Genomic DNA, 106,123 nt, shown 5'->3' on the forward strand with positions numbered 1-106,123 from the left:
AGTGTGAATATTCAAACGCAAGATTAGTATGGTGAGACAATCTTATAATGGGATAGGACATAATGTAGGTGTAAATTACAATGGGCATGATATTCAAACACAGTGAAGAAACTTTGCTGTGGTGCAGACTTTGTTGTGCGATGTTGAGCTGAATCTGAACAAGGTGTTTGGGTGGATGCAAAATATTTAATGTTTTGTGCAGACAGTTCTTCTCTTTAAAAGAAAATTGACATAAATGAAACAAAATGTATATCATCTTGATGAAAACTTCAACAGCTTTGCTGCATTTCGGTTGCAACAAAATAGCGTGTGGCTAGCATTGCAGTGTGCAGAATAGGATAGCATGTTGTAAAAGCTTCTTATTTTCTTCTACTCACCGGTACTGGTCTCTCTCTTCCTGCTGTTTGGTTTGTTTTCCTGTGATTCTTCCCTGACCAATTCATTCTTACAAAGTCTTTCACTAGTGAATGTCACATATCCTCTGGAAAGCTCCTCACCTTGCATAATGTTCTACCCCCCCCCCCCCCCTTTGTGTTTGTTTGTAGCCCTTTTAGATCATCGTGATACGTGATAGCCTCATGATAGGCTTAAGTATGTCCCATTTTTCTACAGAATGAGACAAAAATTGGGGTATGAAATTTGGTCTGGTTGAAGTTTTACTTTTTGATGCTTGCTTGTGTTGAACCTTGAGGGGTCTTGCATAGAGACCAGCACTGGCTCTTTAGAAACTCACATCACTCCTGTGTCATGGGTCTTACAATGAATCCATGAGCCATGGGGATGCAGGTTAAAAAACTAAAGTTCTTCTCTCTGTCCAGGCCTGGCCGGTTCGTCATCTTACGAGCCTGTCCCACTTTGTTTATAAGCGGATGAAACCAGGGGAGGTTGATCAAGGCAGCAGGGCTGCATGGTTCATTAAGCTCAACACCCAGGAATTTTTTCCTTTTTTGTAGTGATATTCATTTTTTTCTTTCTTCCAGTTTCCAGATTAAATCCACTTGTGTCAAATTGATTTGTCGAATCGACAAAGTTGTCATAAATACATGTATAACCCTTCAGTCCCACACATGTGTTAATATGTTATGTCTGCAAAGGTGCGTGCCAGTAATAGCATTTACTTAGTAACTGAGGGCATTAATCCCCACTGAGAGAGCTATCCAGTACTACTGTACACCCTGATATTCTGATATCATTTGCATTGATATGTTTCTGTTCTTTAGTGGGTATCATTTGCATGTCTTGTATCATAGCCAAAGACACTTGAAAAGGTGCATTTTCTTTCCATTGAAAATACAAACTTTCAATCATTCCATTGAGTTTACTGTAGCAGAATGTGGAGACATTGAAAAAAAAATGCAAAATCAAATTCATCAGAGCTGTTTCCACACCGCATTTTCAATTACTTCAACTAATCCTTGATGATGCTGTGAGTGAAAAGTGCCTTTCTCTTCAGACGCTTTGTGCATGTGTGTGTGTCCTGTGTTGTGATGAGTCTATAGACAGCTTGGGAGGGTGTGCCTTGGGTCCACTTGGTCTTGCATAGAGTTGACACCATGTCATTTCATGACAGTGAAAAAGAAAAGAAAATTTTAGAATGGTAGTTCATGTTCTTTGAACCAAAAGTGTCATCAAATCTTGAAAATAGAGGCAGTGTATGTATTGTGTAGGTTTTCTTCCATGATTGTAATTACCTAAATTTGGTTGGTTGCTGCGAGATTTATTCAAATCCACAATCACATATTTATGAACACATGATATTACATGAATAAAGCCAATTATTGTAGTTTTGTTGAGTCGTCGTAGCCGTCACTGTCATTGCCATATGCATTTTTCACTTTTTTCTGCTAATCAGACGTTTATCTGCCTTTTAAAGCCATGTCTTCAACATTTTCAGAATTGACAGATTACAGATTTTTATAGACAGTACATGTATTTCATTGTTAGGAGTTGTGTGGCGAATTTCTGTAAGCTGATGTTAATAGACATTTGCTGTATGTCAGTAATCTTTGGCTATGTTTGACGTTGACAAGGTACATTGATCGCATACATGTGAAGTATGTCAATATCCATTTACACTGCATTACCCATTTTGTATGCATCTACATGTTGTGAAATATAAAACATTTTTTCTTTTTATATTGGCATTGTAGTCCTGTTTTGCTCATTTTGAGTAGGTATAACACCTGTTCTCATTTCATGCGCAAATGATAATATTCATAACTAAGCAATCTTGTGTTGCATTGTTTGAATTGAAGTGAACAACTTCCATCATCATTTTTATGCCATAGCATTGCAAATTTACTGCTTTTTGTTGCCATATACAATGCAAATTTATGATGTATTCCTCAATATTGCTTGCATTTCTATAGCGTCTAAGATTTTCTAGGTGGATAAAGTTATTGTTAAATATAATGATGTAACTTTTTTGCACTTCTGAAATAATCACATACAAGTTTTCCTTCTTCAATACTATCTCAATAATAATTTTCTGACACCATAACATAAGCTTGTTTTGAACACATGAGATATGTTACTTTGCCAATATGTATTATAAAACAATGTTAATTGGTAGAAAGTCCACAAAAGAATTGAGCATAATAATCAAAGAGCACTGTCTGAATAAATTAAATGATTATACACAATTTTTTTTCTCTTTTTTTTTTCATGCAACGCCTTTCTACCATGTCATTGTGTTCACACGAGCAATGGAACATGTGGACATTAGCATAATCTCAGAAATAAGACTAAGGTGTACATCTAATATTATGATAATCAGTCCAAAAAGAACAGAGAAATTTTAAGCCAGTTTTTTTATAATTAAATTATGAATCATGCATTGAACCAAAGGACGAGGGTGCTTTTTTTGTGAACTTGTTGCCTCGGAGTTGTGATTTTCTCATAGGGTTCAGGCTTGGTACACGTAGTACAGTGTACCTTTGAATAAGCCGTGAGCACATCTGTGAAGTGCGCCCCCACCGTTGAATTTTAGTACCGGTATTAGAGAAAGCCAGTAGAAATATGAATGCATTCTCTTTCTGCCTTTTTGGCATCTCATTCACTTTGGTATTTCTGTCAGACCAATCTATTGTAACTGGTCATTTCATGCTTTTCCGATGGTGTAGTCCAACTTTTGATTTTGCCGCATTTGCCACCCATAGACAAGTTTATGGCGTAAAGTGATGTTTAATTTGGAGATCGTGATGCCGCCTTATATCCGCATGTACACTTGTGCACACCGAATGTGTCCTCGTGCACAGTTTTTTGCAAGTTGTTATGTATGATGGAACACTAATCGGTGTTGGATTGTGTTGTATCAAATATGTATGCTTTTCTCTTTCTAAGGGTCACGTATGGTGATGAATATTGATTAATAAAAAAAAAATAAATAAATAAAGGTTGTATATTTCTCACCAAATTGTTTTGTTGTTGCGTCAAGGTATGATTCTTCAATTTTGGTTGTCTGCAAGATATAAATGATGAACATATATTCCTGAATACAAAGCATTCACCCCAGTATCAACTGCACTTATTTCCTTCTGTATGTATTAGCAATGTCCTGCCCACACAATTCTAACATTCAATGCATATAGCGTAGACAAGAACGTATGTGTGCATTTTAATTTCGCGAATCTTGGCTTTCGCGAAATTCACAAAATTGAAATGCATGTGAACAGTCCTCATTTTACAGTATACAATTAGTGATTTGGTCACAAGTGTGGTGGAACAAAATTCTGCACGAGGTAAAAGATAGAGGCACTCAATTCAACAAGGCGAAGCCGAATTGAATAGTGCACCTCATCTTTCACAGAGTGTGAAATCTTGTTCCATTGCACGAGTAAAGATCATACATTATTTGTTTTATACAACACCACGGATGGCAACAGATGTGGTCCACACAGATCCTTGAATTTAGCACAGAAATGGTAACCATTTCCTAGAAAGGCAGCTGAGTAGCACAGTCACAGTCAATCAGCCATGTACACATACGTATGTGAAATTATATAACGCCTGAGGAGATCCCTGTCATTTGATTGGTTGTTTAACATTGATCATTCGGCCCATTTCACTATGACGTCACCATCCCTGCAATTGTGGCTCCATTTACCGTGCAATTTGGATCCATACGATTTGCTCCATTGCACGCTCGCTGAGAGCCCGGCACACTACGCGTGTTAAACGCACTTGCGTTTGCAGTGTGTGTATGCGACAGGGTGCCAGCGTAAAGCGCTCAGTGAGCACTGCACTCTCGCGATCTCATTGTCTCTCTTGTTTCTAAATTAATAAAACATCAAATGACATGGATCTATTTTAGGCGTTATACAAAACAAATAATAAATGTTTTTCATTCGTGTAATGGACAGAATATTTCATTCGGTGAAAGATGAAATGTTTGATCCATTCAACTCTGCTGCGCCTCGTTGAATGGATCATTTCATCTTTCACCTCATTAAATATTCTGTCCATTACACTCATAAACATTCATTATTTGTATACTGATCTGTAGAAGTTGTTCACAGTACTGAAAGACAAAATACGTGCTTGTAAGTGCATGTGTAATTGCTCAGTGCGTGTCGCAAATGTTTGTTTAACATGACATCAGAGCCATGCAATGGCACAAAAACTTTCGAGTCAATCGTGAGTTCTAACACGGGAGTCAATGAAAATTGGTTACGTCAGCCATGCGACATCCATTTTTGCTCGCAAAAAAAAAAAAAAAAAATTGCACAGCTGACAGAGACAGCATGCAATGGTACTTTTAACTGAACGTCACCTGATGGGCAATCAACCAATCAGATACCTACATTCTTTTCAGGTGTTGCATAATAATCTCTGATTAATTCCTTGTAACATCAACTGAGGGAGCAAAGCAGCTTTCAACTTTCCCAAGGTCAAACTACCAGCACCTGTACTGTTGATGGGGGGAAACCAAAACTTCATAGGTTCTCTGGAATTAATTCAAACCAAAACGCTCTAGTTCAGGTTTTTAAGTATACCCTCGGTAACCCCAAATTTGCATGTCATGTGCCGATGACCGCCCTTTTAATCAAAGTCCCACCTGTGGACAGAAATATGATCTACCATATTGAGCTGTCGTGTTCCCTTGTCTACCAGCTGTTGCTGAACGTGGAAGAGTTTATTATAGTAATTCACTACACTAGTTACATTCACACGCAGTTTCCAAACTTAATGTTTGGGTCAAAAACTTTTTTTTTTTTTTTTTAAAACTGTCAAGGATTAGCTTCCTCGTGAATTCACGACGCGGGTTCACACGCGCACCTAAACTTTAACTTACAACTTACGAGCGAATCCCACTCAATGATTACACCGGGAGTGCAGTCTTTGCTAGATGACCTTATGCCTATACAAAATGGCGCAGCAGGAGGTTGACCCGGATGCGAACGAGAGGCAAAGCTCATGCTAACTCACAAGCTCATTGATTGTGTATACACGGAGTGAAACTACGAGTGGGGACCCCCGTGGCTCGTGGAGAGAGTGTAAGCCCTGAGATGTGTCGTGGTTCTAATCATTGACTAAACTTTAAGATTGCTAACTTTTGAGTGCATCCACACGGTGCTAAACTACAAGCTAATCATCTGAGTTAAGTTTTCGACCTAAACTTAAAGTTTAGGAACAGCGTGTGAACTTAACTAATGAAACTGCTGAGCTTACTGACCTTGCTAAGTTGGGCAAATGCCCTCAATGACATTACTGCAATTATGTAACTTTGAGCCAAATTTTGTGGGATGTCAAAATAGATTTTACACTGAAACCACTCTATTCTTCATTTCTACTTGGGGAAAAGAGTGGTATAGATAGGGACCTCACTACCCAGCCCCCCCCCCCCCCAAAAAAAGAAAAGAAATGGAAGCTCCTAATAATTTTCAGGACTGAGAACCTTGCGATGTATGAAATGGTTGGTTACAGTACATACATGTATCAATAATAATACATGAGTAGTGATTGACCCCTTTCTTTTACCATCAATGCCATAAAACAGAGAGAGAGAGAGAGAGAGAGAGAGAGAGAGAGAGAGAGAAAATGTATATCTCTGTTTAAAAAGCATTCCGAACAAGACACTGAGACAAAACATACTGCTCACTGATATGTATGTAAACTGATCGAATGAGAATTTTATTTGCATTTTTTCCTGGATCCACATAATTTCTTAACATTTCTCCCTGGAAGGGGAGCATGGAAAGCCACTGAAGAACAATAAATGGAGCAATTAAAAGCACCAATGATCCACTAACACATTAAAAGCGTCTAAAAAAATTTCGGTCGACATAATCTCTGCTTGAATTACTGAGAATAAATAACTCTAGTGTCTCCTTACTCATTTAACTTAAAAGCTAATTTTGGCTAAAGAATCATGACATTTTGTGCATCATTCTGCAAGCTGTTTGTACATGTAATTACAAATCTAATTCCCAAATACACTTCTTCATTTTTACAAGTTAATACATATTTCTTTTCTTGCCATTGGCTATGTACAGGTTTACAATATGATATAGACATCAGAATTCTATTATGTCATATGTACAAGAGTTGATAAGTTAGGAAAGAAACTTGCATACTTGAGGACTTCCACACAGGGAATACCACTGGATGACAGATTAAAACTGACCCCAAAAACAAGAAGAAAAAAATTGTCTTGTCTGCTTAAATAGATGTTCTCCACACGCAACAGTGAGTAGTACATAATGTATGTATACATTCAAGGTACTAGAACCATTTTCATTACAGTTTCTTGAATTCTGCTCAAGGCTCGTTTTGTTCTTTGAATTGGATAGAAAAATAGTACTTTTTTCACATAAAAATGAATCTAAATTCCTTAAAAACTGATAGACATCTAAACCAAGTACTTCTAATGTAAGGTTATCCCCATGGTAAGATATACATATATGTAGGGACCATACACTAGGTTATGATTCTACTCCTTGTGCCCAGTTGTTTGAATTGAAATAATGATACAAACTTCTTTATCAAACTGTGGTATCTAATCAAAGTTGCAATTCTCACACAAATGTACAAGGTTCGTTCTGAAACGTTAATTTGTGACAAGTTCATATTTCCAACAGTTAAATTAATATCCTCAATATTGCAATACAGATATGAGAAGGCATCTCTATACTACCAGCTTACCCTCGTAGTCTGCACTGGTTGCCACCAGTGACAACAAAGTAACTTAGTTCAATGTGAACAAAAGAGGGAGCTATTTCATTTCATACAAGAAATTCCTTATCCCAAATGAAGCATGATCACAGATTTAATAGTGTGTTTTACGTCACACTGTGGGTCAAATGCTCTCTGACAATTCTCTTCAAGTGTGGAATCAATCATAAATTTGACAGTAAGTGAAATGATTTTTCTTGCACTTTTAGTTGGCAATGACAGAAGACTGTGACACTGCAAGTCACTATAATATCACATGTCCCATTGTCCACTTTGTTTGTCGATTTATTGGTTTGCTTGCTTTGTTTAAATGATTAAAAATCCTATGCCTCAATACACTGTATTCTGTTGATATCAAGACATCTGCATTTATTGGCAATGTCAGTGCTGACTCAAAACAATGCTGCATGTATTTTGTAATTCTTGTTTGTATCTACATCCTTATAATGTTATTCAGTTTATTTTTCCTTCCAGAATAAGAAATAAAATGTCTATATTCCTTGAACAAAATTCTACATTGACTTAAAAATCCTTGCAAACCTGTTATTGCTATTGTTTTTCATTTTTGTGCTTTACCATCGTATCAGATTTTTGTCATCAGACATATACACCACTGACAGATAAAAAGATGTCATAGAATGCTATGGTCACTCTGTTATCTGGGAGGAATGAAATTCAAAAGTGTCAGCACATGACTGACGCGATTAAAAGCTCATATAATCACAATTGCACTGTAGATTCATGCAGACAGATAATTTCTGATTCGACATAATTCATGTGCGTAGCAATGTCAATAGAGACCTCTCGTTTGTCAATAGAATACATCAGATTGAAAACAACACTTGAAATTCACATTGTGAAGTCTAATTGAAGTAAAGTCATGAAATCATTCAAACTGCTACGACATGAGCACCCTGCAGATGTTTAACAGCTATGACATAAAAAGCATGAATAAAACAATAACCCACTTTGAGAATTGCTTGATCTAGGTAAATGCGGCAGTTTGCATACGTTGGTGGCAGTTCACACTGATTTTATTATGAAGCAGCATCTGGTGTGTAGCCACAATAAATTTGGTTTACAAGCATCTGACAAAGACAAAAACTCGTGGCCGACTGTAAAATTGACATTTTAATTAAAGTTGAACACTTTTTTTCTAAGAGACGGCACAATTGCCCTTCTTCTTAGACTTGGACTTCTTTTTCTTGCCATCCCGCGGGTAATGGACCGTGGGCAGGGTATTGATCTGTACCTTGGTTGGACCCCTCTCCACGTAGCGGATTTTGGGCCCAGCATTAACATAGGAATGCCGAGAGCTAACAAAGTAGTCGTCCTCGTCATCCTCGGAGGAAGAAGACGAGTAGTAGTAGTCGTCGTCGTAACGGCCGCGGTGCATCTGCGACGACACCGTCCGCGTCATTCTCTGAGATCCGTACTGACCGTCCCTCCCGCGCTCCGAATGGTAGGCGTCGGCGGCGCGGTCGAAATGCGTGGCAGACCGCGGCATGTGGTCGTTGTGCCTCCTCCTGGGACTGTAGCGGTCGCCGCCTTCGGACTTGATGGAGGAACGCCGCTGCATGTCCTTGCGGTGTGACACTGGCTCCAGCTCTTGGTAATTGTCCGAGAGCTTGTCGTGGTAGCTCTCGCTGCGTAGCTGGCTGTTTCTGTGCGGCTCCTCATACCTGTGCTCCACAAGACCACGCCTTTCTCTCTCGTGATTTGCGCTTTGCGGCCATTGCGGTGGACTCCTGTACCCATCTGGCCTGCCATTCTCTACCATCACTCCATAGTGTTGCCTCTGGTCACCATTCATGGACAGCTGGGTCTGATATCTCTTGTGTTGGGGTGTGCTGACCGTGGTGGCCTGCACCGACCGTGAACCACCAATTGTATTCGTCGCTGTTCTAAAGTCTTTGCCACCATTATACACTCTGCTGTCTACTTGGGTGTGATGGGTAGGGGGTCTGGGTGGTGGCTGAGGCCTCCGCTGGTGGTCGGGATGATGACCGTTCTGTAGGGACAGGTTTTGTGATGATGAGCTGTTGGCTTTTCTGCGTCCCCCTTCCATTGCACTTCGCGATCTCTGATAATTTGTTGAGTTATTGTTCCTCAGGTCGGGTAACGACCTGCGCGAGATGTCCCTGCTCCTCTTGAGCGACCTCTCCCTCCCATCCTCCGAGGCCACAACACTCAGATTGTCCAGGTTCAGGGTATCCACATTGATGGGTCTCCTACTCCTGCTCTCGTTCTCACCCCGCGAGTTGGACGTGATGTGCAGCGACTGCTTGCCGTCCTTGCCCGGGAGCTCGCCGCGGCTGCAGGCGCTGCTGCAGTAGATCAGTCCGTGCTTGGGCAAGAAGGGCCGCCCCAGGATCGACTGGTGGCAGGTGCAGCAGGAGAAGCACTTCTCCGTGGCGTGCCAGTGCTGACCCTCATGCGACATCTGGCCCTGGTCCACCCCGATTGCCTCCCCGCAAGCATCGCAGTACTCGGCGAAGAGGCTCTCGAAGCACTGGCAGCAGTACGGATGGCCCTCCCTCATGATGTAACGCTGACCGCCGAGCTGCGTGTCGCACTCGAAGCAGCAGAAGTGCTTCATGTGCCAGCTACGGCCCTCCGCCTCTGTGCACTCATCGGCAAAGATGATCTGTAAGTGTCAGGTTCAGAGGATGACATTAATTTTACATCTTGAAGGAAGGCACATCAACATTAAAGAAATGAAAAGGTAATCAAAACTGACTCATATCAGTAACCTTCCTTTTATCATTGAAGATGCCAATTCCAAATCTTACCCTATATGCGTATACATTGCCAATGGGAAGCAACAATGATATGCTTTCTAAATTGCAGTTATACAATTAATCTCTTCCTCCTCCACCCCCCCCCCCCAAAAAAAAGCAAACAAACAAACAAGTTTCTCTATCTGTGTATATGAAATGCACCTCAAGATAGCAGAGCCCCGACTTACAATCCTCTCCTGGTGGCAGATGAAAACCAAAAGAATGGTGTTATTGATGTTAATGATGCATGCAAAAGTAGCGATCCTAATCAGCTGCAAATCATCTATGAGCACTCGATCTAACATAGTTGCATGAACTCTATCATTTGACCAAGAAGTCGTATTACAAAAAAAAAGACCTCATCAAAGGAGGTTGGACGTCGACAGACGGCGCGCGTCTTCCTCTCACCTCGTCGCAGGCCGCACACCTGGGCTTGAGGGACTCGGCATGGTGCCTGCCGCAGTAGACCTTGCCCTCCCGGTAGAAGTAGATGAGATCTACTAGCAGCTCCTGGCACACGCAGCAGAAGAAGCAGCCGGGGTGCCATGATGCGTTGTGCCCCGCCCGCGAGGCGAAGACGGCAATGTCGCCCGTGCTGATGCCTCCACCACACTGCAATTTTACGAAGAACAAATTGCCACGGGTTAAAGTTAGACGTACTCAGAGGTTCACATTACATATCACACTAGATAGCAAGGGGGTGCTGGCAAATGGAGGACAGAAACATCGAAAGTCAGCATTGAATCAAATATTGTGAGTTGATAAATTCTATAAGTGGAAAATTGAGCAAATAAAATGGGATTCCATCTTGGATTCCATCCCGATGGAATCCCGATGGAATCCCATTTTCTTTGCTCAATTTTCCACTAATAAATAATATTCATTTCTGGTCAATTTTCTGTTTTCATTTGTTTAATAAATTCTAAACAACAATGAAGTAGTTACATTTGATTGATGCCATGTATAAAGAGTTTGGTGAAGTTATCACTCCATAGTGGCGAGGAATCATGGACATAGTTGAATGTTTCGGCATCCAATACTCTTCTAGATGTCCATTTCTGTTCAGATTTACTACAAATACATCTGTAAGTTACATCCCCTTCAAATTTCAAATTTTATGAAGAAGTATAAATACAAAAAGATACACACATCAGAAATGCAAATTCTTATCCTAACTGCCAAAAATCAACAATTTCTCTTTTTACACAATGACACAGGAAAATTTGGAAAAAAACAAAGAAAAATAAAAGCAAATAGAAATATTACTACACACGAATTTATGTACATATATGTTTACACATACATGTGTATCCATGCATGTATGTTTATCCATGCATGTATGTTTGAGTGTGTATGCATATAAGTGTATATACCAAAATTTCCCTACAGCCAAACAGATAAGTTTGAAAAGAAATACCACCAATGATTTTGGAACCTGATTTTTCACTTTGCTGTAACGAGAGTTTCGTTATAACTGTGTTGGTTATATCAGAAATTCACTGTACCGCATAGAGAATAGAGAGAAACAGACAAACAGTGATGTGTGGGCTATTTTGTATTAAAGAGAAGAATAGAAGGGGAGCAACAAACAAAATAAAAACTGACTCTTATCATGGCACACCTATCCGTAATCTGATTAATATGCTCTTCTAAAAGGTACAGTGCACTACAAGCACCAGGCAAGACAGTCCAGGACATTCTCTGGCTTCAGGCCATGGCCATCAAGAATGTGGAGAATGGTAAAGGCTGGCATGTAGGCAGGGAAGCTATGTTGGGCTTTGGGATCAAGTGCATGTTCCTCCACACCATGTGGGAAACGAAAACACGGGGATCCACAAACTGGGCTGCCTCCTGGCGCCAGCGAGGGCAAGCGAGGGCAGTGACACACTTCTTGAATTCGGCACAGTTCCTTCTCCCTGCCAAGAACTGCATCGGCTTTAGTGGGAAAGAGAAGGTGTGGGCTTTTCTGGGCAATTGCCACAGAGCATTCCTAAACAATGCAAGCAATCTGTCCTTGTGGCGTAATGTACTTGTACAGGGCATTGCCTCCTGACTTTTCACTAAATGGCAATGTTTGGCTGTTTTGTCTTTTGTACGGGTTACCTCTATAGACATAATCATAGTTGCAGTCAGGAGGCAACCACACAGTTGAGTGAACAAAGCCCCACATATTCCGAGCAAAGCAGGGCCACCCTGTATGGCGCAACCGCTTGTGACACAGTGATAATGTGCTGTACAATGTGCTCATTAGAATAGTCTCACGAACCATACCAATGACCTCTCCGGCGGAATTTTTGCTATTCAATGCATACATGTTAGAGTACAATTTCTATGAAGTATAAAAATCGAAACTACCCTCCCCCTTCCAATTCCCCCCCCCCCCAAAATGCATTTTCTCTCCATTACATCTCTACCACAAATGATCACCAAGTACTGAATCACCATCACACTATAATGCACTGCTGCTGCCATTGCAACAAGCATGGATAGAAAAAAAATTCAGACACAACAGAGTAAAAATTCAGGTCCCATATGTAAATTTACCACTATACCTCTAGTATGTACTTTAGTCATTCTGCAATAAGGAAATTTTGGTGCAATGAAAGAAAACTGTGGGTCCTGGGGCACTTTTTTATAACAGGAGTCACCTGCATAATGAAACATCTAGCTTCACATACAGTACTGACAGCATGCAAGACATGAGCATTAATTGATGTTTGCATATAAATCACTGGGCACAATGACAAAAGGAAGTCATATTGTGCTTCACCAAAGAGAGTGGGGATGACTTCGTTCACAGTCGACTACTAAAATAGTGTTTATGTTTTCTCCCCCAGAAGAACTTTGGACCCGACAAAACAGCACACATAACAAGAAAGACTGTGTTTTTTTTTTCGAGGCACAGTGCGTGCTTGGTCACGAATGCGATGATATGTGCTATAAGGTTACCCCTTTCTCTGTGCTCAGTCATCCATCAACTAAGCCGCAGTCCCGCATGAGTCAGCCCCCTCAAATAGGCTTCAAAGGAACAGCAAAAACGACTGAGTTGTTCAGTCAGGCTTGGTGGATGAAACCATATCCCTACCCTGTCATTTATACCATTCGGAGAATCCCACTATTGCACGCAAGCTTCCAAGGAATGCCTGATAAGTGACATTTCGGTGCCCAATGTTTGACGATTTTGTAGAAACTGCATGAAGTCCCACTTTGATGTAAGAAGATGCACAACTTCTTCTTTTTTTTTTTTTTTTCTGGGCAACATCTTTGAAACAATCGAGAAACATCTTCAAACACTGCAAGTTACCACAGCAGCAGCAGCTAGAAACCAACCATACAGACGCAAGCAGCATGTGAATGGTTGCCGTGGCAACAGCAATTGTCGTTCCCTCAAAATAATTGCCCCTTTTTTTTTTTGCTTGGAATAGGGCTCTCTGCACAGGTGTTCCATACTGGCAAGATGCCATTCACCTATGCAAATGGGAAGTTTCCTAATTCCATAAATGATGTGATATAAGTGATACTTCTAGTTGGATTTCATAAATATTCTTTTCATTTTAGTTCATTGCATCTCCAAGGTAAACATCAAAAGAGGATGGGTGTGTCTATATGTGTGTCTCTGGCTAATCACATAAACTACTTGTATGCATTTCTCAGAAAAAGAGAGAGAGAGAGAGAACAACTTGGACTATCCTTGATGCAAAAAGGGAGGGGGGGTGGTGAATCCACACCTGGTAGCAAATGCTGGCAGACAGAGCGATGGGGATGGGGCGGGCCGTGCCCCGCCCGAGTGCCTCCCGCTTGCGCTGGCTGCTGAAGAGGCGCAGCTCCTTCTTCTCCTCCTCCCCGAGGCCGTTGCAGTAGCGCACCTCGTTGTCGTGGGGCGGCAGCTGCTGGAGTAGCGACTTGATGCGGTACTTCTCCCCGACGCTGTTCACGTACGGCACCTTGTCGTCGGGCAGGCTGCAGAAGTAGCGGTGCACCTGGAGGAAAGGTTTTGCGGTTTGGGTAGAGACAAGACGAGATTTGACAGAGTGAATATGCATGAATGAATAATAACACTATGATTTTATGGTCACCCCCATGAAGTATTTTGAGATGTAATGCATGTTTTTGTTGAGGGGAAGGATTTCCCCCCCCCCCCCCCCTTTTTGATCATATACCTTTGATGATCACATCAATAAAACTGACATTGCCTATTCCCTGTGCAAAGATGATTCAACATGAAAACCAATAAAACATAAACTGTTGGAACATCACAACATTCCTAGGCTGAACATTTTGCTTGCATTAACCCTCTTATTGTTGCTTTCTGCACACATGTCTTTTCTCAAGAAGAGACTTGATGAACACTTGATGAAAAATGCACACTCACAACACCATGCAGTATTAAAACAAAATGAATTCATATGCATTACAAAACAAAAACAAAACAAAAACAAAAGCAAAAACCGAAACTACACAACATATGTAGAGGAACAATTTTGGCACAGGTGGGGGAGAGATCCTTTATGAATTGTTTACTAAGTGAAAAGTGATACCTATCTGGTGATTTTAAGAACACCCTTTCTAAAAATCTTCTATTCATATGATGGATTCTTGTTCAAGAACAAACCTAGAAGGACAGGGCAGTCTTGCAGACAATCTCCCATATTACACAGAATTCTCTCCATCTTTGCAGTCCCCCCTTTCACTTGACACCAGAGCGAGGTGGGCAATTCGCACATTGGTCATGATGAAAAATACATTGACAAATTAACTCGAGGGTCAAGAGACCTATCAGTAGCTCCCCTTCTAACATCCTTGTCAACGTGCACAAATGACCACTCTATTCTCACCCCCTTTTTCTCTCTCTCGGACACTATTGGTGTTTCAGACACAGAATATCCCGTCACCTTGCATGCTCCACTCAAAATTATGCCACATTATTGAGAGAGAAAAAAGAACCCTCAAACTAAATTGAAGGACCATTCTACAATATACATTGTACGTCACAGTTACTCATCAGCCTTGCTTCAGACCAAACGTGGTTATACAGTGTGTTTAGGATACAGAGAGGTGGAGTGAGTTAATGCAATGCTGTCCAAGTATCTTTAACCTACATTACACCTTCACACTACTTGAGGTGGCTGTCTAATGAGGTACTGGGAACAAGTGTCATTTCACACTTGCATCTTTTGATGTTGGCATAAAGGAATGGTTGTGAAAGAAAAAAGATGAAGACCAAAGAAATTGTGATAAAACAGTCTTTTTTCTAACACGCACAAGCCATTATCTCACTGCCTTATCATTGCCTTCATGTATGTTGCTTCTAGGTACAATTTTGGGATTCGAAAGGGCCAGAATGAAGGTCTATGAACAAATCTTATTTCACACATCAGGACTTTCTTCAAAGCTATCGGTTGGTTTCAAATATACTTTTTATGTCCTTAATGGCATCAACAGGATTGATGTCACTTGTAGGACAAAAAAGAAAAGAAAAGGAAAAATCTACTCTACTACACTTATATTACAGTAATCATTTGTAGGCAACATTTGGGCATAAAGGAAACTGATACATTTTTTTTCCTTTTCTCTCTTTCTGCCAGCCTGACATTCACTGAATTGCCTGTCACATAATCAATGAGGAAAGGTTATACTTAAAATGAATAAAATCAAACAAACAGGATGGTGAGAGTTTCAAAATAATTGGTTTGCATATAAACCTTCCCTGAAAAGCCTCTTCTACAAATGACTTCATAAAGAAGAGATTATCTCTTTCCCATCATATCACATTAGCAGTAATATGATGTAGCAGTGGTGACCTTTTTGCCAGGAGAATTATATTTGGTGAGTTAGTGATGAATGTTCTTTTTTACATTTTTGTTTAAACAAAACAAAACAAAAAAGCAATGCTGGAGTTGTGGGGGATATCATCCAAACTTCCAATTTACATATGAAACTGAGACTGATTTCACAATATCATTGAAACATGAGGAGCTTTAAATATCACAAAAAGTTGTATTTTTCATTTGTTTGTTTCACTCTACTTTTTTTATTATCATTACAGTCTCGCAGAGAATAGAGTTCCCTTGAAGTATGGTAGAAATAGCTAAGGAGTGAGTGGGATAGGATCGCAAAGTGGTGGTTGAGGGCATGCTTCAAACTCCGGTCTGACCTGGTCGGGCTTGAGGCCCGGCGGAATCCACGTGTACTCCTCCAGGACGCAGCCGCTGTCGTCGTCGGAGGCCGAGCTGCGCTGGAAATCGGTCATCATCCGGCTGACGTTCTTCTCCTGGTCGCCGGACATCACGAGGTGGTCTTCCCGGGGACACTTACAGTGTAGGCAGATCTTCCTGTGATGGCAGAGAAGACAAACAATTGCATTACTTAATAATTGAATAAAACAACGGTTACATCATTCATTTTCCTTTTATGCTTCAACAACGATAAAAGTTCTCCACTGTGAAGACCCAAAAGTCTACATATACTGTTAACTTCTTGAAACTGGCATGCATCCTTTTTACTTGAAAAATTAACCAGGAGTTCAGAATTGGAATCCCGTTGAGAATGGACTAATTTTGCTACAACATGTATTTCCCATGGACAACTGCCCGAGTATACTCGGGACTCGTCCTCAATGGGTTAAAAAAGAACAAAAATCTGAAAGATATTAAAAATACAAAAGTCCCTATAATACAAGAGAGCAAATAAAAGGTACCCAGGTATTCAGTATTGTTGAATTGCCATTCACCTTGTTGAATGACTGAACAGTCTTGTCGTCAGAAGGAAATGTAAAAGGGACTGCTTTTTATAAACACATCATAATCATGAATATTCAACACAGTGATACATTCATCTTATAATTTCCCTGGATTCTTATCAAATAAGAGCTAGCAGGTATACAAAGTACATGTCATGCAAAGCCATAGCGGTGACACAAAGCTGAGTTTCAAAAACTACATGTTGTACAGAAGCAGAGCTGCCAATTTTTGTAAAAGCCTTTCAGTACTATGATGGCTGAAAATCAGTAATTTGCACCTTTTTTGAGTGAAAATCAGTAATCCTTAACAGTGTTATAGAATTTATCATAGACAATGATTTCTAAAATCAGTAATTTGCTTGTAACCTTCAGTATTCTTGTCCAATTTCAGTAGAAATTACTGAAAATCAGTACTAGTTGGCAGCTCTGCAGAAGGCTTGACACCCATCACACCTTGTACATGTGCAGGTTCATCAATGGGCTCTAAAGCTGGGGGGGGGGGGGGGTCACATACGATGACTATAACATCACAGTGAATATGAGTCCTACAAACATTAAGTAGTGCCTGACAACCTCGGAGCGAGGGCAGCGTTCTCGCTTCATGTTTTTGTTGCGAGATGGGTGTCGAGAATATACATCTCACAGAGCGTCACTTCCACTATCACTCGAGACAAGCACTTAAGCTATAAATGGCTGCCTGATCCTTACGTAGGATAAGCATTTCTGTCAAAATCCATCTCGGGGGAGCGATCACTTCCAAATGAGCCCATGTGGCGAGCTTTACGAGGGAGCAAATGAATCCAGCAAAGAGCCAGAATGGCCCGCGACAATAGAATCAGAGAGGCGAAAAACAAGAGTCAGGAGATTCCGCGATCAATTTAAGGAAATACATCCTGTGATCAATCTAAGGAAATACATCCTGTAAATTGACAGCCTTCACATAACCATTTCATGGCTTGAATCAATGTGTCTAGACAACAGAGACAACGTGACGGAGTTTGACATTGCATGGCAAACTCGACAGGAGTCTATCCTCTATCAACTTGTAAAGTGCCATGTATCAAATTTGGACATTTTTTCAAATTTGCGAGAAAGCGATACGTCAACTATTTAAAGATACTCTCGTGTTTACTTGGCACATGCCAATATTACAGGACAGAGAACAAATTGCTTGGATCTGCTGAAGTGTGCTACACATCACTCTGGACGGACGTAAATACAAGCGAAGGCGACAACATGGAAGATTGTGGAATGACATTGATTTCATTGCGCATTCAGATTCTTCCTGTCGTCTCTGTGAGTTGATAGATCATACCCCTGACGTTCTGAAAATCTAGATGGAGGCTGTTTCCTGGGACTCTGAAAACGACTCAAAGCAACAACTTCACACGAACCTCTTTTTGATATTCTCAAAGTATAACCATCTCACCCTCTCTCATCCATGCACTCCTCTTTCCGTGGCTGCTTGAAAGTAACAAAATGCCCCACTACAACAACATGAACAGGGAATGTCCTATACTGAAAGCATAGAAAACAAAGCGAAACATTCATATCCATTGCACACTGCTGGCTTTCTGCCCTACAAAACTTCCAACAGATACCAAAGAGTACCTGCACTATGGAGAGAACTTTAATCTCAGCAAATATTTTTTCATTAAAGAGTATCATTTTACGAGCATCTCTAATTAAGATTAGTGGACGACAGACAGACATCGGAAGTCCTCGGTGACCTCATAACACCAAATTCCACTGACCCAGAATAATAGCCCATGCAGCCCCTCCCCCCCCCCCCCTCCCAAAGGGAAGATATCACAAAGTAATCAAGGTGATAGTTTTCCACGGGATACGAGCAGACCAATCGCCCCGCGATCAGTGACAGAATCGATGTTTGTCTGGGACGCGCTTGCCTGGAGGGGGTTTGGTCAAGAAAAAAGGGGGAAAAGGAAGATATATGAGCTGCCAATTCACGGAGTGCCGTACCTCCTTCTGGTTACCCCCCTCTGCTAGCTCGCGGAATGGCAGGAGAGTTATTGGAAATGTAATAGGGTGATGTATGGCCAGAGATAGGGCCTGCCATGTTGATGGAACGGTGATCTAGTGGGGGCAGGCTCTTCGTGCAGAGCAGAAGCCATCAAGTGCATCGATATGGGAGCTATCCAGTAGTATCATGTCTCACTGGTAGCAATCATAATTTTCAGCTGGGGTTGGGGGGAGGGGTTGGGGAGAGACATTGACTCTATGTAACATATAAAGATATCCATTATTTTAAGTTTGGTTTGGTTTTCCTTATTCTCTGCAGACTCGTGACTCGAGAGTAGTCAAGAATAATAGCATACTTTACACAGGCAGGTAGCCGGTAGTATTAGTAACTATAGTAGATCATCATACAATGTATCAGCACAGGGCAAGATGAAGGCATGCAACGTCAGGATTAAAGAAAAAATGCACACATATACTTTACAGTCCCCCCCCCTCCCCCCCCCCCCCGCAAAAAAAAATAAAATAAAAATATTCAAAAGCTCATATAGACGAGCTACAAGACATCAAGATTAGGAATCTCAACATATCACACCTTCCTTTCTTTGAATGGAGTGCAATACAAAGACAGGCTTCATTATTCGTATCATACCCCTTACTAGCGACAGAATCAGTTAATTTTGTCTAAAACATCAAATGGTAATTCCTCACGAAGAATGTCTCTCCTGATAATCAACCCCCCTGCCTCATTGATACACAAAGACTACCAGATTATCGGTACTCTAACAGCAATGAACATTAAGATATTTGTAGACACATCATTCACCACATACAGAAGTGTGTGTATCTGCCACTCCTCTGCATTATTCGCTTTCCCAGCTCAAATTCTTCTTCCACTCGCATCACGCTATGTCTTCTCTCTGCAATAACCATCCTCTGCAAATTGTCTGGAGGACGCAAACTTTGCGCTCCTAATGACCCCCTCCAACCCCCCTCCCCCTCCCCCTCCTCTCCAATGATTACGGGAGCTCTCGAGTCACGTCCGAGTAGCCCAATTACAAATAGGAGGACAGGAGGAAACGGTAATAGAGATCTCTGATACGTCACTTAGACATTGAAGGAAGAGAGACACAAGTGAAGTTTCGAGGGGGACGAATGCCCCTCTCTCGCTGGAAGCGGGCCGGGGGCTGATGAGCTAAATGAAAAAGAACGTCCTTCATGAATCTTTGATAAATGCCAAGGAGGAACTCATACGCGTGATTAAAAGACAGAAACCCGGTGCTTAGCGTGGATGACTTTGACTTCGAGGCATGGAGCATCGTGGATCTTCGGCTCATCAGTTCCCGGGGTAAAGTCAGGCTTCTCCTCCCCTCAGTATCCGCGTCATCAGAATCTTCATCAAATCACAACCACACCACAGGTTTGGGGGGCCCTAGAGTAATGCAAGCATTGTAGCTGAGCGGGACTGCTAATTAGGGCCCACCTGAGTGCTCTGTACACTGAGGTATGAACTTCGTCATATCATATTTCTTCCACACTCCCCCCTCCTCCCCCTTCCCTTCAAATCTACTCTGATTTGATACTGTTGGGATCCTGTATTTTTCTCGAAGAAAAAGTTTAAAACCAAATCATATAAAACCAAATCATATATATCTACAATTCATGGGTGGTTTGTTGGCAAGTGAATAAAAGACAAAAAGCTAAGCTCCATCTGCTCAGATGAATTTTTAGGAAAGTTGAGTCGTCTAGACGATAGATGCAAATTAAAAGTGGATCAAATGTCAATTGTGGAAGACATATAAACTATAGTTTGGTAGACATTTTTTTTTTTTTAAATGTGGTGACTGAAGCATAATTTTAGGGTGATTTCAGGCAAACAAAAACAAAAACATGCACGGAGTAGCACTGAACAAATTTTGATAAACAGACTTAATGCAATATTTTTTTTTTTTTTTTTTTTTTTTTTGCTGTGTGAAGAACCCCCAGGTAAGCATGCTGGGGGCATCATGATTGGTAATCAAAACTCTTCAAGACTACATGTACATGTTTGTAGCTGTCCTCCCCGCCAAATTTCTTGATAACTTTTACAGATGATGTGTGAGCCGTTTCTGAATGAATCTAGACAGTGTACGCATCCCTGAGATGAATTAGGAGCTAGCCTTGCTTTGAGGCAACGCTCTGACAATGAAAGTGACTGGCCATCTGGTTCCCTATTAGTGATTCAATATACGCTGTACCTAACTTTGAGTGAAAGGAGGTCACTTTTGATGTTGCCATTACTCTTTTGAGATTATATTCAATTCTTTGATGTACCTCTGTTTTTGTGGGGTTTTTTTCAGTTATGTTGCTTTTGGTATATTAAGGCACTTTGCAGTCTATGTTTTTCATGTGAGGGGAGGAGGTTCATCGACTCTCTGGGTTGATTCACAGAAAAACAAACTTAAAGATGTGTTTTTTAGCAGAGCCCCATTAGCAGATGTACAACAAAATGCTCACTTTAATTCTTTCCTTGGATTTATGGGCAGTCCAGTATCTAACACTCCTGATTAAAGGGATCGTATAGTTTTGGCTGAGACCTAATTTCAGGTTTCTGACATTTTTTGGTGAGATAATGAGAAACCTCTTATGAAGTATGAAAGAGCATGTAATTCTATGAGGAATTCAACGTTTATTTGATAAAAATTGGTTACGAAATGGCTGAGATATCCAAAAAAGAGCGATTCTAATTTAAGTGTGGGACCCACACTTTATTATGATCGCTCTGTTTTATTTGTTTTTGGATGTTTCAGTCATTCCAAACCCGATTTTCATCGAATAAACTTTGAATTGCTCTTAAAACAGTATACTTTGTACTATATTATAACTGTTTTCTTGGTATCTCGCAAAAAGTTAAAAGCCCAATTCTCATCTCCACCAATAATGTACCATCCCTTTAAAAATATGGATCAAAAACATGTCAATACATTATGGTATTCTGTGGAAAACTCGGACTCTGTTCACAGATTTGACGATTAGCGGATTCTCTGTTTATGATAAAATTTGTTCAATTTGACTGATCATTTGTATCCCTTCACCAGCCCTCCTAGACCCCGTCCCACCCCCCCCCCCACATCCCCGTCCCATCCCCGCCCCATCTCAGATCTTTAATGGACAGTGCTCTCTTACGTCACTTGTTTAAAAATTGGGGTATCTCCTGAAAGTCCTGCAAGTCTTTGTAGAGCCGACACGTACACCTCGTTAAGTGATTGGTATTGTCAAGAAACAGCATACAACTCATAGGAGCTCATGCACTGAATGCGGACAAGGAGATATCCGCAAAATGAGTCACTATTACCGGCAGGCCCATGACATGAATAGCTAAGTGAATGCACATCCAACAAGCAGCATTACATACATCCCCCTACACTCATCTACCATCAGTCCCACCTCATTGACTTTCATGTTGGCTTTCAAGATTAATGTGTAATTCTATAGTATAGTATTTTCCCACTGGGACATTGCACTAAAAGGTGCACTTTTGATAAAAGGAGTCAAGTAGCGTTCAATGCCTCTGAGGAATATACTGTATACAAGTATGCCTAATACAAAATCAAAGTCTAATCTACACACATTGATGAGTCATGTCTATGCTGTTGTTTATAGGTAATTGAAACTGGTCTACTTTAGAGAAGTACTTAGAATGCTTAAGATACAAGAGTGTGAAAACAGCCACACTTTCCATCCAGCAGTTTATGAGTTACGGTTCGCAGCTACCTTCAGAACATTCAGATGGTTGGCCCTATTTCCCTATTATATGCAATGCTGTTCATTCATTCATTCATTCATGCATTCATTTAAGTGTATGGCACAAATGTACCTGGTTGATACCGTTTGCTGACTATTGCTTATAGTCACCTGGGGCAAACCACAAGGGATCAGCATCATTCGCCTGTTTTCTTGTATACAAAGGGAGTTGGAAAGAGCTCTTTCCACCTCTGTAGTTATACATGCATAGAGTAGTGCAGTCCTCGAACAAATATTTTTCAATCTCACATTATTCCATAATGCTTCCAATGTACCATGATTTTGTCCTTTTTGTATCAAACACTGAAAGCACAATTTCATTTCGTATTCTTGCCAAAAAAAAAGAAAAAAGAGTGTCATATTGTAATTGTGATTGGCAAGTTGGTGGGGGAGGAAAAATGATGGGTGTTTATCAAAATAAACATCAATAGAGTCAGGGGCCATGATCTGTATGAGGTATGCAGTTCACAAACATGTGCGTTTGACACATATACCATTGCCCTGTACTGTAACTTGGCCTTCTACATTTGTGATGGCAGTGCGCAATGTACACGGCCCTGGAGTCAAACATATTTGAGTTTGAATACCTTGCACACCAGCCCGACATATGGAAAAGTAGCTCTTCCGAGGATCAAATTTATCCGAGCGAATTTACCCCAATAATTCTCCTAATGGCATAATTGCTGCCCCGACATTCCTTCTCCAAAACAACAAGAGGACCCCACAAAGTTCCTCCAGGGGTGAACTGCCCCCCTATTGTATCGCCCCATCAGGAGCCAAATTGGACACCACATGATCCCCAGACGAGTCCGTCATCACCATCACCGCTCCCCACCACAACAAACTTCTTGGGAGGAGAGGTACCAAATTGTATGTTGCAGGCACTGGAGGTTAATAACCATGCTGATCTTCCTCCTCCTCCTGCATGCTTCGGGTGTTGAACCAACGTTCTAGGCATGTTATCATCTCTCCATCCACGTATAGGGAATGATGATGTGTTATCCATACCAAATGGTATAGAATAGAAATTACTAAACCTCCATTCATGAGAGCATATCATGCATATTTTCTTGGAGGTTTTTTTTCCCCTTCCCAAGTTAAGACTGGAGGAGTACCACAGTAAACATCTAGACAATTTCAAGGCCTGGAAACTGTAAGAAATTTTGAACTTGACTATATATCTAAGGGACAAATCAGGGCCACAAACATTATATTCAATATAGAGAGGTGCCTAAGAGCAATCAGGGAGAGAATGCTGTATTACATATATCTCAACAAGCAAATATCATCTGAACTAGGACTTCATATTCTTTTGTAAGCTCATAAAAGGATATACAACATTTCTGGGTATCCTCCTGCAGAATCAAGGAGATTTAAGGGAGCTGTGACAAATGATAACACATGAAAATACTGACATATATTCCTTTTGATTGAGAAAAAAAAAAATCCTCTGCAAATTAGACACCTAAAGCAAATTTCACTAAATCTGGCCTGGTACAGACAGATATCTGCAAGAAAATTTCCACTTTTACTGTACATTACAACACAAGAAAGAATACGAAGGGAGCTCCAGAAAACAAGTGTAGACCAGATCTTGGCTTTTACGGTTCATGAGATCAGCTTGACACCACGTCACACTCTTCATCACCATCTTATCATGCCATATGTGCTGTGGCGTTGGCATGGTGGTGGTGTTAGGACTAGAGAGGGCAGTTGGGATGTCCTGACTAGATTTGGGCCGTGTAAACAGGGATTGAGGATGACGGTGGCACAATAGAAATCTGAGAGCGATCTGAATTTGAGTTGCACTGAAACATCCAGAAACATATTTGCAATATTCATCATACTCCTAGTGCTAGAAGAGAATTAAGAATCATAACTTCAGAAAATGCATACGCCCATCATTACCCTTCCCTGTTCTTTTGCAACATGACCACATAAAACAAATTTGGCTCAATCCCATCAACATGGTGAGCACATTCATTCTATCCACAACCCTAGAAATTACTCTAGCTATACACCTACAACTACTCAAGAACCTAATCAAGGTACCACAGTAGTTTATACAATCTACAAGTTGTACCCTCTTATAGTTCTCTTTGAGTCACATTCTCTGCCATTAATCACATTTAAGTCTAAATATACAGAAATAGTAGATTTTTAAAGTACAAAATGTACAGTCAACCCTGCCCAGTCAACCTCACAAAGGTTGAAAAATTGGTCAAGTTAAAGACAAATTCTAATCCAGATGGAGACATAAACATGTGAACATTCAATTATGAAAGTTGAAATGTATTAATTCATGTGAGTCAAAGGATATTCTCTGATCCCTGAGGATTCAACTGAGGTGAGGTACAAACAGTAGACTGTATATTATTACCCCAGAACTAAGAAGATTCTTCACAGTCCTGGAGGAAGAAGACTCCTCATGCTGTAGCTTAGTGTTATCCATCTCTCCCTCTCTCTCTCTCTGTCCCCGACACTGACCTCCGACAAGGGGTCTTAACCTACAAACACATGAAGCACCCTTGTAAACCCTCATTTACACCCACTCCCTTTGGCCCTTTGTTCCTCCCCTTTTACTAGCCCTCCCCGCAAACCCCCCCCCCCCCAAACTCTCACTCACTCACTCAGCAGCCCTGACAGATTTGAGTGGCATTTGACGGAGGAAAGAGAGGAAAGCCACACCGAGACAAGAGCGCCCTCCTCTCCACCATCCCGCTCCCCTCTCCTCGGCTTAGTCAATATTGTCCGCTCCATGGGTCAGTGCCGGTACAAGTGCGATGAATGCACGAAGCATCGGCTGTACCCTGGCTGTAGCAGCCTTGTTGACACATCCTGACCCCCCTCCATCCCGTAGTTTCGCTGCACTTTCCCCCATTTCTACTTTCACAAGGCACTACATCTAGAGTATGATAGGATTAACGCCAGCATTCTATTTTGTAACTACAGTGTGGGCATGAGACTAATGTTGTTTGCCTGGTATCACACTACATCTACTGTATACAATGAAAGAAAACAGAGTTGATTGCAGTAAAGGTTTGCTAATGTATGCAGCATCATGAATGCTTGTAGCCAAGGAGTCTGGAAATTCTGCACACATGTGCCCTATGTCACCTGCTTCTTCAGGTTATACCCCTGTAATGATATAAGAAATGTTTACAATCATTACTAAAATGTTTGGCAAGTATCAGGCACACAGGTTTCATTTGTTGTGGATCACTTTCCTTAAAAGGCAGCCTACACTATATTGGGGTATATCGGTTAACTGGGTCAGTCAATTTGCTTTGAAAACATATAATCTGCATTACTTTACCAACATATCATCCCATTGGAGATGCTTTCATATTCCAACACAGAGGCATAGCTTCCTCTGGACAGTTATCTTCTTTTGAAGTGTAACAACTAATTGCCCCCATGCATCAAAGGAAAGATGCATTACATTTGAGCAAGCACTAGATATGAAGATCATTGATATCCCCCTGCATATTATTACAGGAGCTCAATCGTCTATCGTACAAAATACAGCATATAAATGTGCCTCATTTCCAACCTCTCGCAAATGAATCCATATTCAAACATGAATTCTGCTAATGAGGAACTAGGAGACCAATGCATTAGATGGATATACGCGTGTATATACGACCCGGCTCACAGGGTGTGGGAAGGATATCACGGGAAAGCCCACAATTATTCGGGGTGCACAGGGCAGGGTCTCTTTCAAATATTACACAGTTGCAGTCAAGGGGCAAGAGGAAGAAGGGGATAGGGGAAAAAAGTGCAAAGGAGCACAAATGACCCCCCTCCTCAGGAAAACACCCCCTACACAATTTTTCCGGGAGTGGAGGGATTGAAATGGTATCGCGAGGGGAAACCTGAGATGCAGCCCTCGGCCACCAACTCGAGCATCGCATTTTGGGAGGAGAGGCTGGTGCATCTTTCCTTCTCTCCCGCAGCTACTCCCCAAAATAATTGCTATCCATTTATATGGGTGCAATCTGTATTGCAAAACGTGGTTAATATGACAAGGAGATATTAACTGTCTCACAAAGAGGGATACCATGGTAGCCTTTATCAAGCCAGTTACGTTTTTTTGTTTTTTTTCAAAAATCCAATATCTACGATTATGCATGAATTGCTCCCTTATCACAAACAGAAGACTTGTTAAGAAATAAGTTAACATTTCTTTGTTACCTTGATAGTATGATACAGTTCTGCAGAAACAATGGTGGGCTATCCATCTCAAAGGCATTCAATATTTTGCAATGGACCACACGACGTCACTCTCAAAATGCAAACAGTTGAAATCTTCTTCTAGTAATGCGAGAAAACAAAACACAGGAACTGCAGCAAGCAATGTTCAGAGATGCCTGCATCATGTACTGTACATGTATATTGAAAGATAATGCCGTCCATATCGTAAATGCACCAAGTGATGGCAGGCTGGTAACGACAGTGCATCTAAGTCCATGAGAATGGACGGTGGCGTCGACAGACACTAATGGGAGCAGGTCGAACAGGACTGAAGAACGATGCGGAGTTGATGCGACAATGACGTGACAAGATAGGGATGATTCTTGGCTTGATGATAGACAGTAGGATGAAGCAAATCTTCCCTCCTTCCTTCCCTTTACACCAGGCCACTACATGATAACCTTTACACACAGGAGCTGTCATCTTATTCAGAAAATGCACACTTTGAAGTAAAACAGGAGTTTTTGCAGATGAAATTCCTTGAAAGGTAGATGCACATCTAAAGCCCACCTAGAATGCTTCCATTTTTTTTCTTTTTTGTGTGTGTTTTTCGTTAGTAGTCTGATTATGTAAATTGTTCATTTCTGAGCAATGTTATTTTTGTGCGAAATCATATAGCGCTTTGGGAATTTTGCACTACTAAGTTAATCAGATGAGATGTTATTCCTCAAATTGGAAAAAGTATATTTTCTTTTTTTTTTATTTACTGCATGTAGCATACTTTCAGAAATGATTGTGATGACATCTAGATGGAAAGGACTGCATAAGCATTGCATTGATCACTGTAATCTGCACTTTCAGTGACTCAAATTCATGCTTCAAAAAACACACAGACAGAGACAATCTTGCACACACAGTATACATTTACCTCAGTCTGTTTCGATGATGACCCTGATCACTCTGAAGTGTCCCATCCAAAACAAAACAAAACAAAACAAATGTCCGATTCAAGAATTCTGAAGATGGTGCAAAACTTTATCTTCCAGCAATGTCACTGAATTTCCTGCAAAGCTCCAATGGACGACTTCACATTCATATTTCTTGAAGAAAGAAATTCTTCCAATGCTGGCAAAAGGTGATTTTAATTTTTGTTTTCACAAGATGGATACAGGCGACTGAACACTGTCCATTCTGAAGCAACAAATTTTCTCTTCCATATCATCACAGCGCTGCAAGAAATTGCCCGCACTACCATCATGACTCAACTCAACAACCTCTTCATTCTGCTACTCCCTTAAACTCCAGCTATCATATCAGCTAATCTGCTTGTGATTGTACCCTTTACAGCATGCTGCGGCACACGGAGGTTAACAGTTGTACAGACAAGGACCGGCTGCCTCGTCTCTCCTCTCTTTCTCCGCCTTCCCTCTGATCCCAGCAAATCGGATGTTAGTCGTACGGCCCAAATCCCCGACATAAACAGTCCCCCTCTTGTGTCAATAGTGTGTTAATAGCAGCAGCCGATAATCACAAAGCCAAACTCGCAGGCATTTCTTTTCTTCCATCTACTGTGTACTACCACTACCATCCCCAACGACACCACCATCACCAGCCCAGTGAAGTCTTCTTTGGGGCTCCGCCCGCCCGCCCCCTCCAGTCTGGTCGTGCCTGCTCTTAGAGTCGCGCTCCTTGGGGGTCTGCGATAATGAGTGATTATGGCGGGGTTCCTAACATTGTATGACTGAATGCAATCACTAGTCTTAATACACACTTGAAAATGGATGAGCCGTGATGGGAGTTAGTGCCAATGGCGTGGCAGTGACGGTGGGGAGAAGAGGGGGAAGGGGGAGGAGGGTTTGCCCATGAATATTTTAACCCCCTTAATATGACAAAGGAAGCGGGAGTCAAATAATGGGCGAATTGGAGATCTCACAAGAGGGACTCGGAATGGTTTCATGCTGGGATGTGACATCTTACTCCAAATTACACGGGGAGGAGTCCCTTCCAATCGAACAAAAGTAATTAGTGTCTTTGTCAGTGGCCTACAAGTCGAGTCCAATGCATACTATACATGTATATCTGCTCATGGAATGCTACAATATTTGTGCATGCCCACCCCTACACTACAATCACAGCCTTGAAAAAACAAAACAATGAAAACTAGACTCGGAATTTGTCAAGACTGACAAATTAGGTGATCCGATTTTTTTTTTAAATCAATGATTCGAGTCCTGATCGCAATAGGCATGACCATATAGGTTTCATCTGTGTTTAGAGACATTGGCCGTGTAGAAAAGGGAGTCAGACCTGCCATCTTGGGTACCGAATTCCGTATACACTATCGAAGATACAGAATGAAGTATATTTGACCTTTGACCCCACTTTGCACCCCCAATATGGCATCTGAGCAAAATGTAGATATTTTGTGAAATGATTCTTGTAACATGGTCTTTGCGTGTGCAAAATATGGGAAAGATAAGACATGTATTCACCAAGATACAGGATGAAACATTTATGACCTTTGACCCTAATTTACATACACAAGATGGTGTCCGATCAAGTAGTTGTTATCTTATGAAATAATGTACGTAACATGAACTAAATATGTGCAAAATATGGCGGTCATAGGGGCTGTTTTTCTTGAGTTATTGCGAAGAAAGTTGGAAAAAGAAAGAAATATGAAAATACATCGAAGATAAGCTTGAATTTCAACCACGTTTTTGGACGTGATCCCGACACCATTTGAAGACAAAGGGCTCGCGTACGATAGCGCAAAGTTTCAGCTACAATTAATCTGGGAGGAATTCACCGAAGGGTATAAACGTGAGTTAGTGCTCGATAAAGACATTCATGTCAATTTTCACATCTAGAGAAATCCCCTCCCATAGACATAGTACGTCACAACGAAGATAAAGAAAGAAGTACATATGACCTTTGACCCCACTTTGCACAGAGAAGATGACATCTGAGCAAAAAGTGGTTATTTTGTGAAATGACCCTTGTAACATGGTCTTTACGTGTGCAAAATATGGGAAAGATAGGACATGTATTTACCAAGATACAGGATGAAACATTTATGACCTTTGACCCTAATTTACATACCCAAGATGGCGTCTGATGAAGTAGTTGTTATTTTATGAAATAATGTACGTGACATGAACTAAACATGTGCAAAATATGGTGGTGATAGGGTATCTTTTTCTTGAGTTATTGCAAAGAAATTTGCAGAAAGAAAGAAATATATTTCAATACATCGAAGATAAGCTTTAATTTCAACCAAGTTTTTGGACGTGATGCCGACTCCGCATGAAAAAACGAAGGGCACAGTAACGATAGCCCAAAGTCTCAGCTATAACATATTAAAATTTGGGAGAAAATCACCGAAGCATAAGTGAGCTAGTGCTCGATAAAGATAGTCATGTCAGTTTTCATTTCCAGAAAAACTGCACTCCCATAGAGATAACACGTAAACTGGTCAAATTTGACAATGTTACTTTCAATCCCTTTTTACGAGGTGATGCCGTCATCCAATCAAAATGTTGTTATCATATGACTGAAAGAACATTTAATAAGCTACAACATATTGAAATTTGGACGAAAATCAATAAAAGAATAAGTGAGATATGCTTGAGTGAACTTGAAATTTGATGACGTCATTTTGAAAATTTACTTTTTTTACTTTATTAAGAAATTTGATATCTTTTAATCATTTTTCCAGCTTCGCCAACCCATGAAATAACATGTACAACTCATCAGCTTTTAGAATATGTAAAGAAAATGGGGGGTCACCGTCCATCCTGACGAGTAAAATCGGGGTTAAAATTGGCGGTTTTTTGGCATTGTTGCACTGTATATCGCCATTGACGCGCGCGCGGAATTTCAACTTTGACGGGCCCGTATGACGTCATATTGAGTCGGATTGACTTGAAACTTGGTAGAAATATTCCTTGACATTTCAGGCATTCGATAAGAGTGCAAAAACGGGAAATTTCTATTTCATATGAGCTGTGCGTGCGTATATGTGCGCGCGCGTACGCGTCCGTCCAATTTTTTCAATTTTTCAAAAAATGTTCCAAATGGTCTGAAACGTGTGCAAAAAAAATTTGAGCTCGAATTGAGCATACAAATATTTCAACGCGCGCGTACGCGCACGTTTTAAGAGAAAACATGAATTTTGAGAAGATGAGTAGAATGCGCATAACTTGAATTTTATGTGACGTAAATTTCATTGAAAAATTCCATTCCATTAATGAGATATGATTGAGAATATGTTTTCATATAATGACGTCATAGTGACGTCACGGTCGACTGATCACAATGATTTTACTTGATTTGTCGTCTTTGGGACACGATACATATATGGTATAATTTTGGCATTGATAGGAAGAGTACTTTCTGAGCTAATCGAAACACAACTTTTGTCCAGAAAGAAAGAAAGAAGAAGAAAGAATCCGTACAGATACAGAAGGTGATCCGAGAGGATACTCGGATCACCTAATTACTGCTCTAAGTTATACAATAAAAAATGGGTAAATAACACATGGTCTCTTTACTCAAGCACAGGAAATGCTTCAATGATCTGCATGTAGTCAAGCACTGTTGTTGCTTCTTGATTGTTTACTGGCCAAAAGAATACCACAGGATGTTACATGAAATGCAGTGTTGTTTACAGTGTACATGTGCCTTTACTAACACATAGCTGGCGGTGAACTTGCTGCACATCAACTTCTAGCCTTTACCTAAATCCTAACAAACATTCAGAAAAGTGTATACGATCATGTATTGTACTGTAGGTGTTTCACAGCTGAATGCCACATACATGTAGATATATTCTTAAATTAGTAGAAACAGTTAGTACAAGAACCAGAAGTAGTGAAGTAGCAGTTGTACTAATAGTAGAATCATAGTAGTAGTAGTAGTAGTAGTAGTAGTAGTAGTAGTAGTAGCAGCAGAAGTAGTAGCAGCAGCAGCAGCAGGTAATAGTAATAGTAATAGTACAGTAGCAGAAGTAGCAGAATTCGAAGTAGTAGTAGTGGCAGTAGTAGTAACAGCAGCAGTACAATCTTTAGTAGTGGTACGTGTACATGTATTACTAAAAGTATAAGAAGACTAAAAAGAGAAATGTAACAACAAACCTGTCCACTCTATAGGGAGGCACAAATGGGCGGTCCCACAAAGTGTTTTGGGTGTCTATTCCAATGATATCCAGTCTTCACACACCGTAGTAAAAAGAAGAAAGATTAAAAACATACCACTCCACCAGTGAAATCAGTGCATAAATCAAAGCAAATCTCTCCAAGCCACTACATGAAGAAAGCTACCATCCTCCTTTACACGTTGATATCACTGAACTGCACTCACAGACGGTCCGAGTAGAAATAAGTGGGCAATGGGCAAGAGCTGAGAGGGCAGGGTACGTCTGGACTCAGCTGACCGCTGGCTCTGAATGGGCACTCACCCCGCAGGACAATGATGTATTTCACAGTTGACTTACAGGGGATCAACGTCCACAAAAGAAGCTTTGGAAGTGTCCAGTTATGGGGAATGTCCCAATAGCCTGATGTCACGCCTTGGTCACAAAAGGCAGGATATGGGCACACTATCTCCCCAGCCCTTCTTGTCTTTGTGCGCTCTTCATTTAATCTCTCTATATTCTCCCCCCCCCCCCACCCCCTGTCTGTGTCTCTTTCTTCCTACACAGGCAGAGCACGAGTCATGATCCGAGTCTAAGGCTTGTATACTGATAAAATCTGTGTTCCTTGCAGAGGTACATTTATCCAGCAGCCTACAGCAGGAACAATACAGATGGGTTGGAAAGAGTAGAGAAAGAGAATAAAGAAGTATTGAGTTTCCTTGGGACTTTCAGATTTGTCACAGACGAAACAATTGAGTCTGTTCCCCAGGATTATAGCTCTTTTTAAATGGTGTGGGTAGATCAAAGGACAATATGAACATTGTGGGTGTCAATGGCTCTGTTACTCTCACGTGGTTTACCTTCAAGTTGGCTTTCACCTTGGAAGAGTAGCAAAGGGTAAAGAGGCTGAAGGCAAGAAAGAACTTAAACTCTACCAAGTGTGCAACTTACAATCTTTGCTGGTTTCAGCATTGCCCCCATCCTTCCATCTTTCTGTTAAAGTGGCATTTTTCTCTCTCTCTCTCCCTTTTTGATCATAACTCCGCTTCCATATTCACAAATTATAGAGGTGTATGTCAGCTTTTAAAATCAAATGTCTACCACTAAGCCTGACTGTATCTATGGCACAAAATTGAGTGATAAGCAGAAAAAAAAAAAGACAGAAAACATTATAAACTTTACTGAAGTGGCATAGAATTCTGGTCTTTCCTTAGTCATATACCTGTCAAAAGTTATCGCTAACGATGTCATACCATATCATATCACCATCTCGGGCTAATGAGGCGATCACTGCATATCGCGCTTTTATACTTGCGGCCCTGCTCTCAGACGGTAGAATGTGAGAGATAATGCTCCGAAAGTCATTCCTGATGGCACATTCAGACTTATTTTACAAGCGACAAAAGAGATATATTTCCAAACTTCCTTGTCCATTCCTCAAATGGGCCACAGCAGGTGCTTCAGTTCTCACATTGGTATCCTCGTAAGACGTCGCTGGAGGACATGAGATCACTGGAAAAAGATCTCCTTCTTCATGGTTTTCAATACCCTTCAGAAATGGCAAAGAAACAGGGGGGAAAAGGTTAACCCTAAGTATCCAACAAGCTCGTGCAATCCCCCATCCACTCTCTACATGATCCATCAAGTTTCTGTAGGCAAGGACAGTTCAAAACTGATGCGAGCACGAAAATGTATTCTCATAAATGGATTTATCAGCATTAAATTCAAAGGTGATTCCGCGTGGGGAAAATAAAAAGTTTCTGTAAGCAATGTATCATAGGTGAAAGGGAGAACAAGTACAGACATGATGAGAACTTCAAAGGACCGACTGCAGAAAGGACTGGACCTAATCCGTTAATACCCACACAATTGGTATTTTGTTGTTTTGTTTGTTTGTTGCTTTTTCCACTGCTGACTGGCAGAGGATGACTATTCGGCCTTTGCAGCTAAAGCTTCGGCAGAAAAGTATAAAGCTGAGTACTCAGTAGTATCAGACAAAGTTATGATCTCGATAGTATCTGATCTTCTGAATAACAATATTTCCATTGTGCGATGTTACTTAGAAGCAAAAACTAGCATGCTACAGAACAATCTCTAGACATGGCATAGAGAGTCAAAGAAAAAGCACTGTAATCAACACAAAATTTTCAAATTGAAAGCTAATCAAATTTCATTCAAACCAAGAAAATGGCATCAGTAGCATCAAGTGAAAAGTATGCTCATGAACTTAGGAATTATGACATATAAATATATTGGACTACCCTTTCATAGCTTTTGTTTAACCATAATTTATCCTCCCTTCCGCCCTTAAGTGATTGTATAGTTTTGGTTGAGCCCTATCTTCAAGTTTCTAACATTTTTGGATGAGATAATGAGAAACCTATTATGAAATATGAAAGTGCATGTAATTCCAAGAGGAATTAAATGTTTATTTGATGAAAATTGGTTTTGAAACGGCCAAGATACCCCAAACAGAACAATCCTAACCCGTTGAGGACAGGCTGAGTTTGCTACAACACACATTTCCTATAGACACCTGCCCGAGTATACTCAGGACTAGTCTTCAACGGGCTAATAAAAGGTGGGACCAACCTTTTATTACGATCACTTTGTTTTACTTTGTTTATGGATGTCTCAGCCATTCAAAAACCGATTTTCATCGAATAAACGTTAAATTCCTCTAAGAATGGTGTGTTCTGTACTATTTCATAAGTGGTTTCTTGGTATCTCGCAAAAAGTTAAAAGCCCAATCCTCATCTTCACAAAGACTATACCATCCCTGTCAAGGACATCTACAAAATTCTCTCCTCCTTCCAATGAAGACAAGCCTGCTGAGAATACAGACAAAATTGTCTCTTCAATGGGGATAATATTATAAGTCTCAGCTTTTACCACTAGGGACACAGGCTGGGATGACGACTCATCAAAAAAACATTTACTTCATGTAAACACTGATGATGTTGATGTGTTCGACATCTCCATGGTTTTCAAAAACCCACAAACCCACGATTCCCGGAGAACAAAGGCTCTTCCGCATTCCTCTGGCAGACCGGTTTTTTGACGTAAATTGCGGGCGGCCACGTTGACCGAGTCCGCGGTAACCATGGGGAGGCGGCGGTGACCAAACAGCCCTAAATTCTACCCAAACTTTACAGATGTCATTATCAATCCTCTGAAGCTCATCAAATGTAGCCTTCCAATGCAAACGGCAGCACGCTGCCCTTTGGGAGTGCGCCTACACACTCTATACCCGCAGATAAGGCACCGCACATAAAATCTCTTGGTAAACAGTAACGTCTGAAAAGCCAGCGGTCAGGACCTAGAAAGGGATGCAGGTGGCTGGGGGTCATCAAGAAATAATGAACTATCAACTGTAACCAGGACATTGGTAAACCCACATGCTTTAAATCCAATGTTCAAATTTTTATGTTTTCGGAAAGAGGTCCTTCCTCCTCGGCATCACTTAAAAAAAACTTTACACATATGACAATACAAACAACTTTGGGAGCCAGGGGTATGCAAAGAATGCCAAACATGCTGCCTGACTGCTCTAACTCTGTCTTTCCTATTCACCGCACAATAAAAGGGCAGGCATCGCCTAGCCCTGCTGTTACACCTTTCTTGGCCGCTCGGACAAGCAGGCTGTTGACAAAAACAAGGAGAAAAGAAAGACCTCTAGAAATAACAGTTGATGACATCAATTATGACGATGAAAGAAAATTGATGTGTTTTCCATCCTTTGTCACTGGTGTCGGTGTTGCAGCGGTCATAATAGCAGTTAGATACCATGGTCATACGATAAAAATAGTCCGCACGAGTGAGATATGTGTGATCGGAGTGATGACACTTTCATTACTGAGACGCAGATCTTGGGATGCAGTGAATGATGTTTCGAATGGTGCTTTCTGACGCAAATCGCGACATTCCGATCCCAAATTACACGCAAACAATGAAGTAGCCTCTGGAAGCGGATCATAAACAGCAAAACAAACCTGTGCGTGTTTGTTTTGTCCTGCACAACCAGAAGCAAAACACTTTAACGAGGGCTTCGGCCACACTGAATTTACAAAATACCAGGACAAAGTCACCATTACAAAGCATGTGATTCTTCAACAAGCATTACATTTCTGGACATCCTTAAATGTGGATTTTGTGTCATAGTTCTACATGAATATCTCTGCTGTTAAATGAAAAAAGTAGATCAAATCGATGAATAAAAATAAGTATTTTCCATAATGAACTGGTCATCTGAGTATAAATCTTGCATTCAAAATGCATGATACTTTTCATTTTACAATGTAGTTTAAAGCTGTTCAAATTCATGAAAATTCTTCCGTCGAGGTGTTTTCATTGCAACTGATTGACAAATTGCCCTACATCGACGTAAATAAGCACTGAATTGATCAGTGTTTTAGTAGTAGCCATGATAAAAAAAAATCACGGGCGTACATACTCGAGTATGTACGCCCGTGATTTTTTTATCATGGCTACTACTAAAACACTGATCAATTCAGTGTTTATTTACGTCGATGTAGGGCAATTTGTCAATCAGTTGCAAAGTTTAAAGCTGGTTGCACAAACCTGAAATGATACCTTGTATGTAACTCTTTTATTTTCTTTTTATATTGCACTACTATGCTAATGATTAACCATATTGAAGGTCTTTTATATAAATGAGAGGGAAAAATGTGTTAAAAACACATTCAACTGTTGTATGAACAACATTTCAATCTTTTCAACCTCATTATTTTTTTCTTCTCCATAACAGATAAAATAATTATGACTTATTGCAGCCTCTATAAATTTGTACAAATTTGAGATTCCTTGTACTATTAACAAATTCCACATTTACTTCTGCCTCAATCAACATGAAGGGAAGAAAACACTATCTTTCATTACTATTTTTTGATAGCTTTTATCGGTTTACAGGAACAATCTTGTTACTGAAAGGTATAAAAAAAAATTGACTGACCTAAAAGTTGTTTTTTTGTTTGTTTGACAGGGATATACAAGGTATAAACAACCCCTTGTATGCATTCGAAATCGTAATTAACCTGCCTTTCTTTATACACTGAATCATCACTGCAACATATTCACCAACATTGACCAGATTTAAGAAAAAAATGGTCTGTAGTATTCAGCAGTATACGGTAAAACCATAATTTTATTTGCACACGTAAAACCTTTTTTGAATTTCGTAAGGAGCAAAGATTTGCACAAGTAAAATGCACGCAAAAGTTTTTGTCTATGTATACACAATGCTTTGAATGCCGGTTGCAAACTCTTGAAAAAGGCCTGCAGCTTATAACAGAAACATTTTCATGTTTGTGATACAGCTATATTTGTATCAATTACTTGAATGGTAATGAATGTAGACCATTGAAAAAACAAACAAACAAACAACAACAACACTTACTACATGGGCAGATCAAAATGTATTCATAAAACTTTGTACTTACACAAGGTAACTAAAAAAAATTAAAAATTATAAAAAAGTCAATTACGGGCTAATACCCTTATCCAAATGGTTATCTCAAAGATGATACTAATCATGCTTCTGGCTCTGATTTACATCGTGCAGCTGTCTGTAATTTTCCCACACATTGTGAATGTTTTCGCTGGTCCAGACATGCTTTTTTTGTATGTTTGATTTACATCTTTCAGCAGTCTGTGCTTTTCCCACACACTGAAAATGTTTTCGCTGGTCCAATTTACTAAATTGTATACTGGTGTGTCTGTGTTAATGTACACGTGTATGAGGTGTTTCTATTATAAACCTTGTCCTTTGTTCACAGGTCCTTTGAGCAGGAACATAGACAGGGACTCAGGGAGGAATTTCATATACTAGTATTTTTGATATGCATCATATTCTTGATATATTATTCTTTATTCTTAAACACAATATTCTTGATACATCATACCAATCTCGATGACCCCATTCTACCTTTCAATTCAGATTCATGAATCCATCTAGCAATCCATCTTTCTCTTTATCTTCTGCAGGTAAGATATTGACTATGTACCCGCACTCGTATCAGCCTCCTTCAATCTCCTTCACCTCCCCCTTCTCTCAATCTAGCAATCATCCACATGTCCATATTTCTACTTCTCTATCAATTCTTGTCCACTTGTCTTTTCTCGGTCCATTTTATTTCAAAAGTCTACAAATCTACTTCTCAATTTGATACCTGCATAGATCTAACAGGGAAGTGATAAAATCATGTCACATATCCTTGATACGATTTACAAAACTAGGCCCAGGATAGTTCATGAGGGTCATCACTTGTGTGTTGAGGGAAGCCCTGCATTTCTATTGAGTAGTCTGACCATGGAGGTCTGTACACTTTTGAGACATTTCAAACATTGATGGCTTCCTATTTCCACGAGAGGAAAAAAAGAAGAAGAAAGTGACAGGTTAAGAAGGGGGTAATGAACTGAACATTTCAAGAATACAAATGACAGGGGGAAATTTCCATTGAAGACAATAATTACATTCATTGAGAGACGTGGTAAGCCTAACAAGCCACAAGCAAAACTACTCATCTACTGTAGATCGGAAGTGCTGAAGCCAGGTAGCTTTCACAGCATGCAACATCCTGCACAAAACTCTAGACATACCCTCTTAGCAATAGCTTTTGCTCCCTGTAGCCAACTAAAATTGTTTTGCATGCACTCTTATTGCTACAGTTGCCCAAACTTGCTAATTCTTTGAGTCCCGATCAATTCTCAGCCCTGTCACAGGTAACCAAGATCAATTGCAGGGTAATCTGAAAAATACGCCATTCATTTCTATTTCTTCTCACCCGCTGGTCTTCTTCTGTAGAAGGACCCGAGATAAGTTTTCCAAACTAATTTGGAAGAATTCTCAAAAATCTAACTACTGCTCCTCCTCCCATTCTTTGACCCTACCCAATGGTGAAGTGAAGTGATTGCCAAAGCCGAGTTAATCACCGAAACCCTACAGAAGCCTCCCGACTGTACTGGCTTTACAAAATCCTGGTCCTCACGAGTATAAGGGGTGTGGGGGGGGGGGGGGGATAGTAGCTACCCTATTGGGGTGAAGTGGTAAAGAGGGCACTGAACTGCAGATCCGCCAGAATAATCTTCTCTGAGAGGCAAAATTAGAGGGGTTTAGACGTTTGGTTGTACATTATACTGACAGCACTTGACACTGGCACCGTCCATGCTCATGCAATGAAAGTATCTGATTTCTTTAATACACATAAAAATTCATGCCGCCTCCAGTCTGTGACATCACAACTTGCAAGTTTGTTTTGTGTTACATCACACTCACAGACAAACACTCCAGAAACTGAAATGTGGGATAAATCTTCATGTAGTTTATACAGTCCTCTTTTCTCAATGAAATAAAAGCAGCACGATATTCTATTTGTGCTATCGAAAGATTACTGAATGCACTCTCTCTGTCACATCACTGCTTTTATCACTACCAATAGCAGAAAAAAGGGAAAGAATATCTTATCATCTATAGAGTATCCATACAACTTTCCTAAATTAAAAAAAAAAAAAAAGTCTGGCATTAAGTAGACAACCATGAAACTGAAAGGTGAGACAGGCTTACAGCCACAGTATTCAGAGTGCATGTGTGAGTGTGTGTGGGGGGTTAGGGATGGACAAAAATACCAATAGCAAAATACTGGGCATGGTAGATCATGCAGAAAATTGGTTGTGACAAATTCTACCTTTCCCTAATCTACTTCCATTCAAAAAAAAAAAAAAAACTCTTTCTCCCTTCTTTCGATGTCTTTCCCAGTTTTTCTTCTTTTGCCACAAGAAAGCCGATGGGAGAAGTGGCCGGAAATGAGCTGAGACAGAAACGACGAATACTGCCTCAAATTCCACCCCACCCCCTTCTAGTTCCCCCTCTTGCATGATCCATCCATCCCCCTACCTTTTGGAATTTTTTTCCCTGTTTTTTAAAGCAGCATCTCAAGAAGCCCAGACAGAAGGTGTATACGGCTTAAAAGGCAGCTGACATTCACTTTCAAAGAGAAATCCATCATAGCTCCGACAATATGGAGAAGTGGTCTAAGTAAACAAAACGGGGTCCGACAATGGGGCGCTTAATCTGATCAGGAGTTGGGCGAGATTTCGATAGTCGGTGATACAAACCCCTGATGTGGTGCAAAGGAACAAATGAGCGGAAATAAGTTGGCACGCCTCTTAAATAGAGCCAATTTACATCGTTACACGTAAATGCCCCATTCCTTCAATAACTGATTAGTTTTCTTTTCCTAATGCTTCTTTATCACTCTGATACTAATCTGCCAATTTTCTTTTTCTACTTTTTCCACGATGGTTCAAGCGTTGTGGGATACTGGAGACCTTTGTGCAAGCAAAACGTGCTACATGATCAGATAATTGCAAAAAGTTTCCCTGACATAACTTTTCAAGAAATAAAAACCACTGGCACGTAATGCCTGTAACCATCAGCTCAAAGAATAATTAACCACTGTAATTTCTGTACTCTGGAAAGGAAGCAGCAGCATTTTCTTGCCCAATCTCTTGACAGATAAAGTAAAGGGAAAAGGTTAGAAAAGGAACATTTTCCACACAGCATAATAACTTAAGTAAAATATCTATCTAAAAAGGTATATTGCATGTCTAAATGTTGCCAATTTTTACCATATTGTCCTAAAAAATTAGCTATGTGTAACATAAGACAGAAGTATTTGCACCCCTAACAGCAAAAAGAATCTAAATAAACACGCAAAACTAATGGCAAATAATTACTAACAACCTATTCTCACCCATCCTCCCCCCCCCCCCCAACCTGGCCCTTCCTTGAAAAACAACACTCAGAAATGTCAGGATCCGAATCTCTTACAGTTGGGTATTTACTCCTCATGTCCCCTTTGTTGACGAGAGGATCTCACACACCGCGAGAGGAAGAAAAGAGCAGTGAAGCAGAGATGGGACAGAATGACGAGAGCTGTTTAACGATTCTGGCCCACTGCGGTGTGAAGACAAAATGAAGTGCACAATGCACAACTTAAGCTCGTCTGGCCAGTGGTCACCCAAAATAATATGTGTGCCAGGTCAGGACGGTCAGCGGTCAGCAGAAGTATGCTGCCTGCTTACAAGTTTCAACCACTGTCGTTAATCCAGAGGTATAAAAAACAAAACAAAACAAAATAAAACAAAACTTAGAGCCATCAAACAATGTCTACATCACTGATGCTTTTCTGACTGACATACAAGGTATACTTTGCAAATTCTACTCCATGATATCCAAACTATAGGAACATGTACCAAGCTAACAACCTTGTCCGTTGTAAAGGTAGGACACTCTTTACTCTACTGTCATTCAGTCCGAGTTAGCAGAAATCAGGCTAGTTAATTTTCGATTCTGGTTTATCCAATCCAAGCCTTAGACGCCCTTCATACGGATTCACGTAGTGGCAACGTTCACGGCGACTGACGAGAAGCTACAAACGTCATTATATCTACCTGTCCAGGTTGTGACAATGAGAATCCCGTCAGGTGGATGAATCTGATCCCCTCTGCAATTGTCACGCACAACGACCAGCAATGCACTTCTTTTCTCTTTCTCTGTGCGTACATTCACACATTTGACGTCTTTCTGTCAATGCATAATCCCCAGATATCCGCTTTCTCTCCGTCACGATACAGGTGAGTGACCTGTCTTCTTTCACAGAAGGAGATGCCGGCGGTAAGAACTTCAAGGAAGGTACCAGCACATGCCGTGCGTCCCGCAAAAAGTTTGTTATGACAACAATGTTGCCATATCTACACATGTAGTATTTTTATAGAGAGTTTGTATCATGCAATAGAATGCCAATAGTGCATGATTTTCATGCACTTGATAGTAGAGCACTGAAGAATTCCTTGTTGACTCTTGGTGCATTCTAAGTAATGGTCAATTCACATCAAGCCTGGTACTAAAATAGCAAATATGATTTGATTAACTTGTAGTGTCAGGAGCACCCAAGTGTTCATTATATATAGTGCATCCCCACGTGTGATGTTGCATCTTAGTTCAAACTAAGAAGTGTACTGCTGTCTTTAATAGGTCAACATGGTATGCCATCTGGTATAAATGGACTGACAGATAAACAGACAAACAGATCAACAGACATCATAAGACCATGAACACAATTAGCTTTCTTGCTTACCACACAGCACAATGTAGATGACCCTCAAGAGCACGCAGCATGTGAATGGACACTTGAGTGATACTTGAGCAAAACTTGACGGCAAAGTGACACGCTACTGAATGGCAGTCAAGTATCCTCGGACACCGTTCCACCTCTCGTGTCTCCAACGCTCATCCCAGTTCAACGCATTTTTTTTTTTTTTGGGGGGGGGGGGGGAGGGGGGAAACCTGAAAAGACTTGACTATCCATAACCTGTTCATAGTGGAGTGTTCCATGTACACACTCTCTCCCTCTCACCATATCCCCCCCCCCCCTTGTTTCTGTCTCTCCTGGCAAGCTCTGAATGCCACACACAAATTCTGCCCCATTTCTGTCGCCTCCAATGAGCGAGTGAGCCATTATTGGGGATTTACTGTAAAACATAATCTGAATCCAATTTACCTGTGTGTACACTCCTGTGACGCTGCGCAAGGCGATCAAATTAGAACTCGGGACAGGTCTGCGACAGGGTGAGAACACTGGCTCACGTCGTCGGCTCGCTGGAGGGTGCCACAAAATTTGAGTGGATACCGTGTTTACTGCCCCCCACATTTTCTGAGACTTTTCCATCAAAGTCGTTCTAGTTTGGTAGCATGTCCGTGAACTAATTTCATCACAAACAGCAAACAATGCTTTCTGACCCATGGAACCCCAGGAATTTCCAATATTACAGTTTGGCCCTGTAGATTGCATGGGCGAGTTTTGATTCTTTTTTTTTTTTTCCTTTTCTTTTTTTACAAAAGATTGACACATGGGGCACAAAATTTTGTCATGAAATGCATAATATCAGCAGTTGTGAAGAAGGAAGACATCGCCCTGCGGACTGTAAGACAAATAGCATTCTTATATTTTCTCTAACTCTCTCTCTCACCTTCAGCATAAACCGTCTCTTTCTTTGCTGATCTTGAGAGTATCATGACTAAGAAGATGAGGGCATAATGCACCAAATTTAGACGCCCACAAGATTAGTGGACAATGACGCCTTCCTGCTGCTTCTAGAATGTCAGGGATGACTTCGAGAAGAACGAGGAGCAGACCAAGGGAAGATGGCAGAAATTTTGAGCAACTGCATTGCAGAGTTCATATGGAGGGTATGATCATCAATTCCACTGAGAGAAAAAACTGCATCCCTCTCTCTATATATCTATCTCTTTCTCTCTCATATCTCTTTTTCTCTCATATATTCTCCTTCCAGCCCTCTGCGAGTGGCGACCACAGCATATAGTCCAAGATTGGGTCAGATTGGGGCTGGTTTATCAAACCCAATGGACACAGTAATGAAGGCTGAAGTCTTCCCCCCAAGATCCCGTAGCCATGGCGATTGGGAGCGTTCACACTCGCTGGGCATCAAACCTCCCTCCTCCTCCTCCTCCTCTTCCTCCTCCTCACAGAAGTTTAACGCATCCTCTTCTTCTGGGTCACTTGATAGAAATGGCCTCACTGGGCAGGAGGATTCCATCGGATTAGTGACGTGAACCAGTTGCAATGGATGCCGGGGAATTAAGAGACAGCTCCCCAAGATCATATTACACTTATTAACAGTGGCAGAAATTTAGTCCAGCTTACACAATGCAGTTCTGAAGAGAATACTCCACTGGAAGATAAAACTTAACTTATCTCTCTCCCTCACCAATCGTTTAGAATCTGACGAAGGTGACACGGCATATGCAAGCCGTTAATTATTCCCGAATATTATGGAGATCCGTTTCAACTGCACAAGATTCATTATGGTGCAGCTATGTTTAAAAACTGTAGGATGCTATAATACAATTTCAATAATAAATCATTAATCCACATTAAAAAAAAAAAATTCTACATCCTACTGACCATGGACCCTGTAGGGTCCATGTACTGACAGTCTTATCTTTCTCCTTTCCAACCTCCTCCTAACAAGAGAAAAGATCGCTTGTATTTTCAGGGTACAGGTCTCGAATCAAATGGGTAGTGTGAACGGCACTGTCTCCTCGCATCTCCAGTCTGATTGTCATAAATATTTGTGGAAAAACAAAACAAATCAAGTAAACTAACAAATAAACCACAAGAATCTCTTGCAATACAAGGCAATAAAACACTATTTGTATGCACGAGGGATATTGAAGGGAGAAGAGAACGGAAGAGGAAATACAGTCACATGCTCTGAGGCATTATAACCTACTGACTCAAAATCCAAACTTTAATCAAAAATAAATTTGGGGCTTTTCTCTATTGATCAAAAGAGCCATCTATCTAATCCAACTAGAAAGGTCAAAGACCTGCAAAGCAAACTTATAACTCAGCTTCCCTTCCTTAAAAACAAACAAACAAACAAGGAAAGACAAAGTAAAGATGTTGATTACATACTAATGGAACAGAATTTGATTTTGAACTTATTTCCTATTGCAACAAGGAGACATGTGGATATCCACTGTAATTGAATTGTTGATCTCCCCTGCCAGCTTGATCAGATTTGCTGATCCCACTTTACATTAACGAGCCACAAATTCATGCAATGTACCCACGCCTCTAACAAAGACAGCCTGCTCTTAGGAGCAGCAAAGTTTTTTTTTTTTTGAAGATGGTGGGATGACAGATTTCAAAACACAATCACATTATAAATTACAACAATTACCTACTGTTAAATGCTTAATCAAATTTCTCATTCTCATTTTCTAAGACAAGTTACTGGAAAATGATTCCAGTTCATATCATAACTTTTCCAGTGACAGATTTATCTCATCTTATTCAATCCTTCAGTAGTTTGGTTTCCTTTGTTCGCCAGTCCCATTTAAAAGTCTTTAAAAACTTGATCACGCATTGCAAGCAGGTGCTGAGCTTTAATGAGACTTAATCCTTCTCCTTTGTAATGAAAAGCTCTGTTTCCCTCTACAGCTATTACTGCAAGGGTATTTAGTGTTTATTAGAAGACATCCTCTTCCTTATACTTAGGGCTGGCACCTGCAGAGCAGACAACACTATCTTTTCTACAAGTGTATAAACTGAAATGTACACTTCCACATTTTACAAATTCTTGCATTTGAAATTATCCATTGCATTTTCAGAAAAATCAGAAGAACAAAAACCTCCAGAGACTCAACTAAAAATTGGTCAGAATGACAAAATAAAACTCTGCATGTATCATATGCTTCTGTTTATCTTTCTTTTTTTTCTTTTTCTTTTTTTGCTCAATGACTCTTGATTTCATGACAACTCATTTCCCATACAAACAGCCTCATCAGTAAATAGGAGGAGGCGGCATTTTGCCTTTAATCAAACCAACATGCAATCAAAATAAACTAACTCTTTCAGAACCAATTTGTGCCGACAAAGGAGTAGTTCTACATAGCATTAACACATTTTAGCTGACCCTTCCTCCCCCCCCCCCCCCATTAGTCGACTAATATCCTGAACTCAAACATTCATCGGCCAATTATCGACATGTTGCTGATTACAAGCTTTGCTGCTTTTACCCAAGGAGGTACTAGGCGAGCTCGCCTAGTACCTCCTTGTTTTACCTAGCTGCGACGCAAGTGAAATGTCTGTATGTGACCCGCACTGATTACCTATCACTTAAAGCAATAATTGCTTGACAACCATTACAGAATGACAAGATAGTGTAAATTTTATGAATTTATCTCCCTTTGTGTGTTTCTTTGACTCATGATTTCTTTATTTACTGGTTTTCTACAGTAATATCACTGAACCAACTGCACACTCAGTTTCTGACCACATTCATGATATCATCTACATCACATGCTTGTGTATCTCTATACATCTATCATCCCATATATCTATCTATCAGTCTCTCCTCTCTCTTACTTTTCTTTGTCTCTCTCTCTATCTTTCTTTCTTGAATCTGTCTCTTTGTCTGTCTATCTATCAATTTTTCAGTCTGTCTGTCTATACACTGTTGTCCACAGACAATGGTATGACATAAACTCTGAAGAGACACTGGAAAATGCTTACACAAAATTACAATTTAAAAAAAATGAGATAGCAGAGAATACACGCAAGAGTGTTATGAAAGTCTCATAATTTCTAGACAAATCAATTTGTACGTGGCTTCATGAGAAGGAGAGTTTAAAATACCATCGCCTTGTGAGGACGAGTGGGATATGATATGAGAGGGTAAATAGATAATTCTGTCAAAGTCAAGGAGGTACTGATACACTTGAGCACACCGAGCAAATATCATTAGGTACAGCCGGGGCGATCCATTCCGGCCGATTGACATGCTAGGGCAACAAAAGATGATCGTGGGTGAGAAATGAGTGGCAGCTAGTCATGCATTAGAGCAGGACAGGAGCAGGTCAATCAAAAAAATTTTTAAAAATAAATAAAATAAGGATGGGGATTCAACAACACCAGCGCCTCATGCACTCAACGGTGCCAAGCTCGAGGTCGGTCGGTGCAAATTTGATTGGCACTCGCGCACTCGGGTGCTGGACCCACCGCAACATAATGCATGCATATGCATAAATCATATGATGCTCTTTTTGGAGGGGAGGATGCCATCATCTTAGTGTGCTTCTTGTTTGGTTGCTAAGGGAGATGCATTGTGATGAGAAACACTAGAAGATTACTCTGGAGACACCCGAGACACCCATTTGGGGTGATGGAAGAGGAGACGAAGCGAGACAAGACTTTCCCTCATCCTCATCTCCCGGTCAGCAGACGGTCTTCTTCCAGAATCCGACACTCCAAATTTGCTCGTGTCCAGAGGGGGGTGATCACCTCTAGGATTATGTATGGACAGCTGCTGACCACTCGACAATGGACGATGTCCCATTTTCATCGGGCACGGGAGGAGTGGACAAAGGATTGGATGGACAGTAATTGCGGCCATCGTTCCATTTTTAATAGCATCCCATGGCACTGCTACCTTGTGGGCTCTGGCGATAATGCCCATTCCAAGGGGATTGCTTCTTCTCCTACCATGCATACCCAAGTAGGTCAATTACAATGCCATTGTGTCAACAAAATCTTAAATGGCTGATAAATGCACTTGGTATTATGCAACGATGTTGATGGGAGAAAAAGTGATAATCACAACACCAAATTAAACACGGATCCTATTCCCCCATCAATTGTCCCATCTCATCTTGACCACTAATCAAGTTTGATTGACACATGTCAGAAGACACAAACTACCGGAGTAGTTCATCTTCCCAAAGCTAACAGAGTGAAAGCATCAATATTGCTTGCTTTAAGCAGTGGGATTTCAGTCAACTTCTTTTAATCTGATTTGAAGATTTGTGCTCCTTCTGAAGTTAATGTGGAGGCAGATGGGGCTGAATATTAATGAAATTATACAGAAGAGGCAATGCTTACAAGGAGGGATCAGTTGCTGATAACAGCAGCTTGACTCAACATATTGCAAGTTATGAACAGGAGGATAATTTGTGTCAAATCCTCACCCCAAGACAAAAGTAATGAGATAAGGCAATTAATGAATGAATGCAAATCAAACCACAGGACCCCCCCCCCCCAAAAAAAAGGCAAAAAATTTGACAAGCCTCTGCACATACGAATTTACTTTTAGTAAATTGCTCAGAGTTTACATTTCCCCTGCAGATGAAGCTAATTCAACTCCAGCTCTACCTCCCTGTCAGAGGGGCTTGGAGGTAAAATCGCCCGGCATATACAACATACAGTCAGAGAAACACATGCAACATGCACATTCAATTTCATCTCCCCCATCTCCCTAACCCCCCCCCCCCTCCCTTCTTGGCCCTCATCATCACTCGCGGCCACTTGATAGACCTAATATTTACATTTGCGCCGGGGTATTGATGCCTTCAGCAAATGCATCTCTCCCTCTACCCTTCTTTCTCTCTCTCTCTCCTTTCCTCGCACTGTTTTCTGCCTGCCTCGGCACTCGTAGGATTAAATCTGAACAGATCGTCTAAGGAGGCGACATATAGATGTGGGAGGGAGGCCTGTGGAGCAGTTATTTACAGTGGAAGAGAGTTAAATCCCTCGCTGAATGGATGATCGTACAATCGCAAACATATACCCTCTAAGACTGAACAAATCCACTGGGCATTAAACTATGATTAATTGACTGAAGACCATATGCTCTAAAATAGGTCATACATTACATGAAAATATCATCATTTTGCAACACTTTGTTTTGCCTTGTTTTGTTACTTCTTTTTAAATTTAAGCTACATGTTGTACTTGATTTATATGCTACATCTCTTTTCTGGTAGCAGTTATGCCTTTTACTTCATTTGAATGTTTGAAGTGTCTTTCAGGTTATTTCTTTCAAATCCAAAAGTCTTCAAATGTTTCTTTTAATTGTATATATCACAACATGGTTACTACTTTTGTGTTTCAACAGCCAACACAATACTCTCAATAGAACAGCAGTTTCCTCTGGAGCGACTGCTGCCACTACCACTTCTACCACTACTACCACTGTTACTTCTGCTAGTACTTATACAACTTTTGTACCTCTACTATGCTTTTGACACTCGGTATACACAGCATGAGTTTTTGCAACATTGAATACTGTGCAAAATAGTTTGCTTCTTTTTGTTGCACTGCAACAAAATAATAACTGCTGTGTTTATGAAAGCCAGCAAGTTCTAGATGAAGAAACTGTCATGAATAGCAAAACAAAACCAGTCCCATAAATTAATCTTCTAACATCATCCCTCCTGACCCCCCTCCCCCATCTATCTCTCTTCTCTTTCATCCTTCCTTCCTCCTCTCTTTCCATGGCCAGATGACTCTACAATTAAACTTTATAGCCATACATCTGCTTCCTATGGAAATATTGTTTCTACGTTTATCCCCTTTCTATTGCACAAAGACAAAACAGAACCTACGTCTGAATCAATATCAAGCACGATGGAATTCATGCCAGCTCAAGGTAAAGCCATCTCTGCCCGTTCCATGCTCAAACTTTGCTCGAGACGCATGGAAGTTTGGGAAAGGAATCAATTTACTGACACGATGATCACTTCAAGCTTTTCTTCTTCACCCTCATCCACTTATTATCCGAGGATGTGCACACAGATGTTTGAAATTATTCCGCTAGACTCTGAATAGCCATGGGGGAAAAACACAACACACACAAACACACTACTATATGATATGAAATAAAATGACAAAAGAGTTCTCCACTCCAAACTATTGTCCAAAACACAAAAGTACTGTAATCAGATGGCAGAATGGGTGCGTCCTGAATGAAGCAAACTGGGGCAGGTGTTTTCGGAAAGTCGCGCAGAGTTCAGGGAGGCTCAAATTTGATTAACGACTAGCAAAAGGAGATTTGTGTCTGCCGACGCAGTACGAGGTGTCTTAATGTTTCTGCCTTCGATGATGTGACTCACAATAATCTCAGAGAAAATGGTTGTGATGACCGGCAAAGTGGGAGAATGTTTAGCAGTAAGATATCGCAGATATTGAATTGCTTCAACCTTTCAGGCAAAGGAGTACATCATAACAACAACTGGTATCATTCCATTTGTTTGTTTTATTTTCTATGGGAAAAGTTGTTTAATCCTATCTCAGTCTACCACACACATTCACATCACCGTGTATTTCAAGATGTCGAAGTGTGAAGTGTTATACTTGTTCAAACTGACAGATCTGATCATTCTTGATAGTGTACCTGAGAAGTTTTTCATGGGAGAAGTAATTTAATCCTATTTCCGTCTAAGCGACACATTCATTTCACTGCCTACTTCGAGATGCTCTAGCATTACACTTGATCTAACGAACAGATTTGATCATTCTTGACAGTGCACATAAGACGTGGAAACGTTTGACATATTTTCCTTTTTGTTCCCTTTTAATAGGATGTTTTTTTAAAAAAATTTGCTGTTCTTGCAGATTACTCTACCACCTTTCCACGCTGCACTAGCTGACATTGAACTTAAGCCTTTCAAGCCCACCAGCTCAATATGGCATTGACACAGTGTGCTCACCCATTGCTGATGGTAATGACAGAGTTAATGGCGGTAGACTTTGATCCAGCCCTCCTTTAATGAGAGAACCACAGCCCTGGAGAATGGTGGTGGCCTCTGGTATAAGATCTTGGGCTCAGGACACTCTCCCAGGGAGATTTTGGGCCCTTTCTCACATACAGTAGAGTGCATTCATATTTACAATTAAATCACATGTGGATATGGTATACCCACAAGGGAGCATTCAGACATGCTGAACTGCAATACAACAATCTCATGGATGTATTCAGACAGCGACTCTGATACTTGATTATCACAAAGCAGTCATTACAATATACTTTTCATCAAAAGTACAACGTACCCTGCTTTTGTATTAATCCTGTTGACATCTCAGCAAATAGTGCATGCGTTTGTTTTTCAAAACCTGAAACAGTATATGAGTCCAAGGATGGAATTAGCATCGACTTCAAAACTACAACAGATTGCTTCATTTTCATATTCACAATAGAAAAACATAACAACAACCACTGCTTTCGTTTCTTCCCCTTTTTCGAACTGACCAGACAAACAGGATCATACTCAATACGAGTGTCATTCGACCATAAAGAGATTTTTTTTTTTTTTTTGCTTTTAGAAATGCAATATGAAACCAAACTTCATAGCGATAGAGGAACTGAACACTCTACATCCATTCACTCAAGTATTTCCAAATACAACCACTTACGCATCAGCTGTTTCCGATTAGTTTTGAGACGGGGATACGTGTTAATAGTCACTAGCGTGCGTGGAATATTTGTGTTTCGTTACAAGGTAGGTAGATCAAGCATCCACTCAGGCACACCATAGAAATGCAACAGTTCCGTCTTGAGAGCAAGACTTTCAAGCGGAGGATGGGGGAAGGGGGGGGGGGGGGTAGATAAATAATAGGAGGAAGTGGAGGGCCCCGATGGGACCCCCCTTTGGCCCGGCACGCCTGGGCGATAATGGGGGTTCTCGCCTGCACTAAGCATCACCAGCCAGCGAGAAGCACTGATGAAAGGTAAAGGGGGAAATAGAAATCAGATGCTTGAAGGGAGCCCTCGTGGGGCTCTCTTGAGATAATATTTACCATTATCCAGCCAGGGCAAAGTGGCTCTCTACAGACTGTTTGTGCATGGGAACTGACCACAGTCCGTGCTACTTTACACAATTTTCCTTCCTCTTATGGGCATAATATCCCTTTCCCCTTTCCAACAACTCTGAACAGTCGATCTTATTTCTTGGACCTGTACTTCAAAAAAAAAAAAAAATCCCCACTTCAAAAAACAAAAACAAAGCTTCTCTAGCTGAGAGCAGGATATTTGAAAAATGAAAGAATTAACAATTATTCATAGAAGCCCTTGCATTGGTTTGCTGAAAGTTGTTGTTGTTTTTTGTGAAATGTACCATATCCTCTTTATTCATTAAGGAAATGCATTAAATCAAAGGCTCTTTGAAATATCTATAGCAAAAAAAAAAAAGGTTTTAACCCTTGTGAAATTATGCTACTGTATTATCTTCTGACATTTACGACAAAATATTGCAAATTAATATTTGGTAGAATAACATAGCATCGGAGGAATACCAAACTACATTTGTTTTTTAACATTACACTGGGGCTTCACAAGGATTGGTGGTACAGCATGCAGAGCCAAATGTATAATGCAATTCTCTCTCTCTACATGGCTTGCATGGGGGCTTTCTTCAGAGATTAGGCAGAATATTCAATACAAATCGTATGGGGGAGAAAAAAACATTTTGCTGGACTGCACTCCAAAGCAAACTTGAACACGAACAGCGGAATACTGCACTTTTTTTGGCTTACTTTCACATTTCTCTCTTGCTATCCTTACTTTCTTCTTAAATGTAGTTGGGGAAGGCATGGGGAAAATGTCCGTTTATTATGAGTAGCTTGCATACAGGTCCTTCTGACCAGATGTTGATATTGCAATGTACTTTAGGTATAACATACAAACAAAGACAAAGAAAAAGGTTTCAAGCAGTTCAGTCGGGCCCTGTTATGAATATGGGGGGGGGGGTGGGGAGTACAGGGGGGAGGAGATCATATCACCCTTGACCACCTTGTTGTTGGTGGAACTGGACAGAAGGGGGTAATATTAGGAACTTGGTACTCCAACTACTGATAGATTTAATCTCGTGTTTGTGTGTGCGTACCATTTGGATATGGCTCGTGTTGCACTACCCGGGTAAAATCTTGTCAGTGCCGCCGCATACAAGGAGCCAAATTAGGCCCCAGCTCTTCGTGGGGGCAACTTGGAGGCGGGCCGCCCTGTTTCAATATCTTTTTCAGCTAACACTTGATGCCAGACTTCACTCCTCGAAAAAGCAAGGAGAGTATGAAAAGAAGAAAAGGCAAGTGGGATGGCTGGGAGAAATCTCCAGCTGACTCGGTTTAAGACTCAAGACTAAAACGTGTTTGGACTACCTCATGTGGTGGTGTTTATCACTGTACAGCAACAGTCCTGGAATACAAAGTATAGGGTAGATCAACTTCGATAGGTCTGTTTTGTTGGCACCAACCGCTCAGATGTAATTATGTGCCTGGACATTCGCCACAGTTATGTTGACACAAAGAAGTCAAAATTCCCCTGCATACAAAACACCTTGAGCTTGTATTAATAAAAATATAAAGCTTGGAGACTAGCATCCTTCCCCTGTTCAAAACAATGATCCTTGCTTTGTTCTGAAGTAACTATTGTCTTTGGATTTTTTTTTTTTTCAATTGCTTTGTTCTTTTCTTGGTATTGTAATGACTAGCTCCTGTCAAAAAATAAATTTTCCTGGGGTGAAGTGCATGTTCATGCATGTGTCGGTTTCGCCAACCAAATTGCAATGAATTATTATCAGTGTAGCTTCATTCATCAGGTATCCAGAAATAGTTCGTGGAATTTGTGCCAAGAGCACCAAACACGCCCGGCTGATTGAAATTCAGCCCAACAGTTTGGAGACTGTAGCGTGGTGAGGTTAATTAACTTGATAGATGCATGGCGTTGCAAGCTGATCCCTACAACTCTGTAGCATGTTCTGGCCACTCCGTTGGTGTTTTCCAGGTCAGCCGAGCGACAAACGGCGTTGGCTGAAGAAAAATAGGCTGCATCATCAGCAAATATTTCATCAGTGCCAATTAACCCCACCCCTTGATGGATGCGCAAGGCTTGGAAATCGCAAAACTGGCACACCTTTCGGCAGCAGCGAGGGCACGCTCTTTGTGGTAAATCAATCTATGCCACACGGAATGCCCATGCATATTTTGCTGAACTTTCCCCTTTCCCTTTGAAAAAAAAAAAAAGAAAAATTGTGACTAGCAGTTATGAATCCACCTGTTTTCTATCATACTCAATTACCTGCGGATAATTTGACTCTGCTGTGAATCTCATTGAGGCGAAAACTTCCAGTCAGCCCTAATTCCTACGTCGCCCCCAATCAGCAAAAATTTTGTAACCGCAACCTCTAGCAATGTTTGGCATCATTATTTCACAACCTGGAGCTAGTGGGGATAGAAGCCACAGGGAGGAGTGGATGGGGGAGGTGTGGGGAAGGGCCATAGGTGGAGACTGAGGTGACATCAACCCTAAGCCACACCCAGCCCAGGGCTGCAAACATTCATGCATCAAAAAAAAAAAAAAAAAAAAAAAATCTGAGACGTTAGGGCTTTTAGGGAGGATTTTTGTGTGTTATATGAATCTTATTTGGCAAAAGAAATATTACTGAATTCAAGACGACTCTTTCTTTGGTCAGGATTTTTAAAAAGTATATATCAGGGAGCCTCCTGTATAATCAGGGAGCTTTGGCAGTATTGCCTATCTATGCAGTAGCTCCCTTCAAAATGTATGAAACCTTATCAAAGTTCAAAAAGAAATATGTAAAGATAGAAAGACAGATATTATATACACACACACACACACACACACAGGCATAAATATATGAGACAAGAGAGAGAGAAAGCAACAGAATGAGATAAATGAGAGAGACATGGAAACAACAGTTATATAAAATTTTGCAATATTACAATATATGTACAAGGACATGAGGTTGGGAATAAATGGATCTCCCGCAATGTCAAATGACTGATGTGCTATAGACAACTCTCCAATTACAATGCCAACACAAATTACGGGGAGGAACACGCGAGACGGCAAATTAAATTTCTCTTGCTGGCGTATCCACGCTGACGGCTGGGCGTGCTTCAGCACTACCTCCTCAAATGAGGAGTTACAGTGTTTGTGTTGGGAAAAAAAAAATCCTGTTAGTTTGAAGGAATGCAGACCCGGCGCACCCCCCAGAGTGGATTGGCGTAATTACTTGTGCGATTGCACGGGACTCGTGCTTCGTCTTGTGTCTCTGGGTCATGTGATCAATGTGCGATAGAGAATCGTGAGCACGTACTGCACAGGGCTCTTTTTTTTTTTTGCCCATTCATGAGATCTACTGGTTTAATTACACCTCATTAACTCCCAAATTGATGCTTGACTAATGCCCATTCAGCCTTCATCTAGAGATCCCATTACATGATTGAGAGCAGGCATAGACTCATTGCCCGTCTGTTCCCCCCCCCCCCCCCACCATCCTCCCCTTCTACTCTAATTAAGCATATCAGTACATAATCTGACTTTAGTTGAACATTCTTTTTTTTTATTGCTATGCTTCAGTTCCCCTGACTGAAGTCTCATTCATTGTAAATATAAATGTCATGCCGAAACTTACCCGTTTCATACTGAATTTTGGAATCCCGTAGACTTAATACACAGGTCACCAGGTTCCCATACAATGTAGGTAACGGGTGAAATCAATCGTAAAGTGTTACTACAAACTACCAGAAAAAGAAGCATGTATTTGGTTTCTCCGATCCTTCATTGTCACGGAGGGCCATAGAAAACTGTTTGACCGCACCATGAATGATACGATACCACTTTTGCATATCCGTGTCTGTTCTTCACTTTAGGGGTACATGTATCCAATCCTTTCAAAAATATAAGCAGACATAAATATGGTACATTTTGAAGAGGACCAATGCATAGAAAATACTTCTAACAGACCAAGGAGATGGTCTGGAAGCTTCATTTCATCCAAAGACTGCATCACTTCCTGTTGAGCATTTTGGGGTCTATCCTGAGATGGTTTCCCTCCAAAATGAAGTGGAGCAGTTTAAATCCCTGTGGTGGGGGCTTCGTTTGAATCTTATTTGGAGGCAGTTTGTGGGGCCAAGGAGAGAATCGCATAAGTGCTTCTTCACGACTGCAAATTGGATTTTTATTGGCAAAGCAAGCCAGCTCCAGGGTGCTCTGTGAAGATGTTGGATGCTATCTTTCTCTGCTCATCTTGCATCATCCACACTCCTACCATGGTGCAGCCCTGAAATCCTTTCTACATCCTTTCTTGTCACATATTCAGCTGTAGCCTCGATGGGTATCGCTGATTGGACATTTGTTCCTCTTTGCAGGACTGCATGCGATTTAACATCCAGATATCACACCCATTTAGCAGCCTCCCAGTCATATTTCTCTTTGGACTATACATTTATCGATAGCATTCTCTCCCTTCCATATCAGTTTGAGTGAGAACTTTCTTATTGGTGATATCACAATTTGAGCAGTAGAAGGATACTACTCCTGCAAACTTTGTTTTAAAAAAAATGCAGAACCTCTATAGTCAATGGGTACTGCACTGCATTCCTACCCAACGTGGACGACTATACCAATATGCCTCTAAATAAATGTTCAGTGCTGGGAAGAACTAGACTGCTTCAAATATTGGTATCATCATACCATTTTAATTCAATCTTTTGATTCTAAATGGAGCTGCGAGATCATCTCTCATACTAAGTATATACTCAGTAAAATCATATCATCAAATGGAAGAGGAAGTTATATTTTGAAATTTTGGAGGTCTCTACCAAAAGGCATAATAGCAACTTCTTAAGTTTCCAAAGATATTGAAAGCGCTTGACCCAGCCAAATATCAGACTACATATACGTATTAATTAACAACTGAAACCGCAACGTCAAAAGCTGAGGTTGCAGGTCGATGCTGATATCACCAATAGCAAATAAACAGTTGTAGGATCTTTTTCACTTTGATTCACCTCGGGCTACTTCTTCCGTTTCAATAATTTGTGAATTCACTGTAAGCTTTATACACAATTGATATCTAACGAGTTTACAAGTTCACTATTCTACACAATGTACTTTGCAAATATTATGGTGGTAAAATGGAATAAGAAAAAGAAAACAAAACAATTTGAATGGCTTCCTACTTTCAATAGTATTCCTCATCCTCAGGAAAACTGCTTCACAAATTGCCTTCATACACACCCAGGATGCATTTAAACTGAGCTGCCATTGTTGGTATCATCCAATACTAATGATCGAATATCTGTCCATCATATAGATTATCCTTTTTTGATGGAATTTCTGAAGGTTAATGCACAATGAAAATGACTGAAATTATCTCTTGGCTTTTGTTGGATGATAGAGCAGAATTATTGAGCCCCCCTGATAATAGGAACTTAAAGGAATCAGATCAAATAACAGAATTTTATTAATCGAATGTAGAATCAAGCACATGGCTGCAAATTACCTTGGAGAGGCTATTGTGCACAGATCATACTAGAATAGCATCCAAAGGGTTTATCAGGATAAAACAGAATAATTGGAGCCAACGATGGCAAATTTCATCAGAATTACATAAGATATAGACATATCATAAAATTCTGGTTAGTGTAAAATGGCTAGAGGCCATTTTCATTACCAGCTGAAGGAAAAAAAATGCCACAAAATAAAAGAGAAGACAAATTTTATATAAAAAAATCAACAAAACAGATAGATAAAGAGATAAAGCTACAGAGAAAGGAAAAGGGGGAGAAATTGCAGGCAATATCATCAGAAGTGGGACAATGTTTTGCCGCGGGTGGACCCAAGAATGTGATCTCGCAGGCGACATCATGGTAGGAAATTAGCGTGCTGAGTCATGGCTCTGTGACAATTATCTCTCCAAATGATGGATAAAACATTGGAGAGCTTCCCCCTGCCCCTTCTCCCCCCTGTGTCTCTCTCCGTGGACCCAGGCTCAAGAGATGGCAGAAGGAATATTGGAGGCACTGGGAAATCTATACAATTTGCCGGTGCATTTCTTTTCAAATTACGGGGTAATGATGACTCTGGAGCAGTCACAAGCAGGCAACCAGGCACACACACACAACACACACAACACACACACACATAACACACATACACACGCACGCACAAACATCTACACAGTGCCAGATTGAAGCTCTTGCCGATTCAAATTCCAGTCACAAGACCAATCTCTAATGATTTCATTTGTGGCACTATCTGTCCTCCTTGTAAGCACGACAAAAAAATAATTATAACACATACTCCATAATAGGACAATTGCATAGATTTCAGTCATGAGAGAAAGGAAGACTAGTTGTGACATGGATCACTGTGGTTGCTGTTCTGACAATGCCATCATGCATAATGATCATTGTCAGTAAATGCTAAAGACAAAAAAGAAGAAGAATGGTCTGCCTCTGGCTCACCAAAGCTCTATGTTGAATCTCTGAGAAAAACTAAAATGTTCTTGTGCAGTCACCTCCCATTACTATCAAAAGGCTCCCCCCCCCCAAAAAAAAAAAGAAAAAAAGAAAAAGAAAAAAAAAACTCAAATATTTTCACATCATTAATTCATACAGCCAGGAACAGTTTTGCATTATTCTGAGGCCAGTCCAAACAAGAAGAGATCACAAAATCCATACAGACATGTATACAACCCTTTGCCATGATCTCAAAAGGAAGACAGGACGTGCTCACAATGTATCATATGCACCCACAAGCACTACATATCAAGATTCACGCGACCAGACGAGAAAATTGCCCCCTTCAGCGATACCAAGCGAACCGGAGGGACTTGTCGGATCGTTTTGAATATTAGATGAGCACAGCACACCGATGTTTCCCTCTCCCAAAGCACTCGGGGGCTGCCTCGCTTAGCAGTGCTCTAGCAATCTGCTTGATGAAGATAGCAGTGCTTTAATACATGGCTGAAGATTCCACATGAAGAGAAAGACACAGGAGTTCACTTTTCTAGAAAAAAAAAAAGAAGGAAAAAAAGCAGATTGACCTCAACAATAAAGAAATTGAACAGTTTTGAAAGGCTGAAAACTACTATACAAATAAAATATTGATATTTAAACTAAAAGTGGCCTCTAGTTGTCTGCAGTCATTGGACTTGTGGGAGAAATTTCTTTTAGACACTGCAATCTGTTTCAATCCTTTCATTTTACCAAGGGTTCAGTACAAGATTTTGTAGGATCTAATCTAAGATGTAAGCAACATTTGTATCTTCTCTATTTGGGGGGGGGGGGGGGTGTCTATTTCTATTTCTACTCATTCAGTGCACAAAAAAAGAAAGATGTCCAAGAACTCTTCTCCGCTTGTGCAGAATTAACGAGTTTGCAATTGCGCAAGCAGTTCTGGCTGCAGCCACATTAGTGTTATCATCTCTCTGCATTTCCTGAAGCCATCTCTCTTCAAAGCATTTGCCATTCCACACTTAGTCGCCAAGTAACGCATCAGCATTAATATACACATTGAAACAATCAAAACTCAAACTCGTGAGACTGAGAAATGCCACTTTCTGGTGAAAGATTACAGGCAGGTGTTTTCCATTCCCAAAAAGTTATCGATAGGAAATTGCTGCTGCAAAAAAACGCATCAGTGTTAGCAACCCAATTTCATTGTTACTCAGCATGACTGTTATGGGCAAAACGTGACTAAATCTAACATTTTGAGTTGTCTCCCTCCATCCCCCCTTGCTTTCGACTTTTTTAAGACATCATGTAGTTTCATATTTCTCTCTTATTTTTCTTTCTTATTTTTCTTCAGTGCATTTGTCCCCACAAGCAAGTTGTTTACTGCGCTCAACAAGGCAACACACAAATAAGTGCATTCGTATTGAATCGTAATTGTTGTTTGATTCTTTCCGCATACCCTGTCACTGACGATAATGCAAAACGTCTCAGACAGTTTGTCTGCCAGATTGCAAACACTGCATGGCTGGAAAAGAAATGATAGAGGATTGAACATGCCTCGCCACAATGTGGATACCAACTGATTCCTGCTTAGTTCCACCCTTGTGTAGCCCCTGTTAGGTGCAACATTAAAGATATGGTTTGTACCTTCAAGCATATATAAAATTTATGTGTATGAATGTGCCAACTCCAAAGTGAAAGTGAGATACTGTGCAGTGAGTGGACATTCCATTTTGGCCACTCATGCCATGGTCAGTCTCCAGTGGACCATGCACACTGGAGTGCTCAGTGCGGTTCCCATGGCAACACACACATGATATATGCCAGACTGGACCATGGGATGGTGAGTCACTGCACCACTCCCCTTCTCTCTCTCTTTCTCTGTCCCTGTCCCTTTTCTCTCTTTATCTCAAGTAACTTTTTTTGTCTGTTTCCTAGAAACAAAGGGTAGAGAACAAAGCTCTGAAGTTGGAATATTCCATTTTTGTTAAAAAGTTCGGAAGAACAATCTATTTGAGTATTTTTACTGATGAAGAAATCAGGAAATACATCTTGTTATGATTGATAAGGTATAAAGAATAATATATGTCAATATGAGATCGATTGAATTCTTGGTTTGCGTTACCTGAACAACCAATAACCCCTCAAGTACAGTATTACCCCTATTCATCTAGCAAGATGGTACAGCCATCCCCATCTTGCATCAGCCAAGCCATCCCTCTTCCTCTTTCTGAATTTGCCTCTTGGAGGAAGAGGATGCGATTTCAACTTCTTTAGTAAAGATTCTCAACTTTCATCTACTTTCAGGTAAGCAAATCATATTGAAACAGCCTTTTATGATATTCGAATTCAAGAATTATTATTCGTATGCCGTTTTAGATTATGCCGTTTATTGATATAAAAGATTTTAGATGAATTTTGGTGATGTAAATCACCACAACCTAGTTACCACATGTCTATGCATATGGATAAACTGAGTGAACAATAATTTTAGTAGATTATTTGGAATATACTATCACTAGTATATTATACTAATACCTCAAGACATGTACATGGTCATTTGTACATTTGTTCAGCTTGGTTATGCTGCGCGTGATGCAATGATTTTATGCTGGAATTGCATGACATTGAAATGAAAGTCACATATCTTTTTGGATAAACCAAATCAAGTGGTATTGTCAGGACGATCAGTTAGACTGGAGCTATCTACCTGTGGCAGCAATACTACATCAAGCTCGCAATGTATTTTTTTGAAAGCTTTGCTGAACAGATTGTGCATTTGCCATATTTATTTTTTGCATGCGTTTCGTGTTACAAAATTATATTAACTGGATTAATTGATGATGTGATAATTGATAAATATATTTCAGAAATATAATGAGTTATGATTGATCTACCATAATTGATAATAAATTAGCTCTTTCTGAATTTGCCTCTTGGAGGAAGAGGATGCGATTTCAACTTCTTTAGTAAAGATTCTCAACTTTCATCTACTTTCAGCTAATCCAGCAATGAGGAGGATGGCCCTCTTACAACTAGCCTAATTGGCTGAAACACAAATTCAATTACAAAACCCTCAAACAGTGTCAAATAGAATAAGGAATGAATGAAGATTAAGTTTGCCGTGTGTAGATACACACGTATAAGATAATGTGATCAAGAGTTTGGAAATGCCACTGGCATGAAGTTTTTGTAAACATTGTAAATAATGTATATACGTTTCTTTATATAACCATTAAAGGAAGCTATATATTTCCTTTAAAGACAGTTGTCTTGATAGTTATCGATCAGCAGTCATGGTAGTGAATTTGTTTAACCACTCCTTACTGGTGAGCATAGTATGCATGATGGTGAGTGTAAATGACAGTGTTTCACCATGCTGTATGTGTGAATGAATTGGTGTGAATGTGTATAGTTGTGACTGAGTGATGTTGATGTGACTTGTTGCACACTGTACATATGTTTGAAACCTTCCCGTAGACCGAAAGGTGGGGATATATTTTGAGTGTGAGTGTATGTTAACATAATAGTACATACACATAACAATAAGCCCAACAAAAATTCTTCCGCTGCGTATTAATATCTGTGTTTTATGAAAGGTCCTCCCCCACCCGAAAAGTTTCGGCGCTACACTTGCATTTGGGGAAATCAGAAAATGGGTAAAAACCACAATCAAATATCTTGATAAAGGGACGGTAGGAAATGGATCCTGTAGACCACCATGAAAAAGATGGATAGTTAGATGCGTACAAAAGTAAGAGCATGAATACAAGCATGAATGTCTATTACATACAATAGATGCGGTCACTGTAGATTCAAAATGAAGGCAAAATGAAGACAGGAATTTTGGCACATCCTGGGCAAAAATGAGAAATACACTGAAAAGCCCTAAAAAAGTGAGAGATGACAGAAAGAAGTAGAATGTAGGAGATTGATGAACTGTTAACAATGATGATGATATTATAAATATCGTGATGACTTGATGAGATCATTTTACACTGTCAGCCACCCACAACTCTGATAATAACCAAGACCCCATTTACAGTGCGGGGCTCGGCCGCGGCCGAGCCCGCCTTCATTTCAGTGTAAACGTGCAAAAGGCCAAATGCGGGGCCAAAATTGGCCACGCATTTGGCCACGCTCTGGAGGTGGTCTCTGCCTTTTCTTAGTGTTAACGCAAACTGGGCCAAATGCGCGGCCAATTTTAGTCTGGCTTCCAGACCCTCTGCCCGTACTATGTCGCTATTCAGGATATTAACCCCCTCAACGTCAAAAACTAGTATAATTTAAGGTGGTTTTGTCCTGCTAAGGATTTTTCCTTCAGCAAAGGCCTTTGCCCGACCGGCGACTTCGTCACCACGGAATCCAGTTGGCAAAGGGTCTGAAAACCAGACTATACCAAATTGCGTTTGTTTACAAGCAGAGCGCCACTAAGACAAAATATTGAAAGGTTTGAATTAAAAGTGCAGCCGAGCCCGGCAGTGTAAACAGACAAAACTGCGGGGCTCGGCCCCGCAATTGAGGCTGGGCTCGGCCGCGGCTCGGCCGCGGCTCGGCCCAGCCCCGCACTGTAAACGGGGTCTAAGTGATGATTCTTGGCAAATAGTTAAAATGCAGTGTACGTTGTTTACATGAAATATGAAAATGACGAGGATAAACCCTGACCGAAGGGGTGTGGGCAGAGTCCATATTATAAAATATGCCCTTCACCATGCACGACAATCATGGCAAGACTGAACGGAAAAAAAAATCTATTGTTCTACCCAGCAGATGCATCAACGAGTCATTCTTTTGTTCCAAACTTTCTGCGCAATACGCTATTGTCTTTCATGTGTCCTGCTTGTTTAGTCAGACGTTTGGGATGGCTGATTCCAATAGCAAAGAGATACTGTGCATAATTGGAGGAGGTGGCCACATGGTAACAGGGGCCCTGAGTATTGGTGAAAGGGGTGCTGTTGTTGCTGCTGTTTTATCTTCATTTCTCCCTGAGTTTACGGATGGAATGGCCCATCGCTGTCACAAAATATACAAAGTGCTTTTCATCCAGCTGAACGTATAGATGACAATAATGGACGCAATTTCAAAATTGCTCATGAAGTGGGGCTTACATTTGATGGATGCTCCATAGGTTGAAAGAAAAAATGCTTGTTGCTGGGAATAATTTACAGAGTATACCCCTAAAGACTCCAATTTGTTGCCATATTATAATGCTCTGTTATACAATCAAGTGTACTCCACACCACAGTCACAACTTTCAGCAATAAAGTCTAATGGAAAGATAGTACACCCTGCTGATACTAATTATCAGAGACTAATTGAAATCCAACAGGGTAGAACTATCCCAGGTGTGATCATATTTTAACTTATTTACAGTGTAGGTTTAACAGCATGGAATGTGTGCTGTGCTGACACTCACACAGTTCTATCTCATCACGTGAATTTGAATTGAAAAAAAAAATTAAAGTCTTCCAGTATCATATGAAAACACTGTTGGAATTTGATGACATAAACCAGATGGGTATAATAGATGAAAATATCTATGAATACCATTGAAGCTGTAGGAAATCCTACGGCAAATTGCCTTTAAAGCATTTGTAAATTATATGAAAACTCCAATGATTCAGTCACTGCACCTTGTGGTAGAACAATTTTCCAGTCTTTCATAAAATTCATTTATATCTTCCTTTATATCTATTTTTCTTCTGCCGACAAATACAATCCCATAAAGAAAAACAAATGACAAAAACTTCAAAACATTTGTGAATTAACAAAATAGATTAATCTCTCTGGCCTCAAGTTTTTGGAATGTACATCGTAACAATGGCCAGTAGTCATATTTTGCACGAGGGGGGTTGAAGACGGGGAGGAGGAGCTGGATAAGAGTAATTTAGCCAAATAATAAATCAATTACAAAAACTGAGTATCCACTTAAATCCAGATTATGACGAGATAAAGATGGTCAATGACCCAAACGATGTGCATTTTCAGCAGGGTCCCTTTCATCTCTTTGTTGGCTGTAATTAAATACCTCAACCATGGCAGACGGGGGGGGGGGGGGGGGGGGGGGGTGGGGGGGATAGAGAGAAAAGGAGAGAAATACAGGCTGAATCATTCAACCTAAACCTTAATCAAAACATGGAAGACTATCAAATATGATTTTTTTTTTCTTCTTTTGCTCAAGTACAACGTTATGGGAAGATGACAGTGATCTGTGGTTTTGGAAGATAATCAGTATCATCGGGGCTGTCCTCTTGCATGGTAGCCAATTTTACATTAGCGATCTGACCCGCAATCCCCCTTTTTATACCCGTTTTTTGAATAAAATCATCTGGCAGGGGGGTAAAAAGAATCTTCGGCGCCCCTTTGATTGTATCAGGTTTATTGTATGGGACACACTGTGGGAAGGACCTCGGACTGACGTATCGAAATTGGGGAGGTGGAAACACTGATAAAGCTGGAGCATAAAAAACCTTAAATGAACAAAGATTACAAGGTCTCAGTCATTGTGGTGAATTTGGAACTCCTTTGATATTGCAACTTTGGATCAAAGAGAAGTCATTTTCTCATCAAAAACCACCATCCACTAACCACTGATATATGGCTTGACCACAGCCAAGGTTTTACAATGTCCGAGCAAATGACAAGGAGTTGAAAAGCAACTTTATATTCCATGTCATAAGAGCAGTGTGACTTTGCTATGCCATAGATACATGAATGTCAAATTTCACCTTTATTTCCCCTGTCAATGAGATCAGCTTGATACAGTCTAATTTACATTGCAAGATGTAAAACGCTCTGATTTTTTCTCAGTTTGTGATCACTGCTGCGGCAATCATATGGTTGCTATTCTTTTCTGTTTTACTGTGCAACAATACAACCATTTCATTATCTTTGCATTAATGAATGCAGGACACTTTATATATTACTTTCTACTTGCCCAAATGGATAAATGGGCAAGTGTCCCCATACACATTACAGGACAGTATCTTTTAGGGCCAAACAATGGGTTATCGTTGCACTAGCTAAGCAGGTAGCAGGGTTTGTTACACCTTGGTGAAGTGTCCCTGTGGTGTTGAGCTGATGCTGCACCAATGACATGCTGTGGACAGCGTAGTGAATGATGATAGGAATTGTAATGCTTGGTTTCCTATGAAGCACCTATTATCAATACTATCACTTATGCATTGCTCAAAATCCTGGTTTTGTGTTTTGTCTTTTTCAACATACAACAAATTTCAATGGAGATGACAATTGAAAAGGAATGCATGTGCTCATAATTCTTCTCCAAGTTACCTGATTTTGCTGTCAGTTAATAGCACTAAATTCATACCTTTGATATTGTAAGAAAAAAAAATGAATATACTATCCTCAATTCAGTTCTTTTTTCCTTTACTTCTTATGCCACTGGCTCTGGACTCAGATGACTTTATGGCATATTTGCTGTGCAAGCCTGAAACTGAAAGGGAGCCCCCTCTCTGGCTACACAGATACCAGCGCGTCAATCGCATTGCTTCGGACCAATTAGTGCTGAATGATGCGGAATAGATGGATGAAACTGCTCGACTTGGTTTCCTCTCTCTAATAAAAAAAAAATAATAATAATAATAATTCAAGGAGGAAAGAGCAGCACAGTAATCTCTATGCCTGGGATGACAGCTCTGTGTGTGGATGATGTCAAGAGACTACTGCACGGAAATGGGAGCCTAGACCCAAGCGGATGAGATATATTGATTTGGAGGGGTTGTCTCTACCATTGCACTTCACAAATCAGTTGGATATTGTTATTTTGATTTCAACACAAAGGATGCAAATTAATGATTGCGGAAACACGGGATCATCCCGTGCATCTAGGTTTTTATATGACCATAGTCTCATTCATGCAGTACAAGCTATACCCGCACATTTTTAATTAAAGAGGAAGATTTTCTGAAAGATACCACTTAGTTGTTGTTTTTTTATGTGTGTGTGAGTGTGTGAGTGTGTGTGTTTCATTCCAAAATGCAGTGTGCAAAATCTAGTCTCTCATCATTCCTGTGTCCTTATAGTGGTACTATCAACATTTTTTTTTTTTTACACTGTACATTGAAACCAGGCATTATTGGTATCAATGACATTGTCTTCTCTTGCATATCAAGTTTGTTCATTTCATTCACCATGAGGATTCACTCTAGACGGGTTAAGAAACCACCAAAGTCTTTCCAACGTAATCAATCATGACAGAAAATGTTACCACATTAGAGAGAGAGAATGAAAGAGATGGCGAGGCGGTTGGGGATGGAAATATCTGACGGGCAAACAAGGAAGGTAGAATCATCAACAATGGTTACGAGAGATTTTTTCTCACAAAGTGAAGAATCTGCCGGCGTAATTGGAAAGGACAGAAATGGACAAGGGAGGAGACATTGCATTTATGATGGGGACCACTCATTCCCCAGCCCCCCCCCCCCCCCCCATCTCCCCCACCCCATCCTGGTATCGTCCACAGGTCTTGGGCCTCGGAATGAGGGGTAAGAAGCGGCCCTTCTTGCCTGGCATGAATCACTCATTGAGCATTCATTAATCGCCGCATAGCGGGGAGATCCTGGTGCAGGGGGCTACCAATCCTGGTTGCATGAGAAGGGAGAGGAATGGAGAGGAACACAGGCAAGGGGGGAAATCCACCGACAGAATAAATGTGGAGAATGCTCCGTCAATTTGAGGCAATTACTAGTGGAAGACGATGACAAGGGGGAACTTTTCGATGCCTCCGACGAATCATAAAGGGGATGGAGGGGGGAAACAGGAGGATGAAAGAGGGGAAGGGGGAAGAGGACATTGCGCTACGTCACAGCGAGACCGATGAGATGGTAACATGAATTCATGGCAGTCAAGGCAATCAAAAACGATAGCTTTCATGGCTATCGCAACTGACAGGGAGGAAGGGAAATCACTTAACAAATTATTCCCCCCTTCTCAACGTCTTCTTGATCAATCAAACCTGTCCCAGCCACTAAGGCTCGGCATTTGATGAATGTGGACCACATACAAATGAGTGAACTGCCTCCAAACCGAGCGCCATCATTCATCAAGGATGTTATTGTGGTCCGCAGATTCAAGGCTATATCGGAGCTTTTCCTGCAGACTAGCATTAAATTTCACCTCAGGTGAAACAGCCAAAACATACCTGAGATGGCTTACATCTGGCTTTCCGCTAAAACCACAACCACTCCCTGCTTTCCATTTTTACATCAATGTCATCCTCGCCACTTTTGCAGTCTCGATCCTTTATCAATGTTAAATTGCGCAGAAAGGGAAAGCATTTGGGTTGGAAGTGAAATACATTCCATATATTGCCTTCCCCTCATATTCTCTCACATCCCCCCCCCCCCCCCCCTCCATGAAAAGAGGGGGTGGGATGAAATACTACAGGCTCGAAAGCTATCATGTAGCATGCACATTATTGTTGCGGATGAATTATTGCAATATTTGTGCATTTAAAGGCAGACATGTGTTATGATTCAACCCGTTTTCAGACACTTTTCTCCTGGCTATGATGGTATCGATGGGTCCTTTTTTCATTTACTGCATCACAGCTCTACACAGAGATAGAAACCAAGGTTCCACTTTTCTGCCTATTGCTACACATCTACCTTTGATAACAGTTGACATTGTTCTACACATCTACCTTTGATAACAGTTGACATTGTTCTATCTCCTATCACTCCCAAATCATAGCATTTTGCCATTGTTAACTTGTTTTCTTTGAAATACCATTAGTCAATATTCCCTCAAATCTTATACAAACAAAGACAACAAGGGCATGTCAACAACTTCCAATAAAAAATCTGATTCCACATCTAAACAAAGTCAAACAAAGATGGCTTTCTAAGTACACTCCAGTCCTAAGACAAAAGCATGGTCTCAACAGAGGGAAATGGTGTTTACTCCACGACCACAAGCAATACGCCCAGTGCTACCATGGCATACAAACCAGGCAAGGTATTTTGGAGTCCTTTTTTTTTTTCCAGCTGATCGTACAATACAATAGCAGTCCATTGTTTGCCGGCATAAAAGCCAGGTGGATACACTTTCCATTCAGATGGGGACTGTGCAGAGAAAATACAATCACCCTCCCTTTCCCCTTGGAGTGAACTTGGCTGCCTACCTAGTGGGCCAGCCGGAGTACATGTTTTTGACTGCCTCGTTTCTGCCGGGCAGTCATATGCGAACAGACACACGCACCTTTGAAGGATGAGGGGGGTTTGAGTGAAAAGGTAGATGCTACAAAAATGTGGAGGGATTTAACGTTCCTCGTCAGAAGCAGGCATAAACATATCTTTCGGATGGTTTTAGCTTGTCCAGCAAGCACAGGAGCTGCTTGTAAAATTTGTGAGAGCAGCTTGAGTACAGAATAACATATTGTTCATGAGGGGCATAAGAAAGCAGTCCAATAGAGATGATAAGGACAATACATCTTTCTAGTTCTCTTACATTGTGTGTTTGTTTTTATCATATGCAAAGAAAATAGCCATTCATGATTTTTTTTAATACACACACATAATGCCAAAGCAACAATGATGCTGCCTGCTCATTACCTAACTTGAACTTGAACTTCATACTGAAATGTGCCATACATTATATATTCATACAATGGTCATATTTCAGATGAAAGGTATGATCAATCAAGTCTTCTTCACTTACCACAAAAATGTCAAACACACTCAAAATATCAAGGTTTGATGATGGTAAACATGAGCCCTCTCTATGGGGGATCCTGTTAGCTGCAACTGTTATTTATCCGAATGTGGCTTCGCGATTTGCCGTGACCTCTCATTCACATCGAGGGGTTAAAAATCCAGTCATCTTCTGGCAGCCATTGTTCCTGCAGCATTTTGCCCTTGACAGTGCCACCAAAAGCTGGGGTCCTCCTATTCATAGCATCTGAGACAAAACAATAAACAGAACAGCTCACCACAGCACACCTGAACCCTGCTGTGGTGGATGCTACCATCAGATCACACTGCCAAGAGAACGAATGCCTGCCTCGTGTTGGTGGCAAGACGATACCCGCCGGAGTCTGGAGTCCCGCTTTACAGCAGTCAAGTGAGAGAGAGAGAGTCCAGGTTGTGCGGCCAGCGAGTCAGCGAGAGAATTTAACCACGCTGGGAGCTCCTCGTGGCGAGTAGTGAGCGGCAAGAGTTCCCCCCTCTCCCTCTGGATGACAGCTCCCTGTTTGGTCACAATGGGGCAGACCCAGAGGCTATCCCAGCTGGGTGCACTGCTGGGTGCACTGCTACTCACGGCTGGAAAAACCAACGGACTGATCCACTCTGGGGGACGGGGGAGGAGAGGCTAATAAGCCCTAAATGGAGGGATGCATGGCTATGCAAACAGATGAAGTTACGATTTAATTGCAGCCCCAGGTTGGGGCTCTGCTCATTGAGAAGGCGAATCAAGAGGTAGTAGTGGGACGGTAAAAGCATCGCCATGGAGAATACAGGAAATATGGCCAACCCGTCATCATGAAAGTGCATGGCACGCAGAGTCAAGCCTCTTAGATGAATTATGCATGGCTACATGTTGAAAACATATCTTAATTCTTCCATGCAGGATATAAATGAGCTCTCCCCCTAAAAAAAATCTTCCTACCTGCATGGCACAGGGGAATTTTTGTTCATTAAAAAGAGAAGGGGGATGGGTTTCTCCTGCGTGCTCTGCATGAAATAAAAAGTGGGAGATGGAACTCAATTGTCTGAGGTGGGAATGATGAAAATTATTGCTACCATGAGAGATCCACAAAGAAGGATGGATGAATCATCTCAATTATTTCACCAATACTTTGGGGACCAAAACCTTCCGTTTATTAGAAAATTGGGAGATTCTGATGAAAACAAGGAGCTAAGGAGAGTAACTGCCCTTGGCAAACCCTACTAATTTTCATCCGGATTTCATTTGAAGACTGCATTTGGCCTTTACCATAGCACACGAATGTATTAAACAGACTTCACATTTTGAACAATTTGTGTTGTTATATGAGCTAGCATTTTAAACCCCACAGAACCCAACATGCACTTACCCCCACTCCACATTGCCCCTCTATAATCCCTAGTAGTTGACTATAAAGAGAGCAAGTATACTACAGAAAAAACAAACACATTAACACTTGCTCAACTAAAAGGAATAGCGATGCAATAAGTTTCAGAATAACTCAACTGGTACCCCCCCCCCAAAAAAAAAAAAAAGCATTGTGACCTCAAAAGAATGTGACAGAATAGATGATAATAATGGTCTTATTTCCACCACCTGGCATTACCAGTGAGAAGGCTTTGTATTTTCTCTAAGGATGTTACAAAGCTGGAAATCTGCTTTTTACACTTATATCATGAACAACATTGTGTGAAAGCATCTTGGGCAGGAATTTGAACTCAAAAGCTCATATCTTTAAGAATCTACAGCCTTATCCACAATACAAATCTGTTCCAGTGGCATATGACATCCCATACATGCCAGCAAGGCAGCCAGCCTCCACAAAATTGATGTAGATATATAGTGTGTGTATTAAAGTTATTTCATTTTTGTTTCAAATTATAACTTACAAACATCAGATAATGATAATCAAGCTCTTCTCTGAAATACACACAACACCATCACTGGAGCATGCAGGCATATCACACACACACACAAAAAAAAAAAGACTTGCATGGGACTAACAGAGTCAATTGCCTTTAGTAAGTCATCAAGCAGACGACATCTGCACGACTAGGTCAGAGACAATAATATTCAAACTCCAGAACAAACCTGAAAAGCAAAGAATTTCATGGTAAGCTGGCCCAATATGAAGGCAACAATAAGGTAGACTTCTTTTGTTTCAGTGAAGTAAATTTCACACTTTTAGAAACAGCGCCAAGGGTCACACATCATGCTGAGTTGGCACACGCTGCCGCAATAAAAGACCATAAAACTTACGGAGAAACTTGACACAGCCACTTGCTACGTCCACACGAAGGCGCCTACTCGTTGTAAAAGCCGCAGTTCAATGTCACATAAGATCACACCTCGGGGAACAAGGGAGGCCTGCTCGCTCACCGAATCCTCCCAGCTTCTACAGACCTACTTTGTATTCATTCCTCTCAATGATCCATTTTAATGCAACATGTAGCACCATCATTTTCATTTTTTCCTGTCCTCTTTTTTTTTTTTTTTTTTTTTTGGGGGGGGGGGAGGAATAAACAGTGTAAAAAAAAAATGAACACACACACACACAAACACAGACAGACAAACACACACCTCAAACTCTAGGAAAGCCATGAATGGAGTTAATCGCGCGATGCGTTATCACCCCTAATGCAACAGTAATCCATCAATATTGACAGTGGTACACCACCTGGTTTTGCAGACAGGGACCAAATCAATGCATGACTACATGTAAGCACACAACCGCCCCATTAGCTCTGGTATCAAAACCATTCATTGTTGATTCCCTTTCTGTGACTTCTGTCTACGCAATCCCTCCCCCAACCCCATCCCACTTTTTTCTTTTCTTTTCTTTTCTTTTTTTGGCATTTTATTTGAAGTTGTACTATAGTGAGCCGAAATGAAGTGCTTACATTTCCCACAAGTCACTTTTTCCAGCTACACTTCTGAGAGAGTGTTTAAAGATTCGACATCACATTGTACCACCATTGAGACGACATATCAGAAAAGTTCATCTTTCTTTGCTGACTGGGCAATACAGCAGGCTGATTTCCAATCTTTATCAGGATCTATTCTTTGCAAATGACTCTCGAACCTTTTTTTCTTGCCCATGATGTCCTGAAAATGACGTTCTCCGTGCACTTTAAATAGATTTAATTCCCATTCTTTGTGACTTATCCATATAATTACACCCACATATGGACTGAAAATAAAACCCTTTATCCTTTTAGATTTAAAGTGCCAGATCATACAGAATGTCATCCCCTCAGGCTTCTAAGAACGAAGAGTAAAAAAAGGTCATTTATGGACCCTTGGCCAAAAAATGGGCAAACAATCAATTGAGAATGCTTATTTTCTACAAAATTTTACCCCATGGGGAAAAGCTGCTCTACAGTTGATACTGACAAGGTTGATTTTTCTGAGGGCAGGATGGTAGGGTGGGCAGGGTGCATTTATGGAAGAGACAAAGGACAAGAGAGAGGCTCTATACATGGGTAGACAAAACAAACAAAAAAATATTCCATCACCATGTAGTATCAACAACATGATCGCCCTCCTCAGCCTGCGGAGAAAAGGTCACCGTTTCAAGCATGGAGCACACATTATCACATACAAATGAGCTCTTCACTCTCCTGTGAAGTTGTGCGGCAGCTTTCTTTTTTTCTTCTTTTTTTTCCCCCTTCCTTTTTTTTGATAAAGAACACTCGCAGTGCTTTATGACATGAGCTTTAAAGGACCCAGGGTACTTCACGATGGGGATTATTCGCCAAATTCTTACCACTTTACGATGTGCAGGCAAGACCACGGAGTGCAAACCAAACTCATTACGCTGACCCATGCTTTTATATTGGGAGGTATATAAAGCTGCACTTGGCAACAAAGTACACAAGGTTACAGCTACTGATTTGCTTTAGTAAGATAGATATTGACACACTGTCAAAGGATGTACACTTGATGTAGTGTCTAGAAAGACTGTGTGTGTGTGTGCGTGTGTGTGTGTGTGTGTGTGTGTGTGTGTGTGTGTGTGTGCATGTCATTGACAGTCTACAGCTCATAACAGGTAACAACTGCTTAGTTGTATTTTGAATGCCTGAATTCACTAACAACAATTTTTATGAAAAAGACAAAAAACAAAACAAAACAGCCAGCGGTTTAAACTTGGTATCTGTTTGATATGCTAAGGATTCTCCATTTGTCTTACTTCCATTCATTTCAATCTATATCATTCTGTTTTATTCCATTTCATTTCACTTCATTCAATTGTTAATATTTTTCTTGTGTAAACAAGAAGTAATGCAGTCATATTTTCCCTGTAATAATCATTCATATTTCACATCAGAACAACCAAAACATTTTGACACTACTTTATACTTCTCATTCTTGTTAACTATTGAACATGGAGCACAGCACCTTCAACCATTCCAAAATGCAGACAAAATAAAACAAAGGGGGGTCCAACCGGAGACCTGTGATGGTCTCACAAAAAGATATTCCAGAATGCATGCTCCCCTGCAGCTTTCATTCTTGGTGTGGATGGTGCAGCAAAAAAAAAAAACTAATGAACAAGTGACAGAAGGACTTGTTTGTCTCCTGCAATAACATCGCACAATCTCTCACTCTTTCTCTCTCTGTATTCCTCTTCCTGTACAGCAATTTGGATGTCAAATTTATGAATCTCACAGTGAGTAATTCTGTGCACGCTTTGTCTCGACATGTCGCTCTCATTTCAAACATTTTACGCACAAAATTTTCAACAGACAGTATTTCCGCCTCTCCACTGAGCAAGACAAAGCGGGGACATTTGGCCAGACATCTGGCCATTCGTGAGGGTACACTACACTATGTGGCAGTAGGAATTTGTATTTTCATATCTTCCCCAGATAGCAGGCAGTGAGCTATGCAATGAAAGTATTTCAGTGAATTATATCCTTTATAATACTGTGTACAAGAATGGGAATTAACCAATAGACAGCTAATACTCATTCTGTTTCAATATGTTTGTCACTAACTGAGTTACTATGCATATAACAAGAATGTAATTCCAAAGTAATTCCAATGTATCAACTCCACAGTAGGACGTGATAGATACAAACTCTCATTTACATACTTTAAATCATTTTGCCTTAAAGGCCTAGTAGCATCCAAGGATTCATGGGTGGTCCACTGGATTCAGTGCCTACCAGGGTACATTCCAAAAACCACGAACAGTGGCGGTCAGCCAGTAGGCCCGTTCACACACAAGGGAAAAAGTGCGATTTAAAAATCGATTTTCTTATCGCGATCAAAATTTCGACATTTTTTCCAGTGTGGACAGAAAAATCTCACTAATTACCGCGATCCTTATTGCGATCCAACTCGCACTATTAGTGCGATTTTTCAGAATAATCACGATTATTTTGCCAAGCGTCGTGTGTGTGAGCGCGATCGAGATTCGGAAATCGGTATTTTTAATCCCATCGTTCGTAGCACGTGCGAAACTCTATTGGGACTGCGGGGTCAGTCTTCGGTCATGCAAGATTCGCGCATGCGCCATGGCCACTGATCGTTCTTTCCTTGCTGCGAAGTGCGATTTTTCCCTGTGTATGAACGGTCGGAAAAAAAATCGAAATTTGGATCGCGATTGAAATTTCGATTTTTGTTGTTTGTGAACGGGCCTAGTATGTGCATCAAAGCATACAGGTATGCTCGTTGGTTAATGGTCAACTCAGTCAAGATTGTTCAGCTGAATGCATGGCACTTCCACAGAGATCAGGGATAAAGCTGTACATATTTTGTTACTCGGGATTCTCTCAAATATGTCTGCACCGGTCAGCCTTCCCATTCCATGGATCCCCAGGCTACCGGGTCTTTAAATCTTTTATTAGCTGGTAACAAAAAATTTGGGAATGGCACTTGGACTACCTCCTCTCTGAATCATGCCGGCTTCATCTCTCATCAAGTGCTTTAAGGCCATTTTATGGTGTACAGTCTCCAAGGTCAAGAGCAGTGCCTTCAAGTGCAAAGCTAGACCGATGACGATGGCCTTGCACTCGGCAAAGAGTGGCCTTTAAGGTCAAGTGACCTTTATTGAGGGTCTCTGATCGACACTTCACGCATCGTCAGCGGGGAGACAAGTCAAAAACTGTGAGGTGTAGGAAGTGTGACATGTTGCAGAAAGTTTAGGAAAAACTGGTTGTTTAGTTTTCCACACTACATCTAGTTACTTAATAATACACACTTCACAACTTGCGATGCAATTCATGAGTCATGGCCCAAAGTGCAATTGGAATGTCATTAGCTTCTACTCTGGGGTGATACAAAATGCTATCAGACAGCCAGAAAATCGGTAGTGTAATTGCTTTTTTTTTCATCATGAAAAACAGGGAAAATTCAAGTTTTACATCATTGAAAGCCGACTTCAAGGTGACTGTCAAATAGATGAGAGAAAAAAAAAAACCTCTTTGGCCCTAGTGATTATTCTAATTCTATCCGTTTCCAGTAGTTTTAGGACCCCTTATCTATTTACCCGTTAATCAAATGCTAGAAAATAATGTTGACCCTTTACCTGACTCTGAATGTATTCATGATTTAATCTTTTCTACTTAACACTGATCACTTAACCCAGTTTGCGCCAACATTTCCTGCATGATACCCCCCATGATATACAGTTACTTACTATGTCTGAAAATGACCTTTAAGCACTGCTTTTAGCAAACAGCAAGTGCTTACATAGTGTTCTTGATTAGCTTAATGCATTAAATGTTTGTTTTAAAGTTATCAGTTTTCCTTTGAACATGATGAACATTGAACCGGGCTGACTGCTTATGATATTGTGTAGTGGTACTTAACCTTCATGTTGATGGATCGACGGATCGCTGTCCCATACTGGTCTGCTATACAGTCATTGCATAAAGATACATGGAACAGGCAATGTGATGTTTACATAGTATATCCCCAGATGTACATTTATCAAAATGCAATCAGGGTTTCCAAAGCAACATAAACTCCAAACTTCATGTCATAAGATTGTAACAGACATTCCGAAACAATGCCTGGACTGAAGTAAAGACTGTTACGGTCAACTGAAAATAAGATTTATTCTCATCAAGAAAGCTTTCTGATGCCGAATTTTTCTTGTACCACAACAACATCAACACACACACACACACACACACACACACACACACACACACACAATTGCTACCAGTAGGGTTGCAGAATTACAATGGAAAACTTTCACATTTCCTTCCTCACTACTAGTAACTTATTTCCAGAACAAATTGCAAGTGAAATGACAGAGAAATATTGCAGAGGCTGAAAGTGCCCCCATCCTCATTACTATTTATTGCTGAAGTTCAATTTTGGGGCAAGTTCAGCCCAATCCACAACACGTCTACTCACAACCCCGTGAATGTCATTGTACTGCTGTCCAAGGCGATCGAGTCACAATGCAAAGCTCGTCACACCTCCAGTGTCGTTCATTCAAAGTCGGTGGACCAACAAGAGGTCCAACCTGTGTTCCGTAAGTGGTGGGTAATCCACGCCTACTCACTACCACTGTCCCATTTAGAAATCACCTCTCTTTATGGCATCATTTGTAAAAAGACGGAAGAAAACAAGCCTGCAGTTCCCTGAATATTTTCAAGTCTCTCACAAAACAGTGTCTGTATCTCAATAACTTATACATCTCCGACAGATTCTTTAAAAATACTGTTCTCCGCTAAGTACCACCAAAGACAAGAATGCGTGATCCCTCTAACTTCATAAGTGGACAGACAAAATACTTTTCCTGTGATCCTTTGCTGATAGGCCACTACAAGGCACTACTACCATATCAAGAGCAATAAAACCAATATATTTTACTACATTTGTTCATGTGTATGCATGTGTGTGTATGTGTGTGTGTGTGTGTATGTTTGAGTGTATGTGTGAGTCACTGCCTTTCTTCTCTACATAGCATAATAAACAATTTATTCGTTCATTCCGAATATCTGAACGTTTAAACATTCACCTGTATTCCTTTTAGAAAGCTTACAAAACCTCCCTTCACACCTCTCTTTCTCTCTCAAATCAAACTCGCTATTAATATGGCATATACTGTACGAGCTGAAATTTTCGCGTACAGATATTTTCGCGAATTGCTACTTGGAGGACATTTTCGTGTGTTGTTAATTTCGCGGGTGCGAGGGTCTAACTGAACTTAGCTATTAGCGCGTTGTTATTTTCGCGTGTTGTTATTTTCGCGGTTCAAAGGCGATTCGCGAAATTCGCGAAAATAAAACCACCGCGAAAATTTCAGCTCGTACAGTACAGTAATCTATCATGATCATGAACTCAACAGAACAAAAACCTCACAAAATCTATCTGTTATCCCAATCCAAGATGACATAATGACAGCTGCAACATCAACACAGCATATGAAGATATACAACCTATGCACCAAAAAGTACAGGTAAGCTCTTGCAAAGATGGAGCATCTGCATTAATGACCTACTTACAAAATTTATACATCAACACCTGAGCCATATTACATGCCTCCAAAATGTAAAGATGAATCAATCTAATACCCTTCTCCTTCTAAACCAATAAAACATGATCAATGCATAGGGGCTGCTAAAAGAGCATTTTAGGCTGTAATTTTGGGTGTAGGATGTATAGACATGTGATCCTTGGCCCTGCCTGAGCTATATTATGTAGTATATATAAAAAGATACAAAATTCCATTAATGCCCTTATTGCTCTAACCTGATATATTACCATCACTGCATAATAATACAGAAGAAGCATTTTAGCTGCAAGGAAGTGGGCTGCTGTGTGCACATAACATGCGTGCATGGACCTATTGCAAAATCTAAGCCGTAACAAGTATAGTAAACAACAGTGGGGGGTCTCTATGATGGTTCAAAAATCCACATTACGTGACAACTTAATAAGCACACAGACTGTCATTTCAGGGCAAACATAGGGATACAACTGTTGCATGTTTGGCCCCAAGCATAGCTTCTTGAAGAATGAAGAATTTAAAAAAAAAAAAAAGGTGAAATGTTTTGTCCACGCTCTAGCTGTGATTACACGGAAGAGAGAATCCCATATCACGTCTAGCTATACCAGTCTGGAATGTAGCTTATATGCTGTCTACTGGCACTTACAGCTGCCGCATTAAAGAACAGAACTATTTTAAAATGTGGGCTTTGATACACCATGTTCCTGAAAAAGAGTTTCCTACAAGTACAAATTATCCTGCAATATGCCTGATTCCTTGCATGTCACAATTCTTTAAAATGTCATTTCTAACTGTAAAAATTGGGAATTTTGCCACTCAGCCTGCAGAATAAAACTTCAAAAGAACAAATTCAAGAATATCTACATTTTTAGTGTGGTTTTCAATGGAAAATGTAAAAAAAAAAAAAAAAACCAACAATACAAATCATCACAAATTGTACGTATACAGCACACCTGCATGCAATTTATTTCTGATCACATATCTGCAGCCCTTTCATGCGATATCCTTTTTTTTTATGATTTGTCTACATTTTTGTTCCTTCAGAGAGATACACTTATGAAAGTAATGTAATTTTACATGTTGTACATATGAACAATGAGTTATGAATTACTGAGCATTCTCCAGACTTTGATGCGATGCCCCGCAACAGAATATGAAACAAAATACATAATTCCCTGGAAATAACGTCACAAGCTTAATTTCATTTTCGAAATGGCACATCAAGACGCGGAAAGCAAGGCATGTGTTTTCTAAATCAATAGCGTCTCAAGCTAATTTAGCCTTTCATTTTGTCACAGAAAGGTACTACGGCAAGGTGCCTGTATTCCAATTTCTCCCTAATTAATGCAATTAGCTCCTCCTCAAACTTGTCTTCAGCACAACACCAGCAGTAGTGTAGCTGCGGTTCCTCCTTTCATGAGGCTCGCTGATGCATACCGCTCCTTAAATCAGCAATGCCAGCAAAGGGTAATGTATTCACACACGATATTCGATATACATAATGTAAAGACTGCAACTTTACAAATACTACACATCTCTGCTCATTTGAAGCATCTACTAAAAATCTAAAATGACCACGTCCTTTTGGCTTTTTATGCAAATATAATACAGTTGAACCTCTATTATCCGGCCTCCCTTTATCCGGATCTCTCTATTATCCGGACGCAATCTCGCCGTGATTTTTTAATCTTTTTTTTTAATAACTACGGGAGGAAAGGGGGATTCCCAACGGATACATTTCTTAATAATTATTTAGGTAAATCATCCCAAGAATTTATAAAAGAAAATGATTTCATTCTTGCAAACACGAACCTCTATTTTGGGGTCTGTTACTGTGTGTAACAATGAAAAGGTTGCAGTATACCCACTACTACATGTGGTACTACAATGGGCTGCATCAGTACATGTGTATGTATATGTAGACTCTACATGTACAAAGCATTGAGTCTCCCGTATCCGGCCAAATCCCTTATCCGGACGAGCCCCGGTCCCGACCTGTCCGGATACAAGAGGTTCAACTGTATCCTGCAATGTGAACAAAGCTACCTGGTGCATCATTTGCGAAGGCCGTCATCAATTTAGGAAAGAGGGATCCACAGTATGGGGGAAAAATTATATTTTTGCGCTTTATTCCTGAAGTCTTTTCACACAAAAATCAGACTGACAATGGTTACAAGTCGTTTTAGACTTTTATTTATACTATCCCTTTTGTATTTTATCTAACATTTCCCGTACCAAGTTCACAAATTTCCACTCATATACAAAGAAAAAAAAATAACATGTTTCATCATAAATTTCAATTGTTCTGATACGACTCTCACGATGACACAACATTTTGTCTGCCACAAATGAAAATCAAGTACATTGGTAATGTGATCCCAAAATTGAAATGAATGAGTCTCCCCCATCTGGGGACAAGTCTATCTTTATCTATTTCAGCATTTTCCGACTTCTCTTTCTTATTTCTGCCGTATCTAACTCCCCGCACTGGCCTCCGAGACAATGCGCTACTTGCTGGAATAAGACAAATATCTTCCAAGGTTGCAGAGGTAAATGCAGCGGAGAGAAACAGTTTGTCTCCTTATTAACTGTTTATTGGGATTTCGTTTCAGCGGTAAATGTCGCGTGAACCAAATTCTCAATCTCACTGAAGAAAAGAGCTTAGCCACCAACAGACCACTCGTATAAGTAAGACAAGAGAAGTTTCTTTGAGGGGATTGTTTAGTGAAACTGTCTCAATTTCTATGGAAACAGCTCCTTGTAAAGGGGTGGTGTCAATGGAAAAAAATGGACAAGGCTTAATCAATACAACCCCATGTGAAATATTGATTATGAATATTTGATGTGATAGCTGGCTTACGTAATTCTTGTTCATAATTGTGAGTTATGCAATATTCCTAACATTTTTTATATTGTGGATACACAGATCATGCAACCTCTGCTAAGTACCCATAAATGATGAAAATTATCAAAGACAAACAAATGAAGGAATTGTTTTATTGTTTTTGATATGAGATAAATGATAAGTAATCTCACTATAGAAATGTCTGTCTTACAGCAATTTCCTAGCCTGTACGTATGTTTATCTTCATCTACAACTCAACCACTGATATTAAATATGGAGAAGGAATCTTTTGCACTAAAAACGCACTGATTGTTTTCTGAAACCATTTGGGGACAGTAACTTCTTCACTTCTATTCAATGCCTGAATTGTGGTTGAGTCCCATGCTGGGGAAAAATCAAGGAGTATTTATCTATAAAAACAAATTTTCCTCTGCTCTTTTAATTTGTGGTTAAAAACAACTTGAAAATGGAATCATGCTTTGTATACATGTAAGTAATAATTTTTGTCTTGCAAATTTTGACACGCAAAAAAGAAAACAAGCAATAGTTGCAAAATGTTTTAATTGACCAGCAATGTGCTTTCACTGAAAACAAGCTTGTAGTGTTCCCGCCTTCTTCCCCTTTCATATTTCCTTTTCAAAGCAAAGCCATTTCTTTTGTGAATGAATTGGATACAAGAATACTCGCACCATCACCACGGCATCAATGGCACCCAGGCGTACAAAATGGCAGAAAGTATCTTTCTCTTTCGCAAGACGCCAGCCATCATAGACTTTGGTGTGAAAGAATGACAGGCGGAGAGTGTACAATACAGAGCTATTTTACAGGAATGTTATTTTTTTTCTCTTCAATCACAATAACGATGACCAAAAATTATCTAAATAAACATACCTCATGGAATAACAGGCTGAGACATCCATCTGCATGTGAGTTCTGTATACAATTATCCAATCTGAAATGAGTAAAACTTCCATGCTCCCTAAGACTTCATACAGATCTAAGTGTAACATCATTTATAAACAATGTTACACTGAGTTTGACTGTTTTTTTTTTCATAGTTTTCTCTGCCCAAAATCAAGAGGAAAAAAAAACAACCAATAATTTTTAAATCACGTCAGAAGCTCTCCAAGTGCCAGTAGTACAAAGCCTTCATCTGCAGCTACTACTTGCATGCTACTTTGCATTTTTCACTCTCGGTTGACAGGTGATTTTTATTCTGTATGATGACAACGTACAGTAGACATAGGAATGGTACAATGGTGTGTTGTAAAAGTAGTAACTTTTACACAAATCATTTTCTTTCTCCCACTCTGCATCTTTTGGTAACTTCACTTGTTTATTAATAATTTTCTGAGCATGGGCCCGTATTTTGCCAGGAGGGGAGGGAAGAGCTGGAGGAGGCTAAAAAAATCTTCCAAAATATATTGACATTGTTTTAGTCATTTTCTGACTCAGTTATACACTTCAAAGAGCTCATTTTGGATTTTGATTTGCAGAAAGCTATGAATCATAAAATTCTCAGACAGAAAAAGACACTTTTTGACTTTTTCTCGTCTACCTAATGCCACAAAATTGGGGGCACATGAACCCCCATTCAGCGTGGCCCCATTTGGATGCATGTCCAAGAGACAGGACTGATCAAATTTGACAAATATTTGAATCATCACTCATCGCTAACGTGACAAAAGAACATTCAAATGCCGCTGCACTTCCTCCCCCGTTTCACAAGGCCCAACAATTCGATTACAGGCTCTGGGTCTCGGCTGAGGCAGGCATGAGTTTGCCAAGAGCGCAACAAATTCAATTAATTAGCCAATGAGTGCTATACCATATGGATACATTAGTCTTAATTTCACATGGCTTCCATGGAGGTACAGACACCAAAGTATAGCAAGGCTGCCTTTCTTTACGTGCAGGGTATTGTTTTATCCACTGCCTGGTGAATCTAGCCTGTAAAGTAGCTCTGATAGAAAAGCTAGTGTGTGCTAATGCACCTCTTTCACTCTGCAGAAGAGGAAATAAGTCAACTTTTTTATTTGATGTTGTCAGTAAGTGGATCCAGTTATGGCGAACCTTTCTCTTCACTACTCATAATAAAACGCTCATAACAACTTGTTTTCACCTACACATCTGGTCCATCACACATCCTTAAAGCCATGGAACCAGACTGGTAATGAAACAGCGTGTTGAGAGGATGTACAATGTATTCATACTGCACTTCACTATGTGCAGATGAGCAAATATGGAATGAAATAATAGAATGTTGCTGCACATCAGGGCACTATAATAATTTTTTTTTTCTCCTAACTTGCCCTGATGGACATGTGGACTAGGGGCCCTACACTCTTTACTGGCGAGAGTCTTTACATAATTCTTTCATAATAGTGATGTGACAAAATGTGACATGAAACATATCCATGGGTAAGATGTGGACTTAGCTCTTTGGATTGCAACTGTTCACAGGCAGAGCATTCAATAGAACATATAATCCATGTCAGCATTATCAATGATTTTCTCTTCAGCACATTTTCACATCTAAATCTCAGTTGCACAGTTATATTCTACATTGTACTCGCATCTTTTGCCTTACAAGCGTGATTATGGGCCAAGCTATTCTGGTAGTTTAAAAATCAAACAACAAAAGGAGAAATACTGCAGTTTTGAACTCTCACACTCAAAACACAATTACCTGGGAATCACCTGGTTATTACTGCCTCTGATGAAGAAAGCGCCTTTCTCAAAATGACAAGACTTTCTCCCACTGATCAGGCTTTCTCCAAGCGTTGCATCAAAGTGTGTCAACCTTTGACCTCTGACATAGTTTCTTTTGGTAAATATTTTCCCCCAGCAGTGTTCATCTCACTGTGCTTCACAAACATATATATTCTCCACAGCTTGTACATATACACAAGAAATGTTTGTTTAAAATGGATGACCCCTTGCGATATACACATCCCTTCGTACATCACCACGGCACGCGAAATGACCCCACTTGGAGCCCAACACTGCAGATATAATACAAGTCTCGAAAGGTCATATCAGTCAAACTTTTCCATTGTGTCGAGTGTCACGCTAGAATGCACGGAAATGCCTGCGGGGTATTGAGTTGCGTGGGGGAACAAAGCTCCAACGCTCGTAGTAATCAGCGTTGTAATATCTGCATTGTGACGGGTGTTGATGAGGGCCTGTGTGTGATATGTGCAGAGGGTCCAGCGTTCCTCATGGGGGGGGGGGGGGGGGAATAACACAGGATCTCGCTAAACTCTGCTTTGGGAAGGTTAACAATTAAAAGAAAAAAAATCTTAGTTATTTGGTTGAGAATCACACATAGGGTTGCTCCCACAGCCTGACGTGTATCGGATGGTTAGTTTTCCTCGCTGTCCTTATTTGCCAAAAGCATCAGACTGTGGAGTAATTGTGAGAATTTCCTAGCTCGGACAAACAATTCTCATCAAAAAAAAAAAAAAAAAGTTTCTTCCCTGCATGACAGGCGTAATACCATCACAAATTGTTCTCGAGAGCTGCTCACCGAGTTGCCAAACAGTCTTGATACAGACACATTTATAGTCTGTTGATACTTTCACTACCCTATTTCTGCTAAAAGTGCTTCATTTTGCAACTTTGCAATCATATCTTCTTCTCTGTTTTTCCTTTACCTGCTTCATATCATGAAGTTTATCTTACCCTGCATTATTGTCATTCAGTCATCAAATGAATGCTCCGACAGTGTAAAATCTTGATGATAAAGCAGTAATGTCATACAGCAAAGAGCAGAAATCGGAAAAACGAGCCCAATTCAAGCAATCAACTACAAAGAGAGAGAGATAGTGAATCAAGTTAGTTTTTTATTCGTGTACACATGTATGTAAAAAAAAAAATAGATGTAGATATTGCACGCATAATCTCTATACTTGTCATGACTCAGTTCAATATTCTGACCTCGTTTCTGAACAAAGGGGAACAATCATCTCCACAGAAGTAAGAATATTTCTGCCGTCACTACCTTGGATTGTCCCCAAACCCGGTGCTCACTCTCCGCGACAAGATCCATGCAAGATACATGCCAAAGACGCTTGTGTGCTCACACACACAAACATACACACACAATTATTAAAAATCAAGATCTGTGAAGACAGCATGATGGGTTTCAGACTTACAAGAGGAATGGTTTGCAAACATGTCCAGAAACTCATTTCACATCAATCAGGCTAAGAGTCTGTGAGCAAATTTCAATCACATTTCTCCCAAAAACATGTCTCTTTAACAATATTTTTCCTTTAATAAGGCAATAAAGTGCTTTGAATCAAGTCTTCCCTTATTCCAAGTGCTTTGTGACACAGATATTGTACAAGTCATCATTTGCACTCTGCCTTCAAACAAGACTATAAGACTTAATGAAAAAAAAATTGACTACACGTGAGAAATGTTTACAGTCTGAAACCCCTCCATGTGCAACCAAGAAGAGCCTTGGAATGGAGACAATATGCCCAGTCTGACTATGGAAAAAAAGACAAGGCAAAATATTTTCATTGCATAAATGTTTGTAAAAAAAAAACGAAAAGATTGCTCCCGTCTGAAATGAATTCCTCTGGTTGCAACTATAATAAAGACAGAGAGAGAGAGAGAGAGCTAACTGAGTCCAGTCTTGGCTGCTGACTTCATCTCCCAAATACCCATTCTGCTGGTAACCAACAGCAACTCACAACTAAAGATGATACCTTCTCAGGGTCAATGGTCAGTGTTGGATGACCGTACGACAGCAATGAAGTCCTCCTAAGATTATCCTCACCAAAGGATGGGGAAGAAAACATGGACTGTATAAGGAAACAATAATGGATGGGTCATTTCAGTTTCAGATGTCTTTAAAAGGACCAAAAAAAAAAAAAACATAAATAAGTGGAAAAAAGCTCACTGCAGAAATACATCATGCACTATGCCAACACAAATTGTTGTTAAATGTAGAGTCCCTTTTCACTCACTGCTTCTTAGCTGCGCGAGGGCATCAACATTTTTCGAGGCTTTTAAGCAGTTACTGCATCCGCAAGAGATGGCCGACTCCTTGATGGATTCGGGGAGAAACGGAAAAGGGAAGAGCACTGGAACGCTAAGAGCTCTTTTTTACAGGAGAGTGGTGACAAAAAGTGGAAAGGACGAAAGAAGAGAGAGGTGGAGAACGGGACAAGGGAAGAGTTCAAAAAGGCACAAGAAAATGCCTAGTAACATGCCGCATAAAAATTTGACCAAATGGGTTAGGGTAAGAAGCAACTAGGGAACTTTAAGATAGAGGCACTGAGGGAGTAAATTGAAGTTCTGTTAGCTACATCACACTGAAGCACACCCATGACAATTATGTCTGTGATTGTGTAGATAATGAAACATATCTCGACATTGTTCCCTGGCATACAGTGTGCTGCAGCCAAACTTTGTATGTGTGAATTCAAAAACGTGCATGAACGACAACTGCCATGTTTGCTGAACTTCTCTCGGAATCATCGCTGCAAACTTCCTCCGACATTGATTTCATGTATGAGGAGATCCAATTCCACCTCCCTGATCCAATCTTATCCCTGCACTGCAAATTGCTCAGTGATCTATTAGTTACTTTTGATATCATGTGATGCAACATATATGATGGTACATGAGCAATGTAATCACAAATATATGTAGCACTTGATCCAACTCTCATCATTATTTTTTAAATCCACACTTCATACATCCATAATCAAATGCAGGAAAAGAAGTTTCCTGATTTCTTCTTCTTCCTCTTTTTTTTCACTGTCTCTTTTATTTCTGGTTGTACGAACTGACATTATTTTCACTTCTCTGGCAAGGCTTGACACATGGAAGATCACATGCAGCATGTCAGAAGAACAGCTACCGTGTGTCGACTGTCCATACGAGCGCGGTCCTGTCCAGTGCGCCAAACAGTGGAGGAAGTTCTCTCAGGGATGCGACACCTGTGCGATTCACTTTGTCGGTTTCTTCTCTCGGAAACCGACGGCGGGGAGATGTCTCAATGGTCCGGAGATTGGTAATTAGCCCATTTGGGCCAACTTGTTTACAACCCCGCCCGACATAACTGAAATCTCATCAAACGGCACAGAGTTAAGGCAGGGAATGATCAATGTCTATCTCTTTCGTAAATACGTGGAGCCATTGTGCTATGTCCCCCAATCCAATTTTGTTCTCAAATGAGCTTGCCTCCCTGTCTCAGCCACCCCAAAGAAAAGAGACAGAAATAGAAGGAAACTATCGCAATAACATACAAACCAGGAAGAATAACAATTTGTCAATGGTACTCTGAAAATCCCCCTTTGAGGGACAGAATGGGGACCCATTACTGGATGGGTATTTATGATAGGATTAGCCTGCTCATTTGGGAGCATCCACAAAACGGGTTTCCTTTCCTGCCAAATCTGATGAGATGTGGGATTAGAGTCCACGACACATGCAACAAGAAGCCGCTACCTGACCCATCTTGCTGATCTGATAATTTCCCTGTACTGTAGAAGGGGTCTTACTTTCTGTGTCACTGTGTAATTTTAAGAATGACCACAAGATAATCGTAATATAACAAGATTTATAAGGTACATCGTAGCTACTTTTCTGACCTTTCCATTGATCAGAATGTGTTTGTGTGTGTATGTCTTTGCATGTGATAAAAATGTTTATAGGAGAGCAGATGTGTAAAACTCTGCTTCTTGATCACTGTTATGATCACTGTTAAAGGACAAGTTCACCTTCATAGACATGTGGGTTGAGTGAATACAGCAATATAACAGTAGAACACATCAGTGAGAGTTTGAGGAAAATTGGACAATCCGTTCAAACGTTAAGAATTTTTGAAGTTTCTATGCAGTCACTGCTGGATGAGAAGACTACTACAGCTTGTGACGTCACATGTGTACAACGATATAAAGAAAGAATAAAGAAAATTCAACATATTTTCACTTTTCTCGCATAACAAAAGAATATTGGAATTCTCTCTTTCAGAAGGCAGGACGAATAATATTACCCATAACATACGTCATGTAACAAGCGGAAGAAATGTGCACTTCATATTAAAGTAATGTTTTGTGAAGTTTTCCTTTTATTTTCCTTGTATCGTTGTATGCATGTGACATTATGTAGTCTTCTCATCCAGCAGTGAATGCGCAGATACTTTAAAATTTCATAACTTTGGAACGGATTGTTGGATTTTCCCAAAACTTTCACTGATGTGTTCAACTAATATTGTTGCATTCACTCAATCCATATGTACATGAAGGTGAATTTGTCCTTTAAGTTGTTGTTTGTTTTTAATGTTTTTTTTTTCAATACATATTGCTATCAACCATCTATCTATCAGCCACCTTGAGTAAGTCTTGATTTGGGCACTCTTACAAGCACTAGTTGCTTTAAAGGGGTCCCAGCTTTGCTCTGTTAAGTATGTGCAAACATATGTTTTTGTTTTTTCTGTGAACATACATTTGAAATATTATTTTTCTGTGCTTAATTGAGTTGAATTGAAATTGAAATGGATTGCAGAGGAAGCAATCATGGTTATAATTGTCCAACAATGGTTTTATTCACTTTAACCTTTTAGTAGGGATTTTATATCTATCTCAAGACCTGCCAATTTCGAAATGCAATTTAATCACAAATGTATCCTTTCATGATTTGTGCAAAACTGTACACAACATATCATCGAGTCAGTGCAAGAACATCACAAGCACATTTTTTCTCTGTTTGCCATATCCTCACATTACACAAGGACATTTTTTCCCCAATGCAGTGACATTTTAATATTGTGGTACATTGATTGGGGTATTTGCAATAATAAGGACAGTCGGCAGGAGTCACTTTATTGCATCAATTTAAACTAACACTGACATTGCATCAACTCCACTGAATATGTTTCTTTGGATCTCATGTTGCTAGGCACAACTGTAGTCATCATGAAATCAAATGATATTGTGATTCTGTGATAACATCGTATACATGATTTTTTATTCATTCTTCACACTTTCTGCAAATGAGGTTTAATCTTTTAACTTTCTTAAAATAACTGATGCATTGACAAACTTCATGTAGATATTTTCACAAAAACAGAATCACAAGTATGTATCACAGAAGTATGTTGTTTTTGCAATTTACACCATCTATGAAACATGGTCGATACATCTGTTTTCTTCTCTGGACACGTAAACCTTGTCAAAACTCGGTCAAAACAAACACAGGGCAATTAATTCTTTGCTGCCGTAAGATTCCATTCATGCCCATCTCATTTACAAGTAGTTGTCAAATGTTGTGCTTGATCAATATACGTCAATGTGTGACGTTAATCAATTTTTTTTTAAAAAAAGGTTCTCTGTATCTTTGAGCAATGCTAAATGCCTGAGGACACGGATGAATGGAAATCAATGACAAACAAACACCTCCACAATAGTACGACCTCATGTAATCATTGAGAAAGCTATTGTAAGAAGCAGCCATTTACACACCTTGGATGTCAAATACAGCTACAACCCTATGTGGTGTTTTCTATTTGCGAACTACAATGTACTGTACACTGTACTACGCAGGAACATTTATACGCAGTGACAGCCTCAACATTCTACAGATCAATAAATTGCATGAACACAAATAAGACAGTGACTTGATACATACTGCCCTTTGATATCATCCAGTACTAAAACTGAAGCAGAGAAATGCTATGGATATCATCAGGAAAAACATCCTGCAGTTCCTTTTCAGCAATGAACCGAAAATACACACCATTAAAGTTATAAATGTTAAGGTAGATTATTTGTGTGTGTGTGTGTGTGTGTGTGTGTGTGTGTGTGTGTGTGTGTGTGTACACAGTAGTATAGCAAGACAGGTCAGCTCTTATTGAAGGTTAACACGTACTGTATACCATCTTTTAAAGGCACTATTTACCATTTACATCTAACAAAAACCCAGCTTTAGTGCTTCAAAATAGTTCTAAAATAGGCTAGGGATAGAAACATCCAATGTAAAAATGTTGATCAGTCTAACCAATGTTAAGAAATTGTTAGAATCTTAGATGTATATACAAAATATGAACAATACTTTTACTTGAATTGTTTTGAGAATAAACCGTCTATAGTTATGGTTAATGAAGGAAAAAAGAGATCGTATCTCTTTATATTTTAAGCTTTATTAAAAAATTTATTAACTAACCTACATAAGCTATGCATCAAATGTGATAACTCAAACATTTTTTTAAATCACTGCTCCCAATGGTAAACAGTGCCTTTAATGTGCACCTGCATCGATACACTGCTGGTTCGGTATCAGTGCCACATCGCCCTATCATCTCTTAATGGTAGCAGGGTTGCTAGGATTCTGATTTTGCCAATCCTCTCTTGGCATGAGGCAAAAAAGAGGGAGATTCAAGGTAAAGCTGATTAAAAAGGTTGGAACTCGGACAATACCAAATGATTTAAGCGCGCTCCAGCTCCTGCCAAACGTTACTGCCGCCAGCTCTATCACATGCAGCACCAAAACATTACATGGGCTTCCACCGGTAATTGAATTCTATAACTGCATGATTTATGGGTGGGCTTAATTTTTGAAGTGAAGGTGATATAAACTCTCGAACCCAACTCCCAGCAAAACCAAAGCTCAGTGCAGGGCCAATAAGGTACGAATGCACTTGAAAATTGAAATTTTTGACACTCAGCTACACCAGTAACACGGTGTCAATGGAAACATCAGCAAAGTAGAAAGAATTCTGACTTTTCAGCAATGTCCTAGTATAATACTTGAGATTCACTGAAGACAGGATGGAAAAGATGAAACTGTAATCATTTATGTTTATATTTACTGCTCAACACACATTGTACCAGTGTATAGGCCTAGAAAATTTAATCTTTTCTAGTTGCCTCTAGTAAAAAACCAAAAACAAAAAACAAAAAACAAAAAACAAACAAAAACAAAAAAAATTTGGCCATTAAAGAGTAAAGCTGTCATCATGAGGAATGATCAACCAAAATAATTTCCATTGCAAGACATTTAAAATCTATATCGTACATCATCATGTAATTTCTTTTTTGCATTATATTCATGTTTCTTTCCTTCTTCTTCTTTTTTTTTTTTTTTTTTGCTTGTATGTTACATTCCTTTTTGGCCAAACTGACCTCAAGATGTAAATTTCTGAACACTACATTTTCTACAGTCTTGTACAGCCTGTGAGTTCTACGTAAAATCAGTAATCTGCTCTCATGAAGATCAGGGATTTGCTAATCACATCATTACTTGCTGATCTTTGGTGTCACATACATTTTGTACTTACATTGTATAACACTGATCACTGACCTCGTTGACTGATGATTGTATGAACGAGGAAATCTCTGACCACACAAAGCATGATGGGCCTACAATGAAGGTGCATTCTATTGACAGCACCACTAGAGGGCAGCATAACAAAAGCTTAATATGGTTACTTTTACTACACTACCCTTGAGAGGGAAGGGCCAGTGCAGCAGCAATGTCCACTCCATTATCAACAAGACTTTACAAACAAAATGACATCAAACACAGCTCAGTGCTGAACTGACTGAAAAAGTTATTCTACAGTTTTATGTACAAAAGGGTTGTAAATGGCAGCTGTCAATTCAAAACCCATTGACTGTCTGGTGACCTGGGGTGATTAGATATGACTATTGGAGACAAATGTTCACCAGATGATCCATTTTGCTACCTGGCTGGGAAACTCAAATATCAAGCCTATGCACGTGTAGAAAGACAAACGGTTCTGTGTAGTCTTTTTATACCATGTATTGTCCTTGGAATAGGCAAAATTCTAAAGTAACAATAGGGATATCTTTACTGTACGAGCTGAAATTTTCGCGGTGGTTTTATTTTCGCGAATTTCGCGAATCGCCTTTGAACCGCGAAAATAACAACGTGCGAACAGATGAGCACAGTTAGACCTCGCAACCGCGAAATTAACAACACGTGAAAATGTTCTCCTAGTAGCAATTCGCGAAAATATCTGTACGCGAAAATTTCAGCTCGTACAGTATTACATTCGCAAGGTCATAATGAAATGAATGGACATTTGTCAGATATATATGTACATTCAGTCTCTTGCTCAAATTCCCAATCTGATGAGTATGAAAACTGCTTCTTACCATGCTCTGATGATCAAGAAAATACCTAGATAAAACTGCTACAGTCTAAAGAAGTACAATTTGTACATCATTAGGTAAAAATCTACCCTACACATGTTGTCTTAAGAAGGCACATTAGAAATTTTGCCAGTATTAGTAGACATGCCATAAAATATCAATTATATTTCTCGAGGTTAAAGGTCCAGTTTACCTTTGGGAGCAGTGATTTCAAAAATTTTCAAGATATCATTTTGATGCATATGTGTAGGTCTGTTGTATCATAAAACATCCCACCATATGAAACATTTGCTATATTTTAAAACCTAAAATATAAGGAGATATCAGGGTTTTTCTCAATAAACCGTAACTGTATACGGTTTAGTCTGGAAACATTTTTATTATAACTATTGTTCACATTTTGTGTATTTAACAACACTTAACATCGATTATACGGATTCAAATTTTGACAGTGGTTGTTTCTATCCCTAACTCAAATTTTAGAACTATTTTATAGCACTAATGCTTTCATCTGCAAATGGTAAATTATGCCTTTAAGTTCAAGGCTGGTCATTCTCACCAAGATTCTAAACCGGCTGGAATTTGCCCTGTCACAGCAGATGTGTGTCACTGGTCTTTCTTCGGTCGATCGTCTGACATTCGGGAGACAAGTCAAATGTTTACCCTCGGGACTAAATCAACAAAATAATTATGATTGTTGCTCCACTGTGTCCCTTCATCTTGGTCAAACATGACCTTGTGCATTGCGTACATAGGTTAACTATGTTTGCTCACCTCCAGTGCTAAAAAGATCGGTTAACAAAGGCCGAGTCTGATATGACTTTACGTCAGTTCTGATAAATGGCTACCATAAAATACAACCAGGCATGTCAGAGGGAAATTCTCTTGAATTCATAGTAAGCTTGGCATGGTGATTTCTTCTTCCTCTCCTACATCGAAAGTTGCTTCTACTGAGCATTGCTGCAGAAAATCCCACTCTGCTGCCTCACTGCATGAATACAATGTATGCCACACCTGGGGTAGTTAGAAATGATTTGAAATTCACTCTGCATTATAAAAAACAAATTTGGCCTGAAAAATTTCCATTTGTACGCCAACTTGGCAAAGGAGTCCTGTATCATCTTGAAAAACTGTTGTGAAGTTTCCAGATGCTGTCGAAACAAAGATTGTACATCCAATCATACATTAATAAACAATTCATAATATACACATAGAGATAATCAGACTCTTCACTCTTGAGACATCACACAAAATGAAACTAATCTGTTGTCTGACTCTGTATAAATCTTCTGATTATGTGTGCTAAAAAGTTCTGTATTTTGTTCAGACTGAAAGATATATTTATGTAGTCTACAAATTACATCTTCAATAATGTAATCGCTGTTTGATGTCTGTACAGACTGTAGTACTGTACAAGCTGAAATTTTCGTGGTGGCTTTATTTTCGCGAATTTCGCGAATTGCCTTTGAACCGCGAAAATAACAACACGCAAAAACAAAAACGCGCGTGAGAGTTCAGTCTGGTGTTCTGCATTCTGTGCATGCAACTGACAATTTGGAGGCAAACACACATATTGCAAATTTGATGGCATCTATGACACATGAGGACAAACCTGTCAAACTGCAGGTATACAGTGTAGTAGGTGTAGGCCATTTAGCAAACTATTTTGTTGGTGTTGTTATTGCAGGCTTCAACTAACATTTGCATCAAGTCTGAGCAACTCAAATATTAGCCTTGCTGCTTCAAGAGGTTCTCCTGCACCAGTAAGCAACCACAGTGCTCTGCATGCATACTGTAGTATACAGGCAACAATCTACAATGTAGCCCTCAAATACAAGTTGTAGAGAGCACACCAGAAATGTGTCCTCCGCTAGATAAAATCATTCGATTGTGTTGATGCTGGTAAAATATTGTTGTATGCCTCAGGAGCCCGTTCCACATCAGTTGTGTGCAACCACACACTCCTTTTGTACCCAATAAGTCTTTTGGGATAGCTTTCAATGAGCAGTATTCCAAGCAAATCAGAAGCGCATTATGAGGTATTAATTAGCTGGCAGGCAAACTACTGTGCCCATGTCCTCCGGGGCTGTAGGGCACCCGCTCCTCTTCAAAGGGCCAGGCCAACCATGATATCCGCCCCTTTCAATACACCCTCAACTTCCTAGCCACTATCTGACATTTTCACTGCACTATTTCGCTTGGAACACTTGAGAATTCCATTCATCTATTATGACAAACTTCATATTTGGTGAAAAGTTTCGCCTGTCCTCTTCACAAAAGGTTAGCTGATCCAATTCTTCTACAGAAAGAAGCCAGGATGTAGTGACAATGAGTGCTTTCACAAAAGTACAAGTTAATTCTTTGACCTTACAAGTTACATGGACTTGTACTCTGGGAAGGTTGGTGCGATGCCTCACTATATTTTGTAAGAATCATTATAGGTAAAATTGTCAAAAACTCATTTCAATATAGCCAGTCACATTGATATATAATAGGCCTATATATCTAAAAATTGTGATACAAGGAAAATTGCAGCAGTTCAGTAAAAGTCCCGTGGCAAAAAAAAGAAAGAAAGAAAACGTGACATTTCCTAAGTGCTGAAACATTGTGATTTTCATTGCAGTGTGAACGGAAAGATCAAACATCATGAATATACAGTGTAATGCAATATGTTCTTAGTGAAGACAGTTTCACACAGACGATATCCTTGCTCACCCCAATATTCCCTAAATCTGGACATTCAGCGGTGCTTCTTTTACCTCCCCTCCACCCCCCCCCCCCAAAAAAAATGATAATAAAGAATCATAACATTTGATGAAAATTATACTGCTTCCAAAATGTGAATACAGAACATGTGTCAACCAATGTATCACATACATTCATTGTATATTACACTGTGAATGCTCTCATGCCTTTGAAATTTATGCAATGGGACATACACATTTTGAAAAGTAAACATGTGAACACATAACAGTGAAAAATATCACAACCTGACATATTTACAATGTATGCTGTTGAAAAGTTTTTTTTGTTTTGTTTTGTTTTGTTTTGCTGCACTTCCAACCAAGAACATGTTGCGAAAATATTTAGGGTGAAATATCACCACCACAGTAACACCTTGCACATTCCTGCATGAACTCAGGACTGCCTACACACTGACTTCTATATGCTAAAAGTCATTTTTCCCCCTGCTGGAAAAATAGCATTTCTGTGGGATTGACCTATGACCCCATGTCAACATCAGAATCTGATCTGTGACCCCTACCTTGGATTTGACACTGACTGAAGGGGCTTTGCAGTCTCCCCTGGGGTACAGATGTTTCTTTTCCCCTGTTGGTTAGAAATCTGTCAGAACCACTGACAGCTGTTGACTTGTATGTACAATGTATGTGGGCTTCCTTGAATGACACATGCATGCTACATGTACATGCTGCACATTATACATAGTTCATTGAACAATGTTGAAAAGTGACAAAAACTGTATCAGACGATGTGTTGCATTTCTCAGCAGTGTTTGGGCTATGCATCCATTGAATATCGATACTTTTCTTCTTTTTTTTTTTTAAAGAAGGAATCAATATATACAAACATGTGGTGCAATATACAATACTGGATGGTATTCTACAAGATTACATGTACGTAGAAGATTTTCCTTTATATTTTTCTCTATGACACAAAAGCTGTGAAACATGATGATGTTGATCTTCACCTTGTTACCCACATCACATTCTTCCTTTCAAATTAGATTGTGTGTGTTTCATTAATAGTTACAGATACAAAAGATAATTGATCAGATGTGTAGCATGAAAACAATATTGCCTCAACCGGTAATACAAATCTAGTTGCATTTGTGACAGAAAAAAAAGGGGGGGCACAATTAATAAAATGTACAGACATTTAGAAGACGGTATGTACACTTTGCACCTTTGTTTGATATTGGCAATGCTGCATAATTTGTTCAAAATAGTGCAGAGATATTGGCGATGAGATTGATAATGTGTTTTCATTATAGGCTCCTACAGTATACCCACCTGCATAGCCAAAGACATCATGAGAAACGGAAGGAACAGAATTACGTTAGAAACACACTAAAAAAGTTTAATTGCAGTACCACAGCAGGAGGGTCCAAAGCTTTGGTGAGCATGAACAATTTTCAAGGAAAAAGACAAGAACTTAACCTTGAAAAACAAATATTTGTTCAGAGAATATGGTTTTAAATGTACAAGTAGACAAGAACGGAAGCAGTTCTAAATAAAGCAGAGGTAACTCAGAATCGCACAGAAATGAGTTTATTGATTCTGTTACGAAAGCTCAAAGGAATGACAGACATAACTGTAATCTGTGCAATTCTCGCTGAAATTGCACAGCAGTACTTTTAAAAGGTATTCCGTGGATGTCATTCTGTGGATACACTTGATGTATCATGGCAGCTATTACTTGCCTTCCACCCATAATGCCCCACAGAACTAACCCTGAATCTTCCCATTTATGTTGTCAAAAGAGAGCAATACACTCTTGTCTTAAGAGGTCTATAGATAATGGCCCAACAGATGAGCAATAAACAAAATGTCAATCTGTTTTGATATACAATGACAGTTTGCAAATTACTTTGGACAGAAGGACAATTGCTCAATATACTTTTCCTACACTGATATTAAGCATATAATGTCAATTTGATAGAATCTTCCTAAATCTTATTATACCGTGGCCTTTTCCCTACAGCTGTGCTGATCCTATTCTAAATTCTGATTAATGTGGTTTGTTACAGTTTTACTTCCATGAACCAAGTTATCTTTAAGTACAATGTACATGTTGTTGATGTCTATACCATGGTCATTAAACTTATTAAGTCCTCTGACTTTAGTATGTGATCAAAGACCAACAGCGTAGAAAACTACATACAATATTTATGGAACTCAAACCATAATGGTTGCAAATGTTCAAGTTGCTGAGAATCTGTGTTACAACCATTCATGATCACTTTCTTTCTTTTTTTTAGATACATCTCTTTTATGTGTTAAATGAAAGAGGATTTCAATTTCAATAGAACTTTTCTTAACAGGAATTTATCAACTATGATGTACCACGGCAAACAGCTATTTGTTGAAATGGCTCACAGAGAGCACTGTCGGGAGAAAATTAGCCAAGTCAGATTCAACAATCTGTAATCTGTATACTGTGCACTCCCGTTACAACGCACACTGTTATAACAAAATTTCATTGCAACATAGTAAAATTGAGGTCTAAAAATTATATCTTAACATACCGGTACTTTATTTGTTCAACTACAATGAAATTTTGAAGTAACGAAAGAAAACTACTGGTCCTGAGGACTTCGTTACACAGGAATCACCTGTATCAAGAAAAACACGTTATATGTATTTATACGACACTCCAAAAAAAAAAAAACTGTCTTCTTCCAGGAGTATACCCTCCCAAGTCTCAACAATCGAACTTTTTCTCTCCCATCCTTGAAAATGGAAATAAAGAGTAAGAAACCAAACCCTTAAAATTAGGCATGTATCTGAAATGTGCTTCCTTCATGCTATTCAGGATAAAAACAACCTTGACTTTCAAAACCCTTTTCACACTTTCTGCTCCTTAATCAGCCCATGCGTGCAATAGCAATCAGACAGTTCTACTGGACCTCAGGAACAATAACAGCAACCCTTTCATCGAGATGGAACCTCCATAGGTGACCTGATGCTGTAGGAATTATCATCTTAACAATCCCCTGATGCAATTGCAATCAATAATATCCAGGACTCCTCTAAATCTAGAAAAATAAACATTGTACACTTGCTACAAAAGAAAAATTTTTTTTCTCTCTCTCTCTTTCTCTAGATGAGCTCCATCAGCCACATGGGGCACGGAATCGTATATCTTTCCGGTCACTTCACACAGTGCAAATTAATTTTATTCTGTCCCCCCCCCCCCCACATTCCTTGTGAAATATTAATCTTTCCAAATCTTTTCTTCTACCTTTTCCTTTTTTATTCTCTCTATCTCTCTCTCTTTTTCTCTCTCTCTCTACAAAAATATTATCATTATGAACTGCTTTTTGTCAATTCTCAGTACGTTATGACATTTTTAACTTTTGAACACATGCTTCAATGTCTTGTTTCACCTTTATATGAATCACAACAGGCACTGCCACTAGCTGTTGTTTTCACTTCTCTACCCTATTCCTGAGATTTGTCGAAGTGACAAATGTATTTTTGCCATCTCATAAATCATGGAAAGGCCACTATATCACCAGACTATTCCCTCCTTGCTTTCTTCCTTTCAAATCAGGCAGCAACAAAACAACCAGAAAGGGTCTGGAGAAAACTGTGCTAATTATCCTACATAGTCATAATAAAATGAATATGTTACAATCTGGTTCATTAACTGGCCAAGGAGGAAGTAACTTTTAGATGCCCCATTTATCATCATTAAATTCCGAAACAGTTCCACTCAGTCTGTAGCCAGCATCTGGTAAAACACAAATGACATAGTACGCTATACACCACTGCGTCATGGCCTTGAGCTACCTCATCTGCTCCACAAATGCAGAGTAATATTTATAGAGCTGTATGGGGCACCTGAAGAAATGTGCATCAATCATACTACAACCTGTACACTGGCCCGATTTCAAAACAGAAACAATGCACGTACATTATAAAGACTCACAGTCTCCATCTTTCTTCCAAATCTGAAGAAGGATTACGGAAGAAAACGGCTGCTATGAATTTCAGCTTCACAGGCTGATGCAACTTTTATCGTCAAGGCTACCCCACAGAGCCCAACAATGCTCCAAACGATTATACACGTCAGGATGGGGTGTATCACGGAGAAAATTCATGCCTTACCTCCAATAATGCAATGCCAGGCCAGGACACTTGTCGCCACACTTCATGCACGGCTGGCCGCGATCCACATCTTGCCCCAGGCCAGCATGCTGCGAATGAAAGAAGCCACAATAGAGCGGAGTAATCTTTACTGGATACTGCCTCAAAATCATAATACTACATGGTTCATCTGCTAGTCATTATCATGGTCACATGCAATCATAATCACTACATGTATGATGGCATGAGTCTCGTCGAAAAGAGATCCGACATTATCATCGTCGTCATTATAATCATCTTAATGTGAACATTTTGACAATCATAATGATAATAATCATATCTAGAGGTTAGAATCTAAAGTGTGAAGAGTGAATTGTACATTATTTTCTCCACAGTGTCCCTGAAATCTGGAAAGAAACTGTCTTACACAGGTCTATTCATTATTCAAGATCACAATAATTTCTAATCATAATTCTAAGAATTCACAACTCCGCATGATGTCAGCAAAAGGCAATGACAGTATCTTCAAAACAACTACTGTATGACGAATGTTCGCATGCATTTTCATTTGGGGAATTTCGTAAGAGCCAAGAATAAGATTCGCGAAATTGAAATGCATTGGAAAGTTTGTGTCTACACTATATGCACTGGAAGCAAGTGGAAATTCAACAAAATTTCATACCATGAATATATTGTGTTTTACAGTAATCACTGTTGAATGGCAACAAAAAGAAAAGACAGATAAAGATTTTGCCAAAATGCTCTTGCCCATATCCTTGTATGCAGGGCATCGGAAAACATATCCGACTGGTCTGCACCCCACCATACTTAAATTCATCTGGTCAATACATCACTGCCTAAAATTAGTGTTCTTTTTGTACGTACCCAGGATAAGTGAATTTTCATTTTCCACAGTGACTATTGAAAAACATCTGCACTGTACATGTATATGAGGCACTCCCTATTTCTTACATGTTAATACAAGTCAATTATCCATGAAACCTGCCCATTCATTCTTGGTTCCATGCCACAGGTATACATCTTTCTGGTATCGGTACTGTCACACTGTAAACCATCTTTCCCTACGAAATCTACAATTGACCATGGGGGGGGGGGGGGGGGGGCAAGGGGAAATGTAATTCTTAATCATATAAAGCAGTTATACTAAAAACAATACATACCTTTTCAATAAAGCAGTTGTACTAGTATATCTTTTTGTTTAAAGTCAAATTTTCATCCATTGCAATTTTATAGGCATTTTGATGATCATTCTCAAAAATACACTAAAGTAGAGTGTACATGCATAGATACTGGTCTACAAAAGGTACAGTTTGCAGGTACAGTCGACATGTCATACCGGTATTGATGCAGTCTCTACAGATTTGCAAGAGATATGCTACGTCTGTAAATGTTTTTAAGGGGATGTTGTACGTGCATTAACATTTTCAGACATTTACTATGAACAGTTGCTGAAGTGTCATCTCCTACCCCTTCATAATTCTCCTATTGCAAAAGAAAGATGGGATTTTTTTTTTTTTAATTCTTGTATGATACACATTCAATAGCGGTATTATACTTTCAGCACATCTTTCATTTGTTGGGGCTTACTACTGCAATGTAAATGAAGAATGAATAACTGAATTTATAAACAAACTTGATACTAAAAACTAAATTAATAAAGTGACTGAGTAATAAACACTACACAAGTGGCTATTTTTTTTTTATATCACTTCAAAGTTGCCACTTCATGACTATTTGCAAGAAATTAAATGCCGCACCAAAGGCTAATTCCCTCATATATACACAGTGTACCGAACCTTTCATCTTACTATGTTCACATCTATAGTCATTTCTCTTTGCATCACTGTATGTTATAATACTAACAGTGAAAAACATGAAAATTTAAATCTGATGATTAGGTGGGGATCTTTTGTAATTTTGTTCGTCTACAGATGTGTAAGTCTATATCGAAGACAAGGTAGCATGGGGGAGGTAAAGCATTGAAGCATACACTCATTAGTAACTTTTGACTCCAGTTGAGATTACAGTGTATTCAATTGCAATGTGTTTAATACATGGACAAGTGGAAATTTTCATGCATTTGTACTTAACCAGAAACCAGCGTGAAAATGAAAGCAGACAAATGTTTTTGCTAGCCATAATGTTCCAGTAGTTCATGTCTCAATTCTACAGAATTCAAAACATGCAAATCTCATCTTGGATGCCAGAGCGCGAAAAATTACTAACACAAAAATATCCACTTCTACAGTATCAAAATAAGATAGAATATGAAAACAATAAGCCAACAAACAATACATGTTTAAAGATTGTCAATGGGAATTAAAAAGGTAGTTTTTGAGGTTCAATTTGAAAGCATCGATAGAAGGTGCTTGTCATAGAGATATTGGAAGGTTGCTCCAAGCTGGTTATAGGCCCAATGAAAAAGCACAGATCAAGAAAGTTTGACCCAATGAGGTACCTGTGTAGAATTTGTGAGTTTGATAGATGAGCAGAGATTTCGTGATGGTTGGTGAAGATGAAGAGTATTTTGAAGATAGGCAGTCCAGCAAATCTTTATAATGTATGGCAGACAAGAAGAGTCTTGAAGGCAATACTTTTTTTTTTCTACAGGGGGCTGGGAGCCAGTGGAAGGACAGAAGTACTGGGGTAATATGTGTTGTTGTTTTTTTGTAGGTGAGTAATCTAGCAGCACAATTCTGAAGACATTGCCAGGGGTCGCACTTAACTTTTTTTTTTAACTAGCCAGGCGGACTACTTAGAATCATTTTTACACTGAAGCAATATTTTGGCTAGCCAGACGGACTAGTAACTTCAGAATTTTTCGATTTTTAGCTAGTCCGACGTGATTTTGGGTGGCCAATGGCCAGCGGATCATCGCCAATTTCGAACCCTGATTGCACGTAATGCAGTTTACTAATTTCTCTGTTTGTTTGTTTGTTTGTTTTTTTGAGGGGGTGAGTGGAAGGTTGCAAAGCAAAATTGCTGAAATCCAGACAGGACAAAATAAGAACATGAATCATTTTTCCTCCTGCTGATCTATCTAGTTACATGTATTTAAGTATCATCAAATGGAGCTCAGGCCCTAGCTCTTTAACATATTTTTTTTATGGCATTGAAGTATCTTTAATACCAATTTGACAATCTTTACTTAATCATTTACAAAGAGACTCAAGGACCAATCCCTAGTAACATCAAACATCTTCAAAGAACCCATTCGGCTCAGAAAAAACAACCACAAGGCACTCTTTCAAGAAATGTGTGTATGACCACATATGGGCAAATAAATTAAGAGCTGCTACCAGCAGTATCTCTACCCAAGAACAATTCCCCAGTGGAACGACCTCCCAGATAATGTAAAGGGAAGCTCCTACAATTCCAAAATTCTAAGACCTTCTTGAAAATATTACTGGTAAGTTTGAATAAGATATGCCTCCAACTCATGCATTGCTGCCTAACCAAAATGTACAGGATAGCCATACCAGGCACCTGCACATAAATGACATCAACTTCAAGATCAAGTTGAAGACCAAGGGTGGTATTCTGAAAATCTTCCTAAGTTTCTTCCTAAGTTTCTTCCTAAGTCATAAACTCAGGAAGCGCCTAGGAAAGACAGAATTGGTATTCTGAAATTTCTTCCTAGGGACTTCTTAATGCAAATTAGGCCATCCTTATTCCCACCCACCTCCTATCTTAAGCCAATACAAAATTTCGTATCATAAGGAACCAACCAATGACAATCGCATATTACTATGACGTAGGGTCAAATACACTTGTGTGCGGCATGTTCCCTTTCTCACGCCCATTTCGTGCATCAAAGTACATATTGCGCGCAGTGATTGACAAGCGCGCCTATCACAATGTTTTGCGGCTCGCTATTCTTAACAACGAACTTGGGACAGGGGCGGAGCTTTCCTAAATATCTTCCTAAAATTCTTTCCAAAGTGCATTCCTGAATACCAACTTGTTCCCAAGTCAGAAATTTGCATATTCCTGCCCCCTTCCTAAGTTCTTCCAAAGTTTACTTTAGAAGAAATTTAGGAAGATTTTCAGAATACCACTTAGGAAAAAATCCTGACTTAGGAAGAAATTTCTTCCTAGGAACGATTTCTGAATACCACCCCAAGAACCCTACGCCAAGGCTAATTTAGTAATGACAGTAATGTATGCTTTGTACGGGGTTGTAGTTGTACCACGGTGCATTATACTGCCACAGATTAATATTGTAGTGTCTACTTGTATGATGTCAAATCAGTCCATGTTTTCATGCAGTTTCACCACTGCAGCAGGTAGACATATTATAAAAATGGTGCATTTGGTGGGAATCTGTTGGAACTTCAGAAGGCAGTTTTTGGCTTTTGCATTTAAGGTGAGTGTTGGTGTTTATAATGCCAGATTTGATGATTTCTTCCACATGATTAAGGGCAACAGTGAGACACTTTGTCTTTATCAATGTTCTTGTGAGGGGCATTAACCTCGGGCACCTTTGGTACTGGCATTTTATACCAACGCCTTTGGTTAAGCGTGGTAACAAAGAGATGACATCTGCAGAAAGGATGTCACGCTGCACTGCTGCTTCTAGGAAGCTGCTCAGCGGAACTGCGAGAGCCAGCGTACCCGAGAGTTCTGGCATTCGGAGTTGTCCGTGTACGTGCACTAGTTCAGCTGAACTCAAGCGTAACGTCAAAATCTAAACAAACAACATACATGAATACACACCATATCTTTTTTCTCCTTCCTTCTACCGCCACTGCCCGTCCTGGACAGCATACTGAACTCCAAATTTTCACGTTTTTCCGCTTTGAATGCTTCTGAAGAGTAGTTTCTTGTGTTCAAGTCAGTAGCAATTACAGAAGCGTCACAACAACCATGGCAATCGGAAGTCTTGCAGATTCGTTACACACACTTCGTATCAAACTGTATTGCTTCGTATGTAAGCGAATGAATATGCAAGATCGTGGCGAGTGATTCAATAGCAGTTTCACGTTGGGCGAATTTTTGTAAACAAAACCGCACGATCTTATTTCGCGAAGCTCATATAGTTCGTCCTTATCGCGGTGATGCTTTGTGCGATAAAGCGCGGGTAGTAAAAATTGTGCGATACATCTACTAGTAAAATTATCTTGGATGGAAATAAGATCACTAACGTGTGTATAGTTCTCATTTTGTCCATTAGTCCATACGAAGTGTAGCCTTTGTTTGCCGAAAATTCCTCTGTAGAGCACCGACGTCTTCCTTTCATATTCACGATACTACTTATCGTGCACATTCTGTTTTCTTTTTCTTTTTCTTTTTTTGCGTCCAAAGTCCTGCTTTTCATATTGTCGGTTGTCGGATGTTTCTTGTTTGTTTGTTGCTGTTGGTTGTTTTTTGTTTGTTTGTTGTTGTTATTGTTTTGGGGGGCTGATTGTAGCTTCCTGTAATATTACAAAATAACGCTTCAACATTCTGCAGTTCTGGTATGCAAAATGAAATTTACACAATCATTTTGAATGTATTGTGACATATACCCCCCCCCCCCCCAAAAAAAAAAAATAAATACATATCGAAAATATATATCTCCCTTTAAGAAGCACAGTACAGAAAGATTCATATATGTAATTCAAGAGGAGACAGTCTATTCATAAAGAAGATTTAGGTTCTGTGTATCGCTACTGGCGATAGGGAAATGAATTCTAAGAAGCTGTGGTATTTAGGCATAGCGCCCTCTGTAGTTCTTGTAACAGTTATTGACCTCCGACACTGTTATGAATGGATACAATGAAGTTGTTTACGACTTGATTTCCGGTTTGTCCCACCGAACTAAAACATAGTGGAATGCGTGTTCACCCAGGAAATACGCAGCCACCAAAACTTGCTACCACCGCCATTTTGATAGGGCAATTTTTCCTTATATGGAGTGCACGCTATGTGGATCCAACCACTCTCTCATTTTTGATTGTTCATGCACGCGTCATATCGCGCACCCCACCCCCACTTCCTCATCAATCGCGCACACAGTGGTAACACGGGAGGTACTTAGTATATGGTATGATCAAGGAGGTATGTTCAATTCGGTGTAATAATGGCATAAATAAAAATGGCAGTGGTAAAAATGGCAGAGGTGAAAATGTCAGAGGTAATAATGGCAGAGGTAAATAATTAAGACAGTGGTACAAATGTCAGAGGTAAAGTTGTCAGTGGTCGAAATGTCAGTGGTCAAAATGCCAGAGATAAAAATGTCATTGATAAAAATTTAGTCGTAGAAATGCAAGATGACGAGGTAAAAGTGACAGAGATTTTATTTTCCTTCATGTTTCTGACACCTTTCTAGCAATACGCGCTTTTCGTGCCTTCTCCTGAAATAATTAAAGCACGGGGGAGACCAGGGAGAAATGGGACACGGGGAGAAATATAAACTCATGTATATAAGTTGAAAAATGGTCGGCAAGTCAACAATCCAATCATATCAGTATGAGCCTCGGTACACTTGAAAAAGGACATATTGACTACCATACAGCTCTCATGACAGGTATCTTGTCAGTAAAATATCAAACTTAGATCTCGTAGGATCTACTATGTTAATAGGTATTTTAATAAGTGTGCAAACTTCTGAAAATAAAATTGCGTGATAACAGACATACAGGTATGAAAAATTGGCAGGGATCTTTTACTGTTTTTGTTATCACTGGGAGAAATTTAATAGGGCATAGTGTTACATTTCTCCCCGCAGCACATGTATATCCTACTTTGGTCATGATGATTATCTAATTTCTCTCCAGGTTGTCTCATTTCTCAGCGCTTGATGTCCCATTTCCCCCAAAAATTAGGGGTTAAACAAATCATTAATTATACAAAAATGTTATATATATATATATATATATATATATATATATATATATATATATATATATGGGTATCACAAAATGCTCTACTAATGTTCCTACACTCCTGTGCTACATATTCTCTCTCTAAAAAAAAAAAAAAAAAAAAAAAAAAATCGTGTGAAAATATTCACTCTTAAAGGAGTGAATACAAAAAAGAGTGAATTTTGAGTGAAAATGTTCATTTTCACTCATTTTGGAGTGACCTCATGGATCACTCCTAAATCTTTGAACAATGTAATGAAATATTTTGCAAGAGCCTACTGATGTCTGCCGATACATCCAGCTGTACTTTGTTTTTTGCGTTTTGTATTTTTACTTCTACATTATGTCGCGATCAGGCCTTGTGAGATAAATAGGCTCCTACGAAACATGAATGTGAGAAAATAACATAGAACTGGTGAAAAATTAGCGGTTTGCTTCGACTATGTCTCCTTCACTTCTTTACACTAAACAGTTCAAAAGATGAAAAATAATGACAATATACTAGCCTGGACGTGAGCGGAATTCGTTTGTGTAAGAGTGTGTATCTGAGAGTAAATGTTGTATATCTGCGTATAGAAGTATATATATGTTTATACCAAAAGTGGGTTCGTGCGTGTGTGTGTGTTTGTGTGTGTGTGTGTGTGTTTGTGTGTGTGTGTGTGTTTGTGTGTGTGATAACTTCATTGGGCGAAACAGCGTATAGGATTATACTGTTTAAAGGCTATGCAGCATTGTTGAAACCCCCTTCAGTAATAATAATAATAATGATAATTTCCCATAGGCCTACATGCACTAGGCTCTTTTTTAGCTGGTTTGTTATTCCTCTGAACAGACAGATTACGCCACTGCACTTGCATCAAAATCAGAATAATGAGAGTGCTGTCATCTTTTTAAAACATAATTCAATAAATATTCTTCAAATCTGCAATTTGGATTTGATAATTTGATAAATACAGTTTGCTCTGGCTATAGGTCATTATTCAAAACCTCTTCATACGTTTACCTCTGACGAAATCGCTCTCATTATTTCTGACATTTTACCTCTGCCATTTTTACTTCTGCCATTTTTACCTCTGCCATTTTTGCCTCTGCCATTTTTACCTCTGCCATTTCTACCTCTGCCATTTTACTATGACATTTTTACCAATATCATTTTTACCTCTGCCATTTTTACCTGGCACCAATCAGGTTCCATAGCTAGATAGAGCTAGGGCCTACGACAGTGACACTGACAGTGTGTAAATTTATGATGATGATCGATGGTGATGATGTTGATGATGCCATGATTAAGATCAAATCCACAAATGAATGTTTGTTTTGCCAAATTTTGGTGCGTTTCAAATTCCATGAAACCGTGGTCCCGAAACCGTACCGTACCGGCGTACGTCTGATAAAGTCCATCTTAACGTGTTGATAGCCATAATCTGAAATTTGATCGATAAATCAATTAGGGAATGGTATTGGTATAGGTACAGCTGTAATTCTCGGTGTGCATCATCAATGAATGATTACCGCTTTATCGACCCATTCTTTTCACTGAAGTCCATTTTAGCCGTATATTTCAGGCCTAACGTTATGCAGATGATCTACTTTAGATCTAACAATAACATAGGCCTAGGCTACAACTGTTACATTGTATTTATGTACATTTACAATCGTGATAAAAAATGTTGATTTGACATTTACTGATTTAGCACAACTTAAACTCAAGCCTGAGCTGCTACTTCTGGTACAGGTAGGCAGTAAAACAATTGATTTAAAGAAAATGTCTCCATGCGCCGTGTGAATAGTGCATTAAAGCATCGGTGTCAATTCGCGAAAACGTCTCGCAAAAGTGTCTATAGCCTTGTCAGCGAAAATATCTAAGCAAA

General features: G+C 39.8%; 1 protein-coding gene across 1 annotated transcript; it reads right to left on the minus strand.

Annotated features, from left to right (window-relative positions):
- Positions 1–6,123: 6,123 nt before the first annotated feature.
- On the minus strand, positions 6,124–102,218 carry LOC140241656 (uncharacterized). The gene is made up of 6 exons (XM_072321402.1): positions 102,124–102,218; positions 97,408–97,496; positions 16,108–16,285; positions 13,682–13,933; positions 10,362–10,565; positions 6,124–9,820 (listed from the first exon to the last, which is right to left on the minus strand). The coding sequence occupies exons 1-6, from the start codon at positions 102,172–102,174 to the stop codon at positions 8,330–8,332; spliced, it is 2,265 nt and encodes a 754-aa protein (XP_072177503.1). The 5' UTR covers positions 102,175–102,218; the 3' UTR covers positions 6,124–8,329.
- Positions 102,219–106,123: the final 3,905 nt, after the last annotated feature.

The sequence above is a fragment of the Diadema setosum genome, chromosome 2 (assembly GCF_964275005.1).
Source record: "Diadema setosum chromosome 2, eeDiaSeto1, whole genome shotgun sequence".
Classification (NCBI taxonomy): Eukaryota; Metazoa; Echinodermata; class Echinoidea; order Diadematoida; family Diadematidae; genus Diadema; species Diadema setosum.

Bases quoted from the DNA above. Each gene is read 5' to 3' on its own strand.
- LOC140241656 (XM_072321402.1), bottom strand. From the start codon at position 102,174: ATGCTGTCCAGGACGGGCAGTGGCGGTAGAAGGAAGGAGAAAAAAGAT. The intron at 97,497-102,123 runs GTGTGTATTCAT...TTTCATTCGCAG, and splicing joins GGAAGGAGAAAAAAGATATG to CATGCTGGCCTGGGGCAAGA. The intron at 10,566-13,681 runs GTGTGGATTCAC...GTAAAATTGCAG, and splicing joins CTGCCAGCATTTGCTACCAG to TGTGGTGGAGGCATCAGCAC.